Source organism: Terrapene carolina, unplaced genomic scaffold, assembly GCF_002925995.2.
Source record: "Terrapene carolina triunguis isolate 2854851 unplaced genomic scaffold, T_m_triunguis-2.0 Scaffold112, whole genome shotgun sequence".
In the NCBI taxonomy this organism is placed as follows: Eukaryota; Metazoa; Chordata; order Testudines; family Emydidae; genus Terrapene; species Terrapene triunguis.
Window position 1 is genome coordinate 15,647,324 of NW_020664463.1, and position 144,179 is coordinate 15,791,502.

The 144,179-nt window shown below is 43.2% G+C and overlaps 2 protein-coding genes across 3 annotated transcripts in view; one reads left to right on the forward strand and one right to left on the reverse strand.

Moving 5' to 3' along the window:
* The first annotated feature begins 2,573 nt into the window (after nt 1–2,573).
* BORCS5 (BLOC-1 related complex subunit 5) lies at nt 2,574–119,686 on the forward strand. Its single transcript, XM_024202891.2, has 4 exons — nt 2,574–2,982; nt 4,976–5,119; nt 92,162–92,319; nt 118,817–119,686. The coding sequence occupies exons 1-4, from the start codon at nt 2,925–2,927 to the stop codon at nt 119,045–119,047; spliced, it is 591 nt and encodes a 196-aa protein (XP_024058659.1). The 5' UTR covers nt 2,574–2,924; the 3' UTR covers nt 119,048–119,686.
* A 22,216-nt stretch (nt 119,687–141,902) lies between these two features.
* The window catches only part of DUSP16 (dual specificity phosphatase 16), a 96,419-nt gene continuing 94,142 nt past the window's right edge, over nt 141,903–144,179 (reverse strand). For both annotated transcript variants that reach the window (XM_024202872.3, XM_024202880.3), the window contains one exon: nt 141,903–144,179. This exon is cut by the window's right edge and continues 328 nt beyond it. In XM_024202872.3, coding sequence (XP_024058640.1) covers nt 143,328–144,179 — 852 coding nt within the window. In that variant the 3' untranslated portion in view covers nt 141,903–143,327.

Here is a 144,179-nt window from a genome sequence, read left to right on the forward strand (position 1 = left end):
CACTCTGGGTCCTAGTGGCGCCCCCACACAGTCTGGCACCTGAGGCGGCCGCTTCAGTTTGCCTCATGGTAAGGCCAGCCCTGAAGAGTTGGTCTGTGTATATTATTTTGTGTTTATAGATAGTCCTGTTTTTCAAGTTTTATGAAGGGAATGTGTCCAGAGACACTGAGGGGGTTTTGCTGCTGTTTTAGTTGTGTTAGATACAAAAACAATAAACCTGAAACCTTCAAAGAGGATTTTTTTTCGTTTTGCTTACCCTAAGCCTCCTATGAACTTTCTATCTGTCTGTTATTATCTCAGCTCTGTCACAATGATAAATATGGAGTGCTGCTTCCTGCATGTTGAAGCTGATTAGCTATTTATCACAGAAAGTTATTACTTGTTTTTTAAGAGATGGGTGCTAAATTTCATAGTTTCAACAAAAATAATTAAAAATATAAAATCAGAAAAATAAGGTGATTTTCTATTTAGTTTTTTGTTATTAAGGTGTTCAGGATATACATTTTAGGCTCTAATCCCATCATTGGTCACAATGATTTTAAAATAAGAAAAACGTTCGCAGGTGATTTCCCAAAAAACGTTTGTATAGATTCAAAAATTAATAAATACAAATCACTGACAAATTGCACATGGATTAATGCTACTCTTAGGGTTTTTTCCTGAAAAATCAGGTGGGCATATTCATTGCTGTCTCAGAAATGGGACAATTTAAATGATGATTGAATTACATTTAAAATGTTTCATTGAAACACACAAATAACAAATTCATCATAAGGTGCTGATCACTTATGCATGTGTTTAACTTGACTAGTATTGATGGGACTGGTTAGGAGTTAAGTATGTGTTTCTAGGGTTGGGGCATATGAGGGAAGATTTAGGCTCTGATCCTGCAAACGCATACTCACATGTGTAAGTTTACTCATAGGAGTAACCCCACGGAGGCCTGTGGACTCAATCTCCAGATTAAATGAATCCAGAGTCTTCCCATATTTAGGAAACATTTCAAAATCTTCCTCTTTGATAAAGCCTTCCCATATAACAAGAATGGCAGTCACAACACCAATACCCCTTACTACTCATCCCTCCTGAAACAGACCCCAAATGAACAAACAGACCACACAAACCAACAAATAACCTGCTCCCAAGGAAAGTGTTTATACCCCTCAAAGGAAGATGCCATGAGGTCTAGCAGGGACTTTGCTATTGCTAATCTATTTCACATGGATGTGCTCAGATAGTAAGGTGTTGGGTGGTGGCAGTATAAAATCCTTAGAGAGATCAGCTAGGTTAGATATTAGCTTAGGAGATAATGTTTGCACTTCACGGTCCAAGAGACACAGACAAGGTTTTCATCTCGGGGCCAAAAGACCAAACACATCAACACACTCGATCATAGTCTTTAATAGGCCGAGAACCTACTTACACTTGATCTTAGCTCCAAGGAGCCGAGAAGCATATGCATAAATGTCTGCAGGATGCATATGCAGGGATAGCTCAGTGGTTTGAGCATTAGCCTGCTAGAGTTCAATCCTTGAGGGGGCCATTTAGGGATCTGGGGCAAAAATCTGTCTGGGGATTGGTCCTCCTTTGAGCAGGGGGTTGGACTAGATGAGGTCCCTTCTAACCCTGATGTTCTATGAATAAATGTCTGTAGGATCAGCAGGGCTTGCTCTAGGTACTAGCTAAGGAAGCAGGTGCTTGGGGTGGCCAATGCAAAGGGGAGGCACTCTGTCTGCTGTTGGGGTGGCACGTCTGGGTCTTCTGTGGGAATTCGGTGGCAGGTCCCTCAGTCCCTCTCTTCCTCTTTGAGGTGCTGCTGAAGAGGAGGGGAGGGAGTGAAGGACCTGCTGCTGAAGAGTGGATTGGTGCAATTGAGGTGCTGCTGATTTAATTTTTAATTAATAATTTTAATTAATGGAGATATCCTATCTCCTAGAGCTGGAAGGGACCTTGAAAGGTCATTGAGTCCAGCCCCCTGCCTTCACTAGCAGGACTAAGTACTGATTTTTGCCCCATCCCCAAGTGGCCCCCTCAAGGATTGAACTCACAACCCTGGGTTTAGCAGGCCAATGCTCAAACCACTGAGCTATCCCTTCCCCCCTGCTTTTTTTTTTTTTTTTTTTTTTTTTTTTTTTTTTATCTATCTTATCATCTTCCCCTTTCGCTTGGGAGGGCCGAAAACAGGGCCCAGGGATGTTCAATACTCCAGTATACTCTGGCTTCCCCATCCCTTTCCTTTCTCATTTTAGTTAGCAGTTTAAAAGGCTCCTTTATTTTCCTTTTCCAGTCTTCTCTCCTAACGCCTTCCCTTTTCTCTCTCAGTGCATTTGGCAGGCGAGATGCTTGTTATCACTGTTTTCCTGCTCAAGCCCCCCACCCAAAAACAAACAAACAAACAAAAAACCCAGCCGAGAGTAAGGATAATAATATCTCTGCGGCTGTCTGTATGATATGAGGCAATGAAGCTGGCCCTTTAAAACTGAGCCACTGAGATCTCCCTCCTCCCATCTACTGCATGGGCGAGGCCTCCTCCTGACCCAGGAACAGAAACATCCTCTTAGCTGGCTGGCTGCTGGAGCCCGGAAGCCATCTGTCTGCAGCCTGCATACATTTATTCCCACACAGGCGGCACTAGCTGCAGCAGGAGGGAGTTGGGGGGCGCTTTCTTTTGGATGTGGGGTCTAAGGTGCTGTGTATGCACTGCATCCCCTTCTCCCTAGTCAGCAGGACCAGAGGGAGAGCCCTGTGGCTACAGCAGTTAAAGGCCCGCGGGTGGAGGGAGGTTGGCTTTCAGTGCAGTGGCAGGTGCTTGGTTTCCAGGGCAGGTTGCTGCCCTTGCTTTCCCCCGGGGGAAAGGAGTGGGTGGGGTATTTCCAGCAGCGAAGAGGTCCTAGGGAGAATCCTCCAGCGCAGCAGCCGCCACCATGGGAGCTGAGCAAAGTGCAGAAGCTGAGAACCGGCCAAATGATCTGAGCACTTCAGGTCGGTCTCTCTGTGTGTCCCCCTCACCTCCATCTCTCACCCCTTTGCTACAGTCATAACCCACCAGTCAGAGGGGTAGGAGGGAGGGGGTAGCAGCAGCATAAGCTCTTGTGTGCAGTCTGGATTTCTGGGGTGAGTTGGGTAGTGCTGGTTGTTAGGAGTGGCAGGGATTTTTGTGTACTCAGTGTTAATACGTGGCTGGATGATTATATGTATTACTGAGCCCTATGTGTTTGCATGGTGTTTTACAGGAGACTAAAATGACAGCCCCTGCTTATACATGTCTCAGGGATGCAACAAATTGACAGCAAGGGGGACAAGACACAATTTCTGTAGCAAGGGAAAACAGCATTTGATGGTGGAGCCTTACGGGTCTGTGTGCAGTTTTTTTCCCTGCAGAAAGCAGCTTGTATATGTTGCTCTAGTTCTTCCTCTTATTCCTGTTGTAGTGGGTGATTGTGAAGACGCGTCTGTGTATGGAAGGATCAGGATGATGAGAGCGTGGGTAACTTGTAGACAAGAGGTGGGAGACTGTTTGATCCCAAGGGGTGGCAAGGCAGAAGAATACTAAATCTGTTAGGACTAAGATATGGGAAGAGAAGCAGAGATGTTGTTCAGAGTCTTGAAGGTGAGGATCAGCATTACATTCATGCTGCAAAAGATGAAATGAGTGGAGGGTCAGTGAAGAGGAAATTTTGTGGTCAGAGCAGAGGGAGAGAAACATCTGTCTAACTTTATCCCTGCATGTTAGTGATCATATTGTGTGTACTGGCAGATGTGTCTCAGGAGAGTGGGGGAATACTGCAGGCAACATGGCTACAGAGTGTCTTGTTTGCACACTTCATCTCTCTAGCTGTGCTGCATGCTAATCAGATGGCCATGGGAGGATGGAGGAGCTTTAGCCCCAGCCAAGATTCCTGGAGAGAGAGACTTCAGTAGAGTTTGTTTTATCTAATTTTCATCACAATGAGTAACAACATTAGTTTAAAACAAATAGCTGAAACACCATGTACATCCAGTTAACTGCAGAAAGTGACCTTAGCAGGAAATATTTTGAGGATTTTAAAAAACCCTACATGTAATGGGATAGTGTCACCTTCAAAATCATGTGTTGTCAAAAATATCTTTACTTGTGTTACTAATAAGCCCTTTAGGTTATTAAAAATGAAAGAAATATAAAAATGCTGTATTTGCCTGTGTGTGTGTTTTATATGTACTTTTTTACATTTCTCTAGGTAGTGAACATTAACAAAGTCAAAAAGAACAGGAGTACTTGTGGCACCTTAGAGACTAACAAATTTGCTACTCTGAAACCTGTCATTAACAAAGTCAGTTTCACTTTTGTTCATGCCACTGTAAGATTCTTTAGGCTACAATATTTTGAGTTTCAAACGGTGCAGGGGATTGTTCACTTGTTTGAAACAAAGTCCTTAACTGTCTTGGGGGGGGAAGAGCAGGGGCGCGGTATGTGTTAATGAAAATATTTGTTGTTCTTTGTCTTGTTTTTAATAACATTAAAATTTTGGGCCAAATTTAAGTTGATGGTAATGCTCTAAAATTTTAAGAAGTGTAGCATTTCTGGGTCTAAGTGAAGGTTTGAAATGGCCCATAGCAGTTACTTTCTGATAGCTCAATCTATTTTTAAGTAACAAATATTCTTTGTTCAGCATTCCATTGACTTTTAAAAAACCCTGGAATAATGCTGAATGTGATATAACCCAATATAAAAGTGTGTGTGTGTGTGATCTATATCTATCAAGCAGAACCTCTTATAACCAGGGAAAGTAGAAGAGCACAGTGAAGTCCATTTCACTTACCTGGGAGACATCTAGGTACTCCAGTGGTGGCTGCTACAGAAAACCTTATTATAGACAGACTGCACACACCACAGTCATGCTTACTTGGCAAAGGATGAAGCAGATCAGTAGTGATAGCGTTAGCACTGTACCTCCTTATTCATTTAAATGTTTGATTTAATTATTTTTCCCTACAGCATCTCCCTCTCCAGCCAAGCAACGAGCTAAAATGGATGATATTGTGGTGGTGGCTCCAGGAACACAGACCTCGCGGAATGTAAGCAACGATCCTGATGTGATAAAATTGCAAGAGATTCCAACTTTCCAGCCCCTTTTGACAGGTAAGAGAGAATCCCCCCCCCCCCCCCCCAGGCACTTTTCACCCTTCGGAAACTCAATAGGGGACACAACCCCATCTCTGTCAGAGTCCAGGTTCCTGCTGATCTAATCACTGCCCTTCTTTCCCCAATCTATGTTTTATGCCTTTCACCCATAAGCCCTACCCCGCTGTGCTATCCTGAGGAGTGGTGAGCAGGGGCAGTGGTGTAATGGGAATGGTGGAAGTTCTGCCTCTCCCAGAGGCCGTGGGCACACTTCTGTGATTACAAGAGATCTAGAGACCTGGTTCAGTTGTTACGTTGCCCAGCCTGGTGTGGATATGTTAAAACTGTTTTGGACTTTTTGTTATTGGAGGCTATTGGAAAATAAAATGGGTAGAGAGAAAGAAAGTACCCTTTGGGGCCTATGGAACATAATAGTGTCCCTTAGTATCAGTTCAAAACCTTTATTTCCACCACATCTTCTTCTTTCCCTTCACCCCATCCTTATTCTTTTGCCTGTTCTATTCCCCTTCTGAGCTGACCCTTCCTTTGTCCCTGCCGTTCAGTTGCTTTTCCAGTACTTTGTATGAAAGTGATACTCCACATCTCTCCTGTCTGAGTGTGTTGCTGATAGGAGCACCGTGTCAGTCTGTTACCTTGGTGTTGCCTGCATGCTATATAGCAGGGGTGGCCAAACCGTGGCTTGCGAGCCATATGCAGCTCTTTTATAGTTAAAGTGCGACTTGTGGAGTCCTCGCCCCCTTCCCCCCCCCCCCCCCCCCCCCCCTAATTTCCACCTACCAGCCTTGTGGGGATGGATGGGGGGCACAATTTAAAGGTTTGCCCCCGCCAACAGCTTGAGTCATGCCCCCTCCCCCTTACTCTCAGTGGCCTCTCCCTCCAGCTCCCAGCTGTTTGCCACTGCCTCTCCTCCCCACCGCAGCCCCCAGCTTGCCAGCTCCAGCAGCTGCCGTTCAGGGAGGGGGCCCTGCGGCACCATGTACCCGGGCGGGCCCAGCAAACCCTGGCAAAAATTTGGGGGGGGGGGGGCATGTCACCCCACGTGCATCCCCACATGTTGCCTCTGGTTTTTGCCCAGTGGGGTGGAGGGTCTTGGGGCTCCAGCCCCATGGGGCGTGCCTGCCAGGGCTCAGGGCTGAAGCTCTGAGCCCCGGCAGGTGCCTCCGGCTGGGCTGAAGCCCCAAGCCCTGGCTCCTGAACTTCTGAAGATTGTCTTATGCGGCTCGGAGGGTCAGTAAGTTTGGCCACCCCTGCTATAGACATTGCGAGTGTCATAGGCCAGTCTCTGAGTTTCGCGGTGCTGGGGTGCCTCTGAGCTGGGGAAGCCCCTTAGAACTCTGTATGGTTATGCTTTGAGCGCTTAGGTGAGGCAAGTGGATGAATGCAACAGAAGTGACCTTGGAAGGATCCTTTCCAGCAAAAGCGAGGTAAGGCGGGGAAGCAAATGGGTGGAGGTGAGGGAAAGGGATAAGTGAGGAGACTTCATTTGGATTGGTATTCCCAGGGGGAGAAAAGAGACCGCTGTGCTCCAAATAATCCATGTTTGTGACTTGCTTCAAAGCCTATCAGCACTGCTTCATAACTGGTGGCTACAATGTTGCTGAATGGTGAGAGAGAATGCCATCAAAGGGCTGAAGTGTTACCAGTTTGGTGCACTCTACCCGGGCCAGTCCAAGAATCCAGAGATCAGGAAATGGAACCTGGATCCCACATAAGACCATGCAGAGAACTGAACACTAGATCACTGGTGACCAGCCCCTTCCTCCCCTTTACAAAAATATTATACAGTTGTTTGCTAGGAAGTCTTTAGCCATTTAATTGGTGCGACCATGTAGGTCATGCTGACATCTGTTAGCTCTTGGGCAGAGCTGCAAACTAGACTATATTGCACTGAATAAATAATTATATCCTGTCTTTGCAGCCCAAGTGTTGTATTTGTAAAACACAATGTGTGTGATTCTTGCATTGAAATCACTGAAAGCAGCATGGCCTAGGACAGAGCACTGGACTGGGACTTGGGAGACCTGGGTTCTATTTATGGTTCTGCCACTAGCCTGCAGGGTGACCTTGGGAAGTCGCTTCCCCTGGGTAAAATGGGGATAATGATACTGACCTCCTCTGCAACGCGCTTTGAGAACTACTGATGAAAAGTGCTATATAGGAACTAGGTATTCCTACTAGGCATGCCTCTGGGGAAATCTTGCTCTGTGTGTGTGGTTTACATGGAGGGAAGAACAGATTTAAAACCTAGCTCAAATCAGTGAAGAATAGGAAACTGGGAATTAATTGTTTTATTAAAATTCACTTTTATTAAATCTTAGAAAAATTTAAGAAATGCTTAATGTAGTCAGCCGATATCTCCTTTGCCATTTGCCTTAGGTTTGCTGACCTTGGTGCATTGTAGAAGTTATAATTGTACTTGGATGACTAGTCCTTGAACAACTTGTCCCGTATAACTGACATCCATCATAGGCTCTCTGTGCAAGCAAATCTTTACCTCCTCTTTTTTTTTTGTTTTGTTTTCCTTTTTAAAAAAAACCCAAAACAACCCACGTATCTGTTGCAAGGAAAACATCTGGCCTCTCTTGAATGTTTTCTGGAGAACGCTGATAACCATTCAGTCTTTCAACATAAAAAAGTATTTCTGTGAAATGTCTAGGGAGATTAATGTCCACTCCTCCCCTCCCCCATCTTCTTTAATTGCTAGTAAAATTTACATGGAAAACCAGGATTTCACTTATGTAAGAGCCATGCTTCTGCTGCTTAATCCTCAGCTGAAATCCTAATGTTCTATACTTGTGACTCCCATTAAGCTGTTGAGGAGAAGACTTTGATTTTGCACATTGCCAGTTATTATTTCAAGGGGGGAATGAGCAGCAAGCTCTAGTGGACTCTTAAGAGGCAGAGATCCTGTTTGCATACAAATACCCCTAGTAATAAACACAGGGAATCAAAATACAGAAAATGTGTTCTATTGTACAGTTAGCAGAGTGGTCTCTATGTAGCATGCTTGTCAGTTTTTATCCCGAGGTGTCGGTTAGCTCTACATTCTGTTGTGGAATCACTTCGCCATTCTCAAATATATTTTTGAGTTGTGACTTTTTTTAACACACCCAATTTACCCTCCACTCCCATTTAAAATCAGTTTCTGTTGCACCAGTTGATGAAATTTATGTACTAATTCTTTAAACTGGCAGTACCAAACTTCTTGTCTTCAGTAGGCATCCTCTGTGAGGAGAGCTGGAAATGGCTTCCTCAGGTACAAGACAATGCCCCTCTGAGGCAGTTAGAGGAATTGCAGGAAAACATCACAGTGGGGCTTGTTTCTGGGATGGAACATACTCTTCAGTGCTGCCAGCTGAGGGGGGAGGAAGTGGGACATGAACTTGCATCTCTGAAATGGCAATGCAGCATGTTGCCACTAGACTGCCTCGCTGACCCAGTATGTGGTGCACTCTCCATCTTCTGTTTGTGTGAATGTAGTGCTGGTGAAAGATGATTCTCTCTTTGTATTCATGCTAGCACCTAAGGCCTGGTCTACACTAACCCCCCAAGTCGAAGTAAGGTACGCAACTTCAGCTACGTGAATAACATAGCTGAAGTCGACATACCTTAGTTCGAACTTACCGCGGTCCACACGTGGCAGGCAGGCTCCCCGTCGACTCCGCGGTACTCCTCTCGCCGAGCTGGAGTACCGCAGTCGACGGCGAGCACTTCCTGGTTCGACTTATCGTGTCCAGACCAGACGCGATAAGTCGAACCCAGAACTTCGATCCCCAGCCGCCAAACTAGCGGCTGGGTGTAGACCAGCCCTAAGAGCCCTAGTGTCAGACCAGGACCCCTCTGTGCTAGGTTCTGTACAAACACAGAACAAAAAGACAATCACTGTGCCCAAGAGCAAAGATCTAAAGACTTCAGTCTCCTGGGTTGTCGAATAGAAGTTGTGTACACAGAATTTGTCCCTTAGCCATTGCCTGACCTGATCTTGCATGTGATTCTCACCTAAATGCTCACTGGTCTCCGTGCTCAGTATGTACGATCAATATGTAGCAAATGGAATTTTAATTAGGACCAAATACAAGGCAACTCAAAGTGGCTGACATTTTCAGAGTTAACTAACAGACCCCTAAGATTTCTCTTTTTCAGTTTTTCCATAAATGCCACTAAATACAAGTATAAAGGTCATTCCCTAAATTTTATGCCACTTTCAAAATCTAATGCAGATTCTGCAAACCTTTAACTCACATGATTGGTCCCAATCAAGTTAATGGAACTGATTAGTGTGAGGATTTGGAATTAGTCATGGGATATGCACCCCAAATTAGTGTGTTCACAAAAAGCTTGGTCAGCAGAGGCTGAAAGTCATTGCCATTTAACAACTGCTTCTCAGTGGCTAGTGGGCAGGTATTCACATTAAATATTACACTAACTGGCATCCTTGTTGGAAGAGTCATCAAGTCAGCATGGGGACCACACTATCCACTAGGACCCAGAGATCAGTGATCCCTTTGGGTAAGGGGTTTTGAGGCAGGGCACTGTGTGGAAACTTGCACTGCCCAGATTGTACCTGTGCTATGGATAAACAGAAGGCTTCATTTCCACTGTTTATTAACCCTGCATCTTTCACCAACACACAAAATTCACTTGGAAGTTATAGACATTCATCCATCTTCATTAGCGTATTAAATCGTTTAATGTCAAGAGCTCTGCAGGCACTGCTAGGGATTTTGATTCAATAATTGCAGCTGAAAAACGTGGAAAAGGGAACCATTGCTCCAGAAGTACTCACCCTATTGGCCAAGATTGTATTCTATATTTCACTCTCACACACACACACATACTATAGCATGAGTGTATATGATTTATTTCTTCAGTGTGTGTTTCAACAACTTAAGATATAGACAAAATAAAAGGCTGCTGGGAAGTCACTAATATTACTTATAACCTATATGTCACTTCAAAAGTACTTGAAGGAAACTCCAAGGAATTTCCTTTGAGTGCTTGGCTGACAAAATACAAGTAACCTTCAGAGCCTTTACTCTCGTAGGTATTCTAATTGGCTATGCAACTTTATTTTCAGTGGGGAGATTAGCCAATTCAAGATGACCGTTTTCCCCTCTGCATTCCCCACTACAAAGATCTCATTCCTGAATCAGGTAAAAGGAGGATGCTTGAGATGGCCTTTCTTTAGGAGCTAAGCTACTGCCCCTTCATTCTTGCATTGCTGGCCTGGAGAGCTAAAGACCTAAACCCATATACCCCATGTAGCAGCGATATTAGTGCATCAGGCCAGATTCTTCTCCCTTCTTGATTCCTCCTAGACTGAGCAAAAATAAAAGGGATGTGGGTTGTCTTTTTTGTTTTTTGTTTTGTTTTACGTGTGTCATATGAAGCAATTAAAATGAGACAGTCAACTGGAGTAAGTGTAGCAGCATGGGCCCATGACGAGGGGCGCCATTTCAGATTTTGGTTGGAGGGTGCAACTTTAACCGTGATTCAGGGGCTACTTAGGCAACTGAAAACTCTAGGTTTTTTTGCAGAAAACATAGAAATTAGCTGACTATGTATACATAAAAAAGAACAGGAGTACTTGTGGCACCTTAGAGACTAACAAATTTATTAGAGCATAAGCTTTTGTGGGCTACAGCCCACTTCTTCGAATGCATATAGAATGGAACATATATTGAGGAGATATATATATATATATATATACACACATACAGAGAGCATGAACAGGTGGGAGTTGTCTTACCAACTCTGAGAGGCCAATTAAGTAAGTGGGGAAAAAAAACTTTTGAAGTGATAATCAAGATAGTCCAGTACAGACAGTTTGATAAGAAGTGTGAGAATACTTACAAGGGGAGATAGATTCAATGTTTGTAATGGCTCAGCTATTCCCAGTCCTTATTCAATCCTAAGTTGATTGTATCTAGTTTGCATATCAATTCCAGCTCAGCAGTCTCTCGTTGGAGTCTGTTTTTGAAGTTTTTCTGTTGTAAGATAGCCACCTGCAGGTCTGTCATTGAATGACCAGACAGGTTAAAGTGTTCTCCCACTGGTTTTTGAGTATTATGATTCCTGATGTCAGATTTGTGTCCATTAATTCTTTTGCGTAGAGACTGTCCGGTTTGGCCAATGTACATGGCAGAGGGACATTGCTGGCACATGATGGCATATATCACATTGGTAGATGTGCAGGTGAACGAGCCCCTGGTAGTATGGCTGATGTGATTAGGTCCTATGATGATGTCACTTGAATAGATATGTGGACAGAGTTGGCATCGGGCTTTGTTACAAGGATAGGTTCCTGGGTCAGTGTTTTTGTTCAGTGATGTGTGGTTGCTGGTGAGTATTTGCTTTAGGTTGAGGGGTTGTCTGTATACATAAGAATCTCTAATACTCTAATATGTTCTGACATCTTGTATCATGTCACTTAAGGGACACTGGTTAGGTTTAAAATTTTAAAGTATATTCTTACTCTTGAATACAACAATTGAAACAATTGTAGAAAGAAATCTAGATTTAGGCTATTTACTTTATGTAGTTCACCAAGCTTAGAATAGATCATTTAACTTTTGGAAACCTCCTACTAGGGCAAGGCCCCATGAGTTTATACTGCACTTGCCTGGGGCTCTAGGGGTGTTACCCCACTACAAATAATAGACTAGAAACTGACACTTTTAAGTTACTTTCACAGTATTGCCAACCCCAAATGTTCAAAAATCATGAGTCAGACTCACCAAAAATCATGAGATTATGTAAAAGTAATAGATTTGATCTTTTTATTTGCCTTCTGCTTTTTGAGCCTTTAGGGTGCACTGGGGTCACATTTTGAAGTTTTCTCCAAAGCCACAACAGCTAGAAACGAACTTTTTCTTTAAGAATGACAGCTAAAATCATCACATAGCCACTTGACTCTGGGAGCTGGGGTTTTAAGAAAAACAATAATTATTATGAGAGTCATGACAAAATTATGAGTTAGCAATACTGCTTTAATTTCTATTTAAAGACTAGTTACTTTCCAGAAGGCTTTTAAGAAAAACACTACGGCAGGGGTCCCCAACGCGGTGCCCGGGGGCGCCATGGTGCGCGCCAGGGCATCCATATGCGCCCGCCTACTGGTGGCCGGACAAGCAGCCGCCGAAAATCAGTGGCATTTCGGCGGCAATGCTTCCTGGCGTTGCCGCTTCTCGGCGGCTGCTTGTCCAGCAACGACTAACCTCGGCAGCTAGTCGTCCAGCGCCCGCCACACGAAAAGGTTGGGGACCACTGCAGTATGGTGATTGAGTTGCAGCTCTTACATGAGGTTATTTAAAACCAAACACCAAGAAAATTCCACATTTAAAGTTGAGAAAAAACTTAGACTTCTGAGGTATATCGTGGCCACTGCAGGCAGGAAAGGAAAATAAACAGGTACAGGAGCTCTGGGCAGCTCTTCCTCTTAAAAAAAAAAAAAAAAAAAAAAAAAAAGGTTGGAGGGTCAAACCTTCCAGTCCTTAATCAGGTAAAACTTGTATTGCTATCAGCGCTTCCACTTTTGGATATTAATGTGCTCAATAACTATACAGTTCATACTTAAATATCTTGAGCCATCTTATCCAGGGCTTGGATCTGAGTTAGAACTTCTCTATACCACTCGTATCTCTTCCCTTGGTTTTGGCCCCTTCTTTTCAGAATGTAACCTTGGCTCAGAGGGCTTGGCTATATTTCTTCTGAGTCCCCTGCGTTCTGTCAGTGTTGCGTTTCATTTTAGAAAACAATTCTTGACAGAATGTGTACATTTCCCTTTCTTCTGTTCCAGTATTTGAGTTTATTGCATTGTAATTCTGTGAAAATCCAGTCTGACAGAATTAGGAAAATAGTCCATACCAGGAATGTTACTATATTGCGTTTTCTATGGCAAAGCTGTACTGTTAAACCAATTCATAACCCACACAATGCTGAGTCCTTCCTAGCAGAAGAAGAGAATTAACCATTCTGAGCTTTATTTTCTCTTCCTAATTGCAGAGAAGATTCTTTACATTCAATATCTTCACTGAGGCCCAAAACACTGATATACATCAGTGAAAATGTCACCCACTAAGAAAACTACTTAAACCCAAATAGTGTGACACAGAACCACCTCTGGGTCTATTAACATGTCTTGTACCCGTCTGCTTAGGGACTACAATGCGTTGTAAGTGCTTAAATAATGGTCAAGATTTTCAAAAGTGATTGTTTTTTAGGTGCCTTAATACCCAAAATAAGGTACACATTTTTAATGGTGAGGGTAATTAACCAGTGGAACAGCTCACCAAGGGTTGTGGTGGATTGCCCCATCATTGGATATTTTAAAATCAAGAGTGGATGTTTGTATCTTTTAGAAAATCTCGCTCAAACAGGAAGCAATATGGAAGTGCTCTGTTGTGTGTTATGCAGGAGGTCAGACTAGATCAGGGGTTGGCAATTTTTCAAAGAAGAGGAGCCATTTTTTTGTTTTTGTCTTTGACCAAAATATTTTGAGAACTGCATCACACGCAAAGCAACTTGTAGAGTTAGAATTTATCAACTAATAATAGTGGAACATATTCAAGTTATTATAACTCACCAATACTTTTAATGTGACTTCTGCTGTTGGACATCTTTAGAGAGTTGCTCAATGTTTGGTGAATATGTCGTGATTTTCATTTTCAATTAGGACTCAAGACTAACATCTTGTAGTTGGCTCCTCAGTTTGTTTTTGATGAAATTCATGTTGGAAAACACTTGTTCACAGAAGTACATTGAACCGAAGATTGAGAGAGGCCAAATGGCATATTTCTTCAGCAGACTGTATGTAACCAGTAGGCAATTCCAAATGTTGAATATAATCTCGTTTTGCCGTTTAAGGTCATCCATTTCAGATGACTTGTGTTGTAGCCCTAGGGTGGATTTCTGCCTTTCCAGATTTTCAGTGGACAAGATCAGTGACAAGATCTTTCAATTTTGAATTCCATAAATCCTTGTCTTGCAAGTCCGCTAATTCAAGTTCAAATTGTGCTCGATTGATTCCCACAAATGCTGAAAAGTTCAATGCAGAAGTTTCAGCTTCAAGTGGTTTCAACAGAAATGACAAAGTGGCCTTTTCCCTTCTGAACTCGTGAAATCAGTCAGCAAATGCAGCTAGCATTTTGATGATGTTTCTGCAAGGAACCTAACGTCAATGTCACAGTCGTTTGTTTGTATTGCTTCAGTGTTGGGAAATGCACTAAAATGCCCGTCTCAATGTCCCTTACAAACAAAGACCGCTTTCGTTCAAATGAAAGAACTTCTTCCAAAAGCAAAATTGCAGTATTTTCTTTTCCCCGTAGCTTCCGATTCAACACGTTTAAATGAGAAGTTAAATCCACCATGAAATTGAATTTCTGCAGCCAGTAAGGATCCATTAGCACCACATATTTAAGGCCCTTTTCTCGGAGGCACACCCTAATTTCCTCAAGGCGTGACACAAACCTCACCAGGACTGCACCTCTGGAAAGCCATCTTACCTTGTTATACATGAGAAGATCAGAATATTGGCTGTTAACTTCTCGAAAAAGCTTGCAAAACTGCCGCTGATTGAGAGCCAGGGCCATCCTTAGGATTTATGGGGCCCTACGCAGTATTATTAAACTGGCGCCCATTTGCCCGACTTGCTCTTAGCAACACAAACATAAGTTTACAGTATTAGAAAACTTGCCACGTGCACTCTATTAAAAACAGTTTAATTGTGCCGCCTTCACCCCTAACCCCTGCACTTTCCTCCCACCTGTGCCTCCAAACACAGCCCTGTGCTGCCAACATGCCCTGCCACACCGCCCCCCTGCCCAGTACCCCCTACCCTCTTATGCCCAGCAACCCCCATGCCCAGTGGCCCCTCACCCAGAGATCTCCATCACAGATCCCTATGCCCAGCGATATCCCACCCACAGATGCCTGCCCACTGCCCAGTGCCCTCCTCGCAGCCGCCCCCCCCATTCAACACCAAAAAATTAAATTCTGTGCACAATATTTTAAAATTCTGCAAATTTTGTCAATAAATAAATGTGGAGGCTCCAGCGTGGCAGTGGCAAGCATAGGCCACTGGCTGCATGGATGTGGGAGGTCACTCTGCAGCCTCCCCATCCCTCCTAGGATAGGGACTTGGCAGGGAGATACCTCTGTGTGCATGGCAGAAGGCCACAGGGAAGGCTTTTACATGATGGCCGGGATGTCAGCCATGACCCAAAACCCATTTGAATGACAAAAAAGAAATAGCTGATACTTATGGCTGAGTCCAGCCTTCATCCAGGCTCTTGCCTGCCACTGCTCTGGGCCATCAACTCCCAAATTGCCTTTCATTCTCCCTATAACAGAGCATTTCCCTCTAATCCTGAAAAGTAAAGGGGTGCTTGGGATGTGCAGTTTAATAAGAAAAGGAATTATAGTCAGGCACCAGTCTTTTCCCCTGATTTACACATCTAGTTGTCACACACGGCTCCGTGGGATTGTACTGGGTATAACTCAGCACGCAGTTTCAACAGTGCTTCAACAATGGGGCTGGAGCCATAAGCCGCCAAGTCTCATTTGAACAGTGGCTCTTGTTTTGGATTATTTAAGGCTGTTTTTAAAGGTCTTTCCCATGGGTGAGGAAGAAGGTGCTGCATTCTTGAAGGGACCTTTAAAATCCCACTCAACTCTGCACTGTTTAGAACTCTCCCTCATTCAAAATGCTACCAGCTTAAGAGAGGGCCCCGGAGATACTTGGATCCACAAGAAAAAAAAATCATGTCCCTTTTCCCTAAATAAAAAGTTTCAGCTACTCCAGTCTTATCAAGTGCGAGTTCATCTTCCTTCCCAGCTAAGAGGTTGCTCCCTCCCTTGCATTCGGCAGCCCTGATTGCTGCTTTTCTGCTCCAGGTACATCCCCCTCCTCCTTTTGTTTTAGTGTCAGTTTCCTCCTGTTGACACTGGAATATTGTGACTAGCCAGGAAAAGCAAATACCACCTTCTTTTATTTTCCTTTAACTTTCCCTCCTTCCCAGCCAGGTTGTGTGTGCGCCTCTCCCTCCTCCCAGCCCGCTACTGCTGATCCCTGCTGGGCACGGGAGGAGAGGAAAAGGTGACAGTCCAAAGGGGATCCTCGGTGTCTGGGCTTAAACTTCAGATAGGAAGGCAGAGTGAAAAGGAGACTAGGAGAGAGATTGCAGGGAGTTGCTGGCAGGGCAGAAGAGGGGAGAGGTACAGTGTGGGGCTGCTTGGAACAGCTGCTCCCCCCCAGGCCCACCAGCCTGCTCCCCAGGAGGCCCTAGCGCATTTGCTGCTTGCCAGACAAAGAAGCCCCCACCCCTGCTCTCTTCCCTTCCCAGCCCAGCTTCCCGCAGCAATCCCCAGCTCACTTCCTCCTCCGTCACCCTGTTCTCTGAAGTCCAGTGCACAGCTCTATCCCCATGAGCTTGGCTGCTCCCTCTCTTCCCAGCCTCCAGGTTTCCCCCTGCTCTGTTCCCAGCTTTGCCTGGCTCCCCCCAACCATCCCCAGCCTGGTTCCTCCTCCTCCCACTCCCCGAAGTCCCGTGCCTATCTCTGCCCCCCCCCCCCCAGCTTGGCTCCCTGCCTCTCTTCCCAGCCTCTGGGTATTCGCCTTCTCCCCCTGCTCTTTTCCCAGAGCCCTCAGCTGGCTGGTTGAAGAGGGAGTGGGTGGAGGGGAGGGGTCAGGGGGTTGGGTTGGGGAGAAGCCTGCTGGCCCAGCATGGGGGAGGGGCCGGAGAGGAGAGGAGTCCAAGCTACTGCCAGTGAGGGTGGTGCACCAAATTTTTGGGTGCATATGCTGTGTATGCCTAAGGACGGTTCTGTTGAGAGCGCTTGCCATTATTTTGTTAGCAATCTGCATGACCATTTCCATTACTTTTGAGATTTCCTCTGGAAAAGGTTTGTGCACACAGTGCCCTCTGGTGGATTATGCAGTGAAATGAAATTACATCATGCTCCATACTTCTTTTTTAAGTAAAGAAACGAAACCTTTGTGTGCCCCCTTCATGCTCGGTGCTCCATCTGTAGCAATAGAAATTATTCTGTTGATGTCAATATCTTTTTGTATCAGACGTTCAGTGACAGCAGATACAATATCTTCGCCCCGAGTTTGTCCTTTGAGTGGCAGTAACGATATCAGCTGTTCTTGAGGACCTTGATCATTAGCGTATCTGCCAAGTAAGGCAACCTGAGCAATGTCTCATCGCAGGCAATAGAAAAACCTGGTGCTGATCTAATGTCACTAACCTGCTGACTGTTTACGTCTGTGGCCATCTTAATAGTTCTGTCCTTTACAGTCTTCACAGATAATGGCATTTCTCTAATTTTCTTAAGTATTTCATCTTTGTTTTTAAAATCGCTGAAGAGGTGCTCAGATGTTTTAATGAAACATTCTTTCACATATTCCCCATCTATGGATGGCTTCCCTCATTTGATGATTTCTTGAGCTGCCACGAAACTAGCAGTAGTGGTTCCGCTTGGTGCCTTCATCTATTTAGCAAACGTACATCTTGCTCTGCTTTGCGTCAGAGCTCCTCTACTACTTTTTTCCTCGCATCACCAGCTGGAAAGGTTTCAGCAAACGTCCAATGTTTCTTTCCAAAATGTCTTTCTACGTTTGATTTCTTATTGTTGAATAGTTTCTCGTTGCAAATGAGTGGTAAGTGCCTCCCGGCCAGAGCCTGCACCTTGCACCCCCTCAAAAAATGGCTGCCTTCAAGGGGGCAGCCAAAGAGCTACAAGGGGGCAGCCAAAGAGCCGTATTTGGCTCTGGAACCGCAGGTTGCCGACCTCTGGACTAGATGATGATAATGGTTCCCTCTGGCCTTATGTGTGAATTCTCGCGTACTCAACTTGAAAAACCATGAAGGGGCCTGATTTTCAGAAAGTGCTCAATTCCCAACCCCTGAAAATCAGGTCCTGATAAGTCATTTTGGGCAACCAACTTGAGACCCATATCACTTGAAAATCTTGTCCAGTCTACTAGATAAATTTTTTGAGTTACCACAAGGTGGCACTATTTGCTTCTTTACTGGGACATTGCAGTTTAATTTTGAGTGTCATTTGTACAAATATCTCCCTGCATAGCAGCTACAACAATAGATGATACAGTGCATCAATAAGAACTTAGGCTACATCTACACTACAGCCGAGATCGATGCTCTGAGATCGATCCACCGGCAGTCGATTTAGTGGGTCTGGTGAAGACCCGCCAAATTGACAGCAGATCGCTCTCCAGTCGACCCCTGTACTCAACTCCTGATGAGAAGATTAAGGTAAGTAAATGAGAGAGTTTCTCCCATCGACCCCTCCCCCCCCCCCGCCCACACCATGGTGTAGACCCCGAGGTAACTCGACTTAAGGTACGTCGAGTCCAGATACGTTATTCACGAAGCTGGAGTTGCGTAGTGTAGGTCGACTTACCACAGTAGTGTAGACCTAGCCTTAGAGTGTGGGTGGGGGAAAGACTAGACATAAGTAAGGATAGATACGAGTGAGCATCAGTATATGGAACCGAGAAATCAGTTAATTACTCTTTTAGCACTGTGTATCTCATTGGGCTAACATGATGAACCAAGTTCAGATCAATTACAAATGGGCGCAACCCCATTAACTTTAGCATAGTTGTGTCTGCTTGTACTAGGTCTGATTTTTTTTTTGGCCTATTTGTACCCAAACTTTTATCTTTGCCCCATGACCCAATCCACCCAGGACTACTTTCCTAGTTCTGCTAAACCAGATTTTCACAGAACTGCCCTCCCAAAATTCTCTTTTCTGTGAGAACAAGTATGAAAAATATCCGCCTAAAAAAATTGTAAGCACCTGAAAACAAGGACTTGCAGTGAGCAGTACCTTCTCAACTGCCGATTCTGCCATTGTGCTACTGATATCAGAAGAATTGCCCTAGGTTTTGCTCATTCAATGCATGGACAATAATGAATAGTACTGCATGATATTTGCTAACTTACTATTTTTAGCCAGACTCATCTGAATGTCCTTATTGTAGCCCATGAAGTGGCTATTGTGTTTCGTAAAATACCTTCTGGACAGACGATTAATTGTATGTTCCTGAACTTGTCTCTTTTGTTTGAATCTGGATTTGTTAAAGGACTAGCTTTGCAGAAAAGGAGCCCTGTATCTGTAGTATGGTTGTGCTGTATTTTTTTTTTGTTAGTGTTTTTGGATTGGTAATGGACTACTGTCTACTGGTGGTAATTGTATTGTATTAAGGAAAATGTTTTCTCAACTTCAAAGAACAAATAAAATCCCCAGATAGTAACTTAGATGAGTGAACACAGACTCTTTAAAAATGAAAACCAGGATTGGTTGTATGTGTTTGTCAGACACCAGCTGGCTCTTTAGCTGATCCAGTTGGATGGATGATCTAGTGGTGAATACCTTTATGATGTGTTCGTTTTAAAGTCCTGTGCTGTGTTCCATCAGGGCTGCTTGTTGTGTGAGAATGGTATACATGTGTGGAGTATTATGGCTCTCTTCTAGATGCATGTACTTGTATATTTCAATTGAAACACTCATCACTAAAACAACATTGTTAATAATTCAAAACAAAGTGATGGGAGCCATTACCCTGTTAATTTTGGCAGGTTTGTGCTGGTATTTTCCTCTCATTTCCTCCAATACTAAATTCAACTCTCCAGTTGCTGTAATGGCAGTTTCCAATATAGTGTTTGCTCTATATGTGAATGAGTGAGTGGCTTCTGCTGAACCAGGTGCCCAAGACTGATGGGGAGCATTCTAACCTCTGCGCAGAGCTATTTGAGTAGCTCTTCTTAATGTTTCATGCTAGGTGTGGCGCAAACCTGAAATAACTTTAAATGTACTTCCCACCCCCCGCCCCTCATGGTAGTGAAATATGCTGGATTGATGGAACTGCTGCTGACTGCTTATCATGCAGATCAATATCACTTTACTGTCTTCTTGTGCTCCCCCATCTCTGTTGTATCCATCTGCTGTCTATAATCTTAGAGTAGGGCAGGGACCATCTTTATGTTTGCACGTTGCCCCTCACAATGGGATCCTGGCCTCCAGGTGCTACCCTAATACAAATAATTAGGATGATGTTCTAAATGTGGGTGGCATTTCTTACAAGCAGAACACTCAATCCTTGCCCCATAGTATCTACAATCTAAAGTTTTAACTTAACATAAGGGTTAGTAACAGACTCAAAAGTTGGGGTGAGAAAGGGCCGGGGGGAACAGAAGGAACTTAAATAGTTTGTGGCAAGAAGGAGATTCAAGGTCTGTATCTGAAGGGTAGATACAGTGTGGTTAGTGCTGGTTTTGCCGTAAACTGACCTGCTGGGAAAACTTAGCAATAAAGTGTGTCTGTCAAAACTAGTATCTTTGTTGGCATTTTTAGCAGAGCAGCCAAATAAAGGGCTGAGAGAATCCCAATGATGGGGAAACATGGAGAGCTTCATACTGCTGTCACCATTCTTATACCTGTCCTGAGTGTACTTGTTGGTCTTTGGCCTCCAGAGATGTCAAACTGGCATGAGAAGTGATTTGAAAATTTTCAGACAAAAATTCTCTTGTTGAAAACTGACCTTCTATTGAAAATAAAATGTTGTGTAAAGAAAAACTTCATTTTTCCTTTTATTTTGCTTGTGTGCAATGCTTTGACGCTACTTATTTTTAAAATATTAAGTATATATCCATTTCAGTAAGGTGGCTTTTTTTATTTAAATAAAAAAACCCCCAAACCTTATTGAAATCTATGTATTTTAGTTTACCAAAAGCCGGGTATTTTTGTAAATGAAAATTTTGATAACTTTTGAGTATGATGATTTAAAAAAATTCCCAAAACATTTTGGAAAAAATGCAAATGGGTAATTTTTGAACCTTGCAAAATGGAAACAACTTTGGAATTTTTGTTCATGTTCGACTAGTCAGGCGCCTTTTGCAATCACTGAGTTCGTCTTTATAAAATATAACCTTAAAAAAAGCTGTGGGGTGGGAGGGTCATATTAACTTTCACCTGCTTCCTTTTGCAAATAAAATTGCAAAATAAAACCCTTCACATTGCCCCTTCCATTGAATGAAACTGAGGCGTTCATGTGAGACTAAGGACTCGACTGTTCAGAGTTGTACTGGCTTAATGAAAGGGGTGATATCTATTTTTTTTTTTTTTTTTTTTTTTTTTTTTAAATCAGTATAGTCTGATCAATTCCAAAGGCTGTGTGGACACTCTTAAATTGATATAAACCTGGCATATATCACTGTAGCTGAAGTCAGTTTGGAACAAGTTTAACCTACACTGAAATAAGCCTTAATACAAAATAAGCGTGTAGATAGAGTATTGTATTGATTTAACTTAAATTGATTAAGAGGTGGAACTCCTTTGCGAAGGCAAGACCTAATAAATTGATTGCCTGATGGGTGAATTACTGTGCAAAATGCAAAGTCTGGCAAAATCAGGACACATTTGTGACTTTTAAATATTTGAGGCTTGTAGCTGAAACCCGTGCTGTCATGGAGGTGTAATTTGTAAAGCCATGTGTGTTTGTGGGAGGGGGGGGAATGGGAGCTCTTGTTTCCATGAACTGTGATGTAGCGTCGCGAGTACACATTCCTCAAAGTTTGTGCACAGAGTGACCCCCCGTCTGGGGGTATAGCCACCTCTTTGTCACCCAGGCAGCTGTTACTCTTTCTCTGATCAACTGTTGCGTTCCAACTGCCACCGAACCTTTGGGTTCCAGCATTCCATCTGGTTCTCACAGGGCTCTGTGCTGACTGAACTCGATGCTATTCTTAACAAAAAGTTTTCAACCATGCTTGTAGCTGTTTCCATTGCTTCACACAGACTTAACAGATAAGTGGTGTTTGGGATTATTGTGGGTGGTTGTGTTGATTTGTGTCTGGGGGGTTGTGATGAGAGATTTGTGCGGATGGCAGTAATCCACCGTCTGTGCAGTCTCGCCCATCCAACCAATGAAATTGTTGCATGCAAATTAGCTATAGAGTAAGTGTGGTGATTGAGTTACCTATATCACTGTGATCTAGGATTTTGGCGTTGCATAGGTACATATCTTACTGTAGCTGTATGCCAACTGGGTGTAATTCATAAAATCAAAATGACCAAGAACTTAAAAATTGGATGGTAACAGTGATTCAACCTCATGACAGTCTGAACAAAACAAGCCCTCAGCTATGCATGTGGTTGTTCCATCACTTCACATGGACTCAATGGACATTTAGGCTTGTGAGAGACATTCCTGGGATCTTATTACATAGTGTCCTTTAAAGCACAGTAATCTATTTCACTAAACTATTCCTTTTTTCATGTTTACAGTTTAAATTTATCTGCTGTAGTAGTGCTCGCCTCACACCTCTCTACTGAACAGGATCAGGGTCACAGGAAGAGAAGAATAGATACAAGGGCTGGGTGTTGGCAGGACAGCGGAGACTCCCCCCGCCCCCCCCCCCCCCGCCCACCAAAAAAGACTAGGGGCAAAGGGATCAGATAGAAGTGTGGTTGGAGTTAGAGCTTTAAGTACAGATTGCTAATGAGAGGAAGGAGTTGGTGGAGGATGTTAAAGGTATTGATGGCTTGTAGGTCATTAGAGGACTAGGGTGTTGGGGGGGGTTAGAGATACTGAAGGCAAAGAGGAGAGAGGGAATTTGGTGAGGAGGTCAGTGAAAGGGCAGTTTTGGGTTAGTACTAGGTCAAGTGACCACATGAGTGAGGTACTGATACAGACATGTAGGTCAGATGAGAAAGTGAGGCCCAGAAAGTGAGAGGACGTGAGGGGTTATCTGCATGGAAGTGGAAGTTACAGAAAAGGATGCTGGGGAACTGGAAGAAGCAGATGGATGAAACCAGGAATCTAAGAGGAAGAGCTGGGAGATTAGCAAACAGCTGCTATGCAGAAGGAGAGGAGGAAGATAATAGCCAGGTATTCTGAAAAGACCGAGGCAGGAGAAGTTGGAATTAGTGGTAGTGGGAGCAAGGTGATCTCATGGTATGGTGCAGGAAGGCAGATATGGCATTGGAGTGAGAGAGCCAAGTCTCTGAGGAAGCAAGGAGATAGAAAGAGCAGGAAATGGAAAAGATCATGAGTAGTAGCCATTTTTTTTGGAGATGTGGTCTGAGTTTGAGGGAGGGAAAATATGATGGAGATTGTGGGAGGAGCCAAAGAGGTGTGGATGATGACGGAGCAAATGACTCCAAAGGGAAGAGGTGGAGGTGTAAAGAGAATTTATAGTAACAAGAGACATAGTACACCTCTACCCCGATATAACGGTGTCCTTGGGAGCCAAAAAATCTTACCGCGTCCATCGGAGTGCGCAGCCCCGCCTCCCCAGAGCGCTGCTTTACTGCGTTATATCCGAATTTGTGTTATATCAGGTCACGTTATATCGGGGTAGAGGTGTAGTTGGGAGGCGGGTGAGCTGGGAAAGCGGGGTTGTGGAGGAGAAGGGGAGAGTTAAGGGGGCATAAATCAATAGCCAGGAGATGCCTTGCCACATTCCTGTCAATCAGGTTAAGAAAGGAGTGAGCAAATTAGAAGCCAATTCATTAAATTACTCAAATTGTAAAAACAGTTAATGGAATTAATTAGGAGGAATTGAACACAATTAAATGGCATCATAATCCAAAAAATGGCAGTGATAGGAGGGAGCACAATCAGCAGTGCAACAGAATTGGTTACACAGCTGGAATCAGTAAGGATAAATCAGTTAGAAAGCATCACTCGAGTAAGTTAACTGAGGTTCTGGTCTGTTGATGTTATGTCCCATTGCTTTGGTGACTGGATGGAAAGCAGGAAAAGTATTTCCTAGTCCTGAGCTATGCAATTCCCTTGCAGCTTGAAAAGCAGCAGGTAAGTGCTGGGGATGGAGTTTGGAGGTTGGGGGTATGAAGAAGGGTTGAGTAGTAGAAGCTGGGTTATGATGTCAGTGGCAGCAGGGCTGGCTTCTTCCAGTAATTGGCCATTCTGGAGTCATTGCTCCTATTACTTTTATTGTTTTGTCTCACCAGTAATATCATGAAGGGTGTGTGTATGCACGTGTGCAGTAGATAGTCCATAATACTTTAGAGTATTTCTAGACATGGTGTAAATGTGCATTAGTACTAACAAGAGGATTCCAGACACATCCACCAGCAAAGGGTTGAAGTGACTTATATCTCACTGAAAGGCCTGAAGTTCTGGGCCTTTCAGAACATGACTTGGCCCCTGAGGGAGTCTCTCGGGTGTAGGCAGAGAATGTTGCTACAGACAGGCACTCGAATACTACAGTGAAGAGGGATGCATAAGTGCCCAGATATATATGAGTAAGTGTCTCAAATTCTGAAGAGCAATAAACTAGGAGACTTTCTAAATAATAAATGTCTGTAGTGCTGGATGAGCAACACAATGTGTTGTAATAGTGTTTGGAGCAACATTTAACGGGGACACGGTCAGGTTATAAATTATATTGTAATAGAGCCCAGATTTCCCCATAGTAAGAGACAGTGGACACTTGAGTTAATGAAAAGGTCTCTCCCCTTCCTGGGGATGCTGTATTTGATTTAGGCTCCTAACAAAAGGAAAAACTGTGTGACATGCCAAGGACCTCTCTGCCTTTGGCCTCAGGCCAGGCGCTTTACTCCTGAGGTCATTCCGTGCCAAAAAATTAAAAATTCTGCACACAATATTTAAAAATGCTGCAAAATTCTGAGAATTTTATTTGTCAATAAATAAAGAGGCTCCAGCATAGCAGTGGGGAGCACAGGCCACTGGCTGCACAAAGGTGGGAGATCACCCGGCAGCCCCACCACCCCCGCCTGTGGGACACAGACTCAGTGGTGAGGTTGTACCTGACCCAGACACAGCACAAGGCTTGGGCCTGCCCCAGGAACACCCTGGGATCCTGCCCCTCTGTGTCAAGCGCACCAGGTGTGAGGCTGGCAGCTGATCCCAGCTCAGGGTAGGAGCCACTGCAGTGATTTACCTCTCCGGTGGCTGCGCTGGGTGCCTGAAATGATGTACCTTCGCTGCTATGGAGTGGTGTGTGACTGCTCTTGCAGCTTCCCTTTGCTTCCTTGTTAGAAAGTCATTTTTCTGCGGGGAAGCAAATAAATCTGCAGGGGACATGAATTCTGCGCACATGCAGTGGCGCAGAATTCCCCCAGGAGTAGTGCTTCTTGAAATTGAGAACAGGTATTTGCATGACACTGTTGTAGCTGGTGTCACAAGATAGTTATGTGCCAAATGTGCTAAAAATTCATATGTCCCTTCATGCTTCAACCACCATTCCAGAGGACATGCATCCATGCTGATAATGATCCAAAGCAGTGTGGACTGACGTATGTTCATTTTCATCATCTGAGTCAGATACCACCAGCAGAAGATTGATTTTCTTTTTTGGTGGTTCGGGTTCTGTAGTTTCTGAATTGGAGTGTTGCTCTTTTAACACTTCTGAAAGTATGCTCCACACCTCGTCCCTCTCAGATTTTGGAGGGCACTTTAGATTCTTAAACCTTGGGTCCAGTGCTGTAGCTATCTTTAGAAATCTCATATTGGTACATTCTTTGTGTTTTGTCAGATCTGCAGTGAAAGTTTTCTTAAAACAAACAATATGTGTTGGGTCATCATCCGAGACTACTATAACATGAAGTATATGGGTAAAACAGAACTGGAGACATACAATTCTCCCCCAAGGTGTTCAGTCACAAATGTAATTAATGCATTATTTTTTTTAACGAGTGTCAACAGCACGGAAGCATGTCCTCTGGAACGGTGGTCAAAGCATGAAGGGGAATATGCTAAACATTTGTATCTGGCATGTAAATACCTTGCTATGCCAGCTATAAAAGTGCCATGCGAACGCCTGTTCTCACTTTCAGGTGACATAAATAAGAAGTGGGCAGCATTATCTCCCGTAAATGTAAACAAACTTCAGAGTAGCAGCCGTGTTAGTCTGTATCCGCAAAAAGAACAGGAGTACTTGTGGCACCTTAGAGACTAACAAATTTATTAGAGCATAAGCTTTCGTGGGCTACAACCCGAAGAAGTGGGTTGTAGCCCACGAAAGCTTATGCTCTAATAAATTTGTTAGTCTCTAAGGTGCCACAAGTACTCCTGTTCTTTTTGTAAACAAACTTGTTTGTCTTAGCGATTGGCTGAACAAGAAGTACAGTGGAACCCTGCTATAACGCAATCATTGGGGTCCAAAAAATTCAATCGCGGTAAATGCAGGGTCGCATTATAGCAGGGTTCTACTGTACTTGTGTTCAGCTTCAGCACCCTGGCTAGGGGGACGGGGGGGGGGGGGGGGGGAGAAGGGGGGGGGGCAGGGGTTCCCTCAGCTGGGGCGCTGGCCACTCGGCCCCTCCTGCCGCCAGGGCTGGCGGGGCCCGATTCCTGGGGCGGCACTTGGGATTGCCGGCTGGGGGAGGGGGAGCCGCGGGGCTAGCCGCAGGGCTGGCTGCGCTCTGTCCGGAGGGCCCGCCGGCAGAGCGGGGCTGGCCGCGCTCCGGCCGGTGCTCTGGCCAGGGGAGCGGGGCCCCCGAAGACTACCGCCGTCGGCCTGCCGCGCCGACGGCCTGGAGGGCTCCCCGCCACTCTGCAGCCCGCTCCCAGCAGGGCGCTTCCCTCCTCTGCGCTGCCGCCCTCTACATCGGTCCGCGGAGGGAAGGACGCGGGCTGGAGCCGGCCCTGCCGGGGACAGAGGTGAGAACCCCAGGGGCGGGCCGGGGCTGCAGGGAGAGTCACTCCTGCTGCAGCCACTGGGGCATGGATCCCAAACGCCCCGCGCCTGCCAGACTAGCCCCGCGCCTGCTGCAGCCACCGGGGCCAGACTTGCCCCGCGTTATAAACGAATTCGCGTTATCACGGGGCGCGTTATAGCGGGGTTCCAGTGTACAACTGAGAGGACTTATAGGCTCTAAAGTTTTATATTGTTTTGTTTTTGAGTGCAGTTATGTAACAAAAAAAAAAATCTACATTTGTAAATTGCACTTTCACGATGATAAAGAGATTGAATTACAGTACTTGTATGAGGTGAATTGAAAAATACTTTTTCTTTTGTTATTTTTACAGTGCAAATATTTGTAATAAAACTAATATAAAGTGAGTACTGTACACTTTGTATTCTGTGTTGTAATTGAAATCAGTATATTTGAAAATGTAGAAAAACATCCAAAAATAGTTAATAAATTTCAATTGGTATTCTATTGTTTAACAGTGCGATTTAAAACTGCAGTTAATTGTGATTAATTTTTTAATCGCAATTCTTTTTTTTTGAGTAATCACGTGAGTTAACTGTGATTAATTGACAGCCCTAGTTAAAATGTTTTGTATGCATTTGATTTGAATATTGAAGTCTGAGATAATGAATTCTGTAAGTGCAACATCTCTTTGTAAAGGCTTGATCCTATACTACATGTCTCAGTTGCTAGCTCTCTTGCCAGAGTGTCATAGGTTCAGATCTCGTGCTGTGTCTTGGGTTTATACCTAGTGCTGATGCAACATTGTGGGCTCTGTTTAAGATGCAGTCCTTCAGCTGTGACATTGAACTTCCATTGGACTTTTATGAATGGGCGTAACTTGACTTCTATATTTGTGGGGGCAGCTCCAGTCAGGCCAATGGGGCTGTGCATCAGGGGGCAAATTCCACGTCTGCCTGAGACTTGCAGGTTGGGGGGGCCAGCACCCCTCTGCCTCCCCCAAACTACACCCATGCTTTTATGATTATTTTATTAATCATACTATAGATGTGCATAGCAATTTGCAACTAGTAAAATATGGCAGATAAGCTGCAAGATTCTAAGTGCAGCTAAATTAGATGTGGTATAGGGAGCGAGAACATTGGACAAAAGGAGTGAGGAAGGGGAAGGAATGGGCATACATGTTATGAAGTTTGTGTAATGCATATTCAGGGTGAAATCCTGGCTGTGCTGAAATCGGTGTAAAAGCTTCCATAGATGTCAGCGGGGCCAGGCACTCACTTTGGTCATGTATTTATTTAAAATCAATTTGGCATAATAATGGATGTCATTTGAGAAATAGCTGGGTTTTGGAATGGGAGAGGGAGGTTGCAGTGGCAAACTGCACAAGAAACAGCCAAAAGACACTTTGATCTAAGAACCCAAAACACTTCTGGAAAAGACTGTGGAGATAACACTGGATTTTTGGGTACTGTTGCCTTTCTGTTTCTATAGAAAAAAGCCTTGCATACTCAAGGCTACCTGTCAGCTATTGTTACAGAGTGCATAATGGCAGCTTCACTTGGCTGCTTCACTTGTCTACACAGTGAGTGCACAACCAGAGCATTATTCCACAAAGAACAGTGACGTGAGAGCACCTGTTTCACAATGACTTGGTTATAAAGTACAAAATGGAACATAATGTAATGTCTTCCAATTGCCTATTGTACTGGAGTAGCATTTGGAGTAGATAGAAGACAGAAAGAAGGGTTAATGATGCAGGGAAATCTGAGTCTTTCTTCCATTTTATCAGTCAAAAATGAGACACATGTTTCAGAGCAAAGCACTGAAACACTAGTCTACACTCTTGGATGTGTTGTTCAGGGCTTTTTTTTTTTTTTTTTTGTATAGCTGGCCTGTATTAAGACACCCTACCTCTAGAAAATGTTAGGTATATTCTAATTCAACAAAAAGCAAGGTTTTCAGAATGAAGGCTGCAGTTCTGTTTTTAAGGCTGATTAAATCCTTGACAGAATAGGGATATCACTAACAATCAGATAGAAATAATGGACTGCAGACCTGCATTTCCACCTTGCAATGAATTACTTGAGAATCCTAGGTAGTAAAGCATGTTTAATTTTTCACCCTTCTATATCAACTTTGAAAGGCTTGGCCCACCCATGTGAAAGCCACAATAAAATGGTATGATATTTCAACAGCTGCATTTATTGCCTTTAAATCTCTCTCTATTCTTCACTGTGATTGGGACAACACATCCCAAGCACCCTCTAATCTCTTCTATTAGGGAAGGCATGCATATTTCATGCTTCACTAATGAAACACATCAGGGCTGTTTAGGTGCAGCATTTCAGCTTTGCTCCTACATTTCCTGCCTCTTCATTTTGTTCTGACATCCATGTCAAATACTAGTACAGTAATTCAAATTGATATTGTTTAGCAAACATTCAACCAGCAGATGTCACTATAATACAAAAAGATGGAATATGAAAACATCTGGAAGTATTCTTGAAATTATACATGAAAACTCTTTCTCTTTTAGGAGAAAATGAAAGTGTGTCTTTAACAGTTTGCAAGTTTATATTATTTTTACTAAGCTATCTTGGCCTGTGCAGCCAGGTTGGTAACTGGCTTTGATACAAGTTAATTCCTCCTATGTCTAAGACTTTTTACATAGGCTGAGCCTGCTGCATATAACCAAGACATGACTGATTTTAGGATCAGTCAAGGGGGAATGGTATGAAAACAGTACTCTCTGTGACAGTTGTTCAGAAATTGGAATCTGCAATGTTCAATATAGGAGTCTCAGACAGAAGACTTTGCATTGATGTTCTCTTCCATTGTTGATACCCTTATTATTTTTGTTTATTAATCATACTGGTGTTTTAATATAATGATACAGAAGATTATTGGTGCTTAAGGCATTCAGGAAACTTGAGTTCAGTTTCTGTCTCCACTTCAGAGTTCCTGTGTGACTTAGGGCAAAGTTGCTTTATCTTTCTGTGTCGCTTCCCCGTCTGTAAAATGGGGATAATATTTCCCTACTTCACAGGCATATTGTGAACATAAGTACATTAAAGATTGAGGTACACAGGTACTATGGTAATGAGGGTTATGTAAGTACCTTAGATTAGATAATAGCTCTTGCAAAGACTTATGCCTGTAGTTTTACATGCTGTGAGTCATCCCATTCACTTCTGTAAGTCTACTTGCAGGGTGTAGAAATAGGCAAATGCATAAATCCTTGCAGAATCAGAATATAAGACTTCAGCCTTTTTTTCTAAGGCTATTCTAACTGAATAAAATGTTCCTCCCTCTCTAGTCATCAGACACACCTAGTCAGCTTGAAGTCCAGTGCTCTGCTAATTCCCGTCATTTACGTGTGCGCGCGCATGTGTGTAACGTCTAGAATCTTCATCTCTGTTGCCTTAGAGATGTCATAAGGACATTTTTATCCAAAATCTATAATACCCAGCAGAAGCCCTTCTACTTCACAAGAGATTTATATGCCTATCTTTCATTAACATGTTAGTGGGAGGTGTATACTAGAACATTCAGGCATCAACTCAAGAAGTATGCTCTTTATTACAGGCTGTCCAAACTTTGCGCCACCGACAGCTGGATTGACAATTTAGCAAGAATTTGAGGTTATACCTAATTTGCTTATAACTGCTTGATATACATACGCAAAACCTTAATACTTGCTTAGACTTGTCTTCAGTGAGACATTAACGGAAATATTGTGTGTGTGTGTGTGTGTGTGTTCACAATGTGCAATTGGTTGACTTGCAGGTTTTGCTTCTTAAGCATTCCTGCTTTTAGTATAATCTGACTAGATTTGCTCAGGTCCCTCCTTAAAACTCAGTACTTCTGCAAAGCCTTTCTAAACTAATTCACAAGTTAGGGGCAGGAGGGAAGTTCTGTTTAATGTTAACACCTCTTACCCCTCATCCCCTTCCCAAAATGAAACAAAAACAAAAAAAAGCCAAACCCCTTCAACAAAACACCCAGTCTCTCTCTCTCTCTCTCTTATTTATACATACATACGTACATATATGACCTGGGCTTCCCAAGAGCCGTAATCTTCTCCTCTTCCTCCTGTCTTTCCTGCTATCTCTCTCCCAACGAGTTATCCTTTGTGTCTTGATTTAACTTGGAGTACAAGCCCTTGTGGAAGGCTGCCTGCAATAGCAGGGGACTGGATTTGATGACCAAGGAGAGGTCCCTTTCAGTCTTATGTCATATAGGTTTTTTTTTACTCAATTCTGACCACCCCAGAATAATTATTGTATATACTCGTTCATAAGCCGAATATTTTTGGTAAAAAAGTGACCCATCAAAGAGTGCGGGTCGGCTTATAAATGGGTCTACACCAAAATTTGATGATTTTAAACTCTATGGAATCATTGAATTGAATATCTAATACATTGTCATTTTGTTTATCTGGAGCATCCACAGGCATGGAGCCCTCAGCTCCCTGTAGCTGCGGTTCGCCGTTCCCAGCCACTTCCCGCAGCTCCCATTGCCTGGGAACGGCGAACTGTGGCCACAGGGAGCTGAGGGGCTCCATGCCTGCGGACGCTCCAGGTAAACAACACATCCCGACCCGCCAGTGGCTTACCCTGACAGCCCTGGAGCCAAAGTTTGCCGACCCATTTATTGATGTCAGTACTGCAGCCTTTTAAAGGCTTTGTTTAGTGGACTAGATTAGTTTGAAATTTATACTAAAAGAGCAGTGCTGCAGATCTGCATGACATTTGACCCATGCATTTCACAAAATGCTACACCTTCCAAGCCAGTCAGAAAAATACAATGAACGCTAGTAGTATAGCACTGGTGTCAGTTCACTACTGTGTAATTTGAACTTTTTATGCATTTCTACCAATAGACCTCAAGTCTCGAGCCAATATGAAAATATAACGTGCAGAATCGATGAAATCTCTAATAAAATTTAAATAACCTGTTATCACCACAGACATGCCAATCTACAGGGCTGCTTTGAAATAAACAAAGAACAATAATAATTTGACAGTGATAAAGCATGTGACATTCCTATATAAAGTCCTACAAAATCTGAGGAGTGCTGTTCACAACTACTATAGTATATACTGGATTTTTTTTCAAGCATTCTTTTCCCAATGTGATCTGCTTGTATGTTGAACCATTATAAGGTTGGCTTCGTAGTGGCCAGTAGGGGAAAGAAGCACCTTTAATTTGAAGAGACTGTAGAAACGCTGTAATAATATTCACTCAGATGTGCTGCAGTGGCTAGCCCTCTGCTGTTAATCAGCTTGGGTGCACCTGAAAGGATTGTGATAAGAACTCAGCCACACCAATAACAAGAGACAGATGTTGCTGTACATGTTGTTATCTCATTTTTATAATGAGTTTTAAATAAAAATCAGTTAGGCATTTAAAACATTGCTTTATTTTTTCCAGGGCTTTGGAGCTGTGCTCCAGCTCCGCTCCAGCTCCAGGCAAAAACCTGCACCTCCACTGCTCTTTTTTCTCTTAAATAACACAAATCCCAACCAATAAATGCTGGAGATTTGTTGGTGGAGATTCGTTAGTAGCTCATGCTGGCTTCTTGCTAAGAAGACATGTCAGAATGTTCATCTAACTGAAGAAAGAGAGTGGCTGAATATTCTTCAGGGGTTTATCTTTTGTAATATCCTTTCCATACAGTATTCTTGACAGGTTTCCATCATTATGTAGCAGTGGCAAAACTTAAATTTAAGCAGAAAGTGGGGAAAAAAAACATTCACTTCTATATGTTCTCTAGTAAGATAACTAAGACAGAGGGCCAAATTCTGCCTTTCAAAATCACTCTGATAAGCTGAGGCAGAATTTTATTTTTAAGAGTGATAAAAGCTCTACCAAAACAGATGCTTTGATAAGAGCATATGCCTCTTCCATTTCCCACTGTATATTAAGCCTTATTCTTATATCTCAAAATATATAACAACAATAAGCAGTTAATCACATAAATGGTTAAATTGTATATTCAAATACAAGCATCATCTCCAAACAGGAGATTGAGTAGAATACCTACACTGTTTGTTTTTATTACCTGTTGTCTAGAGATGTTGCTATTGTCACGCTGTCTAGAGTGGCTCACAACTGTGTGTGACAATGTCAGGTCAGACTGTCAGAAAATAAGGCAGACTCCTCAAACTGGTGGTATATTCTATACTTAGATTTCACCAAGTCAGTAATAAATGTGCACTCCTGGGTCACTATACCTGTCTTACCATGGAGTCCCAAACAGTTCCCTTACGCACTCCAGCCTATCCTGTTTCCCAGACAAATTGGACTTAATAGTAATGGTCACATAAACCAGAAATCACACCACATCAGGTTACTCTCAATCCCATTGATTAGTCACTTACCCCAGATCAATTTGGTACTCTGGATCTCACACCATAATGAAGATGACGCCACACCCCCACAACTGAACACTTTAGAAAAGCTTCAAAAGAAAAGGACTTGGAATGGGGATAGGGATCACAAGCTGCAAAGCAAGTGTAGCTTGTGCCTTGAGAATCTGCAAGCCTGCTTGTATCCTCAGCCTGGGTGAGAGACTGTTAATTCAAATCCTATCCTTCTAGTATATTAAGTTTAGTTTGCATTTTTGTTTATTTACTAGGTGATCTGCTTTGATCTGTTTGCTATCACTTATAATTTTTTAATTAATTAATTTTAATTAATGGAGATATCCTATCTCCTAGAACTGGAAGGGACCTTGAAAGGTCATTGAGTCCAGCCCCCTGCCTTCACTAGCAGGACCAAGTACTGATTTTGCCCCAGATCCCTAAGTGGCCCCCTCAAGGATTGAACTCACAACCCTGGGTTTAGTAGGCCAATGCTCAAACCACTGAGCTATCCCTCCCCCCCACACTTACAATCTATCTTTTGTAGTTAATCAAATTATTTTATATTTTAATCTAAACCAGTAAGTTTAGAGTGAAATGCTTGGGAATCTTAGCTCAAGGGGCCGGGGCTGTTGCATTTCCTCTCCATGTTGAGGGAGGGGCGAACTCTATGAGTTTATACTGTATAAATCCCTGTGCAGTGCAAGATGGTACAATTTTGGGGGGGAATGTGTGCCTGGGAAGCTGGGGGCTATCTTGGCTGTAGCTTCTCTATTGTTGGTTCATGCAGTAGCTGGTTAGAGAACCTGCATGTACAGGTCTGTCGCATCTTATGCTGGGGTTACGTTCCGCAGTCAGTGCGTAAAGCGAAAATCGCATATAGTCAAAATTACATTGAGTGTAATGGCGGGCGGAATCGCCCGCACTACGGGTACAGTATTAAAATTGTTATTTTTCTCTTTTTTTGTTTGTTTTTGTTTTGTTTTTGCCAACCGCGTAAAGCTGAAATCGCGCATGTTAAATGCGCATAAGATGCGACAGACCTGTAACTGCAGCTGGGTGTGTCCCTATCTGTGTGAATGCTGGTGGAAGTGTAGGCCTGGGAGCCGGTCTGCAGCTTGTCACAGCAGCAGTGTGAGAGGGAGCCCAGACTGGTCAGTCAGGAGGCTCAGTGGTACCCCAGTTCCAGGTGGCACCCCAGGGGGAACCCATCACAGGTAGCACTCTTCTTTATTTACATTTCCAAGGTTCCAGTCATGTTTGATGGGTAATTTAATTACAGGGATATATACAATGTAAAAGGTAATGTAATAGCAAACAACAATCCTTCATTAGTTTTCTTGAAGTTTACACATCGAGTAGATTCTCATCTTAACACTCTCTCACACTTTTGGTCTAGAGTTAATTAGTTAAAGGGATATACATAATATAATGTGACCGCAATCAACAGGTTATAGCTAAGTGAAGACAATACCATTAACATTTCCTTTGAACTAAACTAACACACAAGTGAATTGGCCTGATTACATTACAATATCTTTTGACCCTCCTTTGATATGAGTGAATTAGCCTGCGACTTTGTCCTGAGCTGGCATCAGGGTAGTCAGTGTGACAGCTGTGAATTCAGAATTTATTGCAAAGCTGGAGCCTTGGATGTCTGGCAGGGTGCTATTAAAATTACTCTCATTAGTCTATTTGAAATTTTCTGTTGTTTTGCATTCCCTCTGCTACAGGTCTGTCTCTTTAGTGTCCCACCATGTAGAAGGTACTATGTGAGACCTTACATTGGATATTGAGCTGAGTGGTGAAGATGGAGGTCTTGTTGTTGTTAAGTGCTTCCCCAAATCTGTGTAGGTTGTGTTCATTGAAATCTTTCCCAAGCTCCGAAGCATGTGGATGTTTTGGTGGCAAGAGGGAACAGGTCACTGTATCAGCGATACCCAAGCTTTGCCCAACCTACTGCCATGCTTGCAACTTGTCAGATGCCCAGATTAGTACAAAATAGTATTGATTGCACATATCCTCTTCTTCAGCACAGAGGTGGATTCCCAGCATGCATTCACTTTGATCAAGGTGGAGCATTGCATACTGGGACCTGTATTAAAGATGAGCAGGAAATTGGGCTGTATTTTGGAATTCTGGACTGCATTTGGTTTATGGGCTGAACTTCAGCTACACTGAAGTTACATAAAGTGCAAGCCCTTGGACTGCTGTTCCCGGTTCCTCCAATCATTTATTTGACATTTTATCAATATAACTAAACACAATAACAAACACAAGATCATAGGTTAATCTTCACTGCCTGCAGCAGGTTTTGGCTTGCGTAATTTCCTAATAAAGACAACTGGGGATGAGAATTAGGCTTGGGACCAATTTAATATATGAACCACAAATCATTTCAAGGATACAGATGGCTATTGTGATAAATTAATTTTTCACACTGTGAATCTAATTAAATTAACTGTGATCCCTGTAAAGACACATTGTCATGCAGGCATTTTGACTGAGACACAGCATATCTTGATAGTTAACAAAAGAGAAGAGTTCAGTTCATGTCTTAAAATTAACTTATTTAGTCTTTCATAACTCACTGACTGTAATGTGGTATTGAGTATTGATGAGTCGGTAGATTAGTATATATGGTAAGTAGAAGACCTCTGTCTGCTTCTGGCTATACCTCTTGGATTAGTCTAATAGTATTCTCTATTTTTAAGATCTGGATAGTACAGCATCTGTTGATATCAGTGTAGACTAGTGGTTCTCAAACTTTTTTTTCCGTAGACCACTTGAAAATTGCTGAGGGTCTCAGCGGACCACTTAATAATCTTTCCAAATGTTTTTATACCATTAGCTGACTATTGTAAAGCACTTTGGATAAAAGTGCTATATAAAAAAAAACCCTTAATAATAATTAACGTTTTTTTGTTCTACAAATAAAAGCACAGAACTCATATTTTAATATCAGTAGTCTTACCTTTCTAATGCGATGGATATACCCTCTCTCCCCTGCCATGGCAGCCCCTGAGCTGGGGCTGGTAAGGAGGGGGAACATCTCCCTCTCTCCCCCACCGCAGCAGCCCCCACAGAGCTGAGGCTGGGAAGGAAGGCTCTCTCTCCCTGGCAGCCGCAGCCCTGGAGCTGGGGAAAGTCACCTCTTTCTCTGGCTGCCGCAGCCCTGCACATCCCAAATTCCCCCCACCCCCTCTTCTCACTTCACTGTCCCCTCCCAACTATCGCCTCTTCCCCCCAAGGCCACCACCTGACCTTACATGTGTGTCTTCTCCAGGATCCAGGCACCTAACTAGTGGAGCCTGGTCTGCGTGGCTCCACTAATTAGGTGGGTGGCCCTTCATTCTTTTGTGTGTGGCTGCCCAGGCGTGCGTCTTAGAGGGAACTATTTGCGGACCACCTGAATGGAGCTCGCGGACCACTGGTGGTCTGCGGACCACAGTTTGGGAACCTCTGTAGACATTAACCAAACTATGAAACACAGTAGCAAAGTCTTTTGCAACACTGTTGTATTTAATCCTGTTTTGGAGAGATTGCAGAAACAGTTGTCCTCATCAGATGTTACTGTAGGAGTTTAAAGAATCTTTATTATAAAACAGAGGGATTTTGATGGTTTTGTCACTTTTGGGCATCTGTAAATCTGAAATGTGCATGAATGTACTTGAAAGATGTGTATGTCTGTGTGGGGGGGGGGAGTCGAGTTAGAAACACTGAAAGAAGAGTTAATTTGAATGACAATTCTAACTTTTTTTCCTTAAATTTAATAAAATTAAGGGGGAATTGATGAGAACATCCAGTGTCTTGTTATAACTAGTAGGAAGCAATAAGAATACTACAGAACTTTCTAGAAGCCTAGAGGGAAATAGATGGAGTCACTGACTGGAAAGAGTTGTGGAATCAACTGTCACTGGATGTTGGCACGATGACTAGTCAGGATTATAAAGTGGTATGAAGGCTTAATTTGCTAGAATCTAGAAATTTGTGGAAGGTGGGCAGGGTATTTGAAAACATGGTTCTGTTGAAGCTGGCTAACTCTGGCTTTGTAGTGTTGCATTGCATATAGGTTGTTTCTCATTCTAATTGTAGAAAATACAGAAGTTGCTGATCAACATTGCAAATGGGTGACTTAGTATTTGGTAATTATCAAGTACTGGTGTATGACTGTCAGAGTCAATATGCCTAAATTTGAAGGCAGTGATAGGAAACAAGCAATTGAATAGAGTGAAGTAATGAAAACAGATACATTCTTCTAACATAAGAGTCAAGAATTGTTAAGTAGCAAGATAGAAAGGATTCATGCTCCTTTCAAAAGTGAAGAAAATCTATTTCTTTTATTCTTCAAGATCAAATATGTGATTGAATGAAACTGTCTTTTCTGGAATGGAAAGGAAGACATTGAGTTTAATAATCCTGCAGGTGTGACATTTTTTATGCTATCAAAGTTGCTTGCTGAGGACTATAATAAATCCTCAGCATCAGCTTAATTCAGGAGCAGGTGCTGCTCATTTTGACACCCAAGAAATGGCAATAATTAGTCACAAGTTATGCTATAGAAAGAACTGAATGGGAAAGGCTTGAACTTGATGATGGGAAAGTTGCAACCTTCTTTTATACTAACAATATTGCCTTCAGTGTAGCACCAAACTTGGAGCGGGGAAGAAATCGGATTTCCTTTTCATAGGAGAATCTGTGGTGATTTTTTAATATTTCTTGTTCTGAAATGTAGCAAAACCAAAAATTTCTTAAATACCCTGCAAAACAAAATCTGACCTTCTCCCCTCCCACAGCCCTTCCCCCCCCCAAAGCAATTTCAGGACGACTGAAACGTTTTGTTTCAATATAATCAAAATGGTTTGTATTTTATGTTATATACAATAAATTAAATTGAAATGAAAAGTAATTTCAAATGGAAAATTGAGATATTCCATTCGGTAAAAGCTGAAACAGACTGTATTGACCTTGTCACTTTTTCAGTTTTACTTTTGAAACGAGCTTTTGTTGAAATTGATGCATTTTCACTAAACATTTTGCTTTTGACAAATCACCATTTTCTGAGGGGTGGAATGGTGGGAGTTCTATCAGAAAATTTCTGACTAGCTCTAACCAAACTGTCAGGTTAAAGAAGCAACTGGAGTCCTTTACCCTGGATATACTTTTCCAGATAAACTAAAACTTGCAGGACCACTACTGCAAGTGAAGAAAGGGGGACCATAAGGGTATCATTATGATTATGTAGTTGTAGTCTGACCCCCTGCGGAGCACAAGCCATAGATTTCATTCTGTGACTGTGACTTAGCTGGTTCACTTTCACTCGTGGCAAAGCTAGAGTGTGTCTTTTTTAGAAAGACATCCATTCTTGCTTTAAAGACTCTAAGAGATGAAAATTTTAACACATCTCTTAGTAATTTGTTCCAGTGGTTTAACTACCCTCACTGTTAAAATTTTGCATTTAATTTAAAGGTAGAAGTAAAAGAATCAGGACTGTCACTAATGCAAGGTGGTTGGTCAGCATAAGAATTGACTCCATGGTCATAAATATCATACATGGGGAAAGTATTTCTAAATAATGCTATAGAGTCTATATCTGACTGACAAAAAACACAGAATATTGTGTCCAAGTTGAATGGAAAGTGTGCCAAATCATGTAGAGAAGATGGCAATGTAAAAATGAATGGCTTTGCATGCTAGTGTTAACTACACTGTCAATTTATTTTTTATCAACGAAAGCACTTAATATAGTCACGTAAGACTAACTGGAGCATCAAAAGATCAGAGCAGCTTCATGTCTCTGGAGTAATTACATTTTGCATGTGATAGACATCAGTAGGCTAGCAAGGAGGTTCTTATGAAAGGCTAGCCTGGCAAGAACCAGTCCATGTGCTGAAGTTGCGCCAGTTTTGTTGCATCAATAATAATAAAAATAAAATAAACCAGCCCCTACTACACATCAGCAGACCTGCACAATGAATCAACAAAGGTGCATGGGATAGACTGTAGGTCAGTCAAAGATAGCACTTAAATGTCATCCCGCAGTAACAGGAGTGATGTGAATAAAGTAATCTCCAAAGAGAGAGATTCTGAAGTGGATGGGGAAAAGATTCATCTAGCAATAATAATCAGATAGCACGAGGTACAAGACTGGAGAGACTACAGGGTCGATGCTTGGCTCGTATAGATTGATGCCCACAGAGTTATGACAATGGAACTGAAATAATTTACACCAGCTGAGGTTGTGCACCTTGGAATGTATATGAAAAACATGCCATCTGAGTACAAGTGGTACTCAAAACAGTAAGTGTTAGCATCCTATGTGTTTGAGAAAAAGAAAAGGACCTAAGCCAGGAACATTCACCAAACCAATCATGAGAAAAAGTTAGATGGAAGCTACAAACCACAGGCAACAAATGTTTAGAAAGATAGGACTTCAGTCAAGAGACTGTCCTGGATACCAGATACTGAGAAGAAGTTGAGATAAAAGCATCTTGTGATCCATTGTGTCAAATGCTGCAAACAAGTTCAGTAGAATCCAGGCAGATGATGGTCCACTCGATTTTTAACTATAATAAGATCATTATACGCATCTTAAATAAGGCAGTTTTTCTTTTGAATGTACTGCTCATAACATTGACTTAAGGGGGTCAAACTCAACAAGTAGTTATGGGAAAAGGTAATTCACATTTGTGCATTCAGGACAAAGAGTAACACAAAAATCATTTAAATATCAACTCAGATGTATTTCTTAAAAAAACAAAAACAAAGAAACAACCAAAACCAAAAACCCAACAACCTAGAACATCTTAAAGCACCAACCAATTTAAACTCCATCAGAAAAACAGCAGACAATAAGAAGTTGATACTAATATGACTGACTACTGGTACAATTTTAAGGTGATAGGAAGAAGAAATAGGATAACTGTCTCACCAGAAGAACAAAAAATACAGTAATTCTTTTAGGGGACAATGGCTGCACTGGCAGGAGCAGCCTAGATGACCTACTACGGCCTTTTCCAGCTCAAATATTTTATATAATTCTGAGTTACCTCAGACCATAGACTCAGATTTAAGTATGCAAACTTAAGGCAGCATTTTTTAAAAGTCATTTTTCATAAATAGTTGTTGATGGGCCCATAAAAATGTATTTTTGGCTGGAAAAATGCAAGTTGTGGAATTGGGTGGTAATATCTTGATAATCTGATAGTACTCTGCCTACCACCCCCATCAGAGACTGCCACCAGCTGCAACATAGGATGGATAGCCTTGAAATTAAGGCCAAGCTGTTCAACTTTAAGAATCATTGTTTGGTCCTGAGTGTTCTTGACAAATTTTTCAGTTCACTGGCTGTTACTATGATTTTTCCTTATGTATTGGTATCATAAAGACTTAAAAGAAAACATCTGCTCCGATTCTTGCACTGTGCTGGTTATTAGTCAGAACCTTTGCAATAGGAGTCATGCTGGCACCATGTTTAAAATTAATGAAACACTTACCTTACTGGTTCTTTGGTAAATATGTTACCAAACTAGATTCAGGCCTCCAGAAGGAGAAGTAGTAGTTCTGCACCATCACAGAATTTATTGGGTGACTTAGCCTTCAAGGCAGATGTGCCCACTTCACTAATTGTTTTAGGATTTCAAAAATGCTGAGGAGGTGTGTCCTAAAGGAATGAGATGTGTGACTCCGAAGTAGGGTGACCAGATGTCCTGATATTATAGGGACAGTCCTGGTATTTGGGGCTTTTTCTTATATATTACTCCCCACCCCCGTCCCGATTTTTCACACTTTCTGTCTGGTCCACCCTACACCAAGGATTTGTCTATGCTTGCGGTGGTGTGTAAGGTATTGTAGCTATATGCTGCAGTGAAAAGTAGGCTGCATCCACACTGAGATGTGAGGCCTTTCCCTACTGCCCCCCAGCTGCTGGAGCCTTACACTGTGCTGGGGAAAGGCCTCCAGAAGTGGGCAGGCAGGAGGACACTAGAGCGCTAAAATTAGCAGTGAGATGTGAGAGGCACTGCTTTGGTGTGCAGAGAGCCGTGTAGGGTATATACCCTAAGGTTCTAGTGTGTCTTTACTCTCCTAAGCAGTGCCTCACCATCTGCACTGTTTATTTATACCCATGCTAGTGGGGTGTGCAGTGTTTGTGCTCTACGCGCTGCATTCTGTGTAGACATAGCCCAAGATACTACAATGAGAATTTTCTTGGCTCAATTTCAGACTCTTCCTTGGTCATTAGCATCTGATTTTGTGTGTGTGTGAGAGAAAATATTTAATTTAACATCCTGCAATTTGACTTAGATATTTGGTTCAGTTAGTCTTCACTAGTAGGAATAAATGGAGATTGATTAAATGCTTCATTTTCTTTTTCCAAAGGTAGGAAAACGTAATCCTATTCAAGAAGCTGTATCGTGAGAGGACTCTGCTTAAAAACTTGCTGACTCTATATGAAACCTTTATTTAGAATCTGTTCTGAAGATATCTTATTCTGGGTCTTCTTCCATAATTTTAATTCCAAGGGCATAGCATGAAGCATTTGCTGCTTTAGCAACTCGTTCTGCTTGTTGATGCTACTTTTTCGTTTTAGAGAGCACAATTTAGATACCCTGTATTGTGCTGAGCTATTTATACGTTTTACTCTCCTAAAGATGTGGGGTGTTCTGACATCTCGTCTTTTCTATCTTACCAAATTCAAGATAATGGTGTTCACTGAATATTAGGCAATGTATTTGACCACTGAGTAGAACAAATTTTATTAATCCTACAGTGTGGGAGAATGCAGAATCTCTCTCCCTTGCTACCTCTAGGTCTTCTCTACATAGGGAGTTATTCTGAAATAACAATTCCTGATTAACTCAGGCCTGGTCTACACTACGAGTTTAGGTCGCCTTTAGCCGCGTTAAATCGAATTAAGCCTTGACACGTTCACACGACGAAGCCCTTTCTTTCGATTTAAAGGGCCCTTTAAACCGGTTTCTTTACACCACCTCCGACGAGGGGATTAGTGATAAAATCGGCCTTAGGGGGTCGGAATTGGGTTAGTGTGGACGGAATTCGACATTATTGGCCTCCGGGAGCTATCCCACAGTGCTTCATTGTGACCGCTCTGGACAGAACTCTCAACTCAGATGCACTGGCCAGGTAGACAGGAAAAGCCCCACGAACGTTTGAATTTCATTTCCTGTTTGCTGAGCGTGGAGAGCACAGGTGACCACGCAGAGCTCATCAGCACAGGTAACCGTGATGGAGTCCCAGGATCGCAAAAGAGCTCCAGCATGGACAGAACGGGAGGTTCGGGATCTGCTCGCCATATGGGGAGATGAATCAGTGCTGGCCGAACTCCAAAGCAGTAAATGAAATGGCAAAATATTAGAAAAGGTCTCCAAGTCCATGAAGGACAGAGGCCATAACAGGGACACACAGCAGTGCCGCATGAAAATTAAGGAGCTAAGGCAAGCCGACCACAAAGCCAGAGAGGCAAACGGAAGGTCCGGGGCTGAGCCGCAAACATGCCGCTTCTACGCGGAGCTGCATGCCATTCTAGGGGGTGCAGCCACCACTACCCCAACCGTGTGCTATGAGTCCCTCACTGGAGAAAGACACAGGGAAGCGGGTTCTGGGGACGAGGAAGATGAGCATGAAGATAATGTAAATAGCTCACAGCAGCAAGGAAGCGAAGAAACCAGTTTCCCCAACAGCCAGGATATGTTTATCACCCTGGACCTGGAACCAGTAACCCCCGAACTCACCCAAGACCCTGAGGGCACACAGGGGACCTCTGGTGAGTGTACCTTTGTAAATATTACACATGGTTTAAAAGCAAGCGTGTTTAATGATTAATGATTAATTTGCCCTGGCAATCGCGGCCAGTACAGCTACTGGAAAAGTCTGTTAACGTGTATGGGGATGGAGCGGAAATCCTCCAGGGACATCTCCAGAAAGCTCTCCTTCATGTACTCCCAAAGCCTTTGCAAAAGGTTTCTGGGGAGGGCTGCCTTATCCCGTCCGCCATGGTAGGACACTTTACCACGCCAGGCCAGTAGCACGTAGTCTGGAATCATTGCATAACAAAGCATGGCAGCGTATGGTCCCGGTGTTTGCTGGCATGCAGCTAACATCCATTCCTTATCTCTCTTTGTTATCCTCAGGAGAGTGATATCATTCACGGTCACCTGGTTGAAATGGGGCAATTTTATTAAGGGGACAATCAGAGGTGCCCCTTCCTGGTCTGCTGAACAGAAATATTCCCCGCTGTTAGCCACGCGGTGGGGGGAGGGGTGAAGTGATCATCCCAGAGAATTGGGTGTGCGGGGGAGGGGAATTAGTTGGGTTTGTGCTGCATGTTAACCCTGAAACCGCAGCCCCTCCTTTTACATTGCAAACCCATTTTAAATGGCCAACCCAACGGGTCCTTGGTATGGTTAATGATAGCAGTACTCTTTGAAACCATCCCCACATGTTAAGAAGGTTAAAAAAGCCAAAAGACTGTGTCTTACCATGGCTGCCTGCAAGCTGAAATCTGTGACCTGGCACTGCGTGAGTGATCTCTCACACCAAACAGGCAAGCCCTCAATATAAGAGGAAAAATGCGACCTTGTAACGAAAGCACATCTGCTGTGTAATGTGAACAGCAAAATGTAACGTGAAAGAGTGTACCCATTGTTCTCTAAAATGTATCTTTTTTAACCACCTCTCCCTTCTCATCCACCAGCTGCAAATGTTTCTCCTTCGCAGAGGCTAGTGAATATTCGAAAACGTAAGCGAAGGACACGTGATGAAATGTTTACAGAACTACAGACTGCCTCCCACGCTGACAGAGCACAGCAGAATGCGTGGAGGCAGTCAATGACTGATTATCGAAAAGCCCAATATGAGCGAGAGGAGAGGTGGCGGGCTTAATCGCGGGAGGAACAGAGGAAGTTGCGGGCTGAAGATGAGAGGTGGCGTCAGCTTGCACACAGAAAGCAAGAGTCCATGCTCCGTCTGCTGGAGCATCAAACTGATATGCTACAGCGTATGGTTGAGCTGCAGGAAAGGCAGCAGGAGCACAGACCGCCGCTACAGCCCCTGTGTAACCAACAGCCCTCCTCCCCAATGCTACAGCGTATAGTTGAGCTGCAGGAAAGGCAGCAGGAGCACAGACCGCTGCTACAGCCCCTGTGTAACCAACAGCCATCCTCCCCAAGTCCCATTGCCTCCTCACCCAGACGCCCAAGAACACGGTGGGGGGGCCTTCGGTCACCCACTCACTCCACCCTAGATGATTTCCATAGCAATAAGTTTTAAAGTTTTAAATTGGAGTGTGTCCTTTTCTTTCCCTCCTCCCCCACCCATCCCGGGCTACCTTTCCAATTATCCCCCTAGTTGTGTGATGAATTAATAAAGAATGCATGAATGTGAAGTAACAATGACTTTATTGCCTCTGCAACTGGTGCTTGAAGGGGGGAGGGTAGGGGAGGGGTGGGGTGATTGGTTTACAGGGAAGTAGAGTTAACCGGGTGGGGGGCGGGGAGGGGCGGAGGGTTCATCAAGGAGAAACAAACAGAAGTTTCACTCTGTAGCCTGGCCAGTCACAAAACTGGTTTTCAAAGCTTCTCTGATGCGCACAGCGCCATGCTGTGCTGCTCTAACCGCCCTGGTGTCTGGCTGCGCGTAATCAGCGGCTAGACGATTTCCCTCTACCTCCCACCCCGCCATAAATGTCTCCCCCTTACTCTCACAGATATTGTGGAGCGCACAGCAAGCAGCAATAACAATGGGGATATTCTTTTCGCTAAGGTCTGAGCGAGTCAGTAAGCTGCGCCAGCGCGCTTTTAAACGCCCAAATGCACATTCCACCACCATTCGGCACTTGCTCAGCCTGTAGTTGAACAGGTCCTGACTCCTGTCCAGGCTGCCTGTGTACGGCTTCATGAGCCATGGCATTAAGGGGTAGGCTGGGTCCCCAAGGATAACGATAGGCATTTCAACATCCCCAACGGTTATTTTCTGGTCCGGGAAGAAAGTCCCTTCCTCCAGCTTTCTAAACAGAGCAGAGTGCCTGAACACGCGAGCATCATGTACTCTTCCCGGCCAGCCCACATTGATGTCGGTGAAACATCCCTTGTGATCCACCAGGGCTTGCAGCAGCATTGAAAAGTACCCCTTGCGGTTTATGTACTCGGTGGCTTGGTGCTCCGGTGCCAAGATAGGGATATGGGTTCCGTCTATCGCCCCACCACAGTTTGGGAATCCCATTGCAGCAAAGCCATCCACTATGGCTTGCACGTTTCCCAGAGTCACTACCCTTGATATCACCAGGTCTCTCATTGCCCTGGCAACTTGGATCACAGCAGCCCCCACAGTAGATTTGCCCACTCCAAATTGATTCCCGACTGACCGGTAGCTGTCTGGCATTGCAAGCTTCCACAGGGCTATCGCCACTCGCTTCTCCACTGTGAGGGCTGCTCTCATCCTCGTATTCTGGCGCTTCAGGGCAGGGGAAAGCAAGTCACAAAGTTCCATGAAAGTGCCCTTACGCATGCGAAAGTTTCGCAGCCACTGGGAATCGTCCCACACCTGCAGCACGATGCGGTCCCACCAGTCTGTGCTTGTTTCCCGGGCCCAGAATCGGCGTTCCACAGCATGAACCTGCCCCATTAACACCATGATTTCCACATTGCTGGGGCCTGTGCCTTGTGAGAGGTCTAGGTCCATGTCCATTTCCTCATCACTCTCGTCGCCGCGCTGCAATCGCCTCCTCCTCCTCCTCGCCTGGTCCTGGTTTTGCTTTGGCATGTCCTGGCTCTGCATATACTCCAGGACAATGCGCGTGGTGTTCATAGTGCTCATAATTGCCGCGGTGATCTGAGCGGGCTCCATGATCCCAGTGCTAGCTATGGCGTCTGGTCTGAAAAAAGGCACGAAAGTAGTATCTGACGGACCAGGTGAAGGAGGAAGGGAGGGAGGGAGGGAGGGGCGAGTGACGACATGGCGTACAGGTACAGGGAATTAAAATCAAGAAAGGTGGCTTTGCATCAGGGAGAAACATAAACAACTGTCACACAGAATGGCCCCCTCCCAAAGATTGAACTCAAAAGCCTGGGTTTAGCAGGAGGGAGGGAGGAAGCAAATGAATACAGAATAAATCTATTTTTTACATCTTAAGACGACGGTGCAGCATGACTGATAGCCCTTGGCATTTTCTGGGTGCTTGGCAGCAAATACTGGGCGCTTGGCAGTTAGCCTTCAGGTCTATTGCACAATCTGATACCCACTGCAGTATGACAACGATGGATACCAGTCGTAACATACTATCTACTGCCCAAAAGGCAAGGGGTTGCTGCTGTGTAGCAATGTAGCCCCATCCTACGCATACTACGTCTGATAACCATCATCATCAAGGCAAGGGGGCTGGTGCAATGCAGCCCCACGGCAGCCAGCCCCATGTCTGCCAGCACCCAGATCGCCCTCGGCCTCTTCTGGGTGCTTAGCAGAAAACTGGGTGCTTTGCAGAAAATAGTATACTACGACTGATAACCATCATTGTCTGCCCAGGTGCCCATGATCGACAGCCACTGCTGTCCGACGAGGACGGTTACCAGTCGTAATAAACCATCTACTGCCAAAAGGCAAGGGGGCTGGTGCAATGCAGCCCCACGGCTGCCGGCACCCAGATTGCCAATGAAGGCTACCAGTCATGCTGCACCGTCTACCGCCAAAAGGCAGTTAGCTGCTGCTGCTGTGTAGCAATGCAGTCCCACGTCTGCCGGCACCTAGATAACATATGGTGACGGTGAGCTGAGCTGAGCGGGCTCCATGCTTGCCGTGGTATGTTGTCTGCACAGGTAACCCAGGTAAAAAGGCGCGAATCTATTGTCTGCCGTTGCTGTGACGGAGGGGGAGGGGCCTGACGACATGTACCTAGAACCCCCCGCGGCACTGTTTTGCATCATCCGGGCATTGGGATCTCAACCCAGAATTCCAATGGGCAGCGGAGACTGCGGGAACTGTGGGATAGCTACCCATAGTGCAACGCGCCGGAAGCCGACGCTAGCCTCGGTACTGTGGACGCGGTCCGCTGAACTAATGCACTTAGAGCATTTTATGTGGGGACACACACAATCGGCTGTATACAACCGATTTCTATAAAACCGGCTTCTATTAATTCGACCTAATTTCGTAGTGTAGACATACCCTCAGTGTGTGGATGCTCTTATTTTGGAATAAAAGCACCTTATTCTGAATTAACTTTAATCCACTCTACCCTCTACATTTAGCTTAATCCAGTAGATTAGGTTAATTTGGAATAAGGTGCTCTTATTCTGAAATAAGAGCATCCACACGGTGAGTTAATCAACAATATTTAATATATTTAAATTCACAGCATACTTTATTCCAGATTGATGTTCATATGTAGACAAAGCCCTTAGCCTGTGCTACCAGGTTTAAAATGATACTCAGCTGTGTATGTTTGTTGACAGCTTAGTGCTGCCTATGTCCACCCTTTCTGCCTATACTGACAAAGTAAACTTATTTCTGTCAGTGTTCTTCAGCTGGTCATTTTATCTCTAATATGTACAGGTGTGCACATGCACACACATGGACTAGAAGGGATGGCTCAGAGTTGAGTGACTAAAATGTTTTGAGAGATGTAAAGATTTCTTTATACTGGAATTGTTCAGATATGAGATGAATAAGAGAGGGATATGATAGAGGTATACAGAATAATGAAGAATATGGTGAAGATAAATCAAATTCTCCCTACTTACCATTTCTCATAATATGAGAACAAGGGGAGATTGACTGACTGTATTGAAAGACAATGAACTTAAATATTTTACTCACTTTCACTAGAGATCTTTGAAGCCAAGATCTCAATAGGTTTAAAAAAATTAGATTTTTTTATATGAATAATGAGAACATCCAGAGTTACACTAGATTAAATGAAAATATGTTTAAAACAGGCAAACCCTAATATTTCTACATATAAACCACCTACTAACTTCTGCTATGGGCAGGTTCTTCAATAGTTGTTCGATGTGGAAATTCTTGCACCTTCCTTTGAAGCAGCTGCTACTGGAAACATTTGGACTTGTGTGTTCTATTATAACACTAGTCAAAATGATAGTTTAAATAAAATGTTTTTGTTGAATTGGCATTTTTCTGATGGAAAACTGTTCCCCTGGAAAATTTTTGACCAGCTCTCCTCTATGTGGGTGTGGGTGTGTGTTTAAATGGGCTCAATCTTCTGTTTGTTCCTTTGACTGCACTTATGTAAGGAATAATATTTACTTTGCATTTTTGCCCCTTACCTTTCTTCACCGGTCTCATTCGTTGTAGTATTTGCTGACACATGTCCTTGTTACAGGTGACTCAACAGCTAAATGGGTGCTCTCTTCTGCAAAGCCATTGAGAAATAGATATGTTACAGGGATTGAGTGCACACAGTTGGCTTCTTGGATGCTGCTATTCTGTAAGCACTACATGTCAGCAAAACAGAACACTTTAAATAAATAAAAGGCCAGAAATTTGAATTCCTTTCCTGAGCCCAAAAGAGAGGACTTCTGCCAAAGTCCTACTGCAGTGTATCTTGGCATAGGAGTCTGTTATATTTTAAAGTGCACTTGCATTCACTGTGATAGTGAGATAAGAACTATTTCAGTTGGATGAAATGCCATCGCAATCCTCAAGGACAATCTACCCCTCTAATTTCTGGATATCTGTTTTTATACATTTCTTGCTTTAAGGTGAAAAAAGCCATCCTGCTGGTAAGAACTTAGATTAAGCTACATTGATTAGAATGTAGTAGTTTGCCCAGAGCCATTGCTTCTCCAGTTTACGTTCTCATCTGTAATATATGTTCTCTTGAAGTTAAGCCATCACCTGCTCATTCATGTAGAGCTTCTTTACAGGTGTCTTTCGCTCCTATGAGCCTCACTCTGCTGCAAATCTGGAATTCCCTATAGCTAGTATTTTTCTATTTTGTTTAATATGGCAGAGTAGGTTCAACAAATGTGTTTAATCATGCAAAGGAGAGATCAGAAAATTTAATTAAGGCTTTTTAATTTGTTCAGTATTTCACCAGGGAAAAAGTCCTTAACGTGGAATTAAGGTTAAGAACAAATATGGGTAATTTATTATTTTATTTCTTAAATTGTTGTTGTAAAAAAAACAAACCTGAATTTCTAATGGTCGGTTAAGATTAAAATTTAAAAGAAAATCAAAGAAATAAAAGGATGGAAATCAATTAAGGCAGCCAAATTACCACATAAAGAAAGGGAAAAAACATGGACTCTTGTCATGTTTTCTGCTGCTTTACCATGTGTAACAAAGGTCTGAAATGCTTGTGTTTGTTCCTGGTTGTTGTTTCCTATTTGTTCTTTACATTAGCGGTTCAGATCTTATCTACCTGAAAGGACTTGTCCACACTACAAAATTTCACCAAGTTTGGGTTGTGAAGAATAGTTAGCTGACCACAGTCCAAGGTCTGTAGCTAACCCTAGGACAAATCATGTTCAATATCATGTTTGCTAATTGTGGTTAAATCCTGGTCCCACCAGTGAGTCCATCAACAAAATCAAGGAAGACCAGACTTGACATTTCTGAAACTTCTGACTTAATAAACATGCAGGGAAAATGGGTTGCTTATAATAATAAACCTTCAAGATCTTATATACCATAAAAGCAATAAAATAGGCACAACCCTAACATTTTTTTTTTTTTTTTTTCTCCTTGAGCTTTGCCCCCCAAGACACTCTCTGGATGGAAAAAAACAAACCTGAAACAATCATAGCCAACCAAATCCAAAATTGCCTCATGTCTAGTTGAGAGTACTACTTCAGAGCAGAGGCAAGGAAGTAGTAATACGTCATTAAACATCTCTGATATTGTTTGCAACTCAAAATTGTAGATAGTACTCAATTACCTCCATTATACAAATCTCAAATTACGAAGAATCCAAGGGAGGTGACAAAACTGATGAAGGGATATGAAAAATACTAGCCTTCTGAATAAATGCTAATGAAATCAAATATAGACAGTTGGTGAGGGCATAAAATTGTTCTTATATATGTGTGAAAGGGTAATATAAAGGGGGGTTGGGTAGGATCACTTACTCTGTCTGACTCTAGTGTCTCAAGGTGCAACAGTAGAAACTAAAAAAGAAAGTATGGTGAGTTTAAAGCCCCAATCCTGAAATGTACAGTATGAGAGTAGGCTGTTATTTTCAGTGGCCCTTCATGAAGGTGAAGCAGTCTGCCTGTGCTTTGTACATTGCAGGATTGGGACCTAAGTGGTGATGTGCCTGGTAATATTCTTGATGCACTGTTAACTCTCTAAAGGTATATGGAGGCGGTGGTGTTTTTCAAAATCTTAATGCAGGATCATGTGCTTGACTGTCCCTCAGTGTCCAGGGTGATTGCCATAGAACCCTGCTTGAACACAATTTAATACATTTTGGAACAAAGTAGTAATAAAACCTTATACAGAATGGTGATTTATAGTAAAATAAGCACCACCTGCTATAGGCTGGTTCTGCTGTGGTTGTTTCTCTTCAAATCGTATAAATCTTTCGCCTTTTACTCTCTTATTTCAGGACATTAGCACCTACATTTAACTTGACTTTTAAAATTTTTATTTTGAATACTTTGGGTAGGGTAGATAAAATGCTTACGGGACATTAGTATAAAAATCTGACTCCATTGCATAGAGTAAGTTGAACAAGCCGCCTTGGATTATTTATTTTAATCCTATTAGTAGGCCTTCTAGGCTTCTTCTTTGATTGTACTAAAGGTATCAAACTCTTAGAGTCAGACCGATATGGGACAGATTTTCCTTCTATGAGATGACAAGTTTAAATAAAAGACAAGATTTCCAAAAGTGGCTAGCGATTTTGCGTACTCAACTTGAGATACCTTTACAGGGGCCTAATTTTTTTCAGAAATTGGAACTCTATAAGGTGTCTCATTGGATGTCCCGTAATGGAAATACCCCCAAACCACTAGTCGCTGCCGAAAATCTTGGCCATCATTTTCATTCTTAGTTGTCCCACAATTTTAAATACAAATAAATGGCTTAGTTGCTTAGTCATGTTCTGATCCAGGCCTTTAGAACAATGGGTTTCAACCTTTTTTCATTTGTGGACCCCTAAAAAATTTCAAATGGAGGTGCAGCTCCCTTTGGAAATCTTAGACATAGGCTGCAGACCCCCCAGAGTTACACCAACAACAGGCTGAAAACCACTGCTTTGGAATAATGCTGCTTTCACGGAGTGGATAGCCTCTCTGTCATAAGAGACATGATTCAGTGCATCACTGAACTGCTAATTTCCCCTCGGACAGCTCTTCTGGAATGCAGTTCACTAAACTTTCCTTTCAGTCCCTCTATTAAGAAACTGCATCCAATAGTTAAGTTTGATTTTGGCCACTGATAGTAAACTTGTACCTCCAGTATGGTTTGGGGAAAATAACATGGTAAGGAAATATGCTCTGGGTTTTTTAATACGCATTTAAATCCTATCGGAATTGGACTTGTTGCATTTGAATATTATATTCCTGTTCTAATAAAACAAGTGAAGCACAACAAATTGCAGTTAATGAGAGCCTCACCGTGAAAGCTTTAAGAAGGCAAAATACTAGTGAAGTGCAATGAGAGTTTGGTTTGTGCTATGACTGCAGGATTGTTCCCTTGAAGAATAATTGTATGGTTCTTATTTGCTCTGTTTAAGGTGTTCAGTATGTATTTGACCTTTGCTGATGGTCGGGATGTTGCCAAAATCAAGTAGCTTTCCATTTGGATGGAATCTTTTAACAGAGAGGCGATGGGGACAGTTTGATGTGTTTTCCAAGGGAAAAATGGGACCTTCTGCACTGTAGCTGGGGTTTGGATGAATTCTGCAATGTGTGCCCAACAAGCTAGTCATATTGCTTTAGATGAAATAATGCCCTCTGTCTATTGGCAGCACTTGCAAAGCATAATTCGTCTCAGTTTTAGGTGATACTCTTGCAGTGTATATTAGCCATCTCAGCTGAACTGCCTGATCATAAAATCAAGCAAAATACATTTTCACTAGCTGCTTTTTTTGTAGTGTATGTAGAAAAACAAAATTAGACCTTTTTAGCCATAGCTGCAACTTTTCTGAATGTCAAAGGCTATAATATGTATTAATGATTATTTTCCCAAGTCATTAAGTATCCTGTTTATTGTTAACAGATCTTTATTCCCCAGATAGGTATGCAACTTGACATTCTTATTAATGAGAAATTATCGATTTTAATTACTTTCAGGCTATGACACCAGTGTGGTATTTTTTGGGATACAAGCTCATTGTGTTGAATAGCAGACTGTGAGATTTTTATTCTTGACATTTGCCAGGACAGTATGGCTCATTGATGCACAATTGCATGAAAGGGGAGAGCTAGCACTGGTTCACATCATATGCATTTTACTTGATGAATATCAACTGGCTAGGGAATGTTCGACTGTGAGAGAGTGTGCCATGAATTCAGGTAAACACTAGAAGAATCTACAAGATTGTCTACTCGCAGTGAGTGTTTAAGAGTAGGCTGTGGACACTGAATAGCTTTCCTGGTCCCTTCATCTGCATTTTCTTTGGCCAGCAGAATAAGTTAATTGCTTCAGGGGGCAGTCAGTCTTGCACATTCTCTTTTCACATTTGTTTACTGGGCTGCTAAATGAGATTTCAGGCCCTCTGGTCACACCAGTTACTCTTGACAAATGTAAACATGTTCAAAAGTATTAGACAGTAACTTTTAATAAAAACACAGAGGCTCAATACTTAAGCAAGGAAAGGGACTGTTGCATTGCTCCATAGTTTGATCAACCTAATTAGACTGTGGAACTGATTGCCACAGGAAACTGAGGCCAATAATTTTGCAAGATTAAAAAAGGGAAGGGACAATTATGTGGATAGCAAGACTATCCAGAGTTGTCATCATTCGTGATAACGAAGTTTGGAAGGGAAAATAAACCTCATGCTTTGGGGCTTATGCCAGTCTTTAATGATTAGAAATCAGGCTGAGACCTAACAGAGTTGGGTATAGATTATCCCAGATCTGCCTACTATGGGGTTGTTTCACCTTCTGAAGCATCTGATACTGGCTATTGTTGGAGGCAGGGCATCTGGACTAGAGATGGCTCTCAGATTTGATCCAGTATTTGTAGTTCTTATGTTCCTAAACCTACTTACTGAATGTGTAGATCAGTAGTAATTTCAAGATTCTTGGACACATGAGGCAACATATCAGGGTTTGATTTGCGGTGTTGTTGCTGGCACAGAGGTGCCCGAGGCAAAGCAACAGGGGTTCGTTGCCCGGCGTGCTTCGCGCCAATAAACACACCGGGGTGGAGAAACAATCAAAGGTTTATTTGAGATCTCAAAGTGGTGCAAGGAGACAGGCAAATCTCAAATCGAGCACACAGAACAAAGCAGCTTCTCTCTTCTTATACTTTACAATTAAGCCCTCCCTTCTCTCCCCCTGTATCACCCCCCCCTCTCCCCCTCCCCTTTCTACCGAAGACATGTTTATACATTTAAGCCGTTAAATCATTCTAGGGCTATAAATCTAGCTTGTTAGTAACATTCCTCTAAACAATCATTGGGTCCTATTTACTCTAGTTTACTACCCCTCCTCCAGCTAGAAACATGCAAACCTCATCATTATTGCTTAGGACCTGGTTATAAGCAAGGTCGTAATAGGTAACTGACTATTTACACATTCCAATTCCTGTCCTTGGCTTTTGAGGCCGCTTAGAGTTAAACATGGAAGGACAGAGTTTAAACATGGAAGAACTCTGGTTCATATATAGGCCTAATGACGTCATCAGTGTGGTGCCCAGCTGAGATCCCAAAACTTTGTCTGAATTGAAGTCTACAGGGTTAAACTTCCAGCCTGTGTAGCAGGACCCAAAGATATCTAAAAACGCATCTGTTTCTGTTGTAGTATAAATGACTGAGCACACATGCATGCTTATTGGCCAATATTTTGGAATGTCTTAAAAATTACATTAGATCAGTGGTTCTCAGCCTATTAATCATTGCGGCCCACAATGTGTTACCTAGGCCGCAGGTTGAGACTCAGCACCCCCACACACATACTGCTATGCCCAGCTCCCCCAGCCCAGAGACCCGTACACAGAGTGGTGCCAGGAGCAGAGCCCCAGTGATGGGGCCGGGTGGCAGGGACTCCGGATCCTGTTGTGTGGGGCCGGGCAGCAGCCTCGACTCAACCCCGCCGCCAGTCCTGACTCCCACTCCCGCCGTGCGCGGCCGAGCGGTGATCCTGACCCTAAGGTTGTCAACCCTCCCGGTTTTACCGCGAGTTTCCTGAAATCAGGCCCGATCTCCCGGAGGCTACTGATGCCAAATTGGGGGATATTAGGTGCTAAAAGTCCGGTGGGGCTAAGGCAGGCTCCCTGCCTTCCCTGGCCCTGTGCGGTTCCCGGAAGCGGCTGGCATGTACCTACGGCCCCTGGGGGGAGGACAGGGGTTCTCTGCACACTGCCCGTGCCTTGAGTGCTGACTCCGCAGCTCCTATTGGCCAGGAACTGGGGCCAGTGGGAGCTGTTGGGGCAGTGCCTGCGGGCAGGGCAGCATGCGGACACCCCTGGCCCCTCTGCCTGGGAGCCGCTGCTAGAGGGATGTGTCAGTCGTTTTCGGGAGCCGCCCGAGGTAAGCGCTGCACCCCTCCCACACCCTAACCCCCTTGCCCAGCCCAGAGCCCACACCCCTCACCTTGCACCCAAACTCCCTCCCGGAGCCCACACCCCCTCCTGCACCCCAACTCTCTGCCCCAGACTTAGCCCAGAGCCCCCTCCCACACTGTGAACCCCTCGGGGCCCCCCCCCACCTCCCAAGCCCAGAGACTGCACCCTCTCCCGCACCTCAACCCCCTGCCCCAGCCTGGTGAAAGTGAGTGAGGGTGGGGGAGACCGAGTGACGGACGGAAGAAGGGGGCCCTGAGTGAGTGAGGGGTGGGGCCTCAGAGAAGGGGCAGGGGTGTGGCCTTGAGGGAAGGGGTGAGGCAGTGCAGAGGCAATGGAATTTAGGATTGTGCGATTAGACAGTTGGCAACCCTACCCGACCTGCTTCTGGGGCCCGAGTGGCAGCCCTGACCCTGGACCCTGCTGCAGGGGGCTGGGTGGCAGCCCTGACCCAACCTCTGCCACCGACCCCCGCCATGTGGGGCCGAGCGGCAGCCCCGACTCTGAACCTTGCTGTGTGGGGCTGGTCTGCAGCCCTGAGCCTGCTGCAGGGGTCCGCCCTTTAGCACACAGCTGGGCCGCAGCTGGTACTAATTAGGCCATGGGTTGAGAACCACTGCATTAGATGATAGTTTGGCTTAAAGTGGCAAATGCAAATAAATACCATGTTAAAAGTTCTTTGTCTGTCTTTAAATATTGTGACACTTCTCTTCGGGTACCAAGAACTGTGAGCCACTGTTACCCTCTCAACCTCAGTAAATGAGAGTTTTGCTGCTGCTAAACTATGCCAGCTTTCTGACACTCCAGCTTGTCTGCCTGGCTAGCAAACTCTACAGCAGGGGTTCTCAACCTTTTTCTTTCTGAGGCCCCCACAACGTGCTATAAAAACTCCACGACCCACCAGTATCACAACTGTTTTTCTGCCAGGGCTGGCTTATGGGGTAGCAAGCAGGGCAATTACCCAGGGCCCCATACCACAGGGGTACCCACAAAGCTAAGTTGCTTCGGCTTCAGCCCCAGGTGGCAGGGCTGGGAGTCCTGGGCTTCAGCCCCACCCTGTGAGGCTTCAGCTTTCTACCCTGGGCCCCAGCAAGTCTAACACTGGCCCTGCTTGGTGGCCGCCCTGAAACCTGCTCGTGGCCCCCTAGAGGGCCCTGGACTCCTAGTTGAGAACCTACAGGACTCTGGCAGCCCAAACATTTGTCTTGCAGGTAACAACCAGTGAACCCCAATTCCTGAGGTCTCCAGAGAAGTGTCTCTCTGCAGTGTCCAGTCCTTCTCCCTGGACACTTGCAGGGGTTATTAAGTTCGCTGCCTCCATAGAGATAGCATGCACATCAATCTGTTAGGCTAGCTGAGTATTCACTCTCCAGTTTAATACACAGCACTGAGATGATTTTGTATTAATAAACTTATTCTTGTTTTAACAAAGAACAGAGATTTAAGTGATGATAGGTAAGGATGAAAGAGACGGGTGTGGTTAAAATTAAAACAAAATACCCTTTCTAGTGACTAAACCTTAATTTCAGCAAGTTACAGTCTTTATCTAAGCAGGTTTCTCAACTATAGTCAGATTCCAGCTGTTCTTGCCTCCCAGGTCAAGAGGATCCTCCTTTCATGAACTCAAAGGGTGCTGTTCTCCTTTGTCCCCACAGATTTCTCTCCAGCTAGAAAACATAAGTCTTTTTAAAAATTTGGATTGATATTGGAAAGATTTACAGTTACAGGAGAAAAAAGTTCAGTAATTTGAACTAATTTTGAGATCCCACAACCTACCTGAGGTCCATTCCTTCCCTCATAACTTTTGCTTATTATGAGGATTGGCAGAAATTGGTGTGTTGAATTATAAACCTTAGAGGAGAATTTTCAAATTTTAATTTGGTTATTGTTTTTAAAAGTCTTCTTTCTGACCAAGAAGAAAGAGATCCAGTCCTTAATAATTAAGCACTGTGAACCTAAACTTCCCAATGGATTTGAATATTTACAAGAAAGCTATATGAAGAAATGTCAGTTTTGTCCTATGAAGGTCATGCATGTTATGTTCATGTTTTTATCACAGCTTGTTCTGTTTAAATTGATAGTCATCGGCTTTGTGGAAGGCAAAAACTGGTGATAAGATGTTTTATCAGCATTCCTGCTGAGCTAATTAGCCTCTTTAGACAGTGTTGCAATGTATGTGTTACTGTATGTCCTGAATAAGTGTTTGTTTTGTCCATGAGTATACAGTATAGATAGCTGCAGTAAAATAATTCATCACCTCTCCTATTACACTGGAGTTTTATCTGGCTAAACGGGCAGCTCCGATAAATTCTGTTGTCTGCATAAACTGAGACAAAACAACCCAAGGCTGCTAAGATGTCTTGGTAAGCAATCTAATTATAGTGGCATTTGACCTGTTATAGTCAAGCTCATTTCATTATTTCTCTGTTTCATATTTCTGTGACCAAACATCCTATTTCTAGATGTTTGAAACACATGTAAAAATATGCTGTGAACTACAATTTGGTGGGAAAAGGTTTAAGCCTGGAAATGAACAAAGCTGTGAAAATTGCCTGAATTGCTGTCGGGGATAGGGAAGATGTGTATTTTCTCCACTGCCTTCCCTTTTGCAAAATGTAAAATAGATCTGTTCTCTCCCTTTTTTAAAATTAAATTACACTAACCCCAATGCAACAAATTGAGATTGCTAGTTTCAGATGTATTTTTGTGCTCCTGTAATCTTAAAAACATTTTCTTCCAAACTGAACTCTTATAAGGCTGTTTTGTGTGTGGGGAAAAACTTCCCTATCTGAGTCTCATGGCTTTCATGTAAGAATTCAGTGGTAACAATTAATGCACTCTGTCTTTTAAAAATAAATAAATTCTGGAGGCGTTTCTTCCATAAACAGATTTAAAGACCTGTTCTTGGATTAATTCCCCCCCGCCCCCCACATAGCTGCGTCCCTGGGGTAGTGTTGCATGTCCAGTTACGGCATCACGTTGTCCTTTCCATGGCAGCCCAATGTGGTACTGGTGCCCCATATTGTCTATAACCTGACAGTACTTGGGGACAAGCAGCATAAAAATACCAAAGGACAATTCATGAAGTGTTTGTTTGTGGAGCTGAGATTTATGGGAGCAGCCATTTGAGAGTGAAGGAGGGAGAGAGAATGTTCATTCACTTAGATGGCTGCCTACTAGTGTATCCCCATTGTCTTTCTGAAGAATCAAATAGATTAATTTACTGGGCCTTCTGCTCAAAATTATTTATTTGTATTGCCATAGTGCTGAGGAGTCCCAGTCATGGACCACCATTGTGCCGGGTGCTGTGCAAATGTGTTTCTGCCAAACTAGCTGGTGGCTCTTGTTTTAAATAAAACAAAAACATTTATTTTTACAATTTCAAATAGAATGTGATGTAGAGCAGTGGTTCTCAATGACCAGACCATGGACCGGCGCCAGTCCCTGGGATCTCCCTGACACAGTTTAGGAAGGCAGCAAGCTGGTCTCTGGTATCAAAAAGGTTAAGAGATGCTGATGTAGAGCATATGAGATTCTGAAGATTTATATCTGGTAATTCCTGTGCTTCTGCCTGAAAAATGAACATTCTTCCCACCAGAAACTGTGTGTGTGATAAAATTGGTATCATTTTGCTGTTCAGTGAGATCTTGCGTATGCCTTATGCAGCAGCCTTGTTTGGGGCTTGCTTTGGAACATACTCCTGCCTGGCCTTGATTGTAGTTGTTACCTGTACTAAGCATTTTCTGCCTGATAGTCTAAAGTACTGCTGCTTCCATTGACTTAAGTGGGAGCAGCAAGGGATTCAGTACGTTAAAAAATCAGGTAATGAGTTCAGGAAACGCTTTTGGTTGCATTATCAATGTTACAGAGGCGATGCTAAGAACACTTAGGCCAGCTTTTAAAAATCTGTTTTCTTGCAATGGCAGTTGCAAAGGGCCTTATTTGTGAATGTGCAGACACAATCAGGTACTTACTTAGATGTCTAAATGATATTAACTGCATCTGCTAAGAATTGTGGGTGTTAAAAAAATAAAGAGGATGAGCTGTTGAAGCTAGTCTGAAAATCAGGTCCCTAAAATATTTTGACATAGTAGAAAAGTGAGGAAAACATTTTTTTTTTTTTTAATGGTTTGTGTTATAGATGGGGGGGGGGGGGGAATAATCTTCCTTGCAAGATAGACTTTCTCAGTAGTTACAGACATCAGTACAGGTGGTATGTGTTAATGATGATACTTGACAGTGATTGCTCCTCACTCTCATTTTAAAGGTAATTAACTTCTGCCCCGAATTAAGCTAAAAGGATGTTGTTTGTTGTTAAAAGCTGTTCTGACCAGCTGCAACCTTTTCATGAACACCAGAGGAGTCTGCAGGGCTTCTTTCCTGCAGGAGAGGAAGCCTGTAGGTGGATGCTACCAGGACTTCTCCCTTTAATTACAACAATCTAGATTTTTTCCCTTTTGGAGAGTTATATAAATTGATTTTTTTCACTCTCCGCACTGGCTGAAGAAAATCAATGATTCAGGTGCACTCTGAATACACTAGTTCTTCTGGAGTATGGAGGCTCATAAAATTCCTTTTGCTTAAAGTGGGCTTAGACACAGTGTTGTCACAAGTCAGGGAGAGTAAATGGCTACTCTTGGTCTGTTGGTTGATTATTAGGCCAGCTGGGAACCCCTAAATCCCTTTCTCAGCAGAGGTCAGGCCAAGCAGCTGAAATACCTAGGGCAGCACTGGTTGCTTGAAGGCAACTGGCTGATGGGTGCCTCAGAGTTCTACCAGGAGCAGCCTAAAATGCTGAGGGAGAGAAAGGAACATCTTGTTCCTTCTGTCCCAATAATTGGGGCAGTTTGTGGGGAGTGAGGAGGGAGAAACAAAACCCCACCCTTAAGAAGGGAAAGAGACAGCCAGGAACGTAGAGGGGAAGGAGCATTTATGGACGAGAAAAATCTGGGGTGCTGGTGGAGAAATGCCCCAGCGAAAGGAATAGCATCTGGGATTTGTCTCTCCCCTCTTCTCTCCCCGCTTCCTCCTCCTACTGCCTCTGAATGGAGCCTTTCCCCACACACTCCTACTCTGAGTAGGAGGCATGGGATGCAGGAATTTACAGGCCTATTCATTTTTGGCTATGCTAAGCAATCTCAAAGAAATTCAGAAAGTATCAAGAGGTGTATAGGGTTGAACTCAGAATTGCTCTTCATTCTTGTTTTGTAGACTTTCTGCCTGCCCCCAGTATCGCTCTTTCACTGCTGAAAGAGAAGCAAACTGACTCCTGTTACAAAGTGTTTTCCTTGCTCTAATGTGAGCACAGTGGAATCTTTTAATTTTTTTATTTTATTTTATTTTTTTTATTTGCAATGCTACGGTGGTCCCAGGTCTAGGAAATGTGGTGGGTTTAACGTGTTGTGACTTGCACAAACAACAGGAAAGTGTCAGAAAACAAACAATGAAAACAAAACGCAGCCAGTAACCTTGTGGCGTTGGAACAGAGCAAATGTTTGTCAGAGTGAGATTCTACTGGACATCACTGAATAAGAATGAGTTGAGGTCACACTTGGCAAGATTGGGAGCTCATTCCCCCTCCCCCCCCACCCGCCATTCAAACAGCACAACATCGCCAGGGGGAAAAGGGAGGGGAAGAGGAAAGGGGGGAGAGAGCTGTTTGCTGTAAACTGAACTAATAAAAAATATATAAAAGCTTTGTTTGTTTTGCTGGAAGGAGTCTTGAGTCCTAGGACATAAATAGACAAAGGTTAAGGATGCGTGCGGGCCCCTCCTACGCTGCAACTATGAAGAACTGTACACAGATCCCTGCAGAATGTTGCATAACTGCTTTGAATCTTTTCCAGTAAAGAGTGCTATGGACTCATTCCTCAAATCCTTACTCAAGCAAACCTTTAATGGATTTTAATGGGAGTTTTTGCTTGTGTGACCTTTGGTAACTTCGGTGCTTTGAAAATTTATATGATGCACTCTGTGTAACTTGCATATGCTTCTTGTGTTAAAATGTCATTGCATGTTATATAACATAAGTAACACAATTTTAACTATAAAAAGAGATGCTAAGATGTACAATGAAACAAAAAGCATGCCATCTAATGTATAACATCTGAAAGCTAGGAAGTAGCAGTAATTGGTGTATTCTTCACAAGCGTACAGACAGTACTGTATGTGAATCTGACAGACAGCAGTGGATTTTAAATGTCCTCAGAAATGGGGTAGATTTGCTGAGTGAATTTAGTGGTGGTTTATTATTAATTATACTACTGTAGCATATAGGAGCTTTAGTCATGGAGCAGGACTCCATTGTGCAAGGTGTTGTACAAACACGGAACAACAAGATGGTCTGTATTCTAATTATCAAAGGGGTAGCCGTGTTAGTCTGGATCTGTAAAAGCAGCAAAGAGTCCTGTGGCACCTTATAGACTAACAGACGTATAGGAGCATGAGCTTTCGTGGGTGAATACCCCCTTCTTGCATCCGAAGAAGGGGGTATTCACCCACGAAAGCTCATGCTCCTATACGTCTGTTAGTCTATAAGGTGCCACAGGACTCTTTGCTGTATTCTAATTGCAAGTCGTAACTTGCTCTCCTTTGTTATCCTAACCTCCCTTCTCCTAGAAGAACATAAAAGGATTGTTAACATATAATCTAAGGATTTATCTATTTGGAAATGTACTGGCCTGACTCCCTATATGGACACCCTTATTCCAGAATAAGAGTGCCTTTTTTCTAGTTTAGCTTATGCCACTTCCAAAGTGACACAAACTAAATCAGAAAAAGGAACTCTTATTCCAGAATATCCATGTAGGGAGTTATGCCATTATAGTTTTACCAATATAATTATTTTGGTAAATTTCCCATGTAAACAAGCCCACAGTGCCAGATTTTTAAAATCTGGCTTTCTTTAACTGACAGATCAGTTAATGTCACGTAGGTGTCTTCTTTGATAAGGTTGCAAATTGTGCTTGCAACAGAGAGGTTATTTGAGTTGCCATTAAAATCTGGACCCAGAGACATTACAAATATAATTACAGTGTGTCTAAAAAACCCCCAACTCTTCCTCCTTCTTTGTTTATTGTCCCATAGCAGATGATGTCATCATACAACCTAAAATACAGCAAGGAGTGCAAGGAAACATTCTCTGGTCTGTTCAAGGCATTTGAGTGTGTTTTCCCTCTAATGGTTAAGAGTATAGTCACCCTCTCAGAGGACTCTTCATTTATTTATTGGGACGAGATGCTTTTCAAACATTTTTGGTCAGCTTTTTTTTTTTTTTTTTAAATTTTTCCTCTCCATTTGGTTTTTTTTTTGCTTTGCACTCCTATAAATTGGGCAGCTTGTTTTAAAAATGTAAATGATTTGTAAACAATTTGGGGTTCTTAAACTTATTTTCAGCAAATTGTTGTCACTTCGCCTTTTAAAGCATTGGTTAAATTTATGCTAGTATAAGCAGGCATAACTCTACATCTGACCCCTTAGCTTTATAATTCTCTCCTATCTGGAAATGTTTTTGATTTGATGACTTCCTGACAGGCACACATTATATCATTCAAAAGGTCCTGCTGATGTGTGATGGGTTGAGTAGAAATGAGCACTTTGTTATGCTGAGCGACCTTATTAGAAATATTTACACTTCTTTTAACCTGCAATGATTCATTTGTGGGTATAGGCACAGAGTAATACATCACTTCCGTGTACACTGGCTAGACAGAGGCCAGCAGTGGCATTCAGACTCAGGGCAGTTAAAAAAGAAGGCTGTGTAACTTCCAGAGAATGGTCAAGTTTGTCATGTTTTCTATTTCCATAATTATAAGGATTATCAAAGTAAAATTCTTCACTGAGCAATTGCTCTAAATGGATCTCCTTGACCCCATTATCATGGCTAAAGGAGAGAAAGAAAATAAACACTGTATATTGCATGCATAGGTGCTGGAACTAGGGGCGCTGCTGCACCCCCTGGCTTGAAGTGGATTCCATCAAATACAGCGTTTACAGTTTGGTTCAATGGCTCCCCACTATACAAATTGTTCCAGCACCTCTGACTGCATGAAGAGGTGAATGTACAATAGGATTTCACAACACTGTCTTGTAGTTTTATGCCTAAAATTTGAGCTGGAGTAAATTTTAAAGAGAGTCCGGAATTCAATGCCTCTAGCTTTTTAAGTTCTACTCCACTGTTTCTTGAAAAGTCTTATGGAAATAAGTTTATGTAGTACCTAAACCAAAACAGCAGTACGAGGAGCTACTGTTACCAAATGCTGTTCTCAGGGCTGCGATGACCATCCTTGAGGATGCCTGTGCCCAGTGAAATAAATGAAAAAGTCTGTTAATTTCAATTTCTGTAAGAAACCGAGAAAATATCAAGTCCCATGCCAAAAGGATAAAGTTATTGGTAAAACAGTTTCAATCTTTAAGAATACTGCGAGTGAAGCTGGCTTTATTACATTTGGGACTAGAAGCTAAAAGTTTCAGTTCTACATCTGACTCTGACTGTTGACACTGACAACCTTGAAAAATCTATTTGGAAGCAATTCTGCTTATATGTTCTCTTTATTTATTACAAGATTCTTCCTCTACTTTTTTTTTTTTTTTTTTTTAATTACTGAGGGCATTTGCCTGGCAACAAGAATATCTTTGGCTTCCGAGCTCATCCCTTCCTGCTGTTCTGTTCCTTATCTGAAGTCACAACCCTCTGCATATAATATCAAAATTAATTGCTGTCAATGTCACAGACACAGCATCATAGCTTCAGAAGTGGAGTAAGCAGCAGGGGAAATTGTATATGAATGTGTGTGTGAACTTTTTTATATTTTGTTTATATTTTATCTCACACATTAAGCTCAATCCTCTACTCAGCCTGGCCTCCATTTGATGCAAGGGGGGATGGAGGTGGAGACCGAAGTTGTCCCCCAGAGTCCTTCTGCTAGCTAGTGATTGCTGGGTGAATGAGGTTGCTAAGGGGTGATGTGGAGACAGCTGTGCCAAGTTTTGGGGGATTCCCATATGCAAAGCCTGTTCTCAGCTGGATTTATAGATTCTTTGTGCTATGGGAGAGGGGTGCGGAGTCTGGTGCACTATTTCTAATAGCATTGCATGTATAGCACTACCCAAAGGAAGTCTATTCAGTGAAAGACAGTATGCTTCAGTTATAGCACACATCTGACTTTTTTTAAAGCCACACCAGATTAATGCTAAGTAACTGAGTAGCTATTCAATCAAATACAAAATATTTTGTGTGGCACATGGTGCATATTTTCTAATAATACAGGCAGTAGTATGTTACAGTTGTATCTAGTGTTGTTGTGGGTGCAGCTATGTATATTCCTTAATACTGGTGTGTTGACAAGATTGACTCGCTTGATTGGTTAAATATCATTGATGCAAGAGGAAGGATTGTCCAATAGTTAAAGCCCTAACCTGGGACAAGGGAGATCTGGACTCAGTATCCTGCTCTGCCACAGACTTCCTGTGTGACTTTGGGTAAGTCACCCTAGGTATGTCTATGCCTCAAGCTGGGGGTGTAATCCCAGCGCAAGGAGGCACACCCACGCTAGCTCTGATCAAGCTGGTGCCCTAAAATTAGAGTGTAGCCGTGAAAGTGCAAGTGGCGAGAAAGGCTAGCCACACTGAATGCATCCGAGATGCTGGGCATGTACATGGGACGACTAGCCCCTCCTGCCACTTGCGCTGCCGCAGCGATGCTCTATTTCTAGCACACTAGAAATATACCCCCAGTTCAAAGTGTACATATACCTTTGTCTTTCTGTGTCTCCGGTCCCAATGTGTAAAATGGGGGTAAGGGTACCTCCCTACCACAAAGAGGTATTGTGTCAATAAATGCAGGGGGTTGAAAGGAGCCAGGGTCAGGGGAGCCATGTAAGTACCTAAGATAAACAGATGGACACAGAAGTGGTGTAGGAAAAATAAACTCTGCCACACACAGGTAGTAGGGTATCTACTTAAAAATTGTACTGTGAGGAATGAGATCCTGAAAATGGACTGTAAAATTACTGATACTTTCCATTTTAGGCTTTAGGAAATAGTTCTATGCTATGTTTTGAGTGCATCATGGGCAGCGTTTTTATCGGAAAATGGGCATGTTTTTACAGCTGTTTTCTTTGGGGGCAGTAGGAGAAAAATGAATTTTTATTATCTGGGTATCTCTAACCACAAAGGCAGTGACGCACATGCTTGGCAGAGCTGGAATGTGTAAATTCACTCCATTGGATATGTGATGACCATCCTGAGATTCAGAGTCATCTGACAATGTTGGAAGCCAGGGTTCAGGAAACTCTTATGCTTGCTTAATGCATGATGTCATTTGTGGTACGTATGACAAAGTGGTACTCTTAGAAGTGAAACTAGTGTATAATGGAAGAAATTGCAGGGTCTGGGAGAAAATTAATAGATGCCTTGGGTCCAAATGATAGAGTTCTTTGCAAATATATATCGTTCTCTAAGGATACAATCAAGTGTTTTCTTAAGGGATTATTCAGTATCTGCATAAGTAAATCTGCTTTTAAAACTTGGATGACGCTATCTTATAACATAGATCATACCAATGAGTTCACTTACTGAAGAGGTCTGAATGGAATGTAAACCATTTACTATGGGGAGAGGGAATATATTTGATTTGTTTTTCAAAGATTTTAAAACATTGCATGACATGGATTCCTCTCTTTCCTCAAGGTGCTTTGCCACTTAATATAAATGACAGCAGAGGGTAAATATTGAAGTGCTACAAAGCAAAACAGGTCACTTATTTCTGAGTAATTGTTGCATATCTTGGGTGTTGTAATAAGCCACAAAAAGCCAAATGATTTAAAAAAAAAACATTTTCAAAAGTATATTTTGTACTCTCCTTCACAACTTTCCATCTCAATCTGTGGTTGAATTTAACATCCATTTGCCACATTTGCTAATTTCACTTCCAGGTCAACTCCATTCCCCATGTATCCCTCTAGCCTCAGAGAAAGTGTCCAGAATGTTGCAATACAAAACTGAGAACAATAGCAGCTGCTAGAACATACACCTCTTGGGGAGGGGGGAGGGAGAAAGGCATATATTGAATCCTTTAAGTGACTTTAAAATCAGTTGTTCTAATGGATGTGAAAAACGAATTCAAAACAGATTGAGGAAGAAATGGGAAACAGTGGTTTAGTTTTGTTACTTCAAGTCATGAAGGTAAGAACAACAAAAGCAGATATTTTTACAATATACTAGTGCCAAGTATAACTGCTGGCATTCCTCAAGCCAATTAGTTAGGCAGTGGTAGTATCTTTTAATACAGATTGATCTGAGCTATTTTAATCATTTTGTTCTGTTTGGACAATCATGTTGCCAAAGACAGAAATTAATGTGCACAGGCAAGTCAGGCTTCTCCATCCTGTATTCTACAAGAGGAAAGAAGAGCCACCATCCCAGCAGTGTAGAGGCTGGTGCTTTGCATTTCTGAATGGAAGATGCAAGATAATTTTCCATTCTTTCTCATATTTTTCAAGCTTGCAGGGGGTTTTGGAGTGCTGAGACGCACATCCTTAGGATCACAGGAGAGGAATTAGTTTGTGTGCTGAAGAGTACATTAAGTTCTTCTTTGAATAGTGCCCTGATGGGTGCTCCCTTTCAGATACATATGTGCCTGTTCACCTTTTGATCAGAGATTTTTGGTAGCAGTGCCTGTTTGGCCCACACATGTGCCCTACGTATTCTTGATGTCTGTCCAGAGACTATCTAGGGCTGTGTGGGCGACCCCACCCTCAGTTTCTTCTTAACCACCTTCGGCCTGAAATGGAGTACAGCGCATGCGTGTTCTCTTCACAACTTAGTTTAGTGTAGTTATTATTGTTGGTGCTAGTTAGTTAGTTGTTTATCCTTTTCACTCCCCCCCCACCCATTAAGTGGAGTTTGTTCTGGAGTATAACTGGATCCCTGGGCTGTAAGTGATGTCTTTCCTGCCTTGATGTTATCCCAGTCAATGACAAGCCTCTTTGCTGCCTCTGCTGTTTGGGAGACATTCGCATCCCTAGCAAGTGTAAAATCTGTAGCTCCTTCAAAAGTAGATCTTGAAAAAATAGGGAAAGCAAGTTTAAATGACTAATGAAGGAGCAAACGTTAAGACCAGCTTCTGACCTGGATGTTGAGAACCCTCCCTCTCTCCCCCTCTTCCCCACCCGCAAGTCTTCCAGTACTCCTAGTGTCCTGTTTTACCTCAGGGTTCTGGTGACCGAGAGCCTCGAGGGATACAAGCGCTATTGCACCATCCATCTCCACATTGCGGTCACCAAAAGCCTTAGGAGAGACCGCTTCTGTCCAGGTGTCCATGGTACTGAGAGATGTATTATCTGAGTCTCTGGTTACCAATCAGGAGACTAGGAGTACAGCGTTTTACTGCTTTGGCAAAAAGTGAGTAGGAATGCGCCCTGCAGGCCATGTTATCTGTCATGATCTTGATAGACATGGCTCTGATAAGAGGAAGGAATTCCATGCAAGTTTTCCTAGAAATTTGATGTGGAGAAGCTGGTCTTGGAATGACCATTTGCCTACTCACTTTGTGCCAAAGCAGTAAAACGCTGTAATTTGGTACACAGCCAACCAGATACTCATCTCAGCTTCTTACCTTCTGGGTTTACACAACATCATGGCCAATGACCTCAGCAGACACTTCTCCCAGAGTTACAAGTGACATTTGGATTCATGAGTCCTCAACAGCCTATTTTTAACTTGAGGATTTCCAGAAGTGGACCTTTTTGCTACTGCAGCCAACACAAAACAAGAAATTTTGCTGACATGGGAACTTGGTCCTCAATCAAGGGGGGATGCTTTCCTCATCTCATGGACAAGAGGTCATCTCTACATGTGTCCACCAACACCATTACATTTGAAAGTACTGAACAAGATCAAGCAAGACAAGTCCAGGATCATTCTAATTGCACTGATCTGGCTGAGACAGATTTGGTATCCTTACCTCATTCAGCTGCTTCTTGTCCACCATTGAAACTTCCAACCAGTTGCGCTCTGTTGTTTTAGCATTCACTCCAATCTGCAGATTCTGTGACTCCAGGCATAGCTCTTGGATGGATGGTTTTTGTGTATGGAGGCCTCCTGTAAAATAGAGGTACAACAGGTATTATTTAACAGCAGAAAGACATCTGCGAGAGATAATTACCTCCAGAAATAGAAGAGATTTCATCACCGATTTATGCATCGACAAGTTTCTCCAGTTCACTCTTCTCTTTCCACCGCCCTTGACTACCTGTTGAAATTAAAAAGATCAGATCTTGTCACAAGTTCACTTGGCCACTATCCCAGCCTTTCACTCACTGATAGAAGATTTATTTTTTTCCCCTCACCCCATAACTTCAAGGCTTATCACAGGACCTGGGAACTTTTCCCCACAGATTAGAGAATCTCCCCTGTATGGGACTTGAACCTTTTTCTTAGTAGCCTTATTAAACACCTCTTTGAGTCACTAAGTATGTGTTAATTGCTTCACTTCTCTATGAAAACAGTTTCCATGGTGACCATCATTTCCATCCAGAGGGTCGGAGAACTGGGGGTTTTCATGGTGGATCCTCCTTTCATAGTGTCGTTGGTTTTTTTTAAGGACAAGGTACCATTGTGGCTATATCCCACATTTCAGGTGTCCTCTGAAATTCTCATAAACCAGACTATTCACCTTCCAGGTTTTTTCCTGAAACCACATCACTCTAGGCAGGAATCATAATTTAGATGTCAGAAGAGCATTAGCCTTCTACCTGGACAGAACCAAATCTTTCCAAAAGTCTCCTAGACTACTTATTTCAGTTGTGGACAGGTCCAAGGGATCTGCAGTCTCCACCCAGAGACTCTCAAGATGGACTTGGGGTGTATTATTTCATATTATAAGTCTGCTGATATTCAATCTCCTTCTGGAGTAGCTCATTCTGCAAAGTCACAATCTTCATTTGGAACGTAGTTAAGTAATGCGGCATTTACTGAAGTCTGCAGAACTGTAACTTGGACCTCTGTACATACTTTCTCCAACCATTATATTCTGGTTCATGCCTTTAGATCCAACGCTGTGGTTGGAACGTAGTTCTGTCTTAAAGACAAGACTCTGTTCTGAAGCTTCCTCTTCCTGTTGGGGATACTGCTGGGCAGTCACCTGAAGTGGGGTACCCAAAGGGACACTACTCAAAGAGGAAGGAGAGGTTACTCACCCTGTGCAGTAAAGACCAACTGTTGAGATGTGTCCCCCTGTGAGTGCTTCCCCTCTGCTTCAGAGTTTTCCTATACAGGCTTTGTGGTGCAGAAGGAACAGAGGGCAGTTCACACTAGCAACCCTATAGAGCCTTGGTATGGGGCATGAGGATGTGCAGGGCACATGCATGGGCCATACAGGCAATGCTACCAAAAATCTCCAATCAAAGGTGCACAGGTACCTGAAGAGAAGCACCCACAGGGACATAGTTCTTGAAGAACTTCAGTTACTTCACAAGGTGAGTAACTCTCCTACTTTACTGAATTGGGGCTTATGATAGTAAACCAAGCCTGGAAATAGCTTATGGGACTGCCGGAGAACCCCACAGTACATTTCATTGCTGAACTGCTAGCACTTTCCTCATATGTTTTCTCTTTCCATATTTAAGCCATCCATATGGTCCCTACCTCCCGGACTTGAGTTTACAAATTGACTTTGTTACACTGAGAAGGTGACTTTTGTTGAAATAACTAAATATCATTCTCAGACATTAAATCGAATCAGAGATCCTTAACTGCAAAGGGCCAAATTCTCCACCTTACTCACATCAAGTAGTACTTAGTTCTGTGAGTAACCCCATAGTACAGTAAGGCACTACTCCAGGAGAATAAAGGTGGCACTGTAGGGCCAGATGAACTAAAAGATTAATTACTTAAACCAAAAATGTCAACATTAAGACACACCAAGTGACAGGCCTGGTGGTAGATTTCATGTTAAACATGAAAATTGTCTTGACTTCTCCCCACTGAGATGCAACATCATAAGCAAGTCCATTATTTATGGACCTTGCCCTCTCTCTGTTTCTCTGTCTCCCTGCATGCAAAACCTACCAAAACAAGACACTCCATTGCACATGCTTCTCCTCTGGGGAGTGGGTGAGAGAACAAACATGTTACAGATGTATAGTCGTGTTGCTTAATGCACTACTGGAGAGCGCTTGGATACTACGATGATGAGTGTGGTATAAGAACCTATATAAAATATAATATTTAATGCTCCTAAGGCTAACATGCAGAGTGCAAAGCACTCAAGACATTAAAGGGACACTGTCGACTTGGATTTTTTCTTAACTAATTTTTAAAAACAAAATATGGTCTCTCCTTAAATAGCAGTAGCACGCTCTGAATTTTTTTAAAAGGCCCTTAATATTGTTTTGTAAGGGGTTTTTCTGCTAACTGATTTGGTACAGTGCCATAGTCACAGTATCGTTGGAGGTTATTGTATGCTGGAAGAATTTAGGGGAGATTTGAAACACAAGTTTAGGCTTGTGCTTCTGCTACATGTTATGTGCAGATTAAGACTTATATTTCAAAATAGACTTATATTTCTCATATACTGCTCCAACTTCTATATTTGATATAGTGAACAATGGTTATGTATTTCATAACTTTATTTAAAAAAAAGAGAGAATTTGATAACATACTGCTTCAGAAGGCAGTAATAGTGTAGACAGACACACTGCATGTGCTCCAAAACATCATGAGCTTACATAAATAGAATACCTTTAAGTGGATTTCTCATGAAGATGCTCACATTAGAGGAACATTCAATAATCAACACAAATGTGAAGTCCATCTTGAGCTGAATTTACACTAAAACTCTTGACCAACTAGCACCTAGTGGTGCAAGTAGAAATAATTTCTTGCTGGTACTGCCCTCATGGGAGGGACACAAAGGGGGGGCACGTTACCTCCCCACGTGACCCTCCATGTGATTCCTCACTGCCCTGCACCCAGCCTGGGGCCACCATGCTCTCTCTGTCCCCTCCAACATCCCCCTTACCTGTCTAAAATTTTACAGCTCCATTTGTTAAACAGATGCAGTTGTAAAATGATGTTTTGGGCCCCCGGTGCCACCTGTACTTCTAGGGGTCATTGAGGATCCAGCAGCACCCCAGATTAAAAACTTCTTAAATGAAAGAAGGCGAGGTAGGACAATCTCCTCACTTCCCCTTAACACACTATCAGTACCTCCCTTATGTCCAAACTATGCTTCTGTGCCCATACAGTCAGCTTCTTCATAGCATTGTTCGAGGAGGACACTAAGGACTAACTCCTGTGCCTTTGACTTGGTCCTGATTTGGTAAAACAAAAATACGTATGCTAACGAACTGAAACAAAACCTTTGTTTAAGTTCGTTAGCATATGTATTGTGCTGTTAAGAATGAATAGGATTCAGTGAACATTTCCTAGTCAGACTGGTCTTCTCCTTCTCTGGTAAGCACGGCCAGCTACTGAGTCACTGCTCCCCTGCTCCAGCCCTCCCACCCCCTGCAACAGAATGCTTACAACCGCCCCTCCCCAGCTAGATTTTCTGCTGTTGGGAGCCTTCTGCCAGGATCTGCACCAGTAGATAGAGTCCCTAGTGTTTACCCATAAATTACCAGGATGATGACTAGTAATTTGATTGTTAATTATTATTCTAATATTTAAGGTACTTAATTTGTTTTTGATTTACTCCATTACCATAACATTTATTTTACACTGGAGTGTACACAGATTGTGAAATGGCATGGAACTTACAGTCCGTATGTTCTGCCAACACCGAAAAACTGAGAAGCCACATTTCTGACTCAGAATTTGAAATCTCAGAGTCATGCAGTCAACATGTTTCTTCACTGACTATATGCATCTCTAACATTTTAAATCAATGTTGTTGTGGCTCCAGGGTGAGCTGTCCCATTGCCCTCTCTCTCTCTCTCCCAGTCTCTCCATATGCAACATCTTTCAAGTGACAGGCCTACAAGCATTCTCCCAAGCATCTGCTTTACTCCTACATTGGGCAGCTGGACAGGTGTCATACATTTGGCATTACTCATTAACTGCCTCAGTTTCACCATCTTGGATGGAAGATGATACACAGCATGCCTCAGCTCTGCCTGAATTTCCTTGATAAGAGCAGGCAGTGAACTGGCTTCCTTGGGGACTGAATCTGGCCGCAGGGAGATTACACTTGAGCCAGTGTGATTCACACCTCCCCTGTGGGAATGGGTGGGTGGAGACTCTCCCTCTTCCCATTCATGTGCTTATTCACAGATGCTGGGGAAGCCACTTCATTCCCATCAAATGCCCTAGCCACGTTCTGCTCCTTTCCTCACTGTGGCAGCGAGGAAAGGAGCAGAGCGCAGCCCCGCCCCTCCAGCCGTGTCCTCTGGTGGGGCTATGCAGTTCTGGGAGGGCACAGGAGTGGGTGGAGCTGCCGGCATGGGGCCGTCTGGCGGCCCAACATCTTTCCGGTACCCCGTACCGGCTAGAACTCTCTTCCAGGTACAGGGTACTGGAGGGTACCGCCATACTTGCACTCCTGCTTGTGCCTAATATGCGTTGGGATACTTTAGCAACATCCCAGTGTCTCAACCACACTGTGCAATTTGGAAAAAGTTCCCCCAGAGTGAACTCATATGCTGGTAACTCTGTAGACATTACACCTGCACAGGTAAGAGTCTCCCAGGTGCAAATAACATTTCAAGTGTCAGGCTTTCCAGACCTTGAATTGGAGTATTTGAGGAGGAAAAACAATTTCTTCCACACCATGTGAATTGCAGTGATTTCCAGTACTTTTACTGGTAACACTCTGACCAAGGTGTTTTTGTTGTTGTTTCCACCCGCCCCCAAACTTTGTGGTATTGGACCCTTGTTAATTTTTATTACCCTGTGTCAATAGTATTCACTCTCTTGTACCAATTTTTTAACTTTTCTATGGTGATACAGGAAGGCAACCTTTCTTGTTCTATGTTACTCTTTTACTTTATGCAGCATATATTTCATTCATTATTATTTTTGCCTTTTACCTTTTTATGCTATAAAAGTAACTTTATTTTGTATATTGGTGTTCCTACAGCATCTCTGTGAGCTTCGTTTTAGTGCAATATACCACTCCTGAAAAGCTCAACTCCCATGCCAGTTCCGTCAAGCTCCCTCCAGTTTCATTGCTGCCCCACCTTATCAGGCTTAAGCATTTTTAAAGTTTTACGTTTTTTATCTATAAAGTCCTTTTAATAGTTTTTAATAATTTTTGACCAAAGCCCAGCGACTGCAGAGTTGGTGAAATTTTAATAATTCTTAGCACATTAATATAATTGAACAACATTTTAATAAATTTAATGCTGTCATCAGTTGGATTAGTTTTTAATTTAGGGCATTTCAGTTTTTTATGCAGCTTCTTTAGAGTTACCACCTGTCCAGTTTTTAGCCAGACAGTTTTTGGCTTATGTGTCTGGGTGCCAGTTAGGGTTGCCAGGTGCCCAGTTTTCGGGGATCTGGCAACCCTAAATGGCACCGGAACCAAAAGCCTGGTTCCCGCAGGGCAGGGGAAGGTGCCGGGTCATTAACCAACACCAGTCCTTGCTCAGCTGGGGCTGTCTCGTACCTGAAGGTAGGCTCCTTGAGATGATCCAGCAAGGGTTGGGGGGAGAGGGGCGGGCGAAGGGGGCGGGGCCTTGGAAGAGGCGGCGAAGGGGGTAGGGCTTTGGAAGAGGTGGTGAAGGAGTCCGGTTACTAGGAATTACAACCCTAAGTTGCTTAGTTTTAATACAATTATTCTTTTTCCATTTACAAAATGCTACCATATAGGTTTTTACTTTTTAATAACATTTACCGTACACTACAGTTAAATAGGACTTTTGGATAAAATTGATAATGGTTAAGCTCCATTTTTTATGTTCACTGATCTTTCTCAGTACTGGGTTGGTTTTTGCTTTTAAAGCACACAGCCATCTGAAAAAGAAAATACAACCTGTTGTGACTCCTCTTTGGAGCTTCTGTAGGATTTTAATTAAATAGCATGTTTTATTCACGTTTGTTTGACCCTTTTTATGGTATACACTACATGTTTCATGGGAATGAACTTTTCTTCGGTAGTGCAATCCTTACCCTTTAGTTGCTGTAAAATTGTTAGCTATATTAATTTTTACATGAAGTGTAACTGTTTTGTGATTATAGAGTTTTTTTCAGGTACCCCTGTCAAAGTGATTGATTGATTACTTAGAGCCATGGTAAGGCTCAGTGTTCCTAATATTGCTAATCTTGTGACCCCCGCCTTCCCCCTCACCACCAACACTCTCTTGCAGTTACTTCAGAGGTACACTATCTCTTTATTTTCCTCTTGCAGCTCTTTTAGCTGCTGTTGTATTAATACAAAAGGATTTCGAGTTTTTTTCCCCCTGCTATTCTGGTTCTGGCTGTCCCTGCCACAGCCACAACTACAGTCTAGTCCTTATTTAAAAAGATGTTGAACTTCATAATAACACTGAGGTACTCAAATTAACAAATGCTAAATAACAAAGCCAGATAACACCACCTACTTGTGTTTGGCTTGAGAGGGGTTAAAAAAAGAATTTAGCAAAGACTACCAGGAAATATCATCAGCTGCTCAAAAAGTATCTGTCAGTTTTTGAAACTTTGAGTGAAAGACAAATTAATTTTTAGTGGAATTTTTTAAAAGCCAATTCATTTTAAACATATAAAATGGGGTTTTACAAGCCAGGAATCTGTGTTTAGGTCCTTACCACTTTGCATAATTACACAACTATATTTGCATTTCTTTAAATATTTTGCTCAACACTCCTTGTGTTGCTCTAATTATTTTTTACACAACTGTCCTTAAATTACATTTCCTACTTATACATTTAGAGGCAGCCAAATTAAAAGGAAATAAGGAGTTTCCATTTGAGTAATTTTGACTAAATTGTCCACAGTCAAATAATCCAAATCAGATTGTCTCTCTGCCTACAGCGGTCATTTACAAATGGTTATTTACAGACTGCTGCTTTGGGAAAAGGGCCCATTTTCCTTCAGAATGACTGTAAAAGGTTTTAGGGACAAAAGCGTAGTGGTTGTCACCACCTGACCTCCATTGCATAATTTGTTTGACTATCAAGGTTTCACTGGGCGAGAGTGCATTGAGTTGTACTGCCATAACCAGGTTTTATTATTAAACTAAGCATTATTTTTTTCCTTTCTTATTTAATGTTACATTTAATACTTTTACTACACTAGCCTGCTTAATCGCTTCAGCACTTTGTAAAGTTCTTAACGTCTGCATAAATACTCCCTTTAATTCTTCACTCTCTCTCTCTTTAAATTACTTGCTTATTTTCCAAACTGACACATTTCTCAACGGATTTTCTGTTGGGGGTTCTGAGATTATCTTTGTGCTTTTATGCACTCAGTCTTTAGCTACAATTACTGTTTTTTCTCTGATCGTCCCGCAGTCTTTTTTTTTTTTTTTTTTTTTAAGGTTTAGTGGCATTTAACAGATCTTTTTGCTGGGCTTTGCCAAGCATTCTTTTACCTAGGTATTCTACGTATTTTTTTTTATTTCCCTTATGTTGTTGAATTTCTCTTTAGGAGAGAATTTTATAATATAATTTAATATTTTAGAAGGGCTTTCATTTCTTGTTTAATACTATTTGCTGGAGTTCCTGTTTCACCTGGTCCCAGTCTCCCCTTATCACTTCCCAGGGAGTCCATGGGGACCTCCTTTAGGGCTAATACACTTCTCCAGTGCCCTGGAAACCTTCTTAAATTTGAACCCTTTCAATGCCATTGCTAAGCTGTTTGGTTGCAATTTTTGATAGCAAAGCTACACACACATTCCAGACAAATGGAACCCGAGTTACAGCACCACTAGGTTGGGATTCCCTCTGAGACCTCTTTCCACTTGGCTTCCCAAGAACTCAGTTTGACTCCAGATTTAGTCACTTAGCTATCTTTATTTGGCATGTAGCAAAGCAACTCTGAGTTGATCAGACTTGAGCGTAGAGGGTGTGTATAGGGCGTACCAGGCAGCACAGAAGAGCTCTTCCTTTATATACATTTACACATTATGTTGCTTTCACTATATATTGCATTACACATTTTGAGATTGACTTGGTTACTTTGTAGGAACCAATCCCTGTACAGTATGCTCTGTCCACGCATGACTTACTCTTTATCTCATCTTATGTTCCAGGCTTATCTCGTCCACTGTTGTTTTGTCCACTGTAAATGGTTCCTTGGGTGTTGTTCCCCCTTATCTTAGCTAGTACAGGCATTCTGTCTCTTAGGTAAATGTGTCAGTAAGCTATTTTAGTTAGCACAGACATTCTGTTTCCACCCTGCTAATTCATTTACCTCCTAATCCTGTCTCCCAAAAAATGAAGCTTCATTCATGTCTAATTACTCATGTCAAGCCAGGCCTACAATATGCAGCCTAATAATTCCCATCTTCACAGTCTTTCTGATTTTAGGACTATTGATTAAGAAATACTTTTTACGTGTTCCATGGAACGTTATGTGCTTACTCATCCATCCCATGAACGATCTAAATTTGTGGGTAGTGAGCGTTTTGGTAAATGTCTGCATGGGTGGGGTTTGCTGGAAGGGGGGAAGGTGTGGGAAACCTCACAGCCTCTCCCTGCCGTGCTCTGCGCCCTCCTGGGAATGCGGAGTGCTGTCGCTGTCTCCTCCTGCCTCACGCATGTGCCTTTCCTCCACAAGCCCGTTCCCCTGCGGGGAGCTCTGCTTTGTGGTCCATGTGTAAACAGCAGGAGCTCCCTTTCTCCCATCCAAGTTCTAAATCATTATTTAAAGGAATCACCACATATTGTAGATCTGTACTTACTAATGTGATTTGTTTTTTTGAATATTTTCTTAGCAAAATCATTTTTAGTAACCAAGACATTTTCTGTGTTGGTTTGGTAAGCATATCTGCTCCAGGTACTGTTTTTCTCCACCCCCGCCCCCCATTCATTCCTATATAGATACCTGTCTACTATAGCTCTTTGTGTCATCAGAAGAAAGCAAAAATGATTTGGGGTGTGTTTTTTCTTTTTTGTTTGTTTGTTGGGCTCCCACTTCCCTTACTTTAGGTGGAATTAATACCTTTATCTTGTATCAACTGCATTTTTGATTAAAAGAAGCCAGTACATCTAGTCTGTCTTAAAGGGTCATGTAACAGGGTGTGTAGAGTTAGCAGCTGACTCAACACCCTGTAACTCTACTAGCACCAACATAGATTGAGTGGGTCCTAACTAGAAGGTCAATTAACTGAGCAGAGCTACATCTGAGGGGCAAGCAACCTCAGGAGCTGGGAGCATATAAATTGAGAGGAAGGAAGTGCTGGTGGGGAGCTGAGAGCTCTCGAAAGCTCGTCTCTTTCACCAGTAGAAGTTGGTCCAATAGAAGATGTACTTTGTGTCTCTAGTGTCCTGGGACCAACACAGCTACAACACTGCAAACTAGAAACACAAAATGCCATTTCTGTTCTTTTCTCTATTAAAATCTGTTTTTATCCTTTTTCTAGTGTTGTCACTTTTCTTTCTGGCAAACATTGGTTTTCCTCTCTGATCCCCACCATGGTTTGTTTTTTTTAATTCCTTTCTTGTGTACCAGCATAGTTCTTGCAATGAACCTGTGCTCTCTCTGTTAGTGAAGCACTAGCTCAGTACAAAACAAAATTGCATCCAACCTAAACAAGGGGGGAGGCAAATCCATTTGAAGTCCTGTGAAGACTTAAACTAGCTGAGGAGCTGTCACTGGATTGTTACCAAAAAATCTCAGGGGAGGCAAGTTTTTTTTTCTTTTTCTTTAAATATTTATTGTGAACCTGGCTGAGATTCCCATCACATAAAAAGTGTTAAGGTAGGTCAAATTCTGGACACGAACTTCAGGACAATATCCCTTTCACTGTGGTATTAAAGGCAATAACAAAGCATTACTATCTCTGTTAACCTTTTACATTAGAAGTCTGCCAACATTTTATCGTCTAGCGTGAAGGGACCTTTAGTATCAGACCACCTGCTGTGATCAGACGAATCATTCCTGTGGGAGCTCTGCAGTGGCTCTTGTCTCCTCTTCAATATCAAGACGAGGGAAAAGGGTGCAATCAACCATATTTTAATTTGAATAACTTTTTTAAAAAAAAATAGGGAACTAGATGATAATGGTCCAGATCTTGTGGAGCTGTGCAGCTCAAATAGCGGTGGTGCAAAGGTGGTTTTAAGGCACACAGTTCTGCACTCCTGGCTTGTCTGTGAACCAGTATGGTTCTTTGGCATACATTGTAGCAGCAAGGCTAATTAAGAGGGCTGTTCTAATTTGTAGTAACTGTCAGTGGGATAGTTTTGTGGGTAGGGTACTGAGCTGGGACTCAGAGCCCTGGGTGCAGTTTCTGGCACAGCCGCAGACTTCCTTGGGCAGGTAACTTAATCCATTTTATGCCTCAGTTCCCCTTTTGTAAAATGGGGATGCTACTTCTCTACCACCTGAGGTGTTGGTGGTAAAATAAAATCTTGTAATGATTGTGAAGCTTTCAAATCGTATTGTGATGAGGGGCATATAAGTAGATAGAAAGAGAATGCCTCCAAGGGGCTGATGTGACAGCTAAGCTTAGGGAGGCACCAGCTGTGCCATCTTTTCTCCACCTACATGTTACACTGACTCAAACAGCAGACCTCCCCTACAGTGGAGGGATTTCCCCCATTGCCAGCTATGGTGGCTTTATGGCCACCTTGCTCTCCTGGTGCAGCATAAAGCAGCTGCATTGCAACGTCTACTTTGTCACTATTGCCAATTCAGTATACTTCTATTGCGGTGCATATTTTCAAATATGATGGTGTGTGGCCCTGCCACATAGAATTCAGGATGCTCTTCAAATCAGTTGATTTTGGTGGTATTCAAAGTTCTGGTCTTTTGGAAGAGCTCAGTTTTAGCACAGTCCTTCCAGAACTTTGAATTTAAAATCCTGCTTGCAGCTTGGAAGTAGGTGGCTGCAGTCCTGGAGAACAATGAGATTTGAGCCTTTTCAGCAGCTGGCTGAAAGCTGAGGAACTTGCTTCAGAAAGGGCTGATTTTTGACCAGGAACTCAACGAGGTTCAAGACAATATGAAATGTGCCTCTTCACATTGCTTTCTCATAGCACAGCATAGCTCCCACCCACTGGTGTGCAGCTTAATCACCACCTACTACTCTGCTCACTTTCAGAATGCCGAGATGAACAAAGAAAGGAAATTCTAACCCTTTCTACTTGTGAGAGAAGTGAAAAATCAAGTCACCTTGTAGACCATTCATATAGACTTGAAAATTTGTAAGGTGCTTTGGTAACTTGGTGATGGAAAGTGTTTAAAAACCGAGGTTGGCCAGAAAAAAAAAGCTTTGTCCCTTTGGAAAGGGGGTATTCTCACTGAAGATACAGCACTTGCTTCTATTTCAGGACTATCATGAGATATCAGATCTTAAATCTGACATTTTATGTATAGCTAAACAATTTTTTGTTTAGTATAGGTGTATTAAATGGATTGGATATAACTTTCCTCTCCTAAGTCTTGTTCGGTTGGACTCATGTGCCACCAGGCTTATAGCCAGAAAAAGACAAATATTCTGATAATATATATATATAATATAATAAATATATCCTGTCCAGAACATTTCTTTCTTCATTTCTGTGAAATACGGGCCAGGGCACATATAGAGCTCATGGTGGTGTGGTGTTGCACTGCTAAAAGGTTTCATTCTTTGGCTTTTAAAACAAATCTGCGTTTTAAAAATAGAAGATGGAGACAACCAAAATGTCATAATATAGCAAATCATCTAAAAACAATGGTTTTAACCAATTTTTTTTAAGAAATAGACTGTCATCCGAATGAAATCTGTGCATGAAGCTGTAGCCCATGACACAAATGAAAGTGGTTGAGTGTTAAATTGCTGCAGAGGAAAAAGGGTTTAAAATGGAAAATGCCAGCTAGGCTTGTAGCATTTACAAATCGCTGCTGCTCTTCTTTGTATTTTACTGAATACATGTAATGTACCAGTAATAGGCTTAAATTACTCTTCCTAGTACTCACTGTGCAAACTGCCAGTACTCTAATTTCCACTGTCTCTGCTTCCATTAACAGACCTACTGGGTGACCATCTAGGAAAAATATTACTAAATAGAGAAAACGAAGCTATATTTCAATACGCATACAAAAGCTAAGTGGCAGGTTACATATCATCAAACTAAAGCAGACAGGTAACTTCTAAGCCATCAAGTCTGACTGCATCCTTGTCTTTTCCCAAAGGGGGCAACGTCTATTGAATCTTGGTTAAGTTGGTTATAGGCTATGTGGAGAAATGAACCTCCTGAGGTAATAGCCAGATTCTTTTTAATAATCATGTTAGAGAACCTAAGAGAGAGAATCAAGTCAGAGTAAGAGCCCGGGTGAGTATGTGTGTGAATAATGGAAAGAAACAGAGGAACGCAGACAATGATTCACAGGAAGTCAAGCATGATGGAGTTTATTGAGATTGGAAAATGGGGGCATTTACAAAATAAAGTCAGGAATGCAGAATAAAGCTTGTAGGATAGGCAACAGAGGAGAGTGGCCATGAACTGTAGCCGTAAAAGACTTTCAAAATGTCTTCTGTAATACATATATTAAAACAAATGAAACAATGAAAGACATTTGAAAATGATAAATTCAAAACCTTCCCAGCACCATGGGCAAGATTTTGGCTCTCCCCGTGCCGGGGAATTAACATGCACAAAACACTCCCCTATGCAGGCTACCTGCATTGTATATAGTATTGCTGTGGGGACAGTAACCTCCATGGGGCTGCTACGCAGCTTCCTTCGCAGAGAGTGTGTGGAGCCTTTGCTCTGGGGGGGGCCCCTATCCAAAAGTGAGCTGATGTGGAGGGAGAAGTAATCTGCCCCAGGTAAAGGACTGGTGCTAATTCCCCTCTGTCCAGACTATGACATAACCAGAGACAGAATTGTGATTTTCAAATTTCAGTCTCTGGTCGATCCTGGGGCACTGAAACTACACACTGCTCCCTACTCACGGCTAGTGACAGATCCACAATCTAACCCTAAATAAGGAGAATCTGATACTTGAAAGGATAGATTAGAGAGTACTGCATAGCAAATTTAAGGGGGCAGGGCAGAAACATTTTTGACAGACCCCTAATAGAAAAGAGAGACCTAGACATATAAGGTAGACCATTCTAAACGGATGATAAGAAAACAATGTAGAGATCTTTCTCCACTCATGTACCCCACAATTATTGTGAGGTACCTTAATGGGTATTTCTGTTATCCTCTGAAGCATCAAGTCTGAGCAACTGCTAAACACAGGAATTGACATGCAGGACAATGGGATGGGATCATCAACTCTGTCGACTGATTTATGTCAGTGCAGCCAAATGAGCAAGTACCATGACCAAACCCAGTTATCTGGCCCTGCACCTTACGTAACAAGCTGGTCTTGATAAGACTTTTTTACATGCACTTTTTACATTGCTATCCAGATTCAAGGCCTGTGTTGCTCACCTGCCCGCAGTTGGTGAGGGAAATTGGACTTGCAAACTGAATGAACTTCCCATAAGAATTCCAAGATGGTTTTGAGAATGAATGTTAATAATCCCCTCCCTCTCCTCCTCCCTCTCACCCCAATGGGGATAAATCTAAGAACTTTGTGGCATTTTAGCAGGTTTGGCCATTACACTTAAAGTTGGAGGTTTTTCCCCTCTTCATTCACACCGGACTGCATCCAGGAAGTCTTCAGAGACTTGATGGGGTGGCAGAGTGATAAGGGACTGGTCTGGGGCTTGAGAGACTTGGGTTCAGCTCCTGGCTCTGCCACTCTCCTGCTGGGTGACCTCAGGCAAGTCACTTCCCTCCATTTTTTAAACTGTTCTGTCCCATTTATCCCTAACAATCATATCTTTGTCTTAAGCTACGTCCGCACTGTAATTTGCAGTTCCTGCAGACATATTTGTGCTAACTGTACTCTAGGTAGCTTGCTAAAAATAGCAGTGAAAATGCAGTGGTGTGGACTTCAGTCTGGGCTGCATAAGCATGGATGTACCTCAAGGGGGACAGGTGGGCTCGTAGGGTATAACTGCACTGCAATAAAAGACCAGTGGGCATGGCTGCGGCTGGCCCGGGTCAATTGACCCAGGTTCGTGGGGCTTGGGCTGTGGGGCTAAAAATTACAGTATAGACGTTTGGCCTTGGGATGGAGCCTGGTCTCTGAGGCCCTGTGAAAGAGGAGGGCCACAGAGCCGAGGCTCCAGCCTGAGCGTCTACACTGCAATTTTTAGCCTTGAGGCTGTGAGCCCGAGTCAGTTGACCCGGGCTCGTGACTTGGTGCCATATCGGTAGTTTGATAATAAGACAAATTAGCTGTTTGTTTTTTTCTTTTCCCCCCAAGTCCTGGAGAGGGAAAGGGGATGGTCTTGTGGTTAAGGCATTGGACAGGGACTTTGAAATCTGGATTCTGTTCCTGGCTCTGCTACAGCTATTCCTGTGCAACATTGGATAAGTCACCGTATCTCCCTGTATCTCAATTCCGTTTTACAAGGATAGTCATGTTTTCTTTCTTCTTCTCTGTGTATTTATATAGTACTTAGAATAATGGGGCTCTGGTCTTGGCTGCGGCCTTCTAAGTGCTACTATAATACAAATAATAATAATAGGTCTTTGATCAATTTTGATGTGTTTTAAAGACACTTTCCTGAATAATAAAAGCAGCTTGTTGGTTCTGTTTATATCACTTGCACATCTTGACACTTTTCCATGTGGCTCTCTCAACCATTTTTTTCAGTGTTAGATTTATTTTTATATTTTCAAGTCTGTGGCAGGAAGTGGGACATACAGTGTTGCAAATATGTAGAAGAAAGCACCTTTTGTAAACCACCTCTGAGCCCCAGAAGTGGAGAATCAACATGGAGCTGGACTGGACAGCAGTTTGGCTGTGTGTGGCTGGCTTAACACAGCTATGTTTGTGCCATCAGACTATTGTGTGTTGTTGTTTTTTTTCTTACCTGTAGCTTTTAAAGAAAGGTATTGGCTGACACAACATTTTCCAAAGTTCTGGCAACTGCTGATGACTTTTCCATGGTGCAAACCATTCAACAATCTGCACGCACACAGAGACGTATATAAAGACGGTATACTGGACTTATGAAGTATTCAGTCTCGTTATTCATGTTTTTGTTTTTCTAATCATTATAGAGTACAAGGATTCCAATAATGCAAATGGTGAAGTGTTACTATTGTTTAAATGTGGGAGTTTAAAATTCTGTACGTCTACAGCATCACTAAAATACTTTTGGTTTATAGTAATGAGTTGGGAGTCCCATTGTGCTAAGCACTCTACAAACATAAAATAAGAGACAATAGTCCTTGCTTCAAGGAACTGAAAAGCTAGGGCCTTGATCCTGCAAAGATTATGCATATGCTTAATTTTACATTAATTAGCTCTACTGTAGGCCTATTTACCTAGGTGGATAACATTAATCACATACAAAGCTTTGCAGGATTGGGGCTGTCATAACTATAAAGGGAAGGGTAACAGCCCTCCTGTGTACAATACTATAAAACCCCTCCAGGCCAGAGACACCAAAATCCTTTTACCTGTAAAGGGTTAAGAAGCTCAGGTAACCTGGCTGACACCTGACCCAAAGGACCAATAAGGGAACAAGATACTTTCAAATCTTGTGCTCTTTTTTGGGGGGGTTGTTCGCTCTTGGGACTAAGAGGGACCGGACATCAATTCATGCACTCCAAATCTTCCTGCACAAGTCTCTCATATTTCAAACTTGTAAGTAACAGCCAGGCAAGGCGTGTTAGTTTTATCTTTGTTTTCTCAACTTGTAAATGTTCCTCTTGCTAGAGGGTTTACCTCTGTTTGCTGTAACTTTGAACCTAAGGCTAGAGGGGGTTCCTCTGGGCTCTTTGAATCTGATTACCCTGTAAAGTTATTTTCCATCCTGATTTTACAGAGATGATTTTTTACCTTTTCTTTAATTAAAATTCTTCTTTTAAGAACCCGATTGATTTTTTTCATTGTTTTAAGATCCAAGGGTTTTGGATCTGTGTTCACCCGGACTAATTGGTGAGGGCATACTCTCAAGCCTTTCCTTTCACCCAGGAAAAGGGGTGTAAGGACTTGGGGGGGAGGAATTAGTCTCAAATCTGCCCAGGAAAGGGGGAGTTAGAGACTTGGGAAATATTTGGGGAAAGGCAGAGTTCCTCAATGGTAATGCTTTTGCTGCTGAACTGAAAGGACTTGTGTTCTCACAGTGTACCAGGATGTGGTCTTAGGTTTAGACATTACAGTCTCAGAATTGAAGCATAGCGTTGATAGTGAGCTGGTGTTGGTGCTCCACTGTTAGAGCTGTCACCTGTTTAAAAGAGAAAAGAAAAAAGGGACATGAGATGATTTCCCTTCTGCTCATCTTTGGGGGGGCTACAACTGCAGAATTTAAACATCACAAGGTGCTTTTTCAACTAGAGGGCTGGGGCAGATGCAGCCTCCTGTTTCAATGGGTGCACTATGCTAACCTTGTCAGAGGGGCACTGACCATCTACAACAGCACCAGCTGCCCCAGCACTGCAACCCTAATCCCATCCCAGTGTAGAAAGGCAACGGGGCCAAACCTGAGTGGCGTTGCGACCCTTTGTGCCAGGTCACCACACCCGGAGCAGGAAGTTAAGCCCAGCCCTGTTCGACAAGAGCTACCACTGCGTGGCGAATGCGGAGGGGGAACATTCTCCAGTCCCTCTTTGCCTCCACCCCGGGGCCTCCCCTCTGCACCCAGCTGAGAGAAATGTATATTTTCCTGTTATTGATGTCAAGATTTCTGTAGGTGCAATTGAACCATGCTAAAGCTGCCCTGGAGAGGGCTAGAAACTGCTGTTTCAGCCAACATTCCTGGTCCCAGTAAAAACATGTTAAATGTTCCTGGCTGCATATAAGCTGTTGTCGCTCACATAATGGCTGCACAGTTTGCCTATAGTCATTGCACTACCTCATCCAACTGCAAAGCATTTTAAAATACATGGAGTATAAAGCCAAATTTTATTTTAGAATGGATGTGTCAGGGGCGAGATGCAGGCTGCCAGGTCTAGTTGTTGGAGCTGGAATCAGAATCAGGGAGTTGAGCCAACGGTCAGAATTAGAGTCCGAGACCATGGGCGAGGAATCTGGCAAGAAGGCAAGGTCCAATGTAGCAGCCCACTTGTGCGGACAAATTCCTGTGCCTCTCTTTGGGTTTAAATAGGAAGCTCTGACCAATTGGCGTTCACGGTGTTTCTTCGGTCAGGCCGAGGGAAGAAGCCCTTCCTGATATAACTTCAGGTTTCATGGTCTGTCCTGCTTAGCTGGTTAATAATGAGCTGCTGGCTGAGAGCAGGGAAGCAACAGTTGGCTGAGGACCCAGGTTCAAAACCTGAGCGATCATGACTGAATGCATATTTTATTACAAGATCTCTTAAAATTACACTTTTAAGATAAATTTGTTGGTAACAAGAGTTTGCATTATCTATATTTGAGTTTACAGATTTCTACATAATCAGCAGAGGGTTAAAGTGTGATATCTTGCAATTCTTAGTGCCTTTGGTCTGGTCTACACTACATGGTTAGGTCAATGTAAGCTGCCTTGCGTCGACCTAGCTGTGAAAGTGTCTTCACTGAAATTTGGCTCCTGTCAACTTAAGCGCCTCTCTACGCTGATTTAGTAACACTACCTCCCCAAGTGGCGTAGAGTTGTGGTCAATGTAATTATGTCAATTGCTTACATCGACTGTTACTGGCTTTCAAGAACCATCCCACAATGGCCGATGCTGAAAATACAATCAATACAAGTGCTTCTGGTGAGGTTGAGCACCACCACCACCACAAGGAGCCAAGCGCGTGTGCGCACACAAGTGATTTAATAACTGTGGTGGCTGTATGCTGATGTAAGGTTAGGTTGACATAATTTTGTAGTGTAGACATGGCCTTAGATTTACTAACTTGGTTTTCAAGGTAAGTAATGATCAGTAGATTCTCATATCCTACTGAAAGCGGTAGCATTTTAATGTTCAATATGTACAATTTTTTCCATCGCTACATGAATGTTCATCTGTCCAGGGTCTGTAGTGTGCCTGAGAGCTGGAAGGAACACAGGGATTTCCAAAGCATAGTGAGACAAGTTTTGGTGCATTATACCTGTGTCTGCAACAGTTATTGAAGTAAAGAAGTTGGACAGCCTGGCCATTTCTCCTGACTCTAAAACTGGTTAAAACCTAGCATTTTGAGGCTATAAAGAGGCACTTCCATTCAGAGAACCTTTTATGGATGAAGAATAGTATTTAAATTCACAGTATTTATAAGTTCTGCAAACCAGACTTCTTCTCTGTTTGGAAGTATTTAAAAACAACCGACTCCCCTGTCCCTCTCCCCCCCCCCCCCCCCACAGGACTATTTCTTTCACTAAGTTAGGCTTTAAAATAATTTAAAGTAGAGACAAAAAGGCTTCAATATCCCCACTTACCAGCAAGTCCACTGTCTCCAATCTAGTCCAGGTCATATTGATCAAGAAATGGGACTCAAGGCTGCTGGGGACATACCGAATGGGTCCATCAAAGCTGGTTTATTCACCTGTACACTGGGAGAAATTGCTGTGCAGGAGCAGTTTGAAGCAGCTAAGCAGGAAGAGAAGGGGTGTTTGTGGGGCTGTGTGCTAGGAATTGACTATAGGCGGTAGGATCCGTAGCCATTTAATTTGTGCAGCAATGTCCTCAACTGTAGCAGGTCTTGCCTAATTGTGCTCAGAGGGTGAAATTCAGAGGACTTAACAAAAGGCCTATGCAATGCTTGAAGCCTGCTTCTCAAAGGCATAAGTGGGGCATATCCTGTGTGGCCCTCTGCAAAGGGGTGAATTTTTAGAAAAGCCTGCTATTGCTTGTTGCACAAACCAAATGATTATGGAGCCTGCCACCAGTCTTCAATACTAGGCCAATAACAGGTTATCAATAAAGTATGTTTGTGTACCACCATGGCTAGAAATGGGTACTACTGGGATTTGCCCTTTCCAATGAGATGCAGCCTCTTGTTTCTAGTTCTGATAAATATTGAGATAATGAACTTTAAAACAGTGACGTTATGCTAGTTTTAGATAGCTTATTTCTAGTGTGTTGCTTTGAATTTTTCTGACTCTTGAGGTTCGTGCAGTTGGACTCATGACGTGAAAGAAGGCTAGCTTAACTTGTGGAGGGAGATAACAAATAGTGCCATTAATGTTAGAAAAGAGAACGCCACAAAATGCTTCTCACGTAGCTTTTCTGTAAAATATCTGGCACTTGTTGGAATGCCTTGAAGAAAGCTCCTCAGGAGCTATACTTTTGTGAGTAATGTGAGCATCTCAAACTCTCATGCTGATTTAAAATCTTCATAAGACGACCACACTATCGTGTACTGTCCCTAATATTGTGTATTCTGTAATATATAAAACGTCAGCAGCAGACGTGTTGATTCCTTTTTGTGTCGTGTCTGCTTGGGACTGGGATTAACAAAATGCCAGGATATGTAACTAAGTGAAAATCCAGTAATTCATGTTGCTTTTCAGCCTGCAAAGTGAGCTGACACTTCTCAGGATCGTGTATTTAAATCAGTTGAATGTTACTGTAATTGGTTAACGTGTTATGCACATACATTTACAGTACTGGTGTTATAAGGATCTCTTCAAGACACTCCTTCGTTGTCCCTCTGGCTTCATAGAAATGCTTCATATTAACAGTTTTCTTCTGCTCAGTAGGATGTGATTTGTTGTAACTGTAAACTGTAAAACTATAAACTGGAACCAGCAAGATGATGACTAACTAGGAGGGAAATGGTTTTAACATGCCTCTGCTTTGCCAAGGAATATGAAAACAATGAGAGCTTTGTCAAGTCTGTGGGTCAACTAGCCTAGTAGTGATATATGGTGTTTTTGTAAGCATGCCACATCTTGCTTTTTTTTTTTTTTTTTTTTTTTTTTTTTTTTTTTTTTTTTTTTTTTAAAGTGCCGTTTAGCAGCTGAAATGTGATTTCCCATCTGGTTGCCCCAACAACTGCTGAACATCACCTTCATGGTTGTGTGTTGTTTAGTGATCGGACACATCCTGAGTAACATAGAAGCTGACTCCCCTTGGTCCTCTCTGGCAGACGTGTAGTGCGGTCTGCCGTTATTTAATTATTTTGCAGTACAGTTTGAAAAGCTAGGAATGTGGACAGCTAGCAATTGCCAAGACATTTTGCGTCCATACACTACTGCTCCTCAACCCTGCAGTAGTCCTTTCCCCTCACCCCAGTGTTTTGCTCCTTGCTTCTCTGTAACCCACTTCTCCCTTTCTTTCCAGTTAGTCATGACTAAGGCTAAGATTTTGTCACGGATATTTTTAGTAAAAGTCACGGACAGGTCACGGGCAGTAAAGAAAAATCCACAGAAGCCGTGACCTGTCCCTGACTTTTACTAAAAATATCTGTGACAAAATGGGGATCTGCGGGTGCCCACACCACCTGCAGCGGGGCAGTTGCGTGGCGGCTTGGAGCTCTGGGGGCCCCCACCACAAGTTGGGTGTTGGACCTCTAGGGTCCCATGCTGCCCAGGGCTGGGAGCTCTGTGAGGTGTTCCTGCCGCTCGCGGCTGCCGGGGTCCCCCCGCCAGCCGCAGTGGCCAGGATATGTGAGGTGGTGGGGGACCCTGCAGCTCCTGACTGCCGCAGGCTGAAGTCCATGGAGGTCACTGGAAGTCACAGATTCTGTGACTAAATTGTAGCTTTAGTCATAACACACTTTCCATATGCCTTGCCCCTACCTGTCTTTCAGGACAAGCTGCAGCACTTCATGTGCCAAACATCCTATCTGTTGGGGCCCAAGCTGTATTAAAACTTATGAGCTTCCCTACTTGGAAGCCTTATGGCAAACTGTGTGTACACCATCCATTGCTAGTCATCAGAACCCAAATTTTATAATAGGAAGGGGCCTATTTAGTGGGGAGTTCAAAGCTTGGGCCAAGGCTTTAAAAAGTAACTAGTGATTTAAGAGAGACTTTAAAAGAGGCTTGCCTTTTAGAACGTTCAGAACATCCCTCCCCTTTGAAAATTAAGATGTCTCAAATTGGGTACCCAAATCACTAGTCACTTCTGGAAAATCTTGGCCTTGGAACTCCCAGTATTCCTCCTTCACCCATGCAAAACCCTTCTAAAACCGGAGTGTTTACGGTCTCTTCCATGAAGAATTAAGATGACTTACTGTCAACATAATCTGCTCTCTTGAAGCAATTTAGAAGTTAATAACTTGCTGAAAATGCAGTGAATTAATGAAACATTAATATTCATAGCACAAATTCCATAGCAGTAGTCGGTAAGTTTTTTAAAAACAATAAATAACTGATCATTTTATAGCTGATGGAGACTTGGACCAGCTAGTCCAACAGAGAACATCACATGCCCATTTCAGCCTGTTGGTACTAACTCTGATTGTTTTTCAGATGGATGGAAGATTGCCATGTGACTTAAATTTACCTATAATGGCACACATCATCAACCTGAGTCCAGAAATCCTAGAGAGGCTCTGAATCCCATCCCCACCCCCTCAAAAAATAGCATCCAGCTCTTCTTGAATTGATTTACACTACTTGTTTTTTATTGCTACCTCATAAATTGGTGCTGGATTGTATTTCAACCAGTGATGAAACACTGGGGGGTAGACTAGATGACCCTTGCAGTCCTTTCTAGCACTATGATTCTATGATGCATTGTTTTAATAAATAAACTCTATCTGAACAGTTAACATTCCTCCTCTTTCACTTCAGATATCCTGGATAGTGAGTTACAGGCTCTTTCTTATATTTTAAGTGTCTTTTAATTGCTTTTCACAGTACGGAACCGGTACAAGATTTTATGTCTATAAGCTTAAGAGCCATAAAAGGAACATTTTATCCATGTTGCAGTCTTTATCCTAGCTATCTTTGCAAATTCCAACAAACAGCTTGAAAAGTTCCCCAAATACCTATACAAAACTTTAAGGTTAAACTTCAATATCCTAAATGATATGTAGCTTCTCCTCTGCTGGTTGAAGATTGGTGAGTGAGTAATAATAAATGTAAATGTAATTATTTGGTCAGGGGCGTCAGGTTTTTGGCTGCTTCCAAGAGCAGGATGGCACCTCAGTGACCAGTGGTCTGATCTAGGATGGGGAATGCTATGTTGTGCCTATGTGAACATCCAGTAAGACACAGGCTGACCGTGCTTGTCAGACTTTATCCTGGTTCTGTGTCATGAGATGTTTGCTCTCATTACTTTTGAAAAGTTTGGAGTTAAACAGATCCAGCAAAATCCTAAAACATGCTTGAAGTCACGCACATAAGGAATCCTATCCGCCACAGTGAGATTAAAGTTATACATGAGCTTTACTATTCGAGAATCAAGGGTGAAATCCTCCTGGGTCCACTGAAGTCTATGGGAGATTTTCCATTACATTCAATGGAACCGGGATTTCACCTGAGGTTGGTTTGTCTTTCAGAATGTAAATGACAAAGACCATTACTCACTGTGTTAATATGGTTTCAGTGACAAATGTTTAGTTTTTATCAACCCAAGCAACTGTATTGGGCACAAAGTTGGGGCAAAAAGATGAATTCTGACAGGCAGTGAGGTCAGGGAAGGATGATTTTGGGAGGAGAGAAACTAGACTCTGTTGAGGGAACCTCTGTTGTGGAACTTTTTCTCTAATAGATACTGCTAAGTAGAGCTAATTAAATAACTGATGGCTAATTTAGTAGAATAAATAATTTTTTATTTCTGATTGTGACTGATCTGTAACCAGATGTATTTTTTCTCAAGTTTATTTGTCAAACAAGTTGATTCTTGATCTGTAGCTTGTTCATAAACCGCTTTCTGGCAAGTATTTGATATTTGAAATTCCAGCTATTTCTAATAGGCATATTGGTCATATAGCATTGTTTCAATTTCCTGGCTGGGTGGACTCTTAGAAGCAGTTTCTGATTCAAAATACTCACAATTATCAATTTGAAATCTGGCTTCTCTGTTTGTTTGCTTTTTTCAATGGATATTCCTGCCAGTAAACTAGAATGCCTATGAATATTCACAGGCAATGAGCACAAAAGGGATGCAAGTGCAGTCAAACTAAATTTATTTAGCAGCTCTGACAGATATTATTGGAAAACTTTTTGTGGTATTTGCCTATCCCAGCTCTAGTGCTACAAGGTTCAGATTGTGCTTAGCCTGAACAAGGAAAAGGTTTAACTAAACCAGCAGAAACACTAGAACAAAACAGTAGGAAATAGTATGAGGAGGAGCTTAGTAGTACTAGTATAATTTCTTCCTTATAACTTAAAAAAAAAAAAAAGTTATATCAAATTGCCGTGGTTGAAATCAGAAGAGGATCTCAAGTTAGACTCCTTTTCATACAAATAATATGGGATTGCTAAGAAGAGCATTCTCTGTGAGGGCCCCACAACTCTGGAAGTTGATTTCCCAGCGTTGCCAACTCACATTTTTATCATGAGTCTCAGTCCCTCGAGTCATGTGATTAGGTGAGAATCTCAGCTTTCATTTAAAGAAAAAAGTGAATGTCTAGTCCTCAGGATTGTGGAGGAAAGCTTGAAAACACAACTCAATAGCATTCTGGAGTCTCAAAAGCAGAAAGCAAACAAAAAATACAGGCCCCCGCCTCCTTTTTTTAAAGACGATTTCAACTCATTATTTTCTTTGTGGAGGCCTGACTCATGACATGGGAACTCTTGTGGTTGGCAGTATTATCTTTTTGGTCCAAAATAGCCCGAATCTGATGACCTTTTGGGAATGTTTCAAAGCTTTCCTCTTTCCTCGCCTTCCAAAATTTGAAAACGTTGGGGGAATTATTAAAAATGGGAAATTGTTTGAGGAGGAAGGAAGGGAATTTAAATCCCCTTAGGTAACCCACCACCAGCAAATCATGTTATCTGAAATTGTGCTGCTGCACTTAGAATGTGTTTAAGTTATGTCAAAGATACTGTTTTAGCACTCCTTTCTACTGCATTATTTATTTTAGCTGCATCTTTTCAGTACACACTTTTGGTTTCCCCCCCTCTTTCTTCTCTCATGACTATATTACATCATCCAAGGCCATCTAGTAGTTTTTAATCCTGAATTAATTTTAATTACCTCTTAAAGGTTTCCTTCTTTTGGCAGGTTTGTTCCACTGCTGATCTTTCACAGCTCAGTTGTGTATTATTAGTTGTTTAAGCAGTCAGATTAATTCCATTATTTCCCATCTCTTCTAGGACTGCTCAGTGGGCAGACTTCCCCTACAAACAACAAATTGGAGAAGCTGGACTCTCAGCAAGTGTTACAGCTGTGCCTCCGATACCAAGATCACCTTCATCAGTGTGCAGAAGCTGTTGCGTTTGATCAGAATGCGCTAGTGAAACGAATCAAAGAGGTATTCTGTACAATAGGTGCATGCTTCTGTCAGAGAGGGAGATAGCTGGGGTTGAACTAGGACTAGCTCAACAGCTATAGCAGTGCTTGCTATCTATCACCTTAAGTCATTTGCAGTAATCCCTTAGGTTCTTCTTTCAAAGAGAAACTTTAAAGGTAAGTAAGTGTGTGTGTATGTGTATGTTTGTGTGTGATTAAGTATCCCCTTGGCTTGAGCAATGGGCACCCTAAACCTTACTGGTGAAAGATTTGTCATTATGAGACTAGATCATTGGACCAGTATCCTGCCTCATGTAGTGTCCAGTTCCTGACATTTGAGGCAAATGTACACTGACCTGCACTTCAATGCACCTGCCCAGCATGGTTCTCAGACTTTCCTTGTTTACTTAGTGCCATTTTGTGAGAGAATCTCTTGTGGACCCTCCTTCTCTCCCAGTGCCTGTTAACCCCAGCTGGTTAATTCGAAAGTGATTCAATATGGAGACGAGCAAAAAGAGCTTCATGGAGCATGGGTTATCACTAAGCCAATGTTTGAGAATCAATGACCTGGTCAGTTAGGCAACGGCACACATGGGAAGGAAATTAATTCCTGATGCAAACAGCATACACCTTGAAGCTTGCAATTGGATTATTCTTGTATGTATACTTACTAGTGTTGTCAGTGGTCCCAAGACCGTATGGATTTCAGAAGTTAAGGTACAGTGCAAGGGAGAGAGAGCTCTTAGAACAGCATGTCTGTCAATAAACATATCCATGGGTGGATAACCCAACCCAAAGCATAGTGGAACACACTTGGGAATGTTGCTTCTGACAAGAGTAAGTGGTGTCACCAAGACCAAATGCACTTTAGTACCAACAGGGTGGAGAGTTTGATGAGCAGGTGGTTAATCCATACCGGCTCCCCATAAACAATGACCTTGTTTTGTTGTTCTGTTGGCTCAGGATTAAGAAACCCCATAATATGAACTGGATAATAAATGTGATTAATGGGCTGTTTTGGAGAATTGCTGTGTTTTCATGATGTGCTGAGTCCAAAATATCATGGGAGCAAAACAAAAAAAAAATAAAAATCCCCTTTTCTACTTTGGTGAGTGAAGATATAAAGCCAGCTATTACGCAAGATGTAAAGATACTTGCAGATGTTGGTGACTCAGATCACATAAATCCAGAACTTATTTAAATTGCCAATTTAATGACAGTACAGTGCATTAATTCAAATAGTTTGTAATTCTTTTGGCCATTAGAATGCAAGGGCCAGTATCAAACTAATTTGAAGGACTGGTAGACTCTACAACTGGCTTCTGATGCAGTTTCACTTTCTGTAGATGGGTTTATTTTATGCAGGGTAGGTGGCATGGCTACCACTCGACTTAATGATTGTGATGCTTTCATTTGGTTCATAATACCTTACTCTGAGGGAAGGTGTTATCTTAGGCTCAGTAGCTGTATCGAGGCCTTGGTCTATGTACAGTTTTTGTACCAACATGGGTATGATTATTTTGATCAAAATAGGCTGTTTGCACAGCTGAAAAGGTGTGTTTTTTACAGCAAGATAATTAATGCAGATAAACATGTAGGAAATAAGTTACTAGCTAAGAAAAACCCTTGGATAACAGATGAAACCATTGCTCTGATGGGTGAAAGAAGGAAAGTAAAAGCACAAAGATTGACATCAGAAAAAGAGGAACACCAGAGACTAAATAAAATGATAAAGAATAAATGCAGATTAGCAAAGTCTAAATGGTTGAATGAGAAATGCACAGAAATTGAACAGTTGGATAAAGAGAACAAATAAAATGAGATATATCAAAAGATAAATCTTTGATTACAGAAGAAAAATAATCAATATGTCCCTTAAGGAAAAAAGTGGACAATATATGACAGACCCTAAAGACAAGAATGAGAGATGGGGAGAATATATCAAGGAACTATATTGTGATGATAGACCTGAAAAACCTCAACTAGAGACCAGTCAAATAAGCCCACCAAAAATGGGTGAAGAAATCAAAACATCAGTAAAAGGACTTCTGAATGGAAAAGCATAGCTTATCATGTGATACCAGGTGAATTGTTGGAAAGAATAGGGGATGAAGGCTTTAAAGCCCTGACAGAGGTAATGAATGTTTGAGACAGGAGAATTGCCAGAAGATTTTACAATCTCACTTTGTATCCAAATCCCAAAAAAGAACAATGCGACAGATTGTAAAGAATACAGAACAATCAGCTTCATGTCACATGTCTCTAAGATACTCTTGCGAGTTGTTCAAGGCTGTATAAAAGAAAAGATTAATAATGAAATAAATGAACAGCAATAAAGCTTCAAACGTGGAAAGCCAAGATAAATGACTTCATGAACGTAAAGCTCATATTAGAAAGATCATTTGAAATGGGGAAAACTATACCCTATATACTCATTCATAAGCTGAATTTTTTTAGTAGAAAAGGGAAGCACCAGAGAAGGGGGTCGGCTTATGAACAGGTATAGAGAGGGAGAGGTTGCGGGGAGGGACAGCCCCTCCCCCCAACAGAGGGAGCAAGGAGAGGCAGTACAGCCAGCAGAGCCAGAAGGGAAGAGGCGGGGCCAGAGCCTCTCCACTTCTGGCCACGCTGCTCTCCCCCCAGCCTCCGAAGCAGCTTCGGGACTGGCAGGCTGCAGCCGTGCCACTCGGCCCCACCCCCCAGAGCAGGCTGTGGCCGCGCCTCCCAGCCCGTCAGAGAATGCTGTGACCGTGCCACCCAGCCCAGCCCGCTGGAACGTGCTGTGGCCGTGCCGCCCAGTCTGGCCTGCCGGAGCAGGCTACGGCCACGCTGCCCAGCCTGCTGGAGCAGCTCCAGCCAGGCCAGAGACATCCTCCCCTGGCCCTCCCCAGATAACGTGGGAAGGGATGGGATGGGGAGAGTGTGGGGGTCCTGGGCTAGGGGTGGGGTCATGTGGGGGGTGGTCACAGGGGTTACTCCCCTGACCCCCAGCATCTCCCCCCCCCCAAATTTCCCCACCAGTTGCTGTCCCGGCCCGTCAGGGTAAGCAGCTGGCGCGCCGGGACACTTTATTTACTTAGGTTTATCTCTGTGCCTGCAGACGCTTGAGGTAAACAAACCATCTCGGCCCACAAGCGGCTTATCCTGATGGCCCGGGAGCCAAAGTTTGCTGACCCCTGAATTATAGGGTTGGCTTATGAATGGGTTATAAAATTTTTCCATTTTTATTTATCCATCTTGGGGGGGGGGTCAGCTTATAAACGAACCGGCTTATGATCGAGTATATACGGGGACTTGTGTTTCATTGACTTCCAAAAAGCATTTGACAGAATCTACCACTACAAATTGCTCAATATATTAAGATCTACAAGATTCCAGTGAGTGACACAAGTATACATCAAGTGAGAAATTACTACTACTTAGGAAGCATCATTATGGAAGATCAAAAATTGAATGCAACACCATAATATCAAGAGCAAAAGGGACGTTGTGGAAGAATAAACATCTGAGTCAAAATTTAGTCTTCAGATTTGTCACTTCTCCTAAAAACTTACATTTGGTCTGTGTTTAAATTATGGCTGTGAAACATGGACCTTCAAATAATGTATAATAAAGAAACTACAATTTTTGAATTTTGGTGTTATAGAAGAATTCTGGAAATATCATGAGTAGGCCACATAACCAAAGAAAAAGTATCTGAGATTATTAGAAATCTAACACTTGTTATAGATCTTATGAAAAGAGTTTTGATTTGCAGGACACATTTTAAGAGGTTCCATGGGTGATGCATGTTTAGGCACTGGAGGAGAAGGTTGATGGCAGAAAATGAGACAGAAAAAGAAGAACTTGGATGAATGATCTGGTATCCTGGTTGGATCAAAATGACTTCTCCATCCACAAAGGAGATTAGCAGAGGATTGTACAGAATGCGATACCAGGTTTGCGAACTTCTAGTAATGGAGATACCACATGAGAAGAAGAATTAATGCATATTGTCTATCTTGCTGTAAAATCCTAGTGAAGACAAAGCAAGGTGGATATATATTTTTTTAAACTGTGATGTAACTAAGAAAGGTCAACCATAGGTTGGGGTATGTTGTTGACCTCTCCTAATAACAGCGCAGTAAAAATCACCTGCAACTTGTCTTCACTGGGCTTTTAGAGCAAGGTAGCTATCTTACTGTAAAAAAACAAACAAACCAAAAACCTAAACCAAAAAAAAACCCCTTCCTTTTTTGGCAATGAAGACATAACCCTAGTTAAACCACTGCAAGACCCCTATTGTGTACGTAGTTACACCAGTATAAAGATCCCTTAGGCCAACTCTATATTACAGACTTTTGTTGACACAAGTTGCCTCGGTGTACAGCCATCAGCTGTTGTATATTGTTTGGGCACCTGCACCTTGAATGCTTGGTTGGTGTTGTGTGTATGCACGAGCGGTTGCATTGATGTAAAACATATTACACCATGGATAGGGATCCCAGTGGGCCCCGAACTGCCATCCAGCTCAATGCCTTGTGGGACATTTTCGTAGTGCTTTGTGGGATACCATCCATTTGCCCATGGATTTCTGAGAGCTAGGGATCAAGTTCCCACCATGCCACTTTCTCCATCCAATAATGCTTATCCCATCCTATAATTTTGTGCCATTTTTTAAAAAAAAAAACAACCTCCCACAGTCCTGCATTATGCTTTTCAGTCTCTGCCATCTTTCTGGCAGAAGTGTGGACCCTACATAGTTCAGCATAATTCTCATGAGTGTTGCTGATACAGGACACACAATTGCCCTTTATTTGCAGAACTGTGTGTGTGTGATGAGGAAGATGCAGAGATGTTAGAGCACAATAACTGGATGCTGATGGGCACAGCAAAAACAAACAAACAAACAAAAACGAGGCTGTTGCTAGTATTCATGGAACAGCTCCACACCACTGCTTCTGGCCCAGAAAAATGAGCACTGATTGGTGGGATTGCATCATATCGGGGGTTTGGGATAACAAGCAGTGGCTGCAACACTTTTGAATGCAAAAGGCCACGTTCCAGGATCTCTGTGCTGAGCTCACCCCACCCTCCAGCGCATGCACACCAGAATGACAGCTACATTGGTAGTGGAGAAGCAAGGGGGGATTATGCTCTGAATACTTGTGACACCACCGTATTGCTACCAGTCAATGGGTAATCAGTTCGGCTTTGGAAAATCCACAGTAAGGGCTATTGTTATCCAAGACGGTAAGGCTCTTAATTGTCTCCTGCTATACAGGATTGTGACTCTCTGTAAAATGCAGGAGATATTGAATGGGTTAGGGCTTCCAAACTGTATGATAGATGGCATGCATATCCCTATTCTGGCACCAGCCCACCTTGCCATTGAGAATATCAATAGAAAGGCATACTTTCCTGTGGTTTTGCAAACCCCGTATCACCGGAGATGCATCACTGTTATCAGTGTGGGCCAGTCAGGGAAGGTGCATGACATCTGCATCTTTAAGAATACAGGACTTTGCAAGCATGGATACATCTCCTCAGCTGGTGTATTATCATCCGCGAAGTTGAAATGCCAGTTACTGATTCTGTGGGATCCAGCCTATCCCTTGTTTCCCTGGCTTAGGTAGCTGTAATAGGCCACCTCAACAGCACCAAGGAAAGATTCAACTACTGGTTTAGCAAGTGCAGAATGACTGGAATTATGCTTTTGGTAAACTGAAGGGATGCTGTCGCTATCTGCTCACCAGATTAGATCTCAGTGAGGGAAACAGCCCCATTGTTATTGCTGCATGTTGTATGCTCCACAATATCTGTGAGGCAAAAGGTGAAAAACTACTGCCAGGGTAGAGGAGTGAGGTGGAGTAGCTGTCTGCTGAATTTGAACAACTATACACAAGGGCTATCAGAAGAACCTATCATGGAGCTGTACAGCTCAAGGAGGCCTTAAACGACAATTTTAATAGTTAGGCACATTTAAATGTTTTCTGATGAACATGTTATGAAACAGTTCACGTGTCTGTTATTGCCTGCTGCTGTAAATTCTGTAATGTATGGTACAAACTAGGAAATCTGGGTGGGTTATTGGGTCCCGCAATGAATTCCTCAATGTGTGGTGTAAACTGATAAAGATAATTTGAGTTTCCAGAAATAGAACTTTGTATACAAAGAAGCTGGGCAAGAAAAGTAAAATGCAAACAAACATACAAGATAAAAACAGTGTGCCAACATGAACCATAATTTAAATCCTCACATTCAAATTTGAAGTAAACAATAATTGTTGTGACGGGTTGGACCACCCCCCTTCCCCCTTTCTGGGATGCCACCTGATATATTGGGATTTCATTGAGCCTGCCTGCTCCATTAGCTCCCTTTCCCTGTTTTGCTGAATCAGGCTCTCCGGCCTCTGGCAGCACACACACACAGGTAGGGACGCCCCAGCTGTAGAATCACACAGTCTGCAAACAGCTCTCTATGAGAAGACTCTGCTAGGAAATCGCCCAGCACTCAAGTGCAGCTCCCCTCTGGAAACTACACCCAAAATAATATTGTCTTGCACTGTAGAGAAATCTATACAACGTAAGCTCATAAATTCGCTCCCTCCCTCAATGTGGAGGAAGATATGCACAACTTCTCCCCCGGTTAGGAATTGCACAAACTTGTTAATAATTAACAATAAGAAGTTTATTAACTATAAAAGGCAGATTTTAAGTAATTATAAGGGATAGCAAACAGACCAAAGCAGATTACTAAGCAAATAAAACAAAACACACATATTAAGCTTAAGATCTTAGACTGGTTTCAAGAAGTAATTTCTCACCCTAAATGTTGTTTTAGGCAAGTTGCAGAGTTTCTGTAGCTTAGAGTTCCAGGTATTTCTCTTCACAGGCTAGACTTCTCTGTCTCAGTCCGGACTCAGCCCTTGCCTTTCACACAGCTCAGTTCCTTTGTCTGTTCAGGTACTTTCATCAGTCTTTCTTCTTGGGCAAGAAGGCAATGGAGAAGAGCCCTGTTTGCCTTAATCCCCAGCCTTAAATAAGATTTACATGAGGCGGCAATCTTTTGTTTCCCAGTCTTGACCTCCCCGTCCTTTTAGTAGAAAATTACTAGAAGTCCAAGATGGTGTTTAGTACCAGGTGACAGGACCACCTGACCTATTAGTGTCACAGCTACGTCCCAGGACACCTCACAGGAAGGAGAGAGATTAGTATCTTCAAAGTCTTATTGTTTCTTCTTAATGACCCATCAAGGCTGATGGGGCCTGTTGTCTGATGGGTGTCTCCCAAATACACACACAGTTGTAATTGTTACATAGTTAATATTCCTAACTTCAGATACAGAAATGATACATGCATACAAATTCGATAATCACATTGAGTAAATCATAACCTTTCCAATTATATCTTACAAGACCCATCTTGCATAAAATATATCTGTTATGCCATACCCATATCATAAGCATATTTCCATAAAGAATATGGGGTGTAACATCACAGTTGTGTCTGAGCCTGTGCTTTCACAGGTTGGTGTATGGTTTTCCTTGTTTTTCCCCAGCGTGGAGTGGTAGAGGTAGAGATGTACACCATGCTCCCACCTATATCGTTGAGTGGTGTTGGGAGAACTTACCATGCAATTCTCCAAAGATTGGAAAGGCTTCTGATTCAGGGGTCTTTGGACATGTATATCAGAAGTGCTCTGCAATGTCTTAGTTTGTTGCCTGAGCAAACCCATGATGTCCTAGTACATTTCCCGATGTGCCTCTTGGTCCTTTTTCCGTCTCGTGGAACAACTGAACCCTTAATTATCAGGCCTCCTCCATTGTCAAGTCACATGGCCACTCTACTCATTGTGCTCATGAGCTGAGGCCATAGAGGCCTAGAGGAGCTCACCAAACATATCCTCCCTTAGTCTGCTTCTTTCTTTTCCTGATAAGTGTCAATTGTTTAGAAGTCATGGAAGGAGGATCTCTCAAGGTCACCATACCAGAAGCTATTGATTTAAAAGAGACCGACACACCATTAGATGTCAGTATTTCTGTGGCTGTTCCATAGTTGTGCTTACACAGCCTCTTCTCCCCATAGGTTATGGAGATCGAAGATTACTTTCCTGCTCCAGGCAAGAACTTGTCTAGTAGCATGTTCTCTCTATTTGGAGCTGGCATAGTTAGATGCACACAGCTGAAGTGAGCTGGTAGGTGTGCTTACCAAGGTAGGCAATCAGGAAAAGGCATTTTAAAAACAGGTGGGTGGGCTTCTGGTCTCTGTGACCCCTGGGCAATGGAGTTCAAAATTGTTACTGGAGCAGCCATTGTCATGAGGTCAGGGGCATTGTGGGAGAGCTGCTGGAGGACTCTTAGGGTCGACACAACTAATGCAGTGTTTTCACTTGCATGGCGCTGACCTAAGGAGGTTGATTTGTGGCTCTGCATCAAGGAGGTGGCTTTATTGTACCTCTGTAATGGGATGCATGTGTTGGCAGGAGACAAATTTTGGTGTAGACACGTTCATAACTAGGTCTACACAAGTTGACTTAGGTTGACCAAGTCTTAGGGTACGTCTTCACTACGGGGGGGGTCGATTTAAGATACACAAATTCAGCTACGCGAATAGCGTAGCTGAATTCGACGTATCGCAGCCGACTTACCCCGCTGTAGGGACGGTGGCAAAATCGACCTCTGCGGCTTCCTGTCGACGGCGCTTACTCCCACCTTCGCTGGTGGAGTAAGAGCGTCGATTCGGGGATCGATTGTCGTGTCCCGACGGGACGCGATAAATCGATCCCCGAGAGGTCGATTTCTACCCGCCGATTCAGGCGGGTAGTGTAGACCTAGCCTTATACTAGTAGAGCTTATTCCTGTAAAGGCACCTTTATACTGGTGTAACTGCGTCCGCACTAGGGAGGGTTGTACTGCTTTAACTAAACCAGTATAGTGAAGTGGCACAACTGTTGTGTGTAGACAAGGCCTACGGGCTTGTCTACGTGCAGAAGTTGTACTAGTTTAACTGAAAATTGTTTTGTAAACGAATACAAGTTTGTTTGGATGCTTTTACTTTGGTTTAAACCTGGCTTAATTTGGTTCAGCCTCTTAAACTGATTAAACCAATACAACTTCAACCAGTGCAACTTCTGTTTGTAGACAAGGCCTAGGGAAATAGCTAACATTTAAAAAATGACCTAAGATGATTTAAGCAATGTGATTTTAAACAATACTTTGCACAACAAACAATCCTTGAATACAAACATCTTAACATGGTTTTTAAACACAACTTGTCTTGACTACACTAAGTTCAATGCCCTGTTTAAAAGCCTGTCAGCTATCATGTTTTAAAACCAGGACAGTTTTTTCCTAATCTAGAAATCTGAGCCCTGACTCCTTTAAATTAATTCCCTGTTAAAATTATTTTTCACTCTGTGTCACACATGAATTATTGACATCTGAATCACCATCTGTCACAATATTGCTTACATTCACCATTGCTTGTTACATGACTGCTAAACTGTGCAATTAATACATCTTTTTTTTTTCTGACTGAAAAACTACAGAAAGAACAACTTAGATTTTTGTGTGTCAGATTGTGGAACTTTAATTCTGTGTTGTGGCACTTGATATCACCTGTCAGTTTCCCATCAAAATGACTTGTGTAGGTTTGTCTGGGTTGTATATCTGCCCTTTAGTGGATTGCAATATTGTGTAGGATGAAAACTGGCAGCTTGTTGGATTAATTATTACACAGTTGATTTCTGTGGCCATGCTGTTCAAACAAACTGGAAGCTGGTTTGCAGAAGCTTGAGTACTGACAATGTGGGAAAAAAGTGAGTTTCTTCGTAATGTCGACACTAGGGGGAAAAGTATATTTTTAAGACAGAATAGTTAGCGAATTGTAAAATCTTAGTGTACACAGGACAAGTTATAGTTAACCTTTATTTAATAAGTCTAGGTGACCCCCCCCATTCCTCCTCAGGGGCTTCACCCCAGAGATAGCTGCATTTCTATGGTGGGTGAAGTTACTCTTGTGTACAGAGAGTTTTTTGGGATACTTCAGGCTGAAATCTGTATTTTACCTTGACCTGCTAAACTGAGGCAAAATGACAACTTGTTCTGTCTACACTAGGATTTTCCAGTGTGTTAGCTATCCAATGATAAAAACACACCTTTTTAGTGCATACACCTCTACCTCGATATAACACTGTCCTCGGGAGCCAAAAAATCTTACCGCGTTATAGGTGAAACCGCGTTATATTGAACTTGCTTTGATCCACTGGAGTGCACAGCCCCGCCCCCCCGGAGCACTGATTTACCGCGTTATATCCGAATTCGTGTTATATTGAGGTAGAGGTGTATATACACACGCTAGGAAAAAAGAGCTTAATTGTCGTCTTTTACATTCCTGTCTATAGCAGAGCGTTACTCTGGAGATATTTCCAGCTCTGTTACTGGTGTTCTCTCTCTCTCTCTCTCTGTCTCTCTCTCTAGCCTTGTGGGAGTTACTAATGGTCTGATTTTCGGAGTTGCAACCCTAGTGGCTATTAAAGTTGATGCGCCGTGCCTTAGAAAATCAGACCAGGAGGCCTCAGTTTCCTGCTCTTTAAAATGGAGTAAATAATATTTCAAAGGGATTCTGTGAGGATTCATTTCAAGACAAACACTGTCCAAGTGCTAAGTATTTATTATTTCAACCAAGCGGATTTTTTTTGGAAGTTGTTCTTCTATCTGCACAACAATCTTTGAAGCTTTGATTTTAAAAGAGAACCAAGACCATTACTGAGATGTTTCTCATGAAGATCATTGTTTGCGTTTTAAAGTGAAAAGGTGTTTATGTAAAATACCCTGTCAAAGTGAACATCATTAAGTTTGCAGGCTGCGGGTTCAATTATTATTATTCAGAGTCTCACCCCCCACCCGGAGCCGACAGGTGTTCCTTTTCCTTTCCGGAAGGCCTAGGAAAGTCTACTATAACTTTTCAAATGGAGATGCTAAGCTTTGCCACTCTTAGAAAGGGTTAGATGTACTGCAAGTCAGGAACAGACAAGAGGGGAGTGCAAGAATGTCACATAGCTCAAGTGAACAAGCTCTCTATCTCTGCTCCTTACCCCTTTTGAGAACAGAGTTAACATGTTTCCTACAAACTAAGAGGTAGGAGGAGAACGAGAAACAAGTTGTTCACATTACTGGGCATCAAGTTTGAGTGATGGAACCTCTGAATTGGTCACTTTGTCCAGTCCCTCCTTTTTCCATTCTGAGGTAAAGTCCTCTTGGGGAAAACAAACGAACAAAAAGCTCACCCACCTTCATTTCCAGAAGACTAGCCTTTTAAGATTTTATGTCCATCCTCCCTCCACTCCAGGGCTTAAGTACTCCAGCAATTTTTTTCTATGAGGCTGCACTTCCACTATGGCACAAACGTCTTTTGACTTCAGGAAGGCCTCATAGAAAGCTGGGGCATCCTAATCTATTCCCACAACAAGCTATTCTGTGGCCACAAACAGAGGATTATGATATCATGCAAAGAAGGGGTCTCTGAAATATCCCTCTTAATTGTCTCTTTCTATACTGAACAGTCCAAGTCTTTTAAATTTCTCCTCATATGGAAGTAGTTCCATACTCCTAATAATTTTTGTTCTTTTCTTTACCTTTTCCAAGTCTAATATATCTTTTCTGAGATGGAACAACCAGAACTATATGCAGTATTCAAGGGGTAGCTGACCCATGGATTTAATCTACTCCTGAGGGAATTCTGCACCAAAAAATTAAAAAATATGTGCACAATATTTTAAAATTTTGCAAATTTTATTCGTCAATAAATAAATGTGTCTCCAGCATGGCAGTGGGGAGCATGGGCCACTGGCTGCATTGAGGTGGGAGAATACCCTGCAGCCCCCACAGGAACTTGGCAGTGAGGCTGCACCTGACCCTGACACAGTGGAAGGGCTGAGCCTGCCCCAGAAACACCCCGGGGCCTGCCCCTCTGCGCCAGGTGCATGCTGTGTGGGTGGGCAGGCTCAGCCCAGGAGGATCCAAGTGTGGAGGGGCTTAGTGTGGGGGGATCCAGGTGTGGGGTGAGAGGTTTCTGTGTGGGGCAATTTGGGTGTGGGCGGCTCAGTGTGGGATCTGGATGGACAGAGGCTTGTTGGAGGGTTCTGGGTGAAGGGGCAGTGGGGACTCTGCAGGGGATCCAGGTGAAGGTGGTTGGGGCTCAGGAAGGGAGAGCTGAGTATGGGGAGATGGGGCTTGGCGTGGGGGGGAGCTGGGTGTGTGGGGCTTGGTGGGGGGGGGCTGGGGACTGGGAGTGTCAGGCTTGATGGGGTGGGGGTCCAAGTGCAGCTGGTTGGGGATCAGTGGGGTGGGGCTCTGAGTGTGGGGGGCTTGTCAGAGGGGTCCAGATGTATGGGGGTAGGGCTCGTCAGGGTGAGGGTTCAATGGGCTGCTTAATGGGGGCGCCCCAGCTGCTGCAGAGGGGATGCAGCATGCCGGGCTCCTGCTTCCCCCCCGCGATTCCCCTATCCCCTTTTCTTCTCCATCCCCCTCCTCATTCCCCCCCCTGCTCTATTCCACTCTCTCTTCCATCCCCACTGCCTCTTCGCCCACCCCCTCACCTCCTCTTCCCTCATTTCCCCCACCCCACTTTACCCAGCCCCACCGTGGGCACTCACTGTTGCACAGAATAGAGAATAGCAAGGCTCCCAGCACACAGAAGGAGAGCACGACTGGCACTAGGACCCAGGGTGCAGCGTTCAGCTGCAGAGTTAGCGGAGACCAGACACAGCCTCCTTCAGCTGGCCAGCTCTGCGCTTGCAGAATGCGGGGGGAAATGGCCCTGCCCCCATGCCTCGCCTGTTTGGAGGGGGGCAATCTCCCCCCGCCCCCTCAAAACTGCGCCCATGGTCATCCACCACCCTCCCCCGCGCGACTTCCCTTTGCTTCCCTGCCATTTTCTGCAGGGAAACGCAGGAAATGGGGGGGGGGGGTGCATTTTGTGCAGGTACACAGTCATGCAGAATCCTCCCAGGAGTAATTTATATAGTGCCATTATGATATTTTCTGTCGTCTTATCTATCCTTGTCCTAATGGTTCCTGACATTCTGTTAGTTTTGTTGACTGCCACTGCACATTAAGCAGATGTTTTCTTGATTGTTAACAGCTAATTTAGACCTCATCATTTTGTGTGTATAGTTGGGATTGTTTTCCAATGTGCATTACTTTGCATTTATCAACATGGAAGTTCATCTGCCATTTTGTTGCCCAGTTGACCCAGTTTTGTGAGATCCCTTTGTAACTTCACAGTCTGCTTTGCACCTAACTATCTTGAGTAATTTAGCATTATCTGCAGACTTTATTTAGCACCTTACTGTTTACTCCCTTTTTGAGATCATTTATGAATATGTTGAACAGCACAGATCCTAGTACAGATCATTGGGAGACCCCACTATTTACCAGTTTCCATTGTGAGAACTGAACATTTATTCCTATCCTTTGTTTCCTATTTTTTAACTAGTTACTAAAGACCTTCCCTCTTATCCTATGACTCCTTACTTTGCTTAAGAGCTGTTGGTGTGGGACCTTGTCAAAGGTTTTCTGAAAGTCCAAGTACACTATATCTACTGGATCACCCTTGTCCACATGCTTGCTGACACCCTGAAAGAATTCTAATAGATTGGTGAGGCATGATTTCCCTTTACAAATGCCATGTTGACTCTTCCCCAACATATTGTATTCATTTATGTTTCTAATTCTGTTCTTTACTATAGTTTTGACCAATTTGCCTGGTACTGAAGTTAGGCTTACTGGCCTGTAATTGCCAGGATCTCCTCTGGAGTGTTTTTAAAAAATCAATGTTACATTAGCTAACATTTCCCCTTTACAAGGATGTTAAATATAATTACATTAATTAAATATAATTAATATAATATAATTACATCATGGTTGCTATTACTTAGAGGTTCAGCTATATGCACCTGTTGGACCAGATTCTGTACTCCACTTTAATGTGATTCTCTCAGATAGGTGAGTCCCAAGGTATTTAGGCCTTTTATAGATCAAAAATACTACTACTTTAATTTTTCCTTACAGAAACTAATAGCCAGTGCAGATCCCAGGGCCCCAGTGTCATGTACTCTAGTGCGATATCTCACTTAACAAGTGAGCAGTCACATTCCATGACGAGCTTTGGTTTGAATGGATTTTAGGTGTAGCCCATATTAATGCATCTGGAAAAGACTTGTCTCACAGATACCCCTTTTTAAGTCCGTGCCCAATATTCTGTAAAAGTACTGACTGACTGATTTATTATTTGGGGTCAACTAGGGAGTTTTCCTGCTAATTTGGAAAAATTTGCAATATTAAGAATTGCAATACCTTTTTTCTGAAATCTGAATCGATTGAACAAAATCCAGTGACCGGGAGACAATTGACTGATAAATTGCTTAAGTCAAAGGACTAATTTTATGATGTTTTTGTGTACCAAATGTAGTAATCTTGTGGCAAAAAACAGCAGCGGGTAAATACCTCAAAGAATTGGGTAAGAACATACTGTTTGAACTGTTCATGGTAGCAAGTTTTGTTAACTCCTGTAATTTTGCTGAAGACAGAAAAGCTTGTTCTTTCCTAAAGTAAGTAATCACCCATAACTGTTAAAATAGTGTAATTTAATACTTCCTGAAGAGTTTTAAAATCTAAAAAGGGACAATCTGCAGCTTAGACTAGGAAGTCAAGAACCAAGTGATGATTCAGATTTCACAAATCTCATGATAACAATCAAACTAATAACTTTGAGGTTGGTTATTATCCTGTAAACTGTCTGGCACGTGCACTGACAGCCAGTTCTACCATGTGTAGATTGTTACTAAGGCATGTAGTATAGTAATGTCCCTGTAGCATGGGTTGCACAGATTAATCTTATGATACATAAGAAAGCACTGAATTTTATTAGGTTTAAATGCCTCGCCTTTTTTATTTGAATGTGGGGTTTTATAGATGGTAGGGAGAAAAATGGAAGACCCTGAAGGGACTGTAAATACCTGGGGAGGAGAGGCGGGGAAATAGGGAATGAAGTAATTAATACCAAGTGGCATTTTATGGTGTTCCAGTCTAGATCTGAGCTAAGTGCAGTTACAGTGAAATTTATTTTGGTCCATTCTTACAATTTTGATTTTATAAATGTGTTTGAGTCAGCATTGGGTTAAACTTCCCTTAATATGCGCTAACCCATCACTCAACAGATCCAGATAAAGGGACACTAAGTAAATGTTTGGCCTTCCAGTTGTTCTTAACTTGCAACTTTACTCTTATTCACCATAATAAAAGGCAAGAAGAAGAATAGAGCTAGCACATGTGCAATGATAGTGGACAGCGATTGTCCACAACACACATTTCTGTGAGGCCTTCAAGAACTTGGGTGTGTTTTTAGTGACACAACACAACACTGAGAACAGGACTCTCTAACGTTAGACGTATTTAAGTAGTACAACACACAATTTTGACCGTATTTTCAGGAGGCTTCATAGCAGCATTTAGTGATGAGAGAGATCTGTCACGTCTTACCTTGAGTCTGTTTTATTAAGGGGATGCCAGTTGGTTAGAAATATGGAAGTGCTGAATGGAGGTCATGAGAAAAAGATAGGTTGTTATAGGATTTGTGGAAGGCCCAAAAATGCACCCTGCAAATGGCAACCTAGAGAAAAGGTTCACATTAAAAAATACAGAAGCTAATTTAAAAAACCGCTCTGGTGTTGCTTTAAGTAAAATATATGCACAACCTGCATCCAAATATATGAATGACCTTGGCTAACAGACTCTGCAGACCTGGCTAAACCTTAGCTAAGACACTCTGCAGCTCAGACGCTCTAGTGATGAAGGATCATGTAGATGAACGTAGAGAAACGCCACTGAAATAACTGGAGATTTTGGGGCATGGAATTTGGCCCTTTGTGTGTAGTACAGGTTCCAGTGTACTTTTTCAAATCCTAGTAGGACTTTTACATCCAATTAGAATAAATGCTTCTTTTCCCCCTAGCTCAGATTATATCTCTGCAGAGCATGGATTGAATGAGTCCTTGGCATTGTTTGCAGTGAAGATAGGTTATATAAATGGAAAAGGAGGGGGTTGAGGTGGGTTTTGGTCGTGGAAGTGGTAAACAAAACCTGAAATCATCTGTTTTGCATATGTTGGCCTGGTAACACTCTAGAAAAAAAAACTATCCACAATTGCTTTTGCACAGCAGGGTTCAGGCTTCCTGGATCTCTTGTGTGTTGTGTTTTGCACTGACCGGGTTACTCACCCTGTATGCTTTTCATTTTCAAGCACATAAGATAGGGAGAAAGGAGATATCAAGAAATCATCATGATATTGTGTTAACCTTGCATAACATTATCAGAAATGTAATTCGCCAAACACATTTTCTCTAGCTTCTGACAGAGAGAAGGTCTGTCTTCAGCTTGGAGAGTATTTATTTAAAAGAATTTCCACACCAGCTCATCATGACTAATATTCCGTGCAGTCGTGTTCCTATCTGTCATTTTCAGATGTGATTTATGTGCAGCTGCAAGAAGAAACTCATTCATTCATAGCCAGGCACCTGACAGTGAACAGTGGAGGCCGTTTACGTTAAAGGGCATTGTTCTAATAAGTGAGTTTTGCAGAATAAAGATCTGCTTCTAATTGCAGTGTTCTCTGAGCCACAGCAGAGATCGAGGTTGAAAGCCTGCAGAGAAGGCAACGGGGACAAGAGAAACCTGCAAAACCCAAAATTTTGGAACATGTCATTGGGATCTGCAAAGTTATTATTGAAAAGAGAAAAATCTTTGTGCCACCAGGGAAATTTCAAGAGGGGTTGGAAATGACAAAGCATTTTTTTTGTGGAATATATTTTTCTACCGCTGTCAATGTGGCAAACGCTGCTTTTAAAAATTGCCCCAAAGCTCAAGAGTCATGAAACTTTCATTATATTTTCTCTTCCCATATTAAATCTTGAAACTATGAAAAAAATGTGAGTGGCACAAGGGAGGACAAAACTGAGATCAAAATTAGAAGCTGTGACCTCAACCTCCCATTGCTCAAGGTGTATTCACTGTAAACGTGCTGTAAAATCCCACTGGCTCGGGAATAGGAATCATTCATTTTTGCTATACTATTTTTTTGCACTGTGCCTTGAAAAGGAGAAGGTAGTGTCCAGTGCTGATCTGAATCCTCCATTGACTAAGCTAACATCTTCATTCTGGTCAGCAGCATGGGTCAGAAATAATTGTGGGATGAAATGCAACTATTCAGTGTGTGCAAAATGTCCCAAAATGCCATGAATTGTGTGATGGTTGTCAGGGTATCCAGGACTGAGAGTCATCTTCTAACCACTGCCTCCATCAGGAGGGTGTCAGCCTGTTAGCCACTCAAGCACTTTCCTCTGGGCGCTGCCAGTCCTTGTTTTCCCTTGCAAGTTAACAATAGATGCACCCCAGTTGCAGAGGCCCTTTGAAGCATTCCCCTATAGTGTTCAGCCCCTTCTCCACTGAACACTCCCAGAAATACCAGGTCTGCCATCCCCCAAAGGCACATGTAGGCACAAGCTTGTATGATTCATCTCAAGATCAACACCGTGCTTAATATCACAGTATTTATATATATTTATAGTGAAAACCAGAATACATTTATTCTCACAGATTCAAGCAATAGAGAACAAGAATATTGGAAACAAATGGTTACATAAAACAAAATCATGACACACTTTCTAGAGACCAAACTTAACTAACAGGCTTACCTCCTGTCTAAAGAAGTTTCTCTCATCCCCAAAGTCCTCTGCAGCAATTCAGCCAAGGTTGGCTGGGATCCCATTTTCATTAATATAAACCGGCAGTGTGTTTATTTCCTAGCTGCAGTGTTTTCTTTGCTTTCTAGTTATAGCCTCAAAGTTCCTTGTGTGTACGCTGAGACAGTGTGAGCCCCCGTGGCTTCTTGTTCTTGTATGCTGCTGCCCTGTTGATTTCACATCTCTTCGATAACAATGCTGGCTTACAGTGCTTAATTTACATATGACAGAGAAAGGTGAATAAACATCTCTTGTCTGGCAGAAAACCCGTTTCTTCACCTCTGCTGGTGACTCATGTCTTGATACAAAATCTAAGGACATGTTTTCAGTACATACACATAATTCCTTAAATACATTTCACAATGATATTAATGACCAGTGTGACCCTGGCTTTCATTTAAGACCTCACTTGACATTTTTTGGTGAACCAGAGTGGACATACTAATATCAAGATGTTCCTGTAGTCCCCTTACCAGCTGGCATTAAGGGATTCTTGGGTCACACCTCCCCCCCCCCTTATGTTGATGTAGTGGGGTTAGCCACTGGCTGATCCATAGTTGTCTGGCCATAATTCTCTTGCCTGGACAAGGCATCTTCCACTATATATTCTCTCCCTTTAATATGCACAATTGCCATGTCATATTCTTAGAGCAATGGTCCAGTGTAGTAGTTTGGCATTGGTACCTTTGGTTCGATGTAGCCATACCAAAAGAGAGAATGGTCTGTCAGGATCCTAAATTTTCTGGTAAATAGCTAGGACTGTAACTGCTTGATTGCCCACATAATAGCATAATATTCTTTTTTCTATGACAGAATAATTCTATTCAGTAGGTCTCCGTTTTTAATTAAAGAAAGCAGTGGGATGCTTTTTGTTACCTCCCCGTTTGCATCAGTACCACACTTAAACCAGTGTCTGCATCAGTACGTGTTTCAAGTATTTTGTCAAAACCTGTTCTGGCCAGTCCAGGTTTTCTTGATAGGTTTTGATGAGGCAAATAAAACCTTTTCTGACAAGCTTTTGTCCACACTACTTTATTTGTCTTTGTCTTTTTGCACAAGTCTGCGATAGCAGACACTGTGTCACTGAAACCACGTACAAATTGGCAATAGTAGTTAGCCACGCCTATGAAAGACTGGATTTGCTTTTTAGTCTTCAATCTAGGCCAGTTAACAATAGATTCCACTTTCAAGAGAAATTTGGCCACCGTCTACCCTGTGTCCTAAATAAGGGATTTGACTGTGCCTATTTTACACACTCTCACCTTTCATAGTGAGAGCTGTCTCTCTGAGTTTTGTCAGCACAATTCCCAAGTGGTTTTTATGATCTGACCAAGACTTGCTAACTATTGGGACGTCACCAATATAAGCCCATACAAAGTCTGTAACCCATTTAACACTTTATTAACGAGCCTCTGAAAGGTGGCTCCTGCATTAATTAACTCAAAAGGTTACAGTTTGAACTCATAAAGTCCCAAATAAGTAATGAAAGTGGGTTTTTTTTTTCTGTGCTTCGCTGTCTAATGGGATTTACCAATATCCTTTAGTGAAGTCAAGAGTACTTAAGTAAAATTTTGCCTTGCCTAAACATATCGTCAATTGAGGGCATAGGATATGAATCAGGTACTGTGACAGCATTAAGTTTTCTGTAATCAACACAAAACCTTGTAGTTCCATCCTTCTTAGGAACCATAATGACTGGTGAGGCCCAGGATTGTTTGACTTTTTAATTAGCCCTATTTCTAGCATACTTTGCATGAATAAATTCATAAGGAAATACATTTTCCCAATGGTCTGATATGGCCTGCTAGGGGCAGGCTGGGGCCCCACAGAGTATGTTTGTACTGCAGTAGAACACCCGCGGTTGTCCCGTGTCAGCTGACTTAGGCGTACAGTGCTCAGGCTGTGGGACTATAAAGTTGCAGTGCAGACGTTCAGCTCAGGCTGGAGCCCAAGCCTTGGGACACGGTGGAGGTGGGGTCCCATTTTGTGCCTTTTTACAAGGAGTAACATCAAATGATCATTCACAGGCATTGTGGTCATACCATGCTTTTACTGAGGTTCAGCTGAACCATTTCCATCAGACTTTAGATCTTTCCGAAGCTTCTGTATATGTTCAGTCACTGGTTCCCCCTTAGCCTCAGTGCCACCCTCCCAGGAGTCTCTGATGAGACCTCTGACCTTTCTCCCATAGAGGAGAGCAAATGGGATGAACCCAGTGAACTCTTGGGGGTACTTCCCTCTAAGCAATTAACATACAGGGTGGGTAACATTATAGCCCAGCCATTTGCCCTTTTGGTTGCATATATTCCCATCATATTTTTTTAGAATCCCATTGACGCTTTCAACTAAACTGTTCATGGGTGATATGGGGCAGAGCTCAGCTGTTTTACCTGATACATCCTCCCTAATGCAGTAAACAGCTGGGACATGCAATTTGACCCACTATCTGATAAGATTTCTTTTGGAAAACTTACTCCATTGAATATAGTGAACAAAGCCCCAGCCACTGTTTCAGCCTCTATAGTAGACAGAGCAACTGCCTCTGGGTATCTTGTGGTGTGTCCACTGTTACTGACATATATTTCTTTCCTCTCTGAATCGCCTGGGGCATTGGCCCAACAATATCTATGGCCACCCTGGAAAAGTGTTTCCTTGATTATTGGTAATGAGTGCAAGGGGCCTTGTGGGGCCCTACAGGCTTTTTCCACTTCTGACGTAAGTCACAAGTATTTCTTTCCCTCATTCTGAATATTGGGCCATAAATACTCAGAATATTGGGCTGCCTTTAACTTTTCATATGTCCTCTCTGATGCCAAGTGACTTGCACAAGGATAGTCGTGGGTTAGTAACATTAATTCCCCACAATTCTTAGTGGGCTCAATCAGTTGTTTGTAGGACTCCCCAGGCCTTCTATTTTTCCTCAAGGGTGCTTTTCTGTACATCCTTCCCTCTTGTACAAAAAAACTTCCCCTGTTTTCTTGATTTGGGGCTTGATGAATATGGTTCCTTTTATGCTTTCTAGGGAGAGTATATCTACACTACCCGCCGGATCGGCAGGCAGTGATCAATCCAGCGGGGGGGGTCGATTTATCGCATGTAGACGCGATAAATCAACCCCCAAGCGCTCTCCTGTCAACTCCTGTACTCCACCACTGCGAGAGGCGCAGGCGGAGTTGACGGGGGAGCGGCAGCAGTCGATTCACCATAGTGAAGACACTACGGTAAGTCGATCTAAGTACGTCGACTTCAGCTATGTTATTCACATAGCTGAAATGGCATAACTTAGATCGATTACCCCCTCCCCCCCAGTGTAGACCAGGCCTGCTTCCTGTTCAACATCAAAAACTGTTTGGCTTTTGCTTGCAAGGAAGTCTGGCACAGGTAAGGGGAAAGGCTCCCTCTCCTCCTGCAAAAGGTTACACTTTGAGACACAAAACTATCGTCTGCTGATAAAGAGAGAGAATCCACCTTTCCTTCCTCAGTGTTAACTTCTGGGAACTCAGAGACACGTTCCTTTTTACTATGGGTCACAATAGTAACAGCTTTGGGCAGTAAGAGCATCTCATTACCAACCAGCACATCAGCTGGTAAATTCTCAAGAACTCCCATTTTTAAGTTACCCCTTAAACCTTCCCATTCCAATAGAATGCATGCTAAAGGCACTGTCATTTTAACCTAATCTAATGATAGCAGGTTCACCTCTTCCCCAGAGAGCATGTTGCTTTCCTGAATTGCATCTCTCCTGATTAGGGAGATCTGAGCACCACTGTTTTGTTAGCCTTGACAGACTTTGCCATTTACTTTGGCCATTTTAATGAACTCTTTGTCCACCTCTGAGAGGTCAAACCTGACAGAGTTAACTAGAGCTCCCTCTGCCACCACTGAAATTTCTGACTTCAGGGTAGATATATTAACTTGAACAGATTGTTGAATGACTTTGGAACTATCATTCATAGGACACTCCCTTTTCATGTGATCAGGGGAAGCACATGAGTAACACTTTCAGGGACCATCTTCTTGGGCTGGGGTCCTAGGAGGAAAGTGGTATTGGGGTCGGGTAGATTTCACTTCCCCCTTCCTTATTCCTACGGACAAACCAGGAACCCACTTTTACTCCAAATCTTTGTCCTTCTCCTTGGGGCCTGTGCTCCCTGCATTGTCTTGCTCTTACGTATAAGTCAGCTGTTTCTGCAGCTGCTTCTACTGATACAGGAGTTTTCTCCCACACAGCAGTTCACACTTCTTCGGTGCAAACCTCAGAGAACAGCTCTTGAGCTATTAAATCCACCAATTTGTCACGGGTGTTTGCCCCTTTACTTTTAATCTGTTTTTTCAAATAATCCACCATTTTATGCACATATTCTCCTTGACTTAATTTATCAGTCATTTTAAGGTTCCTCAATATGAGGCGATAAGCCTCTGGTGTAATTTGAAACCTTTTTAATGGAAACAGTTTAAAAACATCACATTTCATATAGCTTCACTTACATCCATATCATTAAACACTTGTAATGCTTTCCCCATCAGCTTGGAGAACACAACAGTCATTCTCTGGTCCTCAGCGATGTTCTGTACACTGCAGATCCTTTCCAAGGTGGTCAAATATTCCTCAATGCAGCAAGTTTCCTTGTAATTAGGTCACAATTTGCCCCAGCTGTGTGATCTTTGGAGAGGACTGCTTACTGGGTTTTGTATCTGCATCTCCAGCATCCTGTGTACATGTTCACTCTCCTCGTGTTTTTGCTCTTCCATCTCCATGGCTCCCTCCTGTACAGCTTCTTGGGCTAATCTCTCTGACTCTTGCTCTTTGGCTCTCTCTGCAGCTGCTCACCTCTGGTGCTCTTGTTCCTTTTCTGCCATCAGCTTCATCCTGGTGAGCTCCAACTTCCTGGCTATTTTGCTGAGGGATATGCCAGGCTGTTTTTGCCCCCTTGCTCTCAGGCCCTTTTGTTGGATCACCCTGATCTTTTGGCCATCCATCCTGCTTGCTCGTTTTATATTTTCTTTTGTTCTCTTTCCCTTACCTGAAATGAACAGAAAACAACAAACTTTTCTTTGTCTATTCCCAATCTTCTCTCTTGTGAACCTCTTAGAATCTAGTTTGCAAGTGCTGGGATTGTGATCTTTAGCTAACCAACAAACTGTGTATCAGTCCTGCCGAGTATACCATTGTGATGGCTCTCGGGGTACCCGGGACTGAACATCACCTTGTTACGCCCCTGCCTCATCATGAGGGAGTCTTGTGCTTAACTGGGTGTCAGTTTCCAGCACCAGCCCATTAGCCACCCAAGCACTCTCCTTTGAGCTCTGCAAGCCCTTACCAGCCCTTACTTTGCCTTGCAGGTTAACAATAGGGGCACCCCAGCCCCTGAATCCCTTTTGAAACATTCCCCTATAGTGTGTTCAGTCCGTTCTCCACTGAATGCTCACAGTAATACCAGGTCTGCTGGCCCCAAAGGAACAATACACACCAGATTGAATGATTCAGCTCAGGATCAGCACCTTGCTTAATATCACAGCACTTAGATATATTTAGAGTGAAAATCAGAATACGTTTGTCATCAAAGATTCAAGAGTCAAATGATAGAAAGTAAGAATAAAACAAAATCATAATTTTCTAGAGCCTAAATTTAACAAAGTTAATCTCCTGTCTAAAGAAGTTTCTCACCTCCAAAGTCCTCTGCAGCATTTCAACCACAGTTGGCTGAGATCCAGTTTTCATGAATGTAAACGCACTGCCTGTTTACTTCTTAGGTGCATGAAATGTTATCTCTACATTACTGGCCCAGTGACTAGGGCACTGGACTAGAAACCAGCAGACCCAGATTCTATTGCTGACTCTGCCATTGACTTGCAAAAGAACGTATTTAAAAAACATTGGGCTTGTACCTGTTTTTACTGTTATACTGTTAAGACTTACTTTTTTATACGGGGGGGGGGGAAACCTGTTTTACTTTAGAAATGCAAAATCAGGGAAGCCTAGATTTAGCAGGAGGAATTCTTTTGGACAGGAGGAGGGAAGGGAGGAAGTCTTGGAGGATGTGTATTTTGAGTTCTTGCACCCTAACTGATAAACACTTCCTTTTCCCCAAGTCCCAGTTAAGAAGGACTGTTGTGTTGCTCGCACTCTGGACTGGCACTTGGGAAGTCTGGGTTTAGTTCTGGACTCTGATGCAGACTTCTTATTTGTCCTTGAGCATGTTGCTTACGACCTGAAAGCCCATTAAGGTAAAGGAAAAGACACCCATTGACTTCAGAGGTGCAGCTTGCCCTGTAACAATGACAGGCCCAAATACATAGGTAGGCATTGCCATTATAAACAGATGTTAACACAAAACATTATTTTTTAAACAGTCTGATCAAAAATCCCATTTCCCCTCAATCAATTGTGCAAATTTCACCCTCTTGTGAGATCACTAGCTGTGCAGTTGTCATAGTCTTCCAGAGTAGACAAAACCTGAATTACTAATGTGGAAAAAAACAACCAAGTGAACTCACCCACTTCTTTTGGGAGGTGGGGGTGGGGGACAGGCTCTTTTTTTTAGCCTTTGTGTGTACATCCAAAGTAGCACAAGCCCATTATTTTTTCTTCTTTGCAGGTCAAGTGTAAACTTTCTGTGCCTCCACTTCCCTAAATGGGGATAATGATACTTACTCACATTCACAAAGTGCCCAGAGATCTATTAATAAAGTGCGCTATATGGAAGCTAATAATTCTGATTATTTGATTGTTTACTATGTTCAAACCTTTTGTAAAGATAAGCTTTGCCTATTGCTTGGGGTTTTGAGGCCATGTGAAGAACGTATCTTGAGGAAAACTTTTAAAACCAGGGGCTATTTCTACTTCAGACCCCGTGTTGCTCTGTTTAATGAGGCATGCTGACTTTTGAAAGGATTCCAACTGGCTACCATACCGCAGCACTCTCTCATTAGGTGTCTCATTTTTAAGCACTGGATTGAATTTACTTCCATCCCAAGCCGACCTGGTGGTGATCTGCTTTTACACACTACAATTTACAGAGCTAGCATCAAAGTATTAAGCTGGAGTTTTAATGGAAACCCCTAAGCAGGCTTAAATTGTTTCCACATTATTTGGCGTTTCCTGCTTTGCTGGCTTTTATTTTGTCCCATGTGTGAAAGGGTAGAGGGAGGAATCCACAGGAAAGAACAGAGGGGAAAGTAAGGATTTCAGCCTGAGAGTGACAGAAAGCAGGCTAGAAAGAATTGAAGGGTAATTGATACTGTATCCGGCACTGGTGGAGGTGATAGAAAAAATGCTCCTAAATCCGCAGGGCAATTAAACAGACACATATTATTTTAATACTACTTGTAAGTTCAGTTCCTTAGCAAAATATTTTTTCCTGACTACTTTTGCCTTGATTCCTTCCCTGCTGTTTTTCTTCCTGAGCTCTTGTCAGACATTGCTGGTGTGGACTGCATCAACTGTCATCAACGGTCATTTAACAAAACCTTGTCTGACTCCTCCTCTCTATTGTCTCGGGGACATCCCCTCCCGATTCACAAGCAGGACTTTGGAGCAGCTAAAGAGTCTGCTCCCAGAGTATCCTTCCCTAGTGCATGCTCGGACAAGACCTCAGTTGTTTAGTGAGTGCTGTGTGGGAAAATGTACAGTGCAGACGTGATCAGCAAAGCTAGCTAGTTTGTACATCACTGTTGAGCTTCCAGTTACTGGGGTCAACACCCTCAATTGAACACTATTAGTTAAAATGAGGAATCTTGGTCAAGCTTGTTCACAGCAGCAGAACAACAGAAAGCAGTGCTGGGTGAGGAAATAGGAAAGCAGTTCCACGATCAAAAATGCTTTTCTTCCTCCCCATATTACAGTAGTGTGACTGGATTCCTGAAACTCACTGCAGTGATGTTGCCAATTTAAGGGCACAATGGTAACTTGAACTGGTGACAATGAGAGCAGAAGGCCTGTGGGCTAAAGTTAAGCCACCATGCCCGCTTTCTCCCCTTCAGCTGGTAGCCACCACCTAGCATTTCTTCATTCGTGACTGAGGAGGTCGTTTTCTGCGGAGACTGAATGTAGTACTTTCACAATTCTGTATATTTATCCTACTTCAGCTGATGATTGAGGACTCCCACTTACCAATGTTGCATGCCAGAGACAAGACCTGTGCCCAAGTGCTTGGAAATACCAGAGTTTGAATAGTCAGCAAACTGAAGTGCGTGCAAGTGTGTGATCATATGCCCGAGCCATCGCAAGTTTGGGTATTTTGGGGTCTTAGATGGTTCCAGAGGGTTTGGAATGTAAATACTCCCAACTGCTGTGAATGAGAGAGATGTATACACTAGATCTGTCAATATTCAAAATACTTAAAAAAAAAAAAAAAAAAAAAAGGAATTATCCTGCCATGCATTCATTATAAATGACTAACAGCTGGAACACTTGATAGGTTTTAAAATTGTAGATTAGAAAGCTGGGAACAGATGATGCATTGTGAATTACTTTGAAGATGAAATAACCAATATAAATGCAAAGTGCTATTCTAGCACTAACTGATCCATACCACTTCCATGATAGGTAGGTACATATTATATCTAATTGTATAGATGGGCAAGAGAGAGCTGCTAGAGAAGCTCGTTTTTATAGCTACTGGGAGATCTGGCAGAGTGACAAATACACTTGATCACTGGTAAGAGTCACATGCCCCACTGAAAGGCATTTGGAAACTCTAGCCTAATGTAGCCCTCTCTGTTTTGTTTTTAAACAGATGGATCTCTCAGTGGAAACTCTCTATAGCTTCATGCAGGAGCGCCAGAAAAGGTACGCCAAGTATGCAGAGCAGATCCAAAAGGTCAATGAGATGTCTGCGATCCTCCGCCGCATACAGATGGGCATTGACCAGACGGTCCCTCTCATGGAGAAGCTAAACAGCATGCTGCCTGAAAGCGAGAGGCTGGAACCCTTCACCATGAAACCTGACAGGGAGCTCAAGTTATAGTCTCTCCAAACTCCCTTTCCTCACCTTCTCGTTCAAACATTCAGCACAACGACACGCTTCCAGCACGCCCAATTGGCAGTCACTTGGAACAGACCGCTTTGCTGCCTGACTTTTTGCCAGGCTTTAAGAGGAAGAGCTGTCTCAGCTGCCAGAACTGTGAATTGAAACAGTACAGCCAGGAATAAAGGAGCTCCCTATTCGGATTGTTTGGAGAAGAAAATTTACCCTTCCTTTATCCCCATAGCAGCGCCATCTGTATTGAAACATGTGCTTCATTCCTGTAACTAGATTCAGTCTCAAAGAGGAGCGATTCCTCCACCTGATCTTTTTAGAAAAATTTCAAAGGTGGTACTGGGGGTAATAAACCCTGTAATGTACTTTCCATGCCACTGGAGAGGTGGACAATTAGATGGCTGGCAGATATTTACAATATTCCCCAGCCCTGGAAACATGTATATTTTATAGGTGAAAATGTGGAGCCAGGAACAGGCTTATTAAATCTGCCTGTTGTTGTAATTAACATGGTTTGTGTGGCAAGGAAGTTTCCCTTTCAGTTCTAGTCAGCATCTCTTTCCTTGAGGCTCCTATTTTATGGTCTTACTAATTTATGGGGCTGTAAATGAATAACTGTTCCAGTTCCATGTGTCTGTGTCATTATTGTTATACAGGCCCTGCTCTAGCCCCCCACGTCGTGATGCTAATCCAGAACATTTACCCCAGAGCAAGTCTATCGAAACCTTGGCATCCTTTGGTTTTGCATCAGGAGATAAATGTGATGGGAGCCTTTAACATGCTGGTCAGATTGTTTGCTGCTGCCTTTAGCTGGAAGACTGTAGTTATATCTTTGAAGGGAGGCTGAAGTGTCCATTGAGCTTGGTGTGTTGGCTCAGCTGCCTTCATTCTGAGAGCAGTTGTGAGTGCAGTGTTTCATGACTAAAACCACACCGCCCTTTGGGATTGTGCTCAGCAAACTGCTCCAAAGGCAACAGGATGTTCTCACTCTATTGCAAACACCATGCAGCTCTGCAAGGGAGGCAGTGTGCTCGTGCGGGTAAAGCTCTGCTCTGGGACGTAGACAGCTGGGTTCTATTCCTGGCTCTTTCACTTGCCTGCTGGGTGACCTTTGGCAGGTCAGTACACCTCTTTGGGCCATGGTTTCTCAGTCTCTAAAACGGGGTAATGATACTTTACTCACCTTTGTACAGTGCTTTGAGATCTCTAGATGAACGGCGCTGTGTAAGCCACAAATATGTAATGATCTGAATAGCTGCTTCATAGTCTTAACTCAAAAGTGAGGAACCCTTCCCTGCTTTTGGCTTGTAGCGACCTGAGAAAAGAAATCAAGACCCACAATCAGGCCCAAACGTGTGCTTGTTACTTTAACCACAAAATGTCACTGAGGGTGAAACGCACACCTGTACCTGGCTTGGGTAGTCACTGCACCATTCCACAGGGCGCATGCTGCAGCAGGCCTGGATCTTGGAATCCTGAAGCAGGGTGTGATTCCTGTTGGCTGCTTTGAATGCTAGTAGTCTACTCGCAGTTCTGTTTGAGAGCCTCCTGTGACATTCCCCCCCATGTAGTGGTGGTTAGGTAACTTACCCAAAGGTTTTTTTTTTTTTTGAATGTCTCCTACAGGGCTTTGAAAACCTTATTGTACATGTAGAGAATTTACTCAGCCAAAGTTTGTGTCTAAGCACTGGTGAATAAGTGCTCAGGCTCCTGTCAATATTAATTGCTGTCTGTTGTTCTCTTTTGTTGCATTACCTAAGGCCAGGTGGTTTATATTGGTATCCATATTGTAGAGTGCGTCCCACTTTGACTTATATTTGAAACATAGCAATGGTTGGACTCAAGCCCTCTGAACATTGTGTGGGAATAGAGTCCCTTTGAAATGAGGAACAATTAATTATTCAGATTTGGCAAAAGATTTATTGGCAGGATACATGCAAGTAAAGGCAGCTTAACGGGCCCACTTCTCCACTGCTTTATACCTTGTGTACTTGTGAGCAAAACACTGCCAAATCAGAATTCTCCCCTTCCTTACACCAATGGTAGCATTTTACAACAGCTTTGCACCAGTGCTAATGACAACACAAAGTTCAAGGCAAGGGGGAATCGGGCCCTGAGGTCCTGGGCTCTTTCTTAGATTGTCAAGACAATTGCAAGCCAAAAGCCATATAACACACATCGCCCCCGTAGTGGAGAGATCCATTTGCTAAATTGGGGAGCACTGTAATAAGATCCCTTATCATGCACCTTGGCGCAACCCTGATCTCTGCCCACTATTCCATCATCCCTGAGTGTCTGACATTCCCTCGAGCAGCTTCAAACAGCTGCCATATTTCCTTAAATCAACCTGAGACACAAGTAGTACCTCCTCTCTCGAGTTACACTGGCTTGAGATACAGGGATGGGCAATAGTCAGTCCTAGACTAATGACGAGTTGAATGATCGATATCCCACAACTGTGCAGAGCTAGACACTGGAGGCTTATACCACTGGGTAGGTCACAAGATACCAGAGCTTACATTTTGTTAGGTCTTTTTTTAGAAGGTAGGTACTGTAAATGTGTTCTCTCCCATAAAGGTCTGGACAGTTGGATTCCTGGTATTAAGGTACTAGGTCAAAGATGCAATATATCCTGTGGCTCCGCAATTTATTTTGTCTCTCTAAGTGTGGTGCACACGCGCATACACAACGTTTCCCATCTTCTAAGTATTTTCCAATATTGCTCCTTGCAGCACAAGTGAGGCAGGTGTCTTGAGTATTCTCTCCATTTTACTACAGCTGCAGAAACTAAGGCAATGATGTAATTTGCTGCAGATGACACAATATTCCCTCTAAATTTTTACGTCCATGTGCGGAATTAATTTTGTCACATGCACCAGTATGGAGGTGATGTGTGGTGGGGGTGGGGCCGGGGGCTCCAGCTGGGGGTGCGGGCTCTGGGGTGAGGCTGGGGATGAGATGTTTGGGGTGCAGGCTGCCCCGGGGCTGCAGCGGGGAGAGAGGACTCCCCCCAATCCTTGTCACAGCAGCCTGGGGCCGGGGGAGAGGCACCTTTCCCTGGCCACGGCAGCTCCGGGACTGGGGAAGAGGTGCTTCTCCCTGCCTCTGTGGCCCTTGATAGCCTGCCGTGTGGCGGCGCAGCTTAGAGGGAATTTAGATGCCACAGCAAATCAGCAACTTCTTAATTTATGCACTATTGCCATGAAACATCTAGAAAATGGTCTGATTGTGAAAAAAATTCTTATTTGTGAGAATCTGGTTGTATAGCTCTCTGGACGCTGCTGAGCACCCTGTTAATGCTTTACAAATAGCAAGGAAACAATGTGGTATGCAGGTCTCAGTGTCAGGTATCAAAAGAAACAAGTAAAAATCAGTAGCTTAATTGGAAAATATAACTGGGCCCTGATGCCAAACATCCTCAAAGTGTCAGCCATTGACAGAGAAGGCTTTGGATTCTTCGACCATGGGATGGTGTTCCAAGAAGGAGAAGTGCTAGGCAGAGACGGGCTCCACCTAACGACGAGAGGGAAGAGCATCTTCGCAAGCAGGCTGGCTAACCTAGTGAGGAGGGCTTTAAACTAGGTTCACCGGGAGAAGGAGACCAAAGCCCTGAGGTAAGTGGGGAAATGGGATACCAGGAGGAAGCACGAGCAGGAGAGTGCAAGAGGGGAGGACTCCTGTCTCAGACTGAGAAAGCGGGACAATCAGCGAGTTATCTTAAGTGCCTATACACAAATGCAAGAAGCCTGGGAAACAAGCAGGGAGAACTGGAAGTCCTGGCACAGTCAAGGAACTACGATGTCATTGGAATAACAGAGACTTGGTGGGATAACTCACATGACTGGACTACTGTCATGGATGGATATAAACTGTTCAGGAAGGACAGGCAGGGCAGAAAAGGTGGGGGAGTTGCATTCTATGTAAGAGAAGAGTATGACTGCGCAGAGCTCCGGTATGAAACTGCAGAAAAACCTGAGTGTCTCTGGATTAAGTTTAGAAGTGTGAGCAACAAGGGTGATGTTGTGGTGGGAGTCTGCTATAGACCACCAGACCAGGGGGATGAGGTGGACGAGGCTTTCTTCCGGCAACTAGCAGAAGTTACTAGATCGCAGGCCCTGGTTCTCATGGGAGACTTTAATCACCCTGATATCTGCTGGGAGAGCAATACAGCGGTGCACAGACAATCCAGGAAGTTTTTGGAAAGTGTAGGGGACAATTTCCTGGTGCAAGTGCTGGAGGAAGCAACTAGGGGCAGAGCTCTTCTAGACCTGCTGCTCACAAACCAGGAAGAATTAGTAGGGGAAGCAAAAGTGGAAGGGGACCTGGGAGGCAGTGACCATGAGATGGTCAAGTTCAGAATCCTGACACAAGAAAGAAAGGAGAGCAGCAGAATACAGACCCTGGACTTCAGAAAAGCAGACTTTGACTCCCTCAGGGAACTGATGGGCAGGATCCCTTGGGAGAATAACATGAGGGGGAAAGGGGTCCAGGAGAGCTGGCTGTATTTTAAAGAATCCTTATTGATGTTGCAGGAAAAAACCATCCCAATGTGTAGAAAGAACAGTAAATATGGCAGGCGAGCAGCTTGGCTTAACAGTGAAATCCTTGCTGACCTTAAACGCAAAGAAGAAGCTTACAAGAAGTGGAAGATTGGACAAATGACCAGGGAGGAGTATAAAAATATTGCTCAGGCATGCAGGAGTGAAATCAGGAAGGCCAAATCACACTTGGAGTTGCAGCTAGCAAGAGATGTTAAGAATAACAAGAAGGGTTTCTTCAGGTATGTTAGCAACAAGAAGAAAGTCGAGGAAAGTGTGGGCCCCTTACTGAATGAGTGAGGCAACCTAGTAACAGAGGATGTGGAAAAAGCTAATGTACTCAATTATTTTTTTGCCTCTGTCTTCACGAACAAGGTCAGCTCCCAGACTGCTGAAGTGGGCAGCACAGTATGGGGAGAAGGTGACCAGCCCCCTGTGGAGAAAGAAGTGGTTCAGGACTATTTAGAAAAACTGGACGAGCACAAGTCCGTGGGGCCGGATGCACTGCATCCGAGGGTGCTAAAGGAGTTGGCGGATGTGATTGCTGAGCCATTGGCCATTATCTTTGAAAACTCATGGTGATCGGGGGAGGTCCCGGATGACTGGAAAAAGGCTAATGTAGTGCCCATCTTTAAAAAAGGGAAGAAGGAGGATCCGGGGAACTACAGGCCAGTCAGCCTCACCTCAGTCCCTGGAAAAATCATGGAGCAGGTCCTCAAGGAATCAATTCTGAAGCACTTAGAGGAGAGGAAAGTGATCAGGAACAGTCAGCATGGATTCACCAAGGGGAAGTCGTGCCTGACTAACCTAATTGCCTTCTATGAGGAGATAACTGACTCTGTGGATGAGGGGTTAGCAGTGGATGTGTTATTCCTTGACTTTAGCAAAGTTTTTGATACAGTCTCCTACAGTATTCAGCAAGTTAAAGTAGTATGGGCTGGATGAATGGACTATAAGGTGGATAGAAAGCTGGCTAGATCATCGGGCTCAACGGGTAGTGATCAACGGCTCCATGTCTAGTTGGCAGCCGGTTTCAAGTGGAGTGCCCCAGGGGTCGGTCCTGGGGCCGGTTTTGTTCAATATCTTCATTAATGATCTGGAGGATGGCGTGGACTGCACTCTCAGCAAGTTTGCAGATGACACTAAACTGGGAGGAGTGGTAGATACGCTGGAGGGTAGGGATAGGATACAGAGGGACCTAGACACATTAGAGGATTGGGCCAAAAGAAACCTGATGAGGTTCAACAAGGACACGTGCAGAGTCCTGCACTTAGGACGGAAGAATCCCATGCACTGTTACGGACTAGGGACCGAATGGCTAGGAAGCAGTTCTGCAGAAAAGGACCTAGGGGTTACAGTGGACGAGAAGCTGGATCTGAGTCAACAGTGTGCCCTTGTGGCCAAGAAGGCTAACGGCATTTTGGGCTGTATAAGTAGGGGCATTGCCAGCAGATCGAGGGATGTGATCATTCCCCTCTATTCGACATTGGTGAGGCCTCATCTGGAGTACTGTGTCCAGTTTTGGGCCCCACACTACAAGAAGGATGTGGAAAAATTGGAAAGAGTCCAGCAGAGGGCAACAAAAATGATTAGGGGGCTGGAACACATGACTTATGAAGAGAGGCTGAGGGAACTGAGATTGTTTAGTCTGCAGAAGAGAAGAATGAGGGGGGATTTGATAGCTGCTTTCAACTACTTGAAAGGGGGTTCCAAAGAGGATGGATCGAGACTGTTCTCAGTGGTACCTGATGACAGAACAAGGAGTAATGGTCTCAAGTTGCAGTTGGGGAGGTTTAGGTTGGATATTAGGAAAAACGTTTTCACTAGGAGGGTGGTGAAGCACTGGAATGGGTTACCTAGGGAGGTGGTGGAATCTCCTTCCTTAGAGGTTTTTAAGGTCAGGCTTGACAAAGCCCTGGCTGGAATGATTGAGTTGGGAATTGGTCCTGCTTTGAGCAGGGGGTTGGACTAGATGACCTCCTGAGGTCCCTTCCAACCCTGATATTCTATGATTCTATTCAATGGGTGGCACAGAAAGCGTACGTGTGACGATTGCTTTGTAAAATGTCGTGTACGTGTTCTCTAATTGTTCAGAATTTTATTTAATTTCTCCACCATTAGATTTTGTAACCCATAAGTCTTTGGACCACTTGTGGTGGGAAAGCTACTCCTTTCTATATCTCCATAAGCTGCTGCTTTGGTCGTTTTGCTGCTTTTGATTTTCTTAACTGCTGCTGCTCTCCAGTTTGCTCCATGTCCTGCTTATTGGCTTCATCTCAGACATATGCGATTCTCAAGGTGTTCGATGCTCTTTTCTCCCTTCATGCTGTTTAGTATGGCATTTGATGTAAGCGTTGAGTCACCAGCCTACTAATGCAATTCCTTTTCCAAACCACCTCCCGAACAGCATCAAAAATAGTCCCCCAATAACGCTCTCAGTTATGCCATCCATGAAACACAGCTGGCCAGTAGTTCTGGAAGAGATTCAGCCTCACACCCTGACACTAGTAATACTCAAAGGTGACTGTAAAAGGAAAATAAACATTCCTGTCCTTTGCTGCTGCATTATGATGTTAAAAAAGGTCTGATGGTTTGGGGGTTGCTAATAATGCTTGGTGGCTTATGTTTGTTTTGTTTTAAACTAGAAATATTAGTCCTTGGCCTCCTGTTATTGATTGAAAATCCTCTGGAGAACAAGGTGGGTTTCTGATGTCATAGGGCAGTGGTTCTCAACCAGGGGTATATGTACCCCTGAGGGTACACAGAGGTGTTCCGGGGGTACCTCAGCTCATCAGATACTTGCCTAGTTTTACAACAGGCTACATAATAAGCACTAGCAAAGTCAATACAAACTAAAATTTCATACAGACAATGACTTGTTTATATGGCTCTAAATATTATACATTGACATGTAAGTACAATATTTATACGCCTATTGATTTATTTTATAATTATATGGTAAAAATGAGAAAGTAAGCAATTTTTCAGTAATAGAGTGCTGTGACACCTTTGTATTTTTGTAATCAAGTCGTTTAAATGAAGTGAAACTTGGGGTACACAACACAAATCAGAATCCTGAAAGGGGTACAGTAGTCTGGAAAGGTTGAGAACCACTATCATGTGGGATTGAAACTTGAGTAGATTTTCTAAACATTGTGTGTTTTAGTAACACCTATTTAACTCAAACTCTTTCCTTTTGGAGAAAGGAAGATTACTTACTTTACAGTAACTGGAATTCTTCGAGATGTGTGATCCCTGTGGGTATACCACTGTGGGTGTGCATGGGCTCCATGCACTGAGACCGTCCATGCCTTTGTCACCTCGTGCTCTGATCCAAGGGCATAAGAGGTGGCGTAGCCTGACCACCTCTCCAATTCCTTTTCTACTGTGAATTACCTTAGGAAAGGATCTGAAGCAGAGGAGAAGGAGGGTAGGCAGCAAAATACCCATAGGGACCATACATCTCAGAGAACTCCAGTTACTGCAAGATAAATAACCTTCCTTTCTTCTTTGAGTACGTGGTCCCTATGGCGTACTCCACTGAGGATGACTCACATAGTATTCATAGAGGAGAAGGGTGCGAGGAACCATGCTGCACCACAGACTGCAGGACCACTGTTCCACACTGAAGGATGTGCTTGTACCAGACTGTAATATCCAGGAGGGGAACACCCTGAAGAGAAGCCACTGAGGTAGCCTGAGCTCTAGCCAAGTGAGCCCTCCACCCCTTGAGGGGGAGGAGTCTCCATCAGCTCATAGCAGAGCAGGACGCAATCTGAGCTCCATTTAGAAAGTCTCTGTGAGGAGATTGCTTCCTCTTCCATCCTCTCAGTAATGGACACAAAGAATCTCAGAGATTTCCTGAAGGATTTTCTCCTTTGCAGGTAGAAAACTAAGGCACAGCAGACATACAGAGAATGGAGCTTCCTGTCTTTGGTTGGTGTTGTGAGGGTTTTGGGTAGAAAACAGGCAGGTATATGATCTGAGTCAAGAGGAGTTCAGAGGGAACGTTGGGAATGAACTTGGGGTGTAACCTCAAAGAAACCTTATCCTTATGAAAGAACTTGTCTGGAGGGTCTGCCATAAGGGCGCCGAGCTCACCGAGTCTTGTGGAGGTGATTGCAGTCAGGAAGGTCACCTTCAGAGACAAATAAAAGGAGCAGGAAGCCGAAGATTCATGAGCGCTGACAACACCAGATTGATGTCCCAGGTTGGGGCCGGTTCTGGTACCAGAGGAAATGTTCTGGTAAGTCCTTTTGAAAAACCTTAAAGTTGTTGGGTGGGTGAAGACTGAATAGTTCACCACCACAGTATGGAAGGCGTTGCTTGCTGTGAAATGCACACAGTAAGCTGAGAGAGAGGCCTGAGTTCTTTAGGGAAAGGAGGTAGTCCAAAATGGTAGGGCTCTGAGTGCTTCGGAGGTATTGGACGACGTTGGCACCAGATAGAAAATCTTTCCATTTAACGGTGTAACATTTTCTCATGGAGATCTTCCTGCTGTTATTAGAAGATGTATTGTACCCCCTGTGAACATGACCTTTCTAAGCTTGTCTATCCAAATACAAGTCTTATAGATGGAGGGATGCTGGGCTGGAATGGTTGGTCTTGCCTTTGTCTTGAGTCAGCAGGTTTGGAAACTGCTGGAGTCATAGGCACAGACATGCCGCTGTATGAAGGATGCTGGTGAACCAAAACTACCTCAGCCAGCAAGGTGCCTAGAATTACCAACACTTTGTCCTGCTTGATTTTTCTCAGGATTCAAGGTAAGAGGGATGGGTGGGAAAGCATTCATTAGTGGCTCTGAGCACTGAACTAGGAGTGCATCAGCCTTGGAATCGTGACCTGAGCTGCTTGGGAGCAGTAGACTTGGCATTTTTTGTCCTCTTGGGACATGAAGAGGTTCCACGCTGGAAATCTGCACTGCCGGAAGATGTTCTGTACCACCCAGCCATGCAGTCCCCACTTGTACTCACTGTTGAAATGCCTGCTGAGACTGTTCGCCAACATGTTTGTTACTCCCAGGAAGTGCACTACCAAGATGATGATCTGGTGTTGGATGCACCAGATTCAGAATTTGACCACCTCTGTTCACAGAGGGGTGGACCTCACTCTTCCTGTTTCTTGACATAGTATATTATGGTTATAATGTCTGACGTGACCTGAAGATGCAGGGCACGGATGAAAGGCAGGAACCTTTTGCAGGCTTCGTGTACTGCTCTCAGTTCAAGGCGTTTGAAGTGCAGCTTGGATTCTTGTTGGGACTATGAATCTTGGGCCACATGATCATCCAGGTGGGCTCCCCAGCCCAGTAGGGAGGCATCCATAATGAGCATCTTTGTGGTGGATGGGGAAATGAAGAGAAACTTTTGCACATAGCTTCTCTGCTTTCCCATCAGGTGAATGTCAGGACACTGAGGAGAATCAAGACTCATTTGTCCAGCTTGTTGTTGCTAGGAGCATAGATTGTCTGTAACTAGGCCTGAAGGCACCAGAGGTGGACGCTTGCAAAGGGTTTCACATAGATGCAGGAGGCCACGTGCCTGTGGAGGACCAGGCAGGATCGAGCTGTCATCTGAGGGCTCAGTCGAAGCTCATCGCATAACTATGGTCTGGCTGAAAGTGAGTTCAGCGTTGCTCTGACAAATTCTAGTTTGCGTTGGCACTAAAGTGGACTTTTCTCAGTTTACTTGAAGTCCTAAGGATTGAAGGCAGCTGAGAAGGGAAAGGACTGACTCCCAGAATGACTCACCCATGAGTAGTCAGTAATTTGAAGTAAGGAAGTACAGGGCTGCCCTAGTGATACAGGTATGCTGCTACTACACATAGCACCTTTTGGGGGTCCATCTAGAATTGAAAGGAAGAACTCTGTACTGGCAACATTTTAGGCCCACGGTGAAGCACAGGAATCTCCTGTGAGCTGGATGACTGTCTGTATGGAAATAGGCATCCTTCAGAAAGAAATCTACAAACCAATCGCCTTCATTTCGGGAGAAATTATAGATGCGAGGGTGGTTATCCTGAATCTTGAACAGCGTATGAAGATATTCAGTTGTCTGAGGTGCAGAATGGGTCTCCAACCTCCCTTCTGTTTGGGAATGAATAAGCATCTCCAGTGAAAACCCCTCCCCCCTGTATTGAGGAGGCAGGTTTCTACAGTTGCAAGCTGGGTTAGGGAGTCTACCTTCTGTCTGAAGATCCTCTTGTGAGAGGGGTCCGTGAAGAAGGATGGGGAAGGGGGTTTTGTGAAAGGGATGGAAGGAAGTTCTATCGTGTAGCTGCTGGAGATGATCTTTAGGACCCATCTGTCTGACACAATATGATGCAGTACTGGAAAGAAACTGGCTAAGTGGCCACCCAAACGGGTATCAGAAGAAGTGGGGACTGATCAGCAGCTCCAATGGGTCCCATCAAAATGGGACAGAAGGTTGGGACTGGGCAGAGGATGACACGGGGGCATTTTGTCTGCTCTGCTGCATCTTCTGGCACTTCCTGGGAGGCTCATAAGTTCTCTGATGGTAAAAGGGGTGAGGAGCAGGACGTAGTTTATAAGGAGATGGTTTGGAGTACTTCTCCAAGGTGCTGGGGTGTAAATACCAGTGGAGCAGACGGTTGCACAGGAGTCTTTGAGGGTGTGCAGAGACTTATCAGTTTTCTCACTAAGTAGATTGTTGCTGTGACTCATTTCTTGTGAGTACCTCTTGTCAGCGAGGTGCAAACCTGCACTCTCTCTGCTTGCGGTGCCCCCTGTCAGCTGTTGCCCTCATCAGGTTGGTCTTCAGTGGCTCAGCCCTACAACGAAATCACACATAATCTAAACACATGAAGGAACCCTTCTTGGGGTAAAAGGTCCAACAGGGCCTGTCCCTGTGACCTTGTTACTGTCTTTAGCCCTGTTTCTGGGCTCAGTCCTCAGCCCCTTCTGGGCTAGCTTTAAGTCTCTGTCTGCCCTGGTAGAGAGCAGTTCCCGCAGGGCTTTCACCCTGGAGACTCTAAGTCCTACTCTTCACTTGGGCGTCTAAACGAGCTTTATCCCCTTCTCAGGGCTTTGGCCACACCAGGCCCCAGTACTCCAGATCCTGACCCAGGGACCCTATAAATAGCAGCCAGGTGATGCTTCCTGCAATAGTTGCTGCTGCTATTCCCTAGGCTACTTCCCACGTAGCCCCTTCCTCCTCTTGGGTTCTTGGTCCCTTTTGAGCAGGGTCTGTCCTAGGGCTCCTTGTCTGGAGAGTTTCCCAGTCTCTATCATGATTTCTCAGGGTCTTCTCTCAGGGCTGGTCTACACCCAGCCGCTAGTTCGGCGGCTGGGGATCGAAGTTCTGGGTTCGACTTATCGCGTCTGGTCTGGACGCGATAAGTCGAACCAGGAAGTGCTCGCCGTCGACTGCGGTACTCCAGCTCGGCGAGAGGAGTACCGCGGAGTCGACGGGGAGCCTGCCTGCCGCGTGTGGACCGCGTCTGAACCGCGGTAAGTTCGAACTAAGGTATGTCGACTTCAGCTACGTTATTCACGTAGCTGAAGTTGCGTACCTTACTTCGACTTGGGGGGTTAGTGTAGACCAGGCCTCAGGCATTTTTGCCTGGAGAGCTTGTAACAATCCTATCCCTGCTTGAGCAGGGATTCTCCCCAGTCTCTTTACCTGTGGCATTTTACAGTCCCTTAATCCATCTTCACCCTTCTGGTCCCAGCCAGCAACTGAACTGCTCAGGCCCTGCAGTGCCTTTCAACTGAGCCTGCTGCATTCTGATTGGCTGCTTTCCTGCAGCCTTTCTAGGTAGGCCTGGAGGGTACGCAGCCAAAAGTTTGCCAAAGTTCTGGAGAGGACAGTTTGTAAGTATTGCCTGCCACCATCCCTATGCTGAAGAGGAAAGATGTGATTGAGGTTGCTTGAAGTCATGCGGCACTAGAGAGTGTGAAACCCAGATAGATGTGAGAGCAGGGGCTGTGGTAGCACTGCTCTACAGCCAAAATGCTTCTGAAATAAATGTAGTCAAACTTTACTAATTCTGGGTCACTGAGAAAGAAAATGATGCTTAAAATTGTTGATTGGCTCTAGTTTTCAAGATATGCTATTGGGTCAGTATATACGACCCTTGACTTGGGAATGGCGGAGGATAAGTGAGTTATAAAGGGAAGGGATCTCAATTTAAACCAGAAATGACTAAAATACATCTTTGACTGGATCTATGAATAAATCTATGACTGGGTTTGGACAGTACTTGCTTTTTAGGCAAAACAATGAATGATGCAATCTGAAGCTGGTATTGCGTCATACATGATATGAATTACATCATGTTATTCCTAGAAGTCATGGATGATGCAATCATAACGAAGCTTACATCACTCTGCTGAACAAACTGCCCTATATCAGCTGTAGAAATCATACAGTGTCGTGCTCTCTTATTTGTCAGTGTTTGATTTTGCAAAAGGGACACATTTCTGTTTAGCCAAAGTGAGCAGAGATGCCTCGTACTTGTGTGAACAGTGCAGAACTTCTGCTATGTTTGTGGTGAAGTGACTTTTGCATCACAAAAGTGCTGTATAACCACTATGGTTAAGAAAGCCTATCACCTTTATTTTGGCTGCAAAATTGGAGATCAGGACAAGAGGTGGGCCCCACACATATGCTGCAACACTTGTGCAACAAATCTTCACCAGTGGTTGAACAGGAAAAGGAAATCTATGCCTTTTGCAGTGCCAATGATTTGGAGAGAGACAACAGATCATACCAGCAATTGTTACTTCTGCATGGTGCCTCCAGTTGGGAAAGGTGTGTCAAAGAAGAAAAAGTGGACTGTGCATTATCCAAACATTCCATCAGCTATACGCCCAGTACTCCACGGAGAAGGACTGCCGGTTCCTGATGCACCAGCATCATTCTCACTTGAGTCAGACGAGGAAGAGGATGAAACTTCTGGTCCTGAACCATCAATGTCACAGGACCCACATTTTCTCCCATTCTCCTCCTCTGAACCACACCTCATAACACAAGGTGAACTGAATGACCTTGTCAGGGATTTGGAACTACCCAAGAGTAAGGCAGAGCTGTTGGGCTCCAGACTACAGCAGTGGAATCTCCTGGCAGGTGATGTTTAGGGTTTCCATGTTCCATGACCGTCAAAAGGATCTTGTCCCATTCTTCTTCATGGAAGGTGATCTTGTAGCCTGCACCAACATTGATGGTGTGATGGCAGCCCTCAACATCGTTCACGATCCAGATGAGTGGAGACTGTTCATTGATTCATCGAAGACGAGTCTTAAAGCTGTTTTACTGCATAATGGCAATGTTTTGCCATCAATTCCAGTTGGTCATGCAGTCCATATGAAGGAAACCTATGACAACATGAAACAACTTTTGAGGTGCATAAACTATGACCAACATCAGTGGCAGCTTTGTGGTGATTTGAAGGTTGTTGCTCTCTTGCATGGTCTGCAGACTGGATACACAAAGTACTGCTGTTTTCTCTGCGAATGGGATAGTCGTGCAAGAGATTCCCGCTACATCAAGAAAGATTGGCCACTCCGGCAGTCATTGGAGCCTGGGAGGAAAAGTGTTCAGCATCCACCACTTGTTGAATCAAGGAAGATTTTGTTACCACCTTTACACATCAAGCTGGGTCTGATGAAGAACTTTGTCAAGGCCATTGACAAAACACAAGCAGCTTTCAAGTACCTCCGTGGAAAATTTCCAAGGTTAAGTGAAGCTAAGATAAAGGAAGGTGTCTTTGTTGGTCCTCAGATTCGTGAACTTCTTCGAGATGATGCATTTGACCATGCACTGCGTGGCAAGGAAAAGACGGCACGGAAAGCCTTCCAGTTAGGTGCAATAAATTTTCTCAGAAACAACAAGGCAGACAACTACAGGTTGTTGGTGGAAAACCTCCTCAAGGCATCCAAAAGCCTTGGTTGCAACATGTCACTAAAGATACATTTTTTGCACTCTCATCTAGATTTTTTTCCCCACCGAACTGCGGAGCAGTGAGCGACGAGCACGGCGAGCGATTTCACCAGGACATTGCAACAATGGAGAAACGCTATCAGGGCAAATGGAGCCCATCAATGCTTGCAGACTATTGCTGGACAGTGACAAGAGATGCTCCATTTAATGAATACAAGAGACAAGCCAAGAAGCGCCGAGTAGACACTGAATAGGACTAAACTATGTACAGAATAGTTTTTTGCCTTTTTGTTTCATAATAAATTTTATTTATATAACCCTTTTGCTGATTTTTAAGTGTTACATAAACAGGACAGGTGAAATATCATGTAAAGCAACCATAAACACATGAAAAGACCTAGGTTTACAATTTATGATTAAAACTCTACTATCTACACAATATACATAGACATAAAATGTAAAAACGTAAATATCTTAGAAACAGTAGCCAATCAGTTGTTTTAATTGTCATATTTGAATTCAGCACATCAAAATACATAATAAATAGCACATTTTATCTCTGAAGCAGACGACTTCTCAAAAATTGTAGACCAGTGTAGTCAGGGCCGGCTCCAGGCACCAGTGAAGGAAGCAGGTGCTTGGGGCGGCCAATGGAAAGGGGCGGCACGTCCGGGTCTTTGGCAGGAATTCGGCGGCGGGTCCCTCAGTCCCTCTCTTCCTCTTTGAGCTGCCAGCAGAGAGGGAGCGAAGGACCCACTGCCGAATTGCCGCAGAAGAATGAAGTGGCGCAATTGACCTGCTGCCGAAGTGCCACCGATCGTCTTTATTTATTTATTTATTTTTTTTTTTTTGCTTCACCGCTTGGGGCGGCAAAAAAGCTGGAGCTGGCCCTGTTGGAAGTGAGACATAGGACAAAGTTCAACATTGTGTTGCTTCAGCCACCAGAGAAGTGCCGGCGTATGGCTCCTTATAATTTTAAATGTTTGATTTAAAAAAAATTAAAACCATTTTGAGGGGATTAGATCGACAACTGACGATTAGTGAGTTTATCCTTCCACTACGAAAAATAGTTCCTAACTGGAGGAGAAAAGAGCGGGGGAAGGTTATAAACAATGTTTAAAGAAATAGGGAAAAATACTGAGTGTTTTCATTTCTCTTTTCTCTCTCCATTTGGAAGGTTCCCTGGTCGAGTTGGGTCCCCTGTCCAGCCCTCCAGAAGCCAGGAAGCCTTTCAGCAGCAGTTTGTCTCAACAGGCACCTGCATCTCCCGCTCTAACAGCCATTCAATATTCCAATTTTAGTTAAAGTAGCACAGAGGTAAAAGGGGGTAGAGGGCAGAAAGGGAAGCCTGGCACTGTTGGGTTGGAGGGTGCCCCATTTTTTGCCTCCCACTTTCCACAGTTTGCCTTAGATTTTGCGCCCTCAATAATTCTGCCCCTCCTCTCTTCAGTTTAACATAAAGGGCATAAGATCATTCAGTAATAGTCACAGTTGTGGGATGGGTAGGTGAATGTGTCAGCAGTGACCGGTTTACAGCTTTGAATGAGCCATCTGATGCCATACTCTAATTTCTGTTCAATCTGTCTGCCCCTTACTAGCCTGTGGTCATCTGGTACAGGTAGGGATGTCTAGTATAGCTTCGGGAATGAAAAAGTCTGGATGGGACATTATTATAGAACTGTATTGGGGAAGAGAGGAAGGGTGGCTTAATGCTTAGGGTGCTAGCCCAAGGTTCCATTTTCTGCTACACACAGACTTCCTGTGTGATGTTAGGCAAGTCACTTATTCTCTCTGTGCCTTAGGTCCCCATCTGTAAAATGGGGATAATGCCAGAGGTGCTGTGAGGATAACTATGTTAAATATTGTGAGGTGCTCAGATACAATAGTAATGGAGGCTATAGGAGTAGCTAAGATAGGGGATGGCCACGTTCTACCATAACCTAACTGTGCACTGGGATGGTGAGACTTATAGTGTAGATGCAGTCCTGCCCCACCAACACTTTAGTGCTGCTTCAGTGGTTTATGTTGTTAGGTATCTCTCTCTATATATATATATATCTATCTCATAGAGCTGGAAGGGACCCTGAAAGGTCATCAAGTCCAGCCCCCTGCCTTCACTAGCAGGACCAAGTACTGATTTTGCTCCAGATCCCTAAGTGGCCCTCTCAAGGATTGAGCTCACAACCCTGGGTTTAGCAGGCCAATGCTCAAACCACTGAGCTATCCCTCCCCCCCCTTATTGAGTGAGGTTGATTGTCCAGCAGTTTATTTAACGCTGTATGAAAGTTGTGTGTGTTTGTTTACTAAATGCAGCTTCCTCCAGTGCTAGGCAGCAGGAGGATTTCTCACGGTGGGCTGTTGTCTAAGGACATTTTCAAATCGCTCTAGCCCAGCAGACAACCTTGACTTGAAATATTTATTCTGTTTGGCACTGCTTAGGTTTTATTAATAAATGAAGGATGTGTGATTCATGCTGGAACCTCCTCTGTGGTGACTTCTTCGGGGGGGGGGGGGGAACTTCTTATCTTTAGAAGTACTGTCCAGTTCCTGTGTGTTATCCTGTGGGTGGAGGTCTTTAACCCTGTTCTGTGTTTTCTGACGCATATCATTTGAAGGTAACCATCTCATTCTGAAAAATGCTCGGAGTTCAGCTGTGGGGTAATCCTGTAGTGATGCAGCCAGCAGCCGTCTAAGCTGCAGGAGAGTGCTCTAAGAGTTCATTAATCACACTAGGTCTGTATTACCTTTTCACACATGCACTATTAGTTTGACAACAGGTTTTCTGCATGATAATTTCTAGCTTCAAAATACAGCAGTGGGCCTCTCACCTGTTAAGCAGGAGGGTTGACCATTGACCCCTGGCATTTGCTACCATCAGCATAGCGTTAAACACACCATCAGTACAGTAGTAGCCATCTCCTGATGTAAAAGTGTGTTACTGGGCAATGGGTTTAGTGTCATACATTTAGGACTGAATTGTGCATAGCAGGAGGACTTGAAACATCTGCTGGGCTGGGACCCAGAGGGAAGCCTCCCTAAATCCTGTTGCTGCCTGTCACACTCCTGCAACAGAATTGTTAAAGTTCTTTCACCGGGTCTCTCTTCTGCTGGGGGGAAGGGGGAGGGGGGGTAGGATTGTTCAAGGGGAAACAAGGAATTCAGGGGTGGGGAAATGCAGGCTGCACCTCCCTGACCAACCCATAACAGTGATCAGCCAGCTGGAAGACCAAGGGCTAAAAGGAAAAAGCGAGTGAGTTTGCCTGCAGACATTGGGCTTGGGATAGGAAATCAGCAAACAGTGCAAAAACTCCCCTTTGTGCAGGGGTTTTGAACAATACAAATATTTGTTAAACCAATTTGTATTTTAAGTGATTGTGGGATGTTCCCACAGCTGTAGTCCAGGTGCATGGAACGCCTACTTTCTCACAGGAGTCTGTCACTGTGCCCCAGTTGGGACCTGGAATGGCCATCTCTTAAGGTATAGAGTTAGGGTCCATTCCTGAACTGAGAGCCACTCAGGCAGTAAGTCCCCTGTACCCACAGAGACTCAGCACTGTTCAGGGCACTACATGTGGGGTAGGTGTGTGTTTGCATGGAGTCAGTTGCAGGTTTGAGGCCTTAATTTTTTCTCCATGCCAGTTTAGTCTTTGACCTCTTTGCTCTGGCAGTGTCAAAGCAGTGACTTAATCAAAAGCTCTGTTGCCATAATCTGTAGTACCATAGTCAGAGCTTTACCTCTGCCAGTTCCCAAACAGTAGGTGGAATTACATGTTCAAAAATTTCCCATAAGCTAAAAATATAATGTAAATGACTAATTGTCAGCACCTCCCTCTAATAGGACAACTCTATAATCTTTGTCTCTTTTGCAGCAGTTGATAAGCCTAATTACACTCCAGCTTTTTAAAAAGGCAGCACTTTATGGGAAAGGGTGGAACTGCTGAATGCTAGGAATAGCCCCCCTTTTCTTTTCTGTTTATAACAGCTGTCCTTAATAGTCTGGCAGTATAAACTGTAATGGAAGATTTGTTTCTAGAAACTCTAATAAGTCTTACGTATGACAATTCCACCTGGAAGACCTGAATTCCAGTTGAACTTCAAGTAATACTCTAGAGGGGTAGTTTGCCAGGAACTCAGTTGTCCAATAAGGATAATTATGAGCAGAATTCTTTTGGGCTTCAAAACAAATTGTGTTGTGGGAAGGGTGTTTAGTATGATCACCACAGCATTACAACAATGGGATATTTTCTACCTCAGGAGGAAGTTAAAGGTTAAAAACAAATGCAAGGGAGTTTTTGCTCAGCTTTAATGTGAGAGTCAGTCAGGAGCTCCTAGCAAGAACTCCGATTTTCAGAACTGTTCAGCCATGGTCTAACTGCTCCTACTGAAGACAGTGGCCGTAGAGTTAGGCCAACACTGAGTGCTTTTGAAACTACCACTCCTTGGTGATTTTTCATAAACAAAACCAGCACCGATCAAATCAGGTTGTGTGGTTGCTGTGTTCATAACTAGCAGCAGATTGTTCCACAGCCCTTCACTACTTACAGCAAGTTACAGTTTTGACAGATGAACACTCTGCACGCACACTTTGGGAAGCTTGAACAATCTGGAAAAATGTCTCTATAGAAATGTTACTTACTGCTCTCTTAATACCAATAAAGTAAAGCATTTCAAATTTGTTAAGTTCCTTACACTCAACAGCACAACATTGCCTTTTTCTGCATGATGGAGTTCTCTTGTTTTATGACTGGAGAAGTAGACCAAGTTGTCCACTAGAAACTGGACTGAACAACCCAGGTCCAAAACTTGGCCTTGATATGAAGCTAAAGACATGTCTACGCAGCAACTAGACAGCCAGGGCTTGGGCTGCAGGACTACTTCAGTGCTGTGTAGACTTCCAGGCTCGGATTGGAGCCTGGGCTCCAGAGCCCTGAGATGTCTGAGGGTCTCAGAGCTTGGGCTCCAGCCTGAGCCTGGAAACCTACACAGTAATGAAACAGCCCCATGTTTTTCTTTGCTGTGTAGACAGAGGTTCCATCGGTGAAAAGGCAGTGCATTTAATCAGTAGGCTACCAGACCCCTGAAATAGTAGGAGGCAGATTTGAGAATGTAATTAGAACTGGCTTGTGGCAACATGCAAGCTGCTGATGCAGCTGACGAAGTTTTGGTGAGTCCAACTGTATTTCATCTCCTTCCCTTCTGCCAGAGAGGGCTTGGGGTCTCTTGTTGCAGTGCTCTGATAGCACCCGCATGGAGCACAGGAGGGTGGGTGGGGGGAGAGGAGTACAGTAAATCATGCAAAGGCTGGGTGGTGTATGCAGAGTGGGTGTGAGGAACAATTGGAAGATAAGCAGGCTCATTTTGAAACTACTCTTGTTCCTTTTAAGGTCTATTTCTCAAGGAGAACTCAAGTGCAAAATGTTGTTCTATTTAAATCAGAACTTGACTTGCTGGGGGCAGAGTGAAGTCGAGTGAGAGCAGACACTGCAAGGAGGTTTTCAAAATGTGCATTTTTCCTTCATATAAGAACATGAAGCAGTTTAGATGAGACGGCGCTCTTGCCCTATTTTTTTTCTGTATTGGATTCAAGCATTTATTTAGCACTGGCAGTTTGTTTTCAGAAAGCCAGCACAAAGTAAGATTTCTAGTTACATGGTGCTACTACCTCCTAGGAAAGGGGAAATACAGAAACTTTACCCTTTCCCTTTTAATATTGTAAACAGAACTTTAAAAAAAAAAAAAAAAAAGACAAGACACTGCTGAATTTTGGGTGGATAGTTAGGAATGATTTTAATAAGCTGGCAAGCAAGGGTTTGTAGGAGTCATTATAGCCTCCGGTGGTATCACCCTTGACTCAGGGTTGCTGAGAGCCATTGAACCAAACTAAACCCTGTATATGATGGAAACTACTTCAAGACAGGGGGTGCAGCAGCACCAATGCCTTGACCAGCTGGTAGATTGACATCTCAGCCAAAGAAACAGCCTCATCTCATCCTCAGTTCAGTACTGTAAGAGCTTACACACTTTTCCCAGAAAAGAAAGCAGCACACTTACTGTATAACTGCTACCAAAGTCTCAAAGGTGAGGCCAGGCTGGCAGGTCCACTGTCCCCTCATGTGTCACTCCCCCTCAGCAGCAAGGCGGCACTGTGTGCGCACACCTGCACATGCAGCATCAGTCAAAGCAGTTATCCGTCATGCTACACAAACTAGGGGAAGGGCAGTACGAGAGCATAGCACATGAGGCACTCCCCCGGCCCCTAGGTAATTTAAACAGTGAAATAGTTGCTGCAAGACCAGTAGCACAGCTGTTCTACAAAGCCTCAGTATATCCACTTGGGAAACTGGATTATTGCCTTGTAAAGCAAGTACCACCGGGCATTTGTGTTTAACAGTAATAGACAGTTTAAAAGGTTAACACAAGGATACAACAGCTGTTGCTGTTCTAATGGGAAGAGGGTGTGTGGTAACAGGCAAGAACACCAAATGATCATTGAAGATGAAGAATCACTACCGACTGCTAGGTGTGACTAAGCTCAGTTAAAGTTCAACATTTGTTCGCCTCCACTTCAACAAAGCTACCCATTCTGTAATTAATAAGTAGATGACCAGAAGCAGCCGTTGGGAAAGATCCAGCCTCCTGGTTGCTTGGAACTGTGTTGTATGCAGACAGGTAGGTGCATGCTCTGCAGCTGACTGCAAGAAGTCTCACAGCCATTCTATAGAAACAGGTACCACTTCTGATTTTATTTCATCATAACATACAAGTAATGCTCATGACACATCAAGATGAGAAACTCATCTTTGAACCATTTAAACAGCTTGCCATACACCAAAGAACATTATATTCAGATTAAACATTTACACACTTCTCCCACCAGCCTCCATCTCACTTTCCAAACTTCTTAAACCCATTTTCTAGCATCTCTCAGGTACAGGATACGAGTACAGAAATGAGATAAGGAGATACCACTACTAGACAGGTTCCAAGGCTTCTTTCTCCCATGGTGGTGTGCTCAACAGCCCAATCCCATAGACTGCTGATCCTGCAGCCATCACTTAACTGTTGATTCGAGGATGTTTGGAATTATGAGGAGTTGCAATGAGACCAGATTTCAGTTTCCAAGAAAGAGGGTTTAAAAAAAAATAAAAATAAAAAAAAGTCTCCTAGCAGAAGCCTGGAAGATCTCAGCTTTGTTTCTGCTGGCAGGGATGTCTTTAAAATAGTTTCCAAACCCCCTTCTTGTGAAGCATTTGATTTCAACTGTTACTTAAAGTGGTTGTAACTGAAATCTGGTTTACATGAGATCTCATAAATGGATCACATGTATCCTGTATATTACACACATTGTGTGTTTATAGGCTGAACATCACTTTCACTTGCTATATAAAACAAGTGGCAGTATGGGTAGTGATTAGCCAAAACCTGATATGCTTTACAATGTGGTATCAACCTACATGCTTGCCCAAACTACCCTCCCTTCCTGTATTTCATACACACATAACAAACACAGTCTATGGATTCAACCATTCCAGTTGCAGTCTGTGTGTCTTGCACTCTTTAGGATCAAGTTAATCAACTCTGTAGCTTTCTCTCAGTGCTAGTTTAAAACAAGTCCATCATAGGACATTTAAGTCACATCCTAGCCACAAACAAAACAAAGACACAATCCTGTCCATTTCTCAATATAGTAAAACCTGAGATTTGAGTCACCAACTAGCTACTCTTAAAGAACAAAAACAAGCTGCTGACTTGAACTAGGGCTTCAGTGACTACCAGATCTTAACTGACAAAACCTCAGCCAACTGCTTTAAAAAGCAGTTAATCATTTAAAAGTATTTTATATTTTCAGCTGCCTGCACTGAAACTGTACAAACAGTGGGTCCTACACGTCTCCCCCTCCCCTACACCTACTGCAGGCCACTGTAGGGATCTGAGAATTTTCACATTGTGATCTTTGTCACAACCCTGGACTGAACGACGAAGCATGTTAGACCCCTGCGTATCATTTGTTGTTTTAATACCATAATCCTCTAACAAGGCATATAAAGTGGCCTGGGGAAGTGGCAGCCAGAGTACCACAAGAATATCAGGCTGGAGAGAGAAAGCAGCTGGTTCTCTCCCTCTCAGAATAAATAAAAATAAAATAAATGAACAAGCCCTATCCCTGTCTCCTCTGGCAGCAAGGAAATGACAAGATTCCCTAGCAGGAATCTCCAATAGGTAGTTAAGGCTCTGAAACAGGTACTGGCCAGCAACAACAACAAATCCAGCAGTGGCAGGATTTACAACTCTTGCCATCAGCAAAACTATGTTGTATTAGCATAGAAGCCCTACAGTGGGGATAGAGACAGAACCTCAATGGTCAGGTTCTCAGGTTAGCTTATAACATGTCATAAAAGAATTTCCTATCTCCAGCACTTGGTCTTGATTTTTCTTTTTAAATCTTATTTCTTTAAATGCCATCTTCTACCCCCAACCCATGAAGGATAATAATGTGGAACCCCTTCTGTCCCTCTTAAATGAGGGAGGCTTGATCTTAACAGGCTGCTCCACTTCTCATCTGAAGTTAGTGGGTCTGACAAAGTTTGAGGATTAAAGAAGGGATGTGTACATGCCTAGGTATGTGCGAATCCTCAAGATTTGGGCAAGGATGTGGAAACAATTACTTTTATTTATTTTTTTTAAAGGTGGGAAGTAGAGACTAAGCCTTCCCCTTTTGGGAAAAGGGAAAAGCACAGATGGGGCAATTCTCACACTGTTACTACATTTCTAGAGGACAAATCCAAGGCTCCTACCAATTTTCTTTAAAAAAAAAAAAAAATCTGCTCTCTCCTCACCAATTAATTTTCAGTAGACAAAGGGATGGCGCTACTTGCACTCAGCCACTTATCTCTTGCACGTAGCCCTAAATATTATCCACCATTCATGCTACCAGCATTCAGTTCTTCCTTTAGTATCAGGTTTAGAGGTGACAGATCCACACCTCAAAAGCCAACTTCATAATCACACACTAAAAAACCCTGTCTGGTTTTGTGTTTAAATGAACTGGGGAGTGAGCACATTTGAGAAGATCAAATTTTACCACTGGTCTCTAAGCCAACTGAGGAACTTGTGCGTAGGCAGCTTTAATCAGTCTCACTGTGTGGCCAGTCATCTATTCACACTGCTTGCAAACGGACTACCAGAGAGTGGGTAGCCATGAAAGCTTTATTTATTTTTTGAGGTATGATTTTGCTCTAAAGCAGCTTTCTGGCAAGTCACCTCAAACCTGTCCATTAGAATGATAGTTACATCAATATTTACATTGTCTGAGCTTTGTTTTTAGCTTAGCCCTGCTGTGATCAGTCGCCACTTGTTTGGATTCATAACTAGTCTCTGTCCTTAAGGAAAAGGATCTCTCTCCAGAAGTCGGCTCAGTCTCAGGGCTAAGGTGCACTGTTGATTTCGGGGGGAAGGGAGGATTTGAAGAGGGGCGCTAGAATTTGTTTTTGTGATTTTTAGTAATGTGTGTCAGTGGAACCAGGGAGATGGCCTGTCAGTCACTAAGAAAGCTTCGTTTAAAGGATGTGCAATTTGTCACATATAATTGCTTCATCTGTTAGGGAAAACTTCTGAAACATCTGGCCTTCCACCTTAAGTGGGAGGGGGAGAAAAAACAAAAATACAGCGGCTCTCCCCCATGCACATATTAGTTTGTCATGTCTGGTATAAATCTATTCATTGCCTTCACACTGAAGCCCCAGTTTTTAAAATAATTTCAGATTTACAGGGAATTGTTTTAAACAACGGGAAAAATAAGCCAGCTACAGTGTCACAATTGTCTGCCATTTCTCAGGATACCTCAATGATTTCCATGCTGCCCGAAAAGCTAGACTGGCTGCCCACTTTCCCCAGTTCCTCTCGGGATCTGTTTTCTGACATGATGCTCTCCCCAAATTCCATCTGGCAGCTTCTTCGCTTAAACTGCTTTTCAAAGGAGCTTTCCTCGTGCCAGCTGCGCCTTGAATCACCTCTGTCACTCTGCTTCTGCCTCCTGCGCACAGCGCCGGCCTGGTCACAGCCAGTGGGCAACTGGCTGCAGCTGTAAGCAGAGTAAGTGGCGCTGCTCCCGTAGATTGCAGAAGCAGAGTAGAAGTGTGAGGATTCCGTAGCAAAATACCAGCTGTTGGTAAGGGATGTGGTGGATGTCTGAGGAGCTAAAATGTCAGAGTGCCAGCCTTTGAGGCCCAGCCCAGCAGCAGACTTTCCCACATGTTGCTGACTGGTGGAAAGACCAAACAGGAAGTTTGTTCTGTAGTTGTCTTCCATGCTCCCACTCCGATGCAGCGGGTACAACAGTGACCTTTGAATTGTGCTGCCGCTGCCGGTTCTCCCCATGTGCTGCCGCTTGCTCTGGCTGTCCAGCTGCCAGGCGTTTTGAGGTTTCTCAGGAGGATTTGCCTCCTCTTTATCGGGGCTGGTCTCTGGCGTCTGTTCTGAAACTTCCTGGACAGGGGAGAACTGACACAGCTTGTTGCCGCCATCTAGAATACTACAAACATTCAACTGCTTTAAAGTGTCCTCGGACGCTGCAAACCCCTGCACCGATGCAGTCACACAGCTGCTGCTTGCTGAGTAGGATACGGATTTGATATCCAAAGAAAATGAGCGCTTCAGTCTGTTGCTATCTTCTACCTTGTCAGA

Bases quoted from the DNA above. Each gene is read 5' to 3' on its own strand.
- BORCS5 (XM_024202891.2), top strand. From the start codon at position 2,925: ATGGGAGCTGAGCAAAGTGCAGAAGCTGAGAACCGGCCAAATGATCTG. The intron at 2,983-4,975 runs GTCGGTCTCTCT...TTTTCCCTACAG, and splicing joins AAATGATCTGAGCACTTCAG to CATCTCCCTCTCCAGCCAAG. The intron at 92,320-118,816 runs GTATTCTGTACA...GTTTTTAAACAG, and splicing joins TAGTGAAACGAATCAAAGAG to ATGGATCTCTCAGTGGAAAC.